Here is a 121896-nt window from a genome sequence, read left to right on the forward strand (position 1 = left end):
ACGGATTGATAGTTTAGTCATGATCTTTTTAATAGTTGTTAGTGGCTTTGAACTAGCTGTCAGATAACTGTGAGTACTCTCAGATCAGTTTATTGTGTCTTTTTGTGTCGGGATGTATAAGTACCCGGCCATGTCCACTTGTATTTTGGTCCATCTAATGAGTTAAGCCTTTTTCAACTGATTTTTATAGTTCGTTCTTATGTTGTACTGTTATACCACTGTCCCAGGTAAGGGGAGGGTTGTAATCCCGCTAACATGTTTAACCCCATCACATTATTTAAATATGTGCCTGTCCCAAGTTAGGAGCCTGTAAATTCAGTGGTTGTCGTTTGTTTATGTGTCACATATTTGTTTTTCATTAATATTTTTACTTAAATTAGGCTGTTAGTTTTCTTGTTTGAATTGTTTTACATTGTCTTGTCGGGGCCTTTTATAGCTGACTAGGCGTTATGGGCTTTGCTCATTCTAATTTGTTGAAGGCCGTACGGTGACCTATAGTTGTTAATGACTGAGTCATTTTGGTCTTTTGTGGAAAGTTGTCTCATTGGCAATCATCCCACATCTTCTTTTTTATACCTGTAGGTAGATCGTCATAAGTTGATCATCTCAACTTGATTGCATTTGTTCGTTATTCACTGGAAAAAGATAGAAGGAAAAATGCTCAAAATAGCGATTAAATCATTGCTGAGGGGGAGATCTCCCACTTTCAACAGGTCAGGAATAACATCCTATTGGTGGATTATACCTCAATTGACGTATAATCCACCAATTGAGGTATATTGGTATAGACCAATTAACGTATAATGCAATTTTTGTGTTGTAAAATGCTAGTGTGAGATAGGAGCATGATTTTGCAACTTGCAACCTATTTTAGGACCCTTATTGGGTCCTCCGAAAGTTTTAGTTTTGTCAAAGCCTGCTGCATCTCTTTAGAATGCATGTGTACAACAATTCTTTTGTTGAAACATTTGTACTATTGACCATGATTGATTTTGATAATAAAAGTCAAGTATTAACAAAGAGCTCCATTCACCTGTGGAGTTGTACTCATATGATCACATGATGTCGATTGACAGGTGATTACAGGTAAATTGGGCGGGAATTGGGCAATCAATAATTGACAAGATAACAATTGAAGAAACTGCAAATACAATTACTGATTAAATGCAATATGTTATGTAACTATACTAAACTAGGAATGTTTGACAAGTTTTCATACCATAATATGGTTTTATTAAGAAAACAATGCTCCATTTTGGTAGAATAATTTGTTTTGATAAACAAAGAATTATACACCAATTGGTCTATACCGTTATATGTCAATTGGTGGATTATACGTCAATTGAGGTGTAATCAACCAATTGGTGGTTATTCCTGTCAATTCTGACATGTTGATCGATGTCACAAGTTCAGATCCATTATAGGTTGGCAGGTATGTCTTTTTCACATTTAAAATTGAGAATCCATAGAAATGATTTTTACAGTTTTTCATCTAAAATGTCCACCACTTCTATACAACACCAGCATCCTAGTCCAAGCGTCAGTTACAGATGATCATAGATCATCTTCGACTTGCCTTGGGCTTTGCAAGTATCGCTTGGCGGGAAAAGGGGAATAATTATAGTTTAGAATTTTTGTTACCAGTGACGGACACATTCCGGATTGTTTTGCACTTTCTTTTTTATACTATGATATCCCTTTATATAACGGTACCAACCAGAGATACATATATGCAGTTGCAGATCCAAACATTTTCATAAGGGCGCTAACTGACCTAAAAAGGGGATGGGGTCCAGTCATGCTCCAGTGATTCCCTATAAATAATCGATAGTGGTGGAGAATAGCTAAGAGTGTTTGCAAATTTAAAAATAAAGAGAGTCAAAATTCTCCCATTAAGGTAAATGGAGAGATTCTTATTCACCCCATTGAGAAAGCAACAGCCATAAATGATTATTTTTGCTCAATATCTAGATTTGACACAGAACCTCAATTGCCTAATGTCCCACCTTTGGCACCATATGAGCTGTCTGACATAGTGATTACAGAGCAGGATGTAATTAGATATAGGAAGATGTGGTGTGAGTGCCAATGAGACAACTCTCCATCCAAATAACAATTTAAAAATTAAACCATTATAGGTTAAAGTACGGCCTTCAACACGGAGCCTTGGCTCACACCGAACAACAAGCTATAAAGGGCCCCACAATTACTAGTGTAAAACCATTCAAACGGGAAAACCAACGGTCTAATCTATATAAACAAAACGAGAAACGAGAAACACGTATATATTACATAAACAAACGACAACTACTGTACATCAGATTCCTGACTTAGGACAGGTGCAAACATTTGCAGCGGGATTAAACGTTTTAATGGGCCCAAACCTTCTCCCTTTTTCTGAAACAATAGAATTGACCATTTCCAAATTTTAAATATTAACAAACCAGCTGGACCTGACAAGCTACCTCCAAAATTTCTTAAGGCAATTTTCCCATCACTGGTTACACCTCTAACATTCATATTTAATAAAAGCTTACAATCAGGAACAGTTCCCAGTGATTGGAAATTGGCAAATGTATCAGCTATCTACAAGGGTAAAGGAGATCAGGACAATGTTTCAAACTACAAACCTATCTCTGTTACTAATTGTTTTAGCAAAATATTGGAGAAAATTATTTTTAAGTATTTACATAATTATATACATGATCATGCAATATTAACTGATCAACAGTCCGGGTTCCGAAACAAGGACTCTACTATAAATCAGTTACTTTTATTATATGATGAGATTGTAAAAAATCTTGACAAAGGGAAAGATGTCAGATTTATTTTTTGTGATGTGTCAAAGGCATTTGATCGTGTATGGCACATGGGACTTCTATATAAGTTAAGAAAATATGGAATAAAGGGTAATTTGCTTAACTGGTTCAAAAGTTATCTTTCTGATAGACAACAAAGGGTTGGAGTAAATGGGTTTTTTTTCTAACTGGAATACTGTCAAGGCAGGAGTCCCTCAAGGATCCATCCTGGGCCCTTTTCTGTTTTTATTGTTTGTGAATGATATAGTAGATGCGGTTACAAACAAAATAAAACTGTTTGCAGATGATACTTGTCTATATTGTGTTGTACATGATGAGAGATCAGCAGCTGAATCCTTGGGTCAAGATCTAGAATCATTAGATCAATGGGCAGGGGAATGGGGTGTAACCTTCAATGCAGACAAAACCAAATCTATGTATTTTACGAGAAAAAGAAATATTGATGTCACATCACTATGCATGAATGATGCACCTCTAGAAAATGTCTCAGAACATAAACATCTTGGTATAACTTTATCTTCTAATGCCAAATGGTCTAGTCACATACAGGATATTTATTCAAAAGCTTGTAAACGTCTTAATATTATGAGATATTTAAAACATAAGATTGATAGACAGTCTCTTGAAAGACTTTATATTGCATTTATAAGGCCTATTTTAGAATATGGGAACATAATTTGGGACAACTGCACACAAGAAGAATCAGATCTAATTGAGTCTGTACAACAAGCTGCTGCCAGAATTGTAACTGGGCTTCGAAAGGGAACTCCTAGATGGAAATTATATAAGGAATTAGGTTGGGATTCCCTCCAGAATAGACGTCAGAAAAACAAATTATTGTTTCTTCATAAAACTATTTCTGGAGATATTCCTAATTATATTGCTGCTGATATCTTGTCATGTACAAACACTAATGACCAGTATGGTCTGAGAAAAAAAAGGGAATTTAAAACTCCTCAGTGTCGAACCACAGCCTATAAAAACAGTTTTATTCCACATACTCTTGAAAAGTGGAATTCACTTGATGGAGAAGTTAAAAATATTTTAAGCTTCACAGTATTTAAAAGAAAACTGAATGAGGACATAAGTCCTTGTCCTGTTTACTTTTCCACTGGTTCACGTAAAGTTAATATAATCCACTGCCAATTAAGAAATGAGGCTAGTGATCTAAAAGATCATCTCTTCTTTGATCATTTGTCGGACAGCTCTATGTGTGCATGTGGAGATCCAGTAGAAGATAATTTTCATTTCTTTTATGTTTGTCCATTTTACATTTATCAGAGATATGAGCTCTTTCGAAAAATAAGTAACTTTAAAAATGTCAATCTTGATGTCCTACTACAGGGTTGCTCAGACTTAAATATTGATGAAAACACAGAGATATTTACATATGTACAACAATATATTCATGAAACTGGAAGATTTTTATAATAATTCATGTGATATTATACTGTTTAGAAACCAGCCTATAACCACAGTGTACCACTCTTTAGTCTTAATTAAAGACAAACCTAACTTTTAACACAAAAAACAACCAATTGTGTTTAGCATCTTTTTTGCAAATAAATTTATATATATTTTATTATATTTTTTGTATTAGTAATTATATTTTCAAAAATCAAGAAATTAATAGTCATGTAATAAGATGGTAGACTAAATTATTTATGTATTGCAAAAAAGGGCCAATCAATTTTTTTATTCATATAAATAGAACAACTTTGTTGCAGTGAGCTTGTGAATTTGAGTAAAAATCACTTTATGATCTATTTGATTCCTAACCAACAGTTACTTTTTCGGTATAAAATTCGATATCACCTTCAGTAGGTCTTGCTTTAACTTTGTTGACATAGTTATTTATATATGTATACACAAAAAATACTACAAGAAGTGGAGGAACTGCCTCCCTGACTCACTGCAACAACGTATGATCTATTAACTTATCAGAAAATTATATACTATCATGCATGTTATTCAATCCATCTTGTATGGGAAAGGATTTGTATAGGCACTGCCTTTTGTCCGATCCCTTTGTTTAAATGTACATTTGATATTTGAACAATAAAATATTTTGAATTGAATTGAAATAATCGATCAACCATTTTTTTCCCACGAAAAAGGGGGGCTGGATTTTTTTAAAGTACGGTTTGTTTGTACGTCTTAACTTATTTAAGGAGGATTCGGTGGCTAATGATTGGTGTCGGTGTATGTTGGATTGTCGAGTTTTCATTGAAGTTAGAAGCTCTGTCATCACTGTTTTCATGTATTCTCGATTAATTACAAATACTGTCTACGCTAATTAAAACTGCCAAAAATTAAGCACAGCAAATTCGTTGAATCAAGGCAATTTGCAATTGTTTCTTCGTTTTTTTCTTTTTTCGAGTTGACTAGTCATTTCTCTGAAATTTTGCAATACTTTTTTGAAAGCCAGCCAATAATTAATTATCTTTTAATGCATCACTATCACTTAGTCAATGCTTTTTATTTTAATTTATAGTATTTCTTTTATAAATGTATAGTAATGTCTTTAGTAATTACAAGGAGGAATAACAGAAAAACAGTTAGATATATCATTTACCACTGTTCCAGTCGGTTAAAGGAGAGTTGGCGCGCCTCTGGAAACTAGTTAAACCCGGCTCTAAACATAGTTTTGTGCCTGGGCCCGGCAAAGTAATGGGCTTGTCATTCAGAGGTTTTCGTTTTATGCTATATATCATATTTGTCTTTCGTCCCTTATTTTGTTTACATCAATTATTATTTTTTATCGTTTGAATTGTTTACATTTGTCATTTCGGGATATTTTTTCTAGCTAACTATATGCGGTATGTGTTTTTACTCATTGTTGAAGTTTATATGGTGACCATGGTTGCTAATTTCTGTGTCATTTTATCTCTTGTGTGTGCAAGGTTGTCTCTTTGGCAATCATACCACATTTTTCAATGTGTTGATATCTGCGTATCCTCCTTTGTTTAAGAGTACATAAAACCGTGGGATGTTGAAGAGTCCAAAAGAGCTCATGTTTTTAACATTAATTTGACTTCTTTGAACAAAATTTACTGATTTACTTAACAACGTATTTATAATAAATGAGTATGAACCTATATTTGAAATTAACAAAACCAAATGACGAAATATTGTCCATCTTTTAATCATCTTTAACTTGAATATAACTTATAAAAATTTGAATACTAGTAATAGTATACTTGCCAAAAAATAAGACTTTTTTATGATTTTAATATCGAAAACAGTAACATTAAAAACTATCAGTTTCGATATATCCGTATTTTTTTTTTAAATAACTAAGCTTTTGTTAATGTTTCCAACGCACTACCTCAAACTTGATGTCTAAGCCGAAGTAATTTTTGGGTTGGGAAAAATCATGTATTCATGTATTCGTTCAGGCGACATATAGAGTTAAAATGTGATAACACAAAATATATCAATATTTACAATAACATACGACAGCTAGAGGTGATATTTTGTGATTTATATTTACCACAAGTTGCCTTGCAGCACACTTAAATTTGTCACTCACCGGATGCTGTAGTTTGGACGAAAACAAAGCTGCAAAGCCTTTCTTGGCAATCAGTACATCGGGATGTTCGTCCGCGTAATAGAAAATACGGATGATCTCTCCTGATGGTTTAATCTCGAAGGAAAACCTGTGCAAAGAACAAAGCTTATCATGAAATGGCAATTATTGAAATGTTTTTGAGATCTGCATCACAAGTATATTACACGCATTAGATTTGTGTTACTAGTACTGAATCATTTTAATTCATTTGAAGGGTTTATGGATCATAAAGTTTTTTCCCACTTGTGATCATGATTTTGTGTCTTTGTTTCTTCTTTTTAATTACAGCAGCTTATATCTTCCGAAATGTGTTTTATTCATATCTTACCATTCCGTAAAATCCAAGTTGCTAGTTCCTGCATCTGAAAATTGACAAAGCAAGAGTTTAAAATTTATTGAGGATATAAACAGCAGTTCTTAAATTAATTTTCTATTTTCTATTTTACCTTTTCTGATACCATTTTTTTTCTCATACATTTTTCCGGCCATTTATTAATTCGATAAAAAAAATCATAGAACTTTATACAAATCTATACAAACCATATACTAATTTAAGGAATCTGTCACCCCTCATTCAATATTAAAGACGGTAAAATTTTATAGTGGTATAAACTAAGTTTAATCTTAACGGTTTTTTTTTGGATATAAATCCGTGTTTTTCTTGAACCAAGATTTACTTCAATCGATTGTTTGAATTGTGTCATTATTGTGCCAATACATTTAATGAAACATGTACTAGTATGTACTTTATCCGATTTAATATAAAACAAAGTTGAACTACACTTACCCTTTTCTTTGTGTGTTTCAGAATAAAAGGAAAAAAAGGAAACTTTTAATAGGATTTCCTGATGTTCCCGTGTTTCATTGACAGTGACAAAACACATCTGTAAATAGAATAAAACCAGTTTAATTAAGATGAAGTCAATAGTACAAAATATCTTTTGCAGTATATCGATACCCCCAAACCCCACTCACACAGACACAGATTTGGACTTGGTCACATAAATCACCCATCACAAATACCTTTGCTAAAAGGCTTAATATGAATAAAATTATGGGGTGTATTGTAATGGAACATTTTTTAAAATGTTATCGAAGCCCTGGCAAATAAGTTAGCTTGTTTTATGCACAAAAAGTCTGAAGAGAAGAGTAAATTGTTATTGCAATAACAATGAAGTAGCATTATGACTTGGTGAGCCAAACTATCATGGAAAGTCAAGGAGGAAAACAATACATGGATAAAGACTTATTTGAAATGCAGAACGACAGTATCACTTTCATTCTGGATTGTCTATAACTTAAATTCACAATATGTATCTGGGTCAGAGAAATATTTCTACCATGCAAGCCGTTAGAAAATTTCACAACGCTTATATGCAATCGAAAGTTTAACTGGCATATGAAATTCATATCAAATTGAAACAAGACTCATGCTAGTGAACATAAGCTAGCCAACAATCAGATGCATTAAGCTAGCAAACAATAATAAAAAGTAAAATCATAAAAATACTGAACTTAGAGGAAAATCAATTCGGAAAGTCCATAATCACATGGCAAAATCAAATAACAAAACGCATCAAAAACGAATGACTTGGTACAGGCATTTTCAAATCATTTTCTAACGCGCCAACCTGAACATGCATAAAATCGAAGACTTGCAATAATGTTGAAATGTCCTTTGAAATCTGATGACAATCATAGGAAGACAACTGAATTCATTTTTACACTGCTGACAACGTAGATTGGATATTTGTGTATTTAGTACAACTTTTTTTAAACCGGGCCTCTAAAATTCCTTTTAGCTTATTCCTTCTTTTTTAGTGTTCTCTAATTAGAAATGTTTTTTTTTGTCTTTATAATAATTATAATGAAACAATTAATAACAAATTAAATCTTTTAGCTTATATATGCGTTTGAAAAGAATGAAATAAAAAACGTCTGACTTTGGTGCGCCAAGTATTTTTGTTAGATTTTCTGTTGAAATAAAAGCTAATTACAGTTATACGCAGTTTTCTTCTTTTGACTAAGAACTAAATAATTTTTCGAATTATTCAAAAGTATGTCGTTACACTGGTAATTCATTTATAGTATTTCGATAAAGGAAGAGTGATTAGTGTAAGAATGACACACAGAGAGAACGAGACACGAGTTGACACAAATATTTTAGTTAACCTAGTAAACGGCTTTGTTTATAATTCATGATTATCTTAAGGTTTATGTACCCTTCTGTAGCCATTTTTGTACAAATTTTTCAAACCTCAATTGTATCAAAACTACAGATATAATGAACAATAGACATAGGCCACTTAGTACAAATTCCAAGGGGGAACTTGATGCAAAGCTTTATTGTTTACTGTTTCATTGCATTTGATAGAAAAAGATGACTTTGTGGTAAATAATTCAAGATTTTTTTAGAAAATCCACTGCCTTTAATACAGAGATTTTTGTTATAAAATTTTAAACATAAATTACTCACTTGATTTTCTATGATGTGCTAGTGTTTTTTTTTTACAAAAAGTTCTAAGCAACCTGTAAATTCCAAAAAAACTCGTGCTGAGTCACTTAAGTCGAGCGCACCCTAAAAGGTGTACTTTATGTTGGCCATATTTATATTTGTTTTAACCAATAACTACATTTATAAACTTGTTTTAAGGAAATCAATGCTAGCACTGCATGCAATAATCCTATATATATCAGTCATCAAATTGCCAAATATAAGAGTACAAGGATAAAGGCTGTGGATTTTCTATAAAAATCTTGATTAATTTGCCACAAAGTCCTCTCTTTCTATTAAATGCAATAGAACAGTAAAAAATAATACTTTGCATCAATTTTCCCCTTTGAATATGTACAAAATGGCCTAACTCTATTATTCATAACATCTGTAGTTTTGATACAATTGAAGTTTGAAAAGTTCGTACAAAAATGGCTACAGAAGGGTACATAAACCTTAAAAGAGAAAGTATTAGCTATCAGGAAATTTAGATCCCCGGCTTGTATTAAATACAGGCGAGTCTAATTTGACTGTGTGAAAATCATTTGCATTTCGTGTTCCTACTGGAAATTATCATCACAAGGTTTCAAAGGACGTTTCAACCCCAAACTCAATGAAGTGATACTTAAATCGTCGTTTCCACTTCGTACGAATCTTTCCGATCGTTTCTTATCATACCTTAGAATTCAAGCGGGTGTTGTTTAATTCGTTTCCCTGAAGATACTGATGAAACTTATTTGCATAGACGGGAATAAATTTGAAAGTCAGATATAAGGCATTAAATTCAGTCATGTTCTATGAACATGTTTCAAAAGAAGTACTCAAACTAACTTTTGTCCTGACATGGTCACTATACTATAAAATATTTCACTCAAAATACAGGGATACATAGATCATGTAAAAATCTTCATCTTGTGCTTAATATTTATACAAATTAAATGTTTAAAAACAGTTGATGAATGCATACATTTAGGCAATAATAGTTTACTGATGTTCAATTCTCATAAATCGATTTTAAAAGAAGACAAATTAAAGTAACAGTAAAAAACTGAAAAATATCACATTAACCCCAACAAAGCGAGATTGGGTGCGTCGACATGTGCATTTCAAATTGTAAAAAAAATAATATGAAAAGAAGGAACGGATATAAATAAAATTCCGAAAACTTTTATATTGATATGTAATACAATATATTTTTAAAAGTGCGTGTAGAAAAGAAATGTGTTATTGTGTGCACCAGAAGACTTTTTATGAGATATGTTTTGTTGAAAAAGTAGGTGTTAGCAACCATTTAACTGTTCCTTAACTTCACCAGTTTAACCTGGTTTGATTTGGCAAATATTCAGGTTTCCATACAATAATTAACATAGGCATATATATTGTTATATTGTCCAATAAAAATAAAACTTATAAATCGTTTTGTTCATATGAAGGAGATGTATGTGTTATTTTTTTCTGTATTTGAATATTACCTTAACAAATGTTCTACTTGAACAATTTCTTTCATTTTTTTTTCACAAAATACATTTAACCACAATGACGATAAACTATTTTTATATATCTGGCTCAAATAGGAAATTATTTTACATTTAATTCAAACTATAAATATCCTCTGACAGTGACAGTATTTAATATTTTGAACTGGCATAAATAGCAAATTATATATGTTGAACTATGAAGAAATTTCACTGCAAATAAAAGTGTTTTATGTTGATACAAATGTTAATAACATTAACGGTACCAATTTTCCTGCACCAGATGCGCATTTCGACAATACATGTCTCTTCAGTGATTCTCGTGGGAAAAATATTTGAAATCCAAAGCTTACATATAAGGTGAATAGGCAAAAAGGTCCAAATTGAAAAAGTATAGCCAAATCCGTGAAAGGAGACAGAGCTTTGCATGATGGAGATACATTCCTTAATTTAGAATAATTTGGAACATTTTGTAACAACAAATTTTAATAACACAAATCATCGACCCGTTTTTTTCAAAAGTGATTTTTTGAAGGGTTAAATATTTCGCAGTGGTGTCTTGCCATGGGTTTGTTTGGACTTGTTTGTTTGCTTTTTGACATTGAATGGTTGTCCCTAATATTTCTTTAACTGTTCATTTGCATTCAGATCTTGCAGATCAAATTTATTCGTTCATAGTGTGTAAATTTACGTTTTTTGATTGTGTTAAGCCTGCCAATTGATATTTTATTGTGTGTGTTTTCTATGTTGTGATGTTATGCTATTGTTTCAAAAAAGGCAGAAGGTTTGGTACCATTAAAACTTTTAACCCCGCTGCAAATGTTTGCACCTGTCCTAAGTCAAGAATTTGAATGATGTACAGTAGTTGTTGTTTGTTTATGTTATTTATACGTGTTTCTCGTTTCTCGTTTTTTTTTATATAGGTTAGACCGTTGTTTTTCACGTTTGAATGGTTTGATACACTAGTAACTTTGGGGCCTTTTATAGCTTTTTGTTCGGTGTGAGCCCAGGCTCCGTGTTGAAGGCCGTACATTGACCTATAATGGTTTACTTTTATTAATTGTTATTTGGATGGAGAGTTGTCTCATTGGCACTAACACCACATCTTCCTATATCTATACAATTAGAGCTAAGATTGTTCTGTCAAAATCAACTAAGAACATAATCTGAAAGAAATCTATTACACTTTGTTTTTCCTTGGAGTTCAATATTTTTTTTAAATTATTTTTCTTTTGACCGACAATGAAAAATTCTATATGCATTCGAACATCGTCTAATTGGTTCAATGTTCACTTAGCCATGTGATTATAGACTTTTCGAATTGATATACCTCTAAGTTTAGTATTTTTGTGATTTTACTTTTTTCTGTATGAATCTAAGGATGATGTTGAATAAATTGTGATTTGGTATGACAGACCGCAATTTTTGTTACATAAGACTCACGAAATGCACTCGTTTAAAAATATCTGAAAAGCCAAATCGAAAACATAATTCACAAACGTTGTTCCAAATATATGGCTAACGCTATATATATCTAGGTGATAAAACCACCATATTGTTTCGAACAAGTTAATGTTTAATAAACAATTAATTTATAGAAGACGAACAAATATTTTATGTCAACACAAATATGCTAGCTAGTAGGCTTGTAATTCCTTCAGCTTAATGGTTGAACACCTCCACTAGTCGTGGCATCGATATATCATTCATAAAAACTGGATATACAGTTGCGCGTTTGCCTACATAAGGTCCATACATCAATTCAAAACAGTTGGAAGATCGCACCAAAAATTGAATGACAGAGCATCTAAAAGCACATATTCTGAAATGTTGTGTCAAATAAGACCACGACTATCTATGCCTAGGGATAGAGAAAGCTTATATCTTTCAATCATTAGCATTTGTATAAACTGCAGACCCAAAGTCTTGGAATTCGGATTATAGAGCCATTAAAATGATTATTTGAGGGTATGCAGGTGTCCTAATACAAGTCGAAAGTCCTACGCCTATTATGACTTATCGAATTAGACTATTTACCGGATTTGTTATCACATAAGCAACACGACGGGTGCCACATGTGGAGCAGGATCTGCTTACCCTTCCGGAGCACCTGAGATCACCCCTAGTTTTTGGTGGGGTTCGTGTTGTTTATTCTTTAGTTTTCTATGTTGTGTCATGTCTACTATTGTTTTTCTGTTTGTCTTTTTTCATTTTTAGCCATGGCGTTGTCAGTTTGTTTTAGATTCATGAGTTTGACTGTCCCTTTGGTATCTTTCGTCCCTCTTCTATTAAACATTATCATTTTGCCACTGAATGTTAACCAAGCAACAGCCAATTAATCGTATAAACAGTAAATTAGTGCAAACTTAAAACATACGAAACAAGAATGTGTCCAAAGTACACGGATGTCCCACTCGCACTATCATTTTCCATGTTCAATTGAACGTGAAATTGGGTAAAACATCCAGTTTGGCATTAAACTTAGCAATATCATACCATAGGGAACATGTGTACTAATTTTAGAGTTGATTTGACTTCAACTTCATCAAAACTACCTTGACCAAAAACTTTAATTTGAAACTCGCACTTTCATTTTCTATGTTCAGTGGACCGTGAAATTATCCCGTGAACACACCTTGTCTGGCTGCTTTGAGTTCATGAGATTACCTCAGATGTTGTTAAAGTATTCGCATGAACTTGCAGTTCTAAAATTTAAAACAACATCACAATCGGGGATAGAACATTGTCTGTAATATTTTAGATCCGTCGTCTGTTCTGGTATGTAAACATCTACATATCGCAAGTGAGTTGAAACACAGCCTTAATAAATCGGTCAATCAATTAGATAAGGTGACCGTAAAACTTCTGAGGTGTCGAATTCATACATTTAGTATCATAACTAAGTCCCTTAATTATTATACGAGATATACTTTAAAAGACACGATAAGTCAGCATCGGGCTTGTTATTCAAACATACAGTTATGATTGAATAATATATAAGAACACAAAGCGAGTAAACCTAAATATATAAAAGATATGGTCATTTTGAGAAGTCTTTAAAGCTTTTGTAACAATATTTTTGCAACTTCACAACTGTAGGCATTTTTCGACACATTTCAGGTGTCTATACTTATCACGGAAGTATAGGTAGTTTAAGTGGAATGAATAACGGCTCAGCTGAACAGATATACAATCCCCTGATATAAATAAAGGCAACAGTAGTATACCGCTGTTCAAAATCCACAAATCGATAGAAAAAAACAAAAATCCGGATTACAAAACCAAACCGAGGGAAACGCATCAAACACAAGAGAACTACGATACAACAGAGACACAACACCGAAATTTTACACACACAGAAACGAACTATAATGTAACAATGGCCTTTAGAGCACCTTTCATGACAAATTTGTAATTTTCCGTTTATTTTTCGGACTGGAAACATACAGTGCGTGCGTCGATAGATTTTTTGTTAATTTAAAATTTTGTCTGTTATTACAATATACCTTTTTTCATTATTTCAACAACAAATTGCACTTTTGCTGTTATCAATGTTATTACAATTAACAATTATTGTTAACTTTCACTAAATTCTCTATTTGTAGATCTATTTGTGTGTAATTGTCAACGCTTTATTAGAAAAGCTTGACAAGCTAAGATCTATTTGACTTAATTACACGTTTTTCATAAACTTGAAGCACGTTTTATTTTGAAACAATGAACTTGATGTTCGGGGTCAAATTTCACCCGTACTAAATAGATCTAAGCTAAAAACATAAAAACATAAAATCAGTTTGTTGGGTCAAGATGATGTTTTTAAATATTCAAATGAAATTTATAAATAAAGAAAAGTGCTGCAAGAAACCAAATTAGATCTCTTGTAACAAAATTTTATTACTGTGAAAAAATATTGTTTATACAATGTCATATGTAAATACAACTTCGTCTAATATTTCAATAAGATGATTATGATTATTCTAGCTTTTTTTATCTAGATTAATTTAATTTTTAAATTTGACAGCAATACAAAAAATAATAAAAAATGATCTGGGATTCAGTAAGCTTCATATATATCTAAGATAGCTGCATAGTTCGATGAAAATCCAAGTTGATTTGAAAAAAGTTAATTTCAAAGTGTACTATCTCTATTTTGTTCGAACATCAAATTCGAGCTATTTTGATCTAAATTAATTTAAGTCTTAAATTTGACAGCGGTACATAAAAAAATTACCTGGGATTCAGTGAGCTCAATATATCACTAAGATAGCTGCATAGTCTGATGAAAATCCAAGTTGATTTGAAAAAGTTATAAAAAAAATAAACATGCCTATCTGAATTTATATAATAATTTTTATGTTTTACCTTTTGTAAAATTAAATTTGCTCCATCATTGCAAATTGTTTTTATTCATTCATGCTGTTTTGTCTTATTAGTAGTTGTTCATAACAGTCAGTAGGATATTTTTTTTAAGATAATCTGAATAAATGACCTTTTATCACAAATCTTCAAATTCTGCAAATGATTTGGATTTTGGTACACTTTCTATATACGATTTTTGAGGAGAAGAAAATTAGGCGACAAAAGTATTAATTTGTTCAAGTAACAGCTAAGCACATGAAATATCACAATGACACATTACTAATCTTACATTCTTTTTTGTAACTTAAACGAAACATAGATGAACATCTTATCTATTTTGTTTAATCCACAAGGTTGATACTTAATATAAAAATCACATACATACTTTTGCATCCGTCTGGAATAACCCTACTCCGTGGATGGTTGAGTCGGATGTGTAATGATAACAGTATTCATAACCAATCTGAAAGTGTATATATTTACAGCTAATGGCTCTAAATACACAGATAAGTATTAGTAAGAACCTATACCATGGCCCGTCCATCTTCCTTGAATTATAAAGGACAATATTTAATAAACATGCACTAAAAAGGTTAAACTACAACAAGGAAGGCGATTACAAACCGTCAAATCAAAGTATAGAAACTTTGGAATATTCATGAATAAGAAATAATTAAAAAAAAAAGAAAGGTATTGATTTCGATATTTTCGAGTGCTTTGTTCCATTAATTTGAATTTAAGACAACCTTTTAAAATCATTGTAACTAATATAACAGTTATATAGTTATAATATTCAGTATACAACTAAATTTAACCTTAAATTGTTTCTATATGGCAAATCCAACGAAACGCGTTTTTCTCTTCATTTAGTTATGATGGGAAAGTCACATATGTAATAAAAAGTAAAAACACAAAAATACTGAAATCCAAGGAAAATTCAAAAAGGAAAGTCCCAAATCAAATGGCAAAATATCAAAAGTTCAAACACATCAAACGAATGGATAACAACTGTCATATTCATGACAAAATAAACGAACGAATATGTTGAGATTGGCAAACAAATTGTTTTTCATTGATTTGCAATTAGACATGCATGACTGTTATAAATTTTGTACTTACTGAAACATTCTAAAATATTATTTTAATTTGCATTTTTAGGAAAAGTTCGGTTATACAAAAGATCAAACTTTAATATCTATTCAAAAGAATGAAAAAAATAATCCAACGTTGTTGGTTTTATCTTGTTTTAAACACGGCTAAAATTCCCATTTGCATGACAGTTGTTTATAGTTCTGATATATTGACAAAACCAGACATGCGACAAAAATAAAGATCCATCATCTAAATCTGTATAAATATACATCACAGATCACACACCCTTTGGTGGCCCTTGGCGGTTATCTGCCCCTTGGTCAGGTTGTGGTTTATATGACACATTCCCCATTTTTATTCTCGAAATTATCACAGACATACAAATAAAGACTTTTTTTCTGTCAAAAAAGGTACTACGTCTCGGGCTGATATTGGGGTGTTGGAATTATACCCGACCTGATATTTAAAAATCAATGTAATAATCTCTATATAAACATTATCCTATAAAAATTAAAATTATCATCTATATTCAGGGCGGCACTTAGGGCGGCACTGGTGTATACATTCTACTCAAAGCTTTTTCGAGAATATAGTTTAGGTGGAGGCATTTATCACTTCTTTTTATTTGATATAATATTTTGAAACGAGCGTCACTGATGAGTCTTATGAAGACGAAACTCGCGTCTGGCGTACTCAATTATAATCTTGGGACCTTTGATAACTTTGTAAATTGAGCTAAACGTGTTAAAACAAACCCCCTTTTAATTAACTAGCAGACCGGATTGACCAGGAAGAATATTACGTAAATATAGATTACATTAAGTGAAGTTATTTTAATATATTGTATATTCTTATTGTGAACCTCGTAGGAAATAAGAAACCTATTACGGACAGAAAAAGGTAAATTATTCTAAATATTTATTGTATATAATTATAAAAGAATACTTGATAAATAAATCTTAAAAATGTTTATTAGAAAAAATGAGAAGTATATTATGTTAATAATTTCACAACATGCCAGCACGGGATAGATTTTACAATCACCAAAGCACGGTAAACCTTCCTACAACTAAAATAAAAGTATATTTCACGTTTAACAGTATTGAAGTCATCACAAAATTTAAAACAGACTTCTTTTTTTCTTAAATATAAAAGATTGATTATGATACTATGGGAACATTGAAATATGCTGCGTAAAAAGGAAATTGTCAACGGGATGAAGTTCTTTTAAAAAGGGTTTAAACCAGTATATAAAGATAAAGTCGACGACATCTAAGACAATATTTTGTGATTTTGAAAATAAAACTTCAACTACGACTTTGTTATTTGTAGTGTCTTAGTTTAATATCATCTGGAGAATCATCTTCGTTTTTCGTTACTAACTATTAGTGCTCTCTCTTAACACTACTCCTCAACCTTTTATTTTTCATTTATAAAAATAGAATGAAATACCAAACTGAATTCGTTTAAATCCAAGATAATTTTCAAAAAGTCTTATTTAAGACATTAGCCAAAAAATTGTCAATAACAGAAAAAGTAGAAATCTCTTTATGATAGAAGTACAAAATGAAAGAAATGTTATGTAATATAATTTCCACTGGAATACATATTACTATATGATTTCGTACTAAAGAATAATTGATATGTGTTTTACAGGAACATGTGTTATGGTATTGTTTAACATAAAGGTTATTTGAAAAATTATGGTAGGGTTATCACATATACGTTGTCTACTCAGTTTCACATCAGTATTTGTTAACTTAAAGGATCCAATAATATTATAGCTTGTATATATACATATCCAAAACCTATATTCTTATGGAAGGCAACCTATAGTTTAAAGGATATAAATCAACTCTTTGAAGGATATTATTGAACTCCAAATGAAAAACAAAACGAAAAACTTTAATCAAATGGCAAAATCAAAAACTTAAACACATTAGATTAGAAATCAACTGTCATATTCCTGACTTGGCACATGCATTCTTCGAAACGAAATTTTACCCTAAACTAATTTTCAAAACTATGTAGAATTTGGTGTTGACATGAATATAGATTAAATAGTTTTTACAAATTAACTGTTTGCAAAAGTTTGATTTTTTTTGAAATACTAAGAAATTTCTTATCCCAGACATAGATGACCTTAGTCGTATCTGGCACAACGTTTTGAAATTTTTGGGTTCAAAATGCTCTTCAACTTTGTACCTGTTTATCTTCTGAGTATGTTGATCATAGCGTCCCTGATGAATCGTATATAAACGACAATCATGTCTGGCGTTTCCAATTATATGCCTGGGACCTTTAATAACTATCTTTAAAAATATGTTAAGAGAAATCCACATCATTTGGACGATGTTGGAGCGGCATTGAACGATTTGGTGCTTTCATTGTACTTAACTATATAAATATTGTGTATTTGGATTATTTTTTCCTTTTAACGAAGAATTTCATTATTGTTTATACTGTTGAATTCTTCTTTGATGTGATAGGGACACCATCCAATTGTATTGATGTGTAATGAATCATAAATTTACTTTTTTACTGGAACGAATACGTTAATAAAAAAAGATGAGCTGATCAAACAAAAGGAACCAAAAGTAAATCCAAATTTTGACAAGAATTCAAAGTTATGCATTAGAGTACAATACCAATTATCCTTACTTTGATACTGATTTCCTAAATAGAATAATAGAAAATAAAAAAAAAAACCCATCCGACATTTTATTAACAACGATACCCTTGGGCTCAAAATGTCAATCTGTATAGAAGAGGGACGAAAGACACCAAAGGGACAGTCAAACTCGTAAATCTAAAACAAACTGACAACGCCATGGCTAAAAATGAAAAAGACAAACAGAAAAACAATAGTACACATGACACAACATAGAAAACTAAAGAATAAACAACACGAACCCCACCAAAAACTAGGTTGTTTGGTGATTGTAGGAACATTCACAGTACAAATATGATCGCCCTGTTTGTCCCATTATGCTATTGATATACCATAATGTTTTGTGTCATTCCATGACTATGTGTCATTTTATGACTACACAAGAATGAATAAAAAAATGAAACAACATTTAGTTCATTTAACATTTGCGTTAGAGCCTAACGGTTACAAAGAAAAGCGTACTATTGTAGAAAGTAATTTCAAAATCAAAAATGGGAAAACAAGTTTTCTTATCTTTTTTTTTGTTTGCGATTACTAGAGTAAATCTAAATGTCAAAACCCTATCTGTATAAGGAAGTTCATTTAAACATTTTCCGATATGATCAATATATGTTGGTTAAGAGTTTTTCGACGATAAATTTTACTAAAAACAAATACAATTTTCAAAACTGTTTCAAAATTAGCTTCAACAAAAAATTGTTAAAATAGACAACATCATGGTAAAAATGAAAATTTTCGAAAGACATGCAACAAACTGATAGAAACAATTCTGTACGCTTTCCACCCTAAAATACTGATTAACTTCTGGTTATAGGGTAAGCAGTTCGTCCTTTACTAGTGGAATTTATTATTTATCTCATTACAAATAATATATGATGTAAAGAAAATTCCTCACCCGGAGGCGTGCTTCAGCTGGCCCCTAAACAAAACTGCAAACTAGTTCAGTAATAATTGACGTCATACTAAACTCCGAAATATATAAATGAATTAAAATTTAAAAAAACCCAACCCAAACATACAAGACTAACAAAGGCCAAAGGCTCCTTACTTTGGAAAGGCACAAACACGTTAACGGGCTGATCAAGACAAATTGAACCAACAGTTAAGATCCTCAATGCTCTTCAACTTTGTATTTGTTTGGTTTATAACTATTTTGTTATGAGCGTCACTGATGAGTCTTATGTAGACGAAACGCGCGTCTGGCGTACTAAATTATAATTCTGGTACCTTTGATAACTAATTAAGCCAAACCTTGGAAAGCTTTCAAAGCAATGCTTACTAGGGATACAATTCTAATCAGTTTAGTTTTTTACTTATTTCCAAAAACAGTTATTATAAAAACCAGATTTAAACCCTTATTTTCATCTTATTGCGATATTCCCGGGACAATATGTCAACCTGTAGACGTATCTACTCAGTGATGGTAGTGAAATTAACGAAACCAATTATACCGTTATGTTTTTAACATGATATGATGCACATGTACAATATTATTGAGAGAACATCTTTTTATTGTGTAATTTCTAAAAATACACAAGACTGAATAAAAAGATAAAATTAAAATCAACATCAATGAGTTAATTTATTAACGTTTTCGGATTAATAGATTATTTGGCTGAGAGCCTGATATTAACAAAGAAAACGTATAAATAGAAAAAGTCATTTCAAATTAAAAAAAAAAGATGGGAAAACCAGTTTTCTTTTCTACTTTTTGTTTGCGTTTACTATGTATAACTTTGAAAGAACTCATTGAGCTATGATAATCGTAAATTCTGTTCAGCTATTCAAACAAGACAAGGCATGACAGACGATGCAAATTTTATATTCATGAATAAATTTTTGAACCTGTTCATATTAATATTGACCTATTCGTCTTGTTTAAAAATAATTTAAAGCGAAACGTTTGTGTAAATTTCGTAACAAGGGCAAAAACCAAAAATCGATATTTTTTTGATTGATTTTCTGAGGACTTCATAAAATCTAATGATGACTGAAAAATATTTAAGAAACAATTGATGTAAGCTATACTTTATTGTAGTTTTAACATGGGTAGGCATTATATTCGTGATTATTTTTGCCCGAGCGATAGTGATTCTGATTAGGACAATTAAGGTAATTTCTATGTCTGATGTGTATAAGGGTAAAGCGATTGTGTAGGCTCTTCTATGAAACTCCCATTTTTGTTTGTAATGATGCAAACGGCTGGCACTGTGATTTTTCAGAGAGAGGAGTTTTTGAACAGCCAGCATGAACGGTTGTCGTATCTAGGTTAATTTCGGAATGCAACACATTACGGTCATAATAAATGAATAATTAACAACATGTGCATCATTGAAGAGTTTGGAAGTGTTATAAGTTTATGAAATATATTAAATGCATTTCGATTTGATAAAATTCATTATTCTACAGTAGTCAAAGGAGGGACGAAAGATACTAAAGGGACAGTCAAACTCTTCAATCTAAATAAACTGACAACGCCATGGCTAAAAATAAAGACAAACAGAAAAATAATAGAACACATGACACAACATAAAAAATGAAATTTACAAAAGGGATGATTTCAACTTCACCATTTGGAACTCTTGGTTTAATATCTTCCTTGTGCTTGCATTCCCTATCAAGAAAATCATGATAGGGAATGCAAGCACGGGAATATCGTATCGATTGGGAGATATATACCCCGTATGCAGGTGCTACTGGAATGTTGCTAATTAGAAATGGACAGTTCACAATTGGAGAGCTGAAATCATCTCTTTTGTCGTAAAGTTTTGTTTTCAACCGACCCTTATTGTCAACTTCTAGATGTAAGTAAAGATATGAGGCCGACTTTACTGTATCTGTAGTATCCTTTATCTCTAGTTCAATGGGATATATGTGCCCACATAGTCACTAAATTTTGAATTATTTAGTGAAAGAAAATCATCTATATAGCGGAAAGTAGACAGGATATTGCTAACTTCTTATCTTTCTTACTCAGAAGTTCCTGCATGAAGTCAGTCTCATAATAATAAAGAAACAAGTCGGCAAGTAGGGTGGCAGAGTTTGTTCCCATTGGAATGCAGACAGTCTGTTGAAAACACGTCCTCGGAACGTAACAACTATGTTTTCAATCAAGAAATCAAGCATCTTGATAATATCAGTGTCAGAGAATTTTTTGTTTGAATCAGAGTGATCCTTTACAAAGTAGGATTAATCCCTCCCTAAGACAAGATACTTGTATCTTCGTTGGCCATTCTTTTTTATGAAGCAAAGCAATACCAACTTTTTCAATTTGTCTTTTAGTTTGGAATGTGGAATACTTGTGTAAAGAGTAGAACAGTAAAATGTTTTAATACTGTTACAAGATGAAAGAGAGTTAGATGATTGTATGTACGCCACCTCTAGAATAAACAGTTTCGCAATAACTTTGAAGCCCGTCTTTGATTACTGATAAAATAGATGTTGATAATTAAGAAAGAGGTTTCGTGGAGCACTTAGAAGCCCCAGCATTATACCGTTATTTGTAAGTACACTTATGTAGTTTAGGTATCAAATACAGTGATGGAAGAAACACTTCTTTATCTTTAGTTGAAATTTCTAAGGAACATAGAACAGACCTATGATTATCCAGGATTTCTTCTTTGGTAAGTGTCGTGAGGGTATATGTTGAGTTTCCAATGAATTTTTAATACCTAATTCGTTTATCAAGCAGTTGGTGTAATGAGTTTTACACACAAAAACGATGTTGTTTGGGGCTTTGTCTGCGGGGACAATAACATATTTGTCATGGAGGTAAGAGAGATGTTTTGCAACATTTGGGTCTTTAAAGATTGACGTTGCATGGACATTGATAGACCCATTCAGTTTCTAAATTCTGATTTGTATCAACGATCTCACTGCCTTAATCCATTCAGAAAGAGTGTCTACGTCTTCCTTGTCGCGCTTAGTCCATTGCCTGGCATAATGTAATCCTCGACTTAAGATTTTAAAGTTGTATTTCCAATTGATGGATTTAGCTCACGATATTTCGGACCTTTCGATAACACATTTCGTAGAGAAGTGTTATTAACAATGTTGAGGTCACCGGTAATAACGTGGCCAGCAGGATTATATGTGAATTGGGAACTAGCACAAGTGCAATCAATATCGAGATCCTGCAAAACGTGTTTGTAATTAAGATTTTTAGTTGCAGTAGGTTTGGTATAGGTATACGAAATGATTGGTACATACTGGTCTTTGAAAAAAGGAGGTATTTTCGATTGAACTAATGTATGATGAAGAATATTGTTGACGCCATCGAGACCTTTGTTGGCAAAGGAAAGATTGAGGAAAGGTCTGTTCTCTTTTTAATCTTTTCCAATGCGGACTGGCTTTAAAAGTCTGTGAATTGCAATATCCGAAATTATAGAGAGTTTTTAACAGTGGATTCCAAACATACATTGAACAGAGAATGAATTTTTGAAAGGGGTAACGAATAAAGTTTCGTGCGATTGTTATGAATACCTAACGGATTTTGTATAAACGGCAGCAAGTCATTAATAGAGACATCATACAGAGAAGGTGATGTATAATGACGATGACCATGACTGCGTCTACGTCGAGGAGTCGAGTTGAAAATATTCATCCCATTCACCGAGTTACATGAAGGACTAGATAGAATACCTATACCATCAATTTTGTCATTGCAACCATAAGGGATAGCAGTTCGCAATTGTCTAATCCAGTAGTCCTCTTTTTGTCTACGGAGAGTCGTTGAAAGATTAGGATTGTTAGAGCTATGGTATATCTTTTCGATAATGCGAACTGTCACAGAAACGATGGAATGATCGGGCTGATTGAAATGCTGGTATATAATGTCGTTAGCATTGAGGTTAATGTCTGATCTATGACCGCACATACGTTTGTTCATACGTACGTCATATTAGAATTGTTGGTTTTAACGACACTTTCAACACTATAGACAAGTTTAGGGCGGACAATTTTTACTGGTGGAAGAGATAAGGTCAATTTTTTTCTAAGAAAGCTATATCGTCGGACTTGGTAATAAAGCCACCGCCAAATTAAAATGTAAAGGCATGTCACTTAAACACGCTAAATAAACTCACCATAAATACAAGGGTTGAAATTTTATATTTTCGCCAGACGCGCGTTTCTTCTACAAAAGTCTCATCAAAGACGCTCAAATCAAAAGAGTGTTATAAAAATATTTCTTATATTTCCGTTCTGATACAATTCCACGCGAGAAACTAGCTGATTCAAACACGTTACTCTCCTGGTGAGCAATAAAACTGATATATAACATTTATGCATTATGTTGATTATTAAGCCAAACAATATAAGGTCTGCAAATTATATATCTACATATGTTTTTTTTAATTTTAGATTAATTGCAGATTATGAGGAAGACGTTTGGTATAGTCCCTGTCGTCTCTGCTTTCATAAGTTTATTTGCATATAGTTATGCCGAGTTAGTATTAGTTTATTTCTATAGGTGCAAATCAGCAATGCTAGCTATAAACTTGAAGTCTGAATCTAAAGCGTTTGCAAACATTATTATAGTCACGATGTATGCAATAGTGACATGCTGATGAAAAGTACAAATATTTTATCATAACGCTCACAATCTTACTCCATTATATTACATAAAACTAAGCCCGTCTTGTATTCAAAGGACTGTAATTTGAACTTAAAAATGGTGGTGGTATTTGTCCCATATTGTAGAAACACTATTCTTAAAAGTATTCCATAGACACTCTGACAATGAAATGCATTATTCTATAATATAGTAGGAAATTATAAATATTAATAGCACCGTTTTTAATTTTTGTAAAAGAAATATTCGATGATTTTAGTCATGAGTAAGAATTTCACAACTCACCACCATATCTTTATCCTTTTAATCATTTAAGGAATGACAATGATATTTTTTCTGCTTATGAAGAAATAACATAAAAAATTGATGCACACTGAATAACGCGCGTAGCGGGTTATTTAACAGTGTGCACCACATTTTTTATGTAATTTCGAAGAAACAGAAAAAATATTACAGTCATTTGTCATAATTCAATTTTAAATTCTATTTTAAACCGTAGAAAACCATGAAAAAACGTTGATGACGTCACGGTCACATGACTAAATTACGTCTATGGGCCCATAACAAAATAACGACAGTCAATCAAAAGACGCGTTACATCGAAAATTCAAATTATTAGTATATGTAAAAGAATGATACCACTGCTCTTTATGATGAAGAAAGGGATAATCATTCTTTTTACAGCTATGAATATTGTAAAGAACATAAATATGACCTCTAGATTGTGTTGATTCAAGAATTGATTACATGGAAAGAGCATTGATATAATGTATGTTTTATTTATAGATTATCGTTCGTCATCTCAAAGAGATTAATTTTCTCGCTTGAGCCGGTACGATTTAAGATGAGATGACCAATAATAATCCGAGAATCGCTATTTTACCCATTACCTATTTTTGCTTCGCATTACGGTGCGGAGCTATTAGTTTAGTCGAAATACACGCCATCTTGAATACATACCTTATCACTTACAGATTCTGATTGGTTGCATTATAATGAGGCTGATATACAGCTATTGGCTTACATGAGATAAAGAACTAAAGACTTTTCTGGTCCAGGATAAGACATTAAATGCCGGAAAATTAACTAAGTTCCGATCACCGTCGTTAATTCATGTTCGTTTTATTATGCCACGGCATATTTTTAACAGATAAATTCAATATTAAAATATCAATTATAAATACGCATTTCATTGCTTTGTTATTCTGCAATTTGCACGATTTTCTTTGATAAACAAAAATGCATTATCTGTATTTTATATCTTCTTACAATATAGACACATCTCTAAAAAGGCATACCTCAAGAGTCGTGTCTAAATGTATTGTTGTTTTAATTTTCAACAAGAATTTTGTGTTTTAAAAGCATGGGTGTATAACGCACACTCTTAAAATACGTCCAATTTATATCAATCAATATCTAAAAATACCACATTTCCCATTATATTAAACAACCACATGCACAAACCTAACCTTAAATTAGGTTACTGCAATTTTTCATGTCACCATATTTTTCATCTTGCCGTGTTTGTAACAGTAGATTGAAATATTTATATCTTTCATTTATTTCTTTCAGAATCCGCGTATGTAGTCATTATTACCATTTCCAGAACACAGTCTCTTACGACTGTGGCATTTGGGGAACAAGCAGTTGCACTAGATATTTAGGGTTCGTGTTCTTTATTCTTTAGTTGTCTATGTTGTGTCATGTGTACTATTATTTGTCTGTTTGTCCATTTAATTTTCAGCTATGGTTCACACTAAGTGAAATTCGCATTTGTTGCCATTAATTTGAGTTAAATTTGGCACCAAATATTACCAATATAAATTGATTTGCAAGTAGATTCAATACTTTTTTCAAAGACTTATAAAGATTGGCATGCACTCTAATATTACAAAACCAATACATGACTAGGATGCCTTTAAAGCTTCGATACAAAGTAAAATAAAAAAAAATAAAAATTCCAAGGGAAAACTCAAAACGAAAAGTCCTTTATCAAATGACAAAACCATCGATGTGCACTGTAAGGACCCTGTCAGAAATAAGCTTTCATTGATTATCATTGAAGTTTATCAAGGAGTGATTTTTTTGCGTCAGACCACCATTTTAATTTATAATACATGAAAAAACGTCTCTGACCAAAAATATTGCTTTGATGTCATTAATTATCTAAACTAACCAGCACATTTGCAAATATGAAAATATAGTGAAAATATGAAAAATAAGAAGATGTCTTTTGATTGTAAATGAGACAACTCTCAATTCTTGACAAGTTATTACATGAAACAGAAAATAAATAGTTATAGGTCCCGTACGACCTTTAACATTGAGTGAAACCTATACCGCATAGTCAGCAATAAAAGGACGGGAACTTACAAATGTACAATAATTCAAACGAAACAACTAATGGATTGATTCATCATCGACATGTACAAAATACTATGATATACAGCAACAAACAAGTACCACTGAAGTACAGACTACTGACTTAGGATATGCATATACATATTGTAGCGGGGGTTTAACATGTAAACGGGCACACAACCCTTCCAATAACCTTGGACAATGGTGTTACAGTACAATTAATGCACAAACTGTAGCAATTAGTTGAAAAGGGATTAACTCATCAGATCGATAAAAAGCAAAAAACAAGAAACAAATAGACAATGTGGACGTGGCCGAGTACTTACACCTCACCACATTAAGTAGAAACTAGGTACATTTCTTAGAGTACTCACAGTTACTTGCAGCTAGTTCAAAGCCATCAACTACAACTGTATCAATCAGTACACATCCAACATCCAATCGGTCTAGTGTAAATGAGTCATTTACAGTCAGAAAAAAAACAACCGAAATATGACCTTGTGCAATGCCAAGATTATACCACTTTTAGCTAGTACTTATTTGATCATGAGTTTGAATTACAAAATGATGATTTTTAAATGCGCTCTGTAGTAAACTCATTCAATATATCTAGAAAAACCAGGATGTTCTAGTAGAAGTTGTCTACAAACTAGCGTGTTTCATTACAAGACTCAAAACATTGGTTGCAAATTTGCACAAAGAAAGATGATACATGTACAATTCATGATATTTCTAGTTTTTACGATGTTTAACTTAAGGTAAAAAAAGGTTTGAAAGCTGTTTTAATAGACAAAAAATTGTTGAATAGAAAGGAATTTTGAATTGAAGGTCTGACACATTTAACAGTACCGTTTTTGTATTATTTTATAATTTTCATTACACATATCTGTAAAGGTCATATCTGTAAAGGTGGCACGGTAGTATTTGCTTTCCAAAATTTAGGTTGCTCCTTTGTGTACCCTACTTAGGTAAATGTATCTAAACAGTGTGATTGGACAAAACATACAGTATCAACTGAACATACTTTCCCAAACTGAGTGATGAATCAGGTGTAGAAAAATATGAAATAATTTTACATACAGATGAAAATGAATTTTTGAGATTTTTTTTTAATTTTGCATTCACTGCACCATAAAAGACCTAAAAGTACTAGTGGCCTTAGGTTTTTAAAAATAGCAAAAAAAGTAAACGGTCATGATACATATTCAAATTCATTTCTGAATAGTAAAATGAAAGTACTTCAGTTAACTGTGAATGTAGAATTTTTGCAGTGTTAGAAAGTGGTGAAAATTCTAAAAAGGCTATCATTATCCCTTATGGGCCAGGAAATACTACCGTGCCACCTAAAAGGTGCTTGTATATATTTGATATCGATTTCTACATGAGTTTTACCTTTTACCTTTACTTCCCACAATGATTTGATGTTGGTTAGAGATGTCCGTTTACATTTTAAAATTATTGACAGAAAAAACCTATCACAATATCTCTATACTTTCTATAGGGATAACACGAGGCACTCAAATATATTCTCCTTAGGTTATGCGAGTTTTCTCAAATTTGACATCAGTCAACTGGTCACGGTTAAAGTTTGAAAGTAAGAAACCGTGTAGTAATACAAGAATGTCTTAAGACATATAAACATAGACATACTTATTCAACATTACACATCTACTATCTACGAACACATTCATTGATTTGAGTGTCTGACGTCAGAAAAATCAAGGGCTTCTAAGATGATTTCCGTTTTTTTTTGTGCTTTTATAAACTATTGCTGTTGTTTCGTAGGTTTTTTGTTTGCCATCATATTTTACGTTGTATCATACGTTTTGATTGTCCCTTTTGTATATTCTCCCTTTTATTCATGCTTTCATTATCTCATTTAAAGTTATAGTTCGCGGTTTTCCATATACTGCTGCACAGGATATCAGCACTATCCGAATTGTTATCGTAAGTATCAATAAAATAGTCAAATAAAGGCAATATTAGTAAACTGCTATTCAATAGTCATAAATCGATGTAACTGAAACAAATCCGGGTCATAAACAATACATGGAAGAAACAAAACACTGAACTGTACAAAAACAAACGCTTCACACATAGAAACGGACTATGTGATAAGTTAACAACTGCCATTTTCCTGATTTAGTTTAGGATATTTTAAGAAAAAATGGTAGACTGAACCTGGTTTTATGGCTAGCCAAACCTCCTGTTTATATTGGCTTATATGGCATAGTTAAAACAATACAGAATAAAATAAATGCTAAAACATTCAGAACAGAGAAATACTTAAATGAATAATATTATTGTACATTTCAACATGCAAACCACAGTTTTTTTTCAGGGTTTTTCTAAAGTTTGGTTCAGTTTTATTCGTCAACATATGTGGATGTATATTGTCACTTCTACTAAATAATGAATTTATCAAAAACCTTTCATAAAATTTCTGTATGAAAATGTACAAAATAGGACAATATTTTTTTACGCCATTATATCATAAGACATTCATAGTTCAACGGAAACGACGACGACGACGACGACGACGGAAGAAGGACGTCAAGAGATAAAAAAAAAAAGCATCTTTAGTATAAATATTGTCTCTATTCCGAAACGACAACAACCAAAAGAGCCATGTTACACAATCGGATTTTAAAACACATGACTTTTTCAGATCTGACAACATTCTAAATAATCTTTAGGTTCTTGAAACGGTTTTCAGAACAGAAATTTAAAGTAACCCTTCGGATGTTTCTTCATGATTGTAAATTTTGAACACGACGAAAGAAAATAAATTAAGCAATATTTGTTTATTTATAGCTGTATGTTATGGAAAAACAATACTAAATGATGCCTGTAATGAACAGTATTACTCAGATGTTATTGTATATCGAGGAGGAGAAACAAAAGATCGTGGAGGTGGAAATTGTTCTTCACCAGAGAATTGTACAAACTGTGCAGATGGTTTTTATGGCGGCAGTGGACGTTGTTTAAGTAAGAAGTTTTTTTTATACAATTTAAAACTAGATACCCCATTTCCATTCTTAATTTTAGATCTAAAAGTGAACGTTTGAATTTCTTTGCAGCTGTCAATGCTCATCAACTTTAAGACCCTTACTCTTCAACCGTTGTTGATAGTATATATTTATATGGATAGTGATGATTTACACATATTTCTAATCTTCATTAACTGAAGTTCCAATTTTTTCATAGGCAAAACACTTATTTTCACTATTCATTTAAAGTTTTAATGAGTTAATATTTGTGGAGTTGGTCAAATATAGATGTATTTTCTATAGTAGCAAATTTATTTCACATAATGAAACATAAAGCATAGATGTATCTTTGAAGAGGCCAACACTATTGCTGATTATCGTACTATTGGATGCATATTCTGAAACAAAACCATATGACGATGTCACAATATTAAGACTATGAAAGGATTCAAATGTTTGTGTTAATGTATTACAAGCGAAACCAATAAGTTGATTTTTATTTTTTCTACATGTTATATTAAAGTCCAATTTACTTTTTGATCAGTATGTCCATCTATTCCAAACTGTAACCACAGAAGATGTACATCACCAAGTGACAACTATTGTGAGTACTGTCAGTATGAGATTAAAGACAAGCCTTTCTGGCGGGGATATACAAGGCATTTTGATGGAGAGATGAAAAAGTGTAAAAGTAAGTTCAAATGCATTTATGCAGAGATAAGGTTCGGTATTGATGGCAATGATTCTTTTTCAGTTTCTAATTTTCTCGAAATGTTTGTCTCATATACGTACAACTCATGCTCTTATACTATCAAAAGGTGACCAGTTTTATCATACTCTTATTTATGAAAACCCCCAAAATGATTTTTCATTTGTTTTTCATAAAAAAAGAGTAAAAAACAGTGACTGCGATTATCAGCGAGTACTTTCTTTTAGTTAAAACTTGGTTTTTATATTTGATTGTATGTTTGACAATATCTTAAGTGTGCGATCGCTGCAATTGGGCAGATTATTTTTCCACGTCATATATACCTAGACTGTGTTAACTGTAAATGCTGATATACAAAGCTTGGATTTCACTCGGATGTTTGATTAGGCAACAACAAAATTTTTTTTTTTTAATTATTATTATTATTTTTTTTATTTTTTTTTTTTTTTTTCTGTTTTCAAAATAATTTATTCATTTATATATTTTTATTTTTATTTTTATTTATTTTTTCTGTATTATTATTGTTTTCTTTTTCTTCAATCTTCAATTTTCCGTCTTTTGATCCATATTTATATAAATATTTACTAAATTAGATATACCATTCTTTACATGCATGCTCATACATATATTTTTGTATTATATTGCTATAAATGTTAAATGGAGAAGACTTCATAAGTCTGTTTGACTTGTGTCTTATCCAATTTGTACTTTAACAAATAAAATATGTTTAAACTAAAACAAAATTCACTGTTACATTTTGCACAATGAAAGTAACAACATTATAGGTTTAACCTTGTTTAAATTAAACAAGAACTCCTTTTCTGTCTGTACAAAGTCTGGAATGTGACAGTAGTTTTCATTCGTTTGATGTAGTTTGTCTTTTGCTTTTACCGCTTGTTATGGGAATTTTCAAATTGAATTTCCTTGAATTTCGGTATTTTTTTCATTTACTTCGTCTTAAAGTCATTAAGATTTGTTATTTTGATGAGATGGTGTACAGACATTTAATAAAAAAAACAACTGTAAAGACAAAACTATGCATAAAATGTTAACATGGTGCTGTCTGTATGTTGATATATTAAGCTTTGTTATCACATTTGATTTTTTGTTAATTAGAAGCTTGCTCTTGGCGTGCTGACAGTACCAGATGCTTTCCAGGAGAGTGTACAAATGAAACAACAGAAACATGTTCGTGTACACCAGGATTCGGTGGTAATCAGTGTGATACAAGTAAGATGTTATTTCTTACAATTTGGTTCAACTAACGCAATTGACATTTTAGTATACAATTTTTGAAATAATATTATAATCTTAAGTATCATGATTTTTTCCATGACAAAATGTATTTAATACATTACATTGTGGTTCGTCAAAAGGATACAACGCAAGATGGATGCACCAGATAGTATGTGTTACTCAATTAAAGCCCATCCATTTACATCAACTTCCTATCATTTCATTTTAGTGAAGGTTTTTCATATTTTTTAATGTACACAAAGTAAAAACCAGTAAATTTATATAAAAAAGAAGATGTGGTATGATTGCCAATGAGACAACCGTCCACAAGAGACCAAAATGGCACAGAAATTAACAGCTGTATTAAAAATCCATTGGTGATCTGTTGCTGTTTCCACTTTTTGGTCGGTTTGGTGTGTCTTTGACACGTTCCCATTTTTTTTAATTTTATAAAATGGAGTCACACAAAAAGAACGAGTTTTTGATAACTTTTTTTATTTATTTGATGTGCTGTACCTCTTCAAAGTACAACTGCAAATCAGTAAGACATTACTGGAAATACGATTTCGTTAACATTCTACCGAAGTTCTTGGTGTTTCCTAGTAAATGTTTTAAAGTGTACTGTAGTCTCCAAATCGTTTTAATAGAAGCCTTGGCTATTTTATTCCTCAGTTTAACATTTACACCTGCAGCATTTTTTTTATTGGAAAACGGGGTCCTGACAATATCTGAAAAAATATGATACACTTTTGATATTAATATCAATAGTCTTTAATACAGCAGATTTGTTTTTCTGTTAAGAAATAAAACCAGGTTCTTAACGTACTATCCTAATAATATGTTGTAGTCACAGAAGAAGCAGACATCCTTTATGCGGAAATCAAGCTACATAATCCGTCCAAAGAAACAGTTACAACCCCGTTGGATCCTAGTGATACAGGACAACAACCGATTATATTCACAAACAAGTATAACCTCAATACTGCAGAGATAGAGTTCCACGGAAAGTTCATGGCTTCTGGGACACCTCCAGCACACGACCCGAGTGGGGAGAACCACTTTGTGACTGGCTTTGAATATGGGATAGTTTATGCTGAAATGAAGCTACAATATATCATAGGTAAATGGAATAAAGATATTGAATTAAGATTTTAAATTTTATTTCTTGTAGAAGATATATCGTACAGAAAAAGAACATAAATGAGTATAACGATATTGATTCAATTTACCACTGTTTTAAATGATTTTTTAAGAATATTCGCCGCTGAAATAAAATAAAAACCAATTTAATTAGTCCATTTGGTAGAGGGTAGTAAATTTGTAACAAATTAGGCACTCTTTATTCTCAATCATGGACCCTTGTGGGTTTGAAATTTATGCAATGATTTCAATGAAATTATATGACAAAACATTATGCACACTTAATGGAATCGAGTGTAATGTATTCAGATATTTAGATTAATGTATTTTATCTAGTTAACTTTACTGAATATATTCCCTAGGTATTCAGTGGTGATTTAACAGGGAAACTTGATGGAATGCTGTACACCAAGTTTTATTGTTAAACAGCAATATGTGCAATAAAGAATCAATTAAAGTGTTAAAAAAAGGCAATACAGTTATAAAATTCTGCATTATAAAACAATGAATAGTCAGAACATGTACAAGAGAGAAATGTTAAAAGAAGAGACAGTCAATTTGTACTTAAAAGGATTATTTCGTTTAACAGAATCCAGTACAGTGTTAAACTTTTCTGTTGTTTATAGATAAAAAAAAAAAACTTGTTCAATATGAGGGAAATTTCCTACTATGAACATGGAGTAACTAATTAACATATCCTTTACAATTTCGACTTACAGTGCATCAAACAAAAGTCTATTACTTGACAATTGAGATTTATGTATTAAGGCATTACAAGAAATTGAAAATCTTTTGTCAATAATGTAATTAAAAGGTGTTTTCTATAAAATAGGTGTTTTGAACACATTTCAAAACAAAAACGAAGATGATTTGAAATATTTAGTAAAATAAATATGAAACAAGTGATGTAATCCTTAAATTCTCACGTTCATGTCTCCTAATGTATGGCTGTTGAATTCGTCTCACACGAAAACTTAATACATTTTGGAAAAGTAAATGTTTGGTCTCTTGATGAATACAACTGACTGATTTTTCTTTTCTCAAGGAGCACAAAGAGTTTATATGATTAAATATTTAACCTTAGTTATGTTTACGTTTAATAACTATTCTACACTTAAAAGCATTACAACTTTGGTGTTTTGCAACCAATCATTTTTGTTCAACCAACAAATGGTAGTAAGGCAAGTTAATTTTTCTTTATCTCAAAAATCATTATATTTAGTATTGGACTATCCTAAGATGAACACGGGAATAGTCTTTTGTCGGTTAAGCATGATGATGTTCAAAGAACTTTTATTTCATTTATCGTGGTTAGATCAGACATATTGTATATATAAAGGAAATTCTAGCACATATATTCATCAAATAACGACAACAATCTTTGAATATAATATAATTTTCCATTCCTTCTATTGCATTGTTTAACGTCTGAATGTGTCAGTTATTATGGATATAGGAAGATGTGGTGTGAGTGCCAATGAGACAACTCTCCATCCAAATAACAATTTAAAAATTAAACCATTATAGGTTAAAGTACGGCCTTCAACACGGAGCCTTGGCTCACACCGAACAACAAGCTATAAAGGGCCCCAAAATTACTAGTGTAAAACCATTCAAACGGGAAAACCAACGGTCTAATCTATACAAACAAAACGAGAAACGAGAAACACGTATATATTACATAAACAAACGACAACTACTGTACATCAGATTCCTGACTTAGGACAGGTGCAAACATTTGCAGCGGGATTAAACGTTTTAATGGGCCCAAACCTTCTCCCTTTTTCTGAAACAATAGCATAACATCACAACATATAAAAACATACGATAAAATATCAATTAGCAGACTTAACTCAATAAAAAATATGGACCTGTTTTATATTCTTATTAGAGTCCGTTATTTTTAAGAACTCTTTTGTTACGACCGAACTCTTTGGTTGACATTCAGATTATGATTTGCTTTACGCAAAAGACAAATCATCAAAAAAATAAGTATTGGTTATACAAAATAGGTTGATAGTATTGTACATAAAAGCAAGAGTAGTAAGTCATAAATCGTTTGAGAGAAAACAAATCCTGCTTATAAACTAATACGTAAGAACACGCATCAAATATAAGAGAAAAAACAACAAAACAACAGAACCACTCAAGTGCAGAAAAAATTTTGACAACACAAACGAACTTTAAGATAACAATTGCCATTTTCCTGACTTGGTACTGGACACCCGACGTGCGTTTCGTCTACAAAAGCCTCATTAGTGACTCTATAATTAAAAACGTTTAAAGACAAAACCAAATACGAATTTGAAGTGCTCTGTTGCCTCGAATTTTATGAAGGATTAGCCAAACACATATTAATCTATTTTTGGCTAGAAAATCTTTAGTTTTTTTAACAATTCAAACTTTATTAAACTGTAAACTTATGAATGTGACCATAACAATGATATATCAGGTTAATACAGAAGTGCTGACTTCTTGACTGGCGATAACATCAAGGATACATTTTTACCCCAACTAGCAGATGTATCTATATGATTAAATAAATAAATAAAAAAAATCTTTAATGTTCGAGCTATCAACTTTAGACTTAGAATTAGAGTTGAAAATAATAACATTCGTTATCTTAATTTACTGAATAACAGTGTTTGAAATCAAATATATAATCTACTTTAGTATACTATAAATAAATGACAAAACAAAACATAACAAAGCACATATGAAGACGTTACGCCAGTAAAGTCTGTTGTATTTTGTTCTACGTTGAATATCAAATCACAAACCCCAAAGATGATTCATTATAAACAAATGTCATTATTTTTCACACAAATTAAAAAAAAAACACCTCAAAACTAGATACTTCAAAGTGAAAGATTAAAGTCGTAAATTCATCTCTTAAAAGTAACTTATATAAACCTTTGTTTTTATATGAATTCACAATTTTCTAATTTTTTTTTCGATTAAATTTATTTTCAATATTGTCTGCGTTGGCATATACATGTTTTTACAACTTATTCTATATTACTTTAATACTATTTGTGCTTGCTTTTAGTTATCTAAGTCGCTATTGCAGAATAAAATTTTAAGACAAAGGTAATAATAGACCAAATATGAAAAATTTTGGCCATATTTTTTTTTTTCGATTACTTGTTTTAAGTTGAAATGGTCCAAACTAACAGTCAAATTAAAAAAAAAATAATAAAAAAATCTGAATAGTCTGGTTGCCATGGAAACCACGTGAAATCATATTTATATATTAGTATAGCAAGGAGAAATGGCTAACATTGTATTTTATGGCAAAAATGGGATAAAGCATATCATTTTTTGTTATTTTCATGGGTAAAAGAGACGATTTCAATCATTTATACTGCTATTAAACTGACAAATTTTTCGAATAAAATCAGTTATTTGGTACATAAGGTGGTCCACTTAACACAAAAATTGGCATGATTTTTGTATTTTTTTTACATCTGATTTTACCGAAAACGCAGAATCCTCACATAAATGACTATAAAATATAAAATTATGGATGTTTTGTCAACAAAATGCTGCAAACAAAATCTTGGGTAAATGTTGCAGAAAGTTGTCAATAGAGAAAAATTAGTCATTGTAATATACCCTGAAACTCCCCCTTTTTTAGGTTTTATATATAATATAATATATGGATATAATTTAAAAAAATGAGTTATTTCCCCTTTTTTTAAATCTTCGTTCATGAGATAGAAAAAAAACTGTATTCCACAGATAGTGACATACTTATAATATTTATGTTGTCTATTCATTTTTAAAACAATTGCCGGACATAATTTGTGACATTTATTACACTGAAATATCAAGAGCTATTTGCCCTGAAATTTTCAGATGAATAGACAACTTTCGAGTTCATCCGTCACCGGCAAAAACTAGTCAATTATGCACGCCTTTATGACGTCATTTACCAGATAGAGGGGACCGCCTGTATCCCTGCACTATTTACGTTCATCAAGCGTCTTAGTGATCGTCTTTGTGCAGAATAAACTAGAAATAATGGTTGCTCCGTAGGTACTTACTGACAACTCCCTAATGACAGCAGTGTTGATTGTCAATTTTGAGAATTCAATTTGCCGAATAATTCGTACAATATAGAATTATAGTTTCCCAACCACTCGCTCAACATGGGAAGGGAAGTGACGACGCCCCTAAACGCACAAATGACGGTGATAAAGGCGCGTATAATTGACGAGTTTTTTCCGGTGACGGATGAACTCGAAAGTGGTCTATTGGACAACCGGTTGATGGGTTGCTGCCTCTAAATTGGTAATTTTTAGGAAATTTTTCCGTTTTTGGTTATTATCTTGAATATTGTTATAGATGGAGATAATCTGTAAACAGCAATAATGTTCAGCAAAGTAAGATCTACAAATAAGTCAGGATGACTGAAATGGCCAGTTGACCCCTCAAGGAGTTATTGCCCTTAATAGTCATTTTTTTCAATTTTTCGTAAATTTTTGTAATCTTATACAAAAATTTTCTTCTCTGAAACTACTGGGGTAAATTAAACCAATCTTAGCCACAATCATTATTAGGGTATCTAGTTTAAACGTGTCTACGGTGACCAATCCAATCAACAAAAATGGCTGCCATGCTAAAATAGAACATAGAGGAAAAATGTAGATTTTGGCTTATGACTCTGAAATCAAAGCGTTGAGAGCAAATCTGACAGAATTAAATTGTTTATCAAGTCCATTTCTTTCGGTCAAGAAATTTTAAATTGGTTAACTCGTTGTTAAGTTGGTGCCGACCCCCCTCCAATTTGTATTTTTTAAAGACATTTTGCCGTTTGTGGTTATATTGGATGCTATTATAGATAGAGCTAAAACTGTAAAAAGCAATAATGTTCAGCAGAGTAAGATTTACAAATAAGTCAACATGACCAAAATGGTCAGTTGACCCCTTTAGGAGTTATTGCCTTTTATAGTCAATTTTTAACAATTTCAATTAATTTGGTAAATTGTTTGGTAAAATTTTACAAAATATTTTCCTTTGTAACTAAAGGATCTAGTTATAAATAAAGTTGACTTCTTTGATTCGCTGTTTTACGTCATGCCCACTAACAAATTGAAAACTGTACCTATACGCCTTATTTTTAGTCCAGATTTTTAGTATTCGTATTGTTATCTTAGAAAGTCTTACTGATTAAAATACTACAATATGTAACAGTTTGACAATGTAGTAGTGTCAACCCTGTGATTATTACCCGTGTATATAGCATATTAATCCTGAATACACCGTTTGGTGGTGCGCCTGTCAGATGCGGAACGTACAGATATGGTAATAGGTAACAGGTGAATATACTATTGGTATCGGTGTCGGATTCGATCCGGAACTTCTTAATTGTTGGCAATATTAATTACGTGGAAAACAAAAGGGCCTGGAGTGGTGTAATTTTTAATCTACACCTTTGTACTATATTAGTTATATATAAAGTTGAATTCTTTGATTCGTCGTTTTTACGTGATGACGGCTGACAAATTGGACCTCGTTATTTTAGTATTATAGATAGAGAAAATTGTAAGTAGCAAGAATGTTCAGTAAAGTAGGATCTATAAACACATCACCATCACCAAAACACAATTTTTTCATGAATCCATCTGTGTCCTTTGTTTTATATGTACACAAGGTGAGCGACACAGGCTCTTAAGAGTAAGAGCCTTTAGTTCTTATTCTGATTTATAAAATATATTGTTTAAAAATATATACATATATATTGATGTGAAACTAAATGGGTATTGACTCAAACCTCCAATACAAAATGATTTATAGTTCAAGCAATTTAAAGTTAACACTTTTATTAAAAATAACTTGAATACATGCAGAACTTAACATGTTGGGCCAAAGACGATAAGTATCTATATAGGCAATTAGCAATTGTCTATATCTATAACAACAACAAACAAAAACGCTTTAAAAAAATACGAAAACCTTTTTTCTTCTAAAAATAATTGAAGTATGAACACGAAAGAACACCAGTAGCACTGACAGATATTTATGAAAGAAGAGGGACGAAAGATACCAAAGGGACAGTCAAACTCATAAATTTAAAACAAACTGACAACGCCATGGCCAAAAATGAAAAAGACAAACAATAGTACACATGACAGAACATAGAAAACTAAAGAATAAACAACACAAACCCCACCAAAAATGAGGGGTGATCTCAGCTGCTCCGGAAGGGTAAGCAGATCCTGCTCCACATGTGGCACCCGTCGTGTTGCTTATGTGATAACAAATCCGGTAAATAGCCTAATTCGGTAGGTCACATTCATGAAAGGGAAGGGGATAAAATTAGCATCTGCCTAAAGAACACTTCATCCCAAAATTACGGTTTTTCAACAAAGGTTTAGTATTTTGTCCTCTAACCTTTACTTAAAACCGATCATGAATTGAAGAAAAACAAAATAAACAAGTTATATCTTCAGTCTTGATTCAAAAGAGTTTTTACTAAATTACTCAAAAGTATACCCTGTAAAAAAAGTTGATTCTCAAACTACCCAATTTTTAACAAAAAAATCAAAATGTTTCTATAGATATAATGAACCTAGTATTAAATGAACCCATTTTGTTTATCTCTGTATTTAAAGAAAATCATTTGAAGTTTCCATACCAAAACTCTTTGATTTTAGTGCCTCTCTATTTCTAAATTTTTTGTGCAAACAAAAATAAAAATAAAATAAAAAATATGTAACTATACCCCCCCTCTTTTTAGGTTTGCATTAAGGTTTTTTTAATTGTCAACCATAGGTCAGTCATTTGCACAAACATATTCAACAAACACCAACCTTAATATAACATGTTAGTTGGTTTAAATGGTTGAAATTGCCTGGTATGATAGCAAACATATGAAAAATTGGCCTACATGAACAATTTACACCCGAAATATGACCCAATTTGAATTATCCGCCATTTATTTAAATATGTTTACCCAGAGATATTTTTTCATTAACGATTAGCTGAATACCTCATCTTTAAGTGTAGTGAGTCATGTTTTGGTTATATTTCTGCAAAAAAAATGTTTTAGGGACCAAATTTGGTCGAATTTTACACTTTTTGCTTAAGATCCACAGTACCTAAAATAGCTGTTAGCTCTGATATTCTATACGGTATTTCACCGTATATGATTTACTTTGTTCATATTTTTTTATAAAGCATATTCTGTTGTTTATTTAATGATAAACCATGTAAAGCTATCTGCCATAATGAATGAGCTGTTCATAATTGAAATTTTGTCATTTTGAGGTAAATTTTTCCTTGGTTGCTATTAAAGGAAATTAATGTTCCTTATCAACCGACAAGAAGGACTGGGATGATTAAGATTTCAAACTGATTTTCATGAATAATGCAACTAACTTTGATGTTAGAGGTAGTTTTTCTATAACATTATTATTTTTATGTGGCCAGCTGTTGGTTGATGCATACAGAGAATTGATGTTTGTTCTTTTTCACGGGTTCAACCGAACATAAAGCATTTCTTTTCTACACAAGGCTTAATAACACAAAACACATATATACTATGGGATGTAGGTTTGCAGCATCCAGTCGAGACAAAAGGCGAAAGAGTGCCAAGGTATAAGAAACAGAAGCGCCTCCTCTTCGTAAACTATACAAACTAAAGTGAATGAGTCGGTTTATCAGTACTTGTTATCATAACTATACTACCTTGTCAATAAATATCGGTCTTGCTATTGTGAACTATAGTGTCAACGTGTGTTTTATGAAAACTGATATCACTCATTATTATAAGCGAGAGTTCTTTGTATCTAAAAAATCAAGCATAAGCCAATTATAACTTACAAAGTAACATACAGTTGGACAGGTTAGAATTATCAATTTATCATGATACAGGTTAAATAGAAAGTTAAATTCTTTCTTTTGTATGAGTTTCGCCTATGAATCAAGTACAGAGAATCACGGCCAGGTCCGCATACTAAACACATGTACACTGTATAATCTACAGTTACAACACCAAAAAACATAAAGCGGCAAGGTCCACATAAAGAAAATGTTTACTCAAAATTCATGCATTCACCTTAGCATCAAGTTTCAATACAAGACATGGAAAGATATGTAATATCCTATCCTTTAAGGACAGAAAATCACGACAAGGTCCGTGATACAAGCGGCAAGGTCCGCATATTTAACGCATGTACACTGCACTATCTACAGTTACAACATAAAAAAAACTAAAAAGTATCAAGGTCCGCATAAAGAAATTTTTACTCAAAATTCATTCATTCATTTTAGCATCAAGTTTCAATACAAGACATGGAAAGATATGCAATATCCTATCCTTCAAGGACAGAAAATCACGGCCAGGTCCGTGATACAAGCGGCCAGGTCCGCATATTTAACACATGTACACTGTACAATCTATAGTTACAATATAAAAAAACAAAAAAGTATCAAGGTCCGCATAAAGAAATTTTTACTCAAAATTCATTCATTCATTTAAGCATCAAGTTCCAATACAAGACATGGAAAGATATGCAATATCCTATCATTCAAGGGCAGAAAATCACGGCCAGGTCCGTGATACAAGCGGCCAGGTCCGCATATAAAACACATGTACACTGTACAATCTACAGTTACAACATAAAAAAAAACAAAAAACGGCAAGGTCAGCACAAAGATATTTTTACTCAAAATTTATTCATTCATTGTAGTATCAAGTTTCAATACAAACATGAAAAGATATGCAAAATCCTATCATTCAAGGACAGAACATCACGGCCAGGTCCGCATATTACACACATGTACACTGTATAATCTACAGTTACAATATCAAAAATTAAAAAGCGGCAAGGTCCGCATAAAGAATTTTTTCTCAAAATTCATTCATTCACTTTAGCAACAAGTTTCAATACAAGCACATTTGAAATAAACCTATATTCGTTTAAAACCGAATTGCACATCCCCCGTTGAAAAAGTTAGAAGGGGTTTCATACTCAACCAAGTCTTGCACTAAACCAACATACTTGCCGGTGTCAACAGACTCCAGTATCGTCCAGAAAACTGTCGATTTTAAGTAAAGGATACCCAATGTACCGTTAGCTATACATATAATTGAATATGTTTTACAGTGTACGCTATAATAACGATACATGTGACAAGAGCAAATTATTATCGATTGACCAGTCAAACATGAATGCATCAATTATAATAATATACCTTTTGTTAAAGGATTAAAAAAAAAAAAAAAACCTTTGAATTATATCTTAGGAGTTAAGCATTGTCACTTTTACCAAACCGATCTAAGCTAACAGGTCCCAATATTTTATTAAAATAATGGAAAATTCTGTCGGACAACGACCAATCGTCAAAATCAAATATTGTCTTATACTGATCCGCGGTAGTATTCAAAGTTCTAAGTATCCACTCAATTTTTAAACACATCGAATTTTCTATACAAAAATAACAAATCTCAATAACTAGATTGGGCAAATCCAGTTTCATACTGCCAACTTCAGATATTTTATCTATGTTTTGTTAATAAGTGAGTAGTTTAAAATTTATTTTAAAATGATCCGAAAGCTTTCCAAGTCAAAATCACTGCCTTTAATTCTCGCAAAGTTGACCTTGAGATTTTAGTGAGACACGAGATCTAACTTAACTCCAGAGTCCTAAGAGGAGCGATCATTTACTAAATGATGAAAGTGTCTTGTCAACATTATACATAATTTACCTAATGCGGGTGATAATGCAAAGAGTTTACCAATATCCGCTGCAACTTTTCTTGCAGTCGTATTACAAAGATTTATAAGTGCATAAACAATACTATTCAAAGTATTCGTAAATTTTCTGTTCAGGTACACTTAAAGTACCCCTATGTAAATCCCACAAAAAAACAATCTAGTCTAAACTTTTGTATGGCTTCCACACACTTTTTCCATAATTTGGCAAAAAACAGCTGACAATATAAATCAGACAATACTTCTTTTGACACTTTTAACATAAATGTTTCTGTATTTTCAAATCCAAGTCCATAATCTAGATATACACTTATATTGAATCCTTTACTATGCCAATATTTTACAAGAGGGCGTATCATTTTAGCGAAAATGGAACAAGCTGAGCTCAGCACAAAAAACAAAGCTGAAGTGTTATATTTAATTTTAGTGTCACTTTTCCATGAAAACACAAGAAACTTTTGTGATTCAACATGCATATCTATATGAAGGTACCCCGATGATGTCTTGAATCAAACTTAAATGCAAAGTTTTTAATTTTCTGCATACGTTTTGGACTCTTTTACAACCTCGTATTTAATTTTAGATAACATTTCGTATTAAAGTACGTGTCTGATGTCAAGAATCAACACAGATAAAGGATTAACAACAAAAGGGGGAGTGCTAACTTCCTTAGCGACTCCCGTAATATACAAAAAATACAAATGTAGGTGCATCGGTAATTTTCAAAAAATAGCCAGGTTCAAGTATATTAGGCAAAACTAATTTTTTTAAAATGAACTCGGCCAATAAAAGTTTTTCTTTCCAAAACAGTAGGCTATAATATAATTGACCTTTTACATTATAAACTTGTACTAACTCATTGTCATACTCATATGTGTCTAAACATAAACTAAAGTCAATCAAAGATAATACCTCATTTGCAACTGCTGGTGTTGTAAGACCGCTTATTTCGGGACAGTTAGACGACCAATGTCCAGTGGAAAACAACGAGAAAGCATCAGCTGTAATGTTGCTAGTAGGGTTGTCATCTTCACTCCTATGATGACTTCTTGCAGGTGCACGTTCATGAGTACTTTGGATTTCCTCGTCAGACATGAAGGAGAAAAAGTCAAACAGACCTTAACAGCAATTGAATTAAACGTGTAGACTGATTGAATGCAAACCGTCGAATGATTTAATTCCCGTTTAGGTATGCACGGGTGAATCCACCCGTGCAAATTACTACGCATAACGGTATTCGTTAAGCCTTATAACGAAAAGAAATTGATTTAATTTGATAAACAACTGGATATTTTAATATACAACAATTTTAGGATCAACGAGTACTACCCATTATTATGACTGTCCTGGTTCGGAAGAGGATCCAATCAAGATTAATTACATATGTTCAAGGAATCGTTTCAATAGCAGCTCTATATCAATTCCAATGTTTGGACATGGCGATAGGTAAGTAGCCCATGCTTTCATAGTTATGGTAGCTGTCAGTAGCTGCATGAACTTCACAGATCTGTTCTTAGTGTCTTTTTTTTTTATAGGTTAAACATGTACCGTGCCACTCTGTGCTTTTGTAAGACACCTTTCTTTTTGTTTCCATCTGATGAGTGAACCTTTTTTTTAACTGATTTATGTAGTATGTTCTCATGTTGTACTCTAACACCACTGTCCCGTGTAAGACAAGGGGTTGAAACACATATTTAACCCCACTGCATTATGTATGGGGTCGTCCCAGGTAAGGAGCCTGTTGTTGATAATTACATTCATTAAGTTTAAGTGCAAAAGAGAAAACAATAACAAAATCAAAGAGAAATTAACACAAGCTTACAAATATAGAAAAAGTCTTGAGTATAACAACCACGCTCCCTTCTATTAAATATTTTACAATGGATTTTGGCAGGTTAATATTTTCAATTGAAATAAGAAATGGTGGTTACCTTACCTATATCAATCGAGAAACAAATACCACAAATAATGTGTCACTGATGGGTATCACGACAACTAGAAATTACACAGTACAATGGGATCTAAATCCTCCAAACTATCCATGTTTCCAATTACTTGGCACAAACTGTACAACAACACCAATAGATATACTAGACGTTACTCATGAGGTAAGAAACTTATATAAAATGTTATTTTTCTATCGTCTAAGATATCGACTAGACAAGTGGTTCATATACTGTAGACATAGAAAATATTTTAACAATATGTATTTAACTAGACAGATTTACAAATCAAGACTAATAAGTGCCAAACCAGAGAAAATATTTAGCTGCTTTAAGCAGTATCTCATTGAAATTAATCGAAAAAGCGCACATATCAATTAGTACCCTCTTTTTAAAATTTGGTGTAGTTTTTTTAATATTTAAAATTTAAAGTCCAAAAGTATTCTACAATGATCACCAGTCCTTCAGCTTTCATTTGATGCCAAAAATACCTAAATATCCTACATATTTTGAAAGTTACGCTCATGCGTAGGAACTATTTTGGGTTAAATATGTAATACTTTCTGGTATGTGCTTTCTGGCCGGGCCTGAATTAGTGGTGTTACACCATAAGCAGCTTATATTTTTAAATAAATAAACAAATAAGGACCATGTCCAATTGATGTAAGAGGTGTGACTGGATTGCTTCCATTAGAACATGTGGTATATACTTAGTCAGCAATAAGCCGTTGAGCTAAGGAAGTACTTAGTTCATTCGGTGAACCTGCTGTCTTGTAACACAAAGGTCCCGTGTTCGATTACCGGTGGAGACAAATATGATTTTGTATGTATAATCATGCTCTCTGGTTATACATGCACTAAATAGCAAAGAAGGAAAAACCCCAAAATACTGAACTCCGTAGAAAATTCAATACAGAATGTCCCTTATCAAATTGCAAAATTCAAAAGCTCAAACACATAAAATGAATGGACACCAACTGTTCGATTCATTTAGTTTAAGACTATTTATGGAAGTCATAGTTTTCGCTTGTTTGTTTTTTTAGAATTCGATACCGTTTACTTGGAAACAATGGAGTGATAATCCGGCAGGTATCGAAAGATATAAATATGAAGTTTTTCATCTACAACCTTATGGGAATGTTCTACGGGAATCAGATTTATTATTTTCATCTTACCGAACACCGGACTCTGAATTAGAGGTAATTTTGTTCACAAAGTATATGCATTGAAATAATTAAGTCACATGTGGTTCATTTAATTGAGAGAAAATACTGTGAACGTTGAAAGTTGAACAAATGAGACAGCAGGAATAACCATTTTTTTATAAGGCAAATAAAATGAGGGTAAGCATATTTTTTTTTCTGTAACATAAGATCAAACAGGCCTAGAAAAAATATACTGTATATGATTGCACGTACTTGACTCTGGTATCTATGATGAGTTTACTGAATCATAATAGTATATCCCCAAAATAATTAAGACAATGAAAAAATTAGCATCATAATGATTTTAAGCTTTTCCTTTTCATGCAAAAAATTAAATCATACAAAAAAGATTAAAATAAAAACATTTCTATAGTAAGAGAACCGACTTTTGTGACGTAATTAAACACTTCCCGTAATGTAGATTTATAAGTAACAGAACTTATCACTTACAACTGTTGCAGTGTTACTGAGTATAGAAAATAAGTTTATCTCATAAACATATTGGTATATATGTTAAATATCAACAAATTGGTTCAATATTTAGCAGGATTTTTAGAAAGAAAAAATTAAAATATCTATCAAAGAAGAAATAGAAAATGTTCTGAATTTTAACTTCCGTATACCTTTAATTTCAGAGTTGTTTTAATGTTACCACACCAGGAATGTATTCCATCTTATTGACCGCTTTTGATAAAGCCGGAAACTATAAATCTACCAGATCTGTATTCTTTTTCGATAACCAGTCATTTGTTGAAACAACACCTGGTACCAGAACGACTGTCCTTGAAAGCACATTAGATTCAAACTATACTTGGGTAGTATTTGATACTAGTCTTTTGAATGTAACATGGGCTGGGCGGTTTATGAATGAAAGACACGATGTTCACAAATGGCTGAATGAAATAGATACCAATAAACATATTGACCATGATCATGATGATAGGTTTGGACGTAGAACTGTACAATGGTGTCCCAATGTGAAAGGTACATTATTTTGTTATCAGTAATATTAAAAACCATTTACAAGGAAACACAGTAGCCAATATAAATCATCCGGTGCTGACATTGATACCGATATTATTTTTTTGTCTTTATCAGGCAGCTGATTTATATATATATATCAATTCATCGAAATATAATCTACTGATCAAAATGTCTCTCACATTTTTTTTTATCTTATAACTATAAGTCATAGCTTACACAATGAGTCAAAATGAAATGTCCTTTTTTCCTTGAAAATACACGTTTCTTTGAATAATCTTGTGTTCTTTGTTATTTTATTGACATCAAAATTATTTTTCTAGGAAAATCTAAATTATTGTATTGGTCCTTTTTCGGATAGTAAATTCTACGTTTGATAAAAAAAAAAGTAAGACAGTTAAATGTCTTTTCATCAAGTTGATACTTTTGATTACTCCTTATTGTTTTTTTAAAGAATGTTTGTACAAACGTAGTCCCAAGCCAGGAGCCTCTAGCCTGTTAGTCTTTTATTCTTTTTAATTTTATTTTTTTGGTGTACAACTTGGAGTTTAGTATGGCGTTTATTATATATTATAAAGTATATATATTTGTTAAGGAGCAAGCTGAAGGACGCCCCCAGGTGCGGGAATTTATCGCTGCATTGAAGACCTGTTGGTGAACTTCTGCTATTGTCTATTCTATGGTCGGATTGTTGTCGCTTTGACACATTCCCCATTTCCGTTCTCAATTTTATTTGACCGAATATATGTAATTAATGAGCATTTGTATCAATGTTTGAGAAAAAATCTTTTCAATAGACACTTTATTCTTTTCTAGGAATTGTAAGATTTGACATCAACTATACTGTTACTGGAGCAAATATTGAATCACCAATGGGTTACATAGAAGTTCAAGAAACATTAAGGGAAGCATCCTTACTCAATATATCCTGGGAAGATGGAGATAAACTTGATATCAGCGTAAAAGCTACTGACATTATTGGAAAATATACTGAGGATAAGATAACGATTTACAAAGATACTTCTTATCCAGCTATTGAAAATCTTTGGTTGTCGTACGGTAACAAATCAGAACTATTCGTGCATCGCCAACAAGATCTGACATCTATGACGTGAGTTTTACATTCCAATATGTTACCTAGAACCAAATAGCACGTTACTTATAACTTTTTATAAGAGACGACGTTAAAGAGAGCTATATCATTTTGTTACTCCGCGAAAAAAAAAAAGCACAAACTGCCATTTTTTTTGTGTATTCAAATGTAGTATCTGGTCTAAAACGCTCTCATTGGTATTTTATTGTTTTTATTGAATTTTTAATTGATTATGGTTTATAGGAGTAAATGTTGTTATCCGCTCGGCATTGTCTTAGAATAAAATTTTGATCACATTGTAATGAAAAATTACTTGAATTCCACAATGAGCCATTATAATTTTGATTCAGGTAACATTTGTTTGGTTCACTAGTTTGACAATGTATGAAGTTTTATGATCATATACGATTTTCATCCTTTTTGATTCAATTATACTGTTTTGGTTGGGTATTTTTGCACCAAAGAGATTTTTAGAACTACTATTTTTTTTTATAGAATTTTCTTCATTATACTGGTTTTTTTTTTCAGATTTGAATGGGACACGTTTGATTATCATAGTGGGATATATAGCGTCCATTGGAAATTGTTTGACAATTACACAGGGTCAGATATCATACAGGGCAGTTCACATTTACAGGCACAGGGAGATGCTTCTGTAATTATATGACATTGCAAATATCAATTTCATTTTTCGTCTTTAGGTTATCTTAGGAGTTTTCTGAAATCTAGAAATTGAATGTAGGTTGAGAAAACACTATGTCGAAAGGGAGGAGTCCATCTCCCAATCGTTAACTTTTTAAATCTATGTAGCATATTTCTAGAAGCCTATTTATGATGTATATATCCACCAGTTGATAAGATATATCAGTTCTCTTGTTTCCTATTACGTTATCCTTGATAATTGGTGACTGCTCTCTCTATATATATAGATTTGAAGATTTTTATGCAACGGTTTCAAGTTGTAGAGTTGAAATCATGCATTCAAACAATTAAAGTAAGCAATCACGAGTTGGATGACTGTTATGATATTTGTGTCTCTGATGACCACCAATATGTGGCAATCGTCGTAACCACAATTTCGACCTCTTACGTCAAAAGTGACTTCACCGAATGAGGATTCTCATACAAAATGTACTTTCATGATAGATGTCCGATGTGAAACATGAACTGCATATCCTTAAAAGTACACGAATGCATTACCTTTTTTTGTTTGTCTGGGTATAATAAAAAAGAAGATGTGGTTTGATTGCCAATGAGACAACTATCTACAAACGACCAAAATGACACAGACATGAAAAACTATAGGTCACCATACGGCCTTTAACAATGAGCAAAGCCCGTACCGCATAGTCAGCTATAAAAGGCCCCGATAAGACAATGTAAAACAATTCAAAGGAGAAAAGAAACGGCCTTATCTATGTAAAAAAAAACCAAAAAATAAAAAATGAACGAAAAACAAATAAGTCTTCTTTGTACAGGCATTTTCAAATGTAGAAAATGGTGGATTGAACCTGTTTTTTTTAAGCGCTAAACCTTTGACTTGTATTACAGTCGCATCAAATTCCATTATATATATAACGATGCGTGAACAAAACACACACAATAAGTAAATAATCTAGTACAAGTATGGGTACAGCAGTCATCACTGTGTCATAATCTCAAAACAAACAAATATTAAACAAAAAAGCACAAAAAGCATAACTGAGGAAATTACTCTAATTCAATTTCATAATAGAATATGTATTAGATATGACTATTAATGGAAAGAAAACGAGTAACACGACCACATTTTGCTGAAAGCACAGTTTTTCAGAATTATCAAATGATGCATGTTTCACCCTTAAATTCTATTCTTTTTATGTCTTTTCTGATTTATTGCTTTTACGTGTATAATCTTTACAAACTTTGCAGACTGTACACGTACTTTTTATTGTTTTGTATTTTCGGAAATAGCATAATATAAATTAAATTTTTGTCATTTTTTTATTTAATGATAAGACAAATAATGATACATTTATTCATACCTTTTTAAAGCTGATATTCATCACTATCTATGTAAAAATGTATGCATAAATAAAACTCTTTTGTAGAACTTATCATATTGTGAAAATAAATATCAAAATTCTCCACGTGGGTCCGACTGTTACTGTACGTTACATCATGGATGTTTCCACCGACATTTTCATGTTCAACCAGAAATAATCAATGGATCTGGTCTAACACCCGGCAAGGACAAAGGCTTGCATGATTCTGACTACTTTATTAAAATAACAGTCGTTAACAAAGCAATGCTAAAGTCAATTCTAACAAAAAAGGTATGTAAAAATAGAATAAACTTGAAATGACATTGTGCGCACATTTACCAACCTGTTACCAAACATTATGCGACTAAATTAATTAAGATGAAGTATAAACATTATCGGGAATAAACAAATGGTTAAATAATTGCAATTCTATTATATTTCACGAATATCATATTTCAGCAGTAACCTGGTGTACTTTTTAAAATGTCGCCTTCTGTTTCGGAATTTGTCGAATTCTCTTCTTCTCAACTTACAGATTTGAAATAATTTCAATGCACATGCCTTAAAGAATAATGTATATGCATACTAAAACAGTAATCTCACGCTGATGAGTTTTGATCGTGCTTTTTTGACTTTCCATACTCCTACTTGATCTTTAATGTTCTTGAGACACACAGACATATTCAGCATAACAAATCATAAGCATTCTGTTTAGATTGGTATATGTCATTTTAGTAACTAGATATTATCCTATAATGGTTTACGTTTATAAATTGTGACTTAGATGGAGAGGTGTCCCATTGGCACTCATACCCCACCTACTTATATCTTTTATTATTTTTATATGTTTTGAAATTTTTGCAGATTACAATAGACACAAGCCCTCCACAATTGGGAAGTGTTCATGACGGTTTGCCTGGAACCCCAGAAGTAGATTATCAACAAGACCTTAACCTGAATTTCTATTGGTATGGGTTCTTTGACCCTGAAAGTGGAATAAAATATTACAAATACATTGTTGCAAATTATTGCTGGACAAAACAAAACTTAATTTCGAGCAATGAGGTAAATCTATGAATCTTTATATCAAAATAAAGTAATATAAAAATACTACGACTATCCATCAGTCCAAATGACAACATGGCAATTATCTATGAGATGTTTGTCTTACATTTTACATACTATGCTACATTATTTTTAATATAACTTGTAACACTAATATTTAAAACTTTAGTCAAAATGAAAATGAACATGCTTTCAAATTCTATCTCTAGTAACGGTGATGGCAAATGGTTTATAAATTCGTTCAGGCAAAACAAAGAGGAGTTATCATATGACGCATGATTGACTTCTAAGTCCGATTAAACATTGAACTTACTTGTGAAAAGTTAAGTCAGCACATATTAAATTTAATAATAATACGATTATGATTATAGAGCACACTTAAATATAATTAAAAAATGCATAAACAAACCGAATGTATCTAAACATCCTTCGATAATTACAAGCTTATTGTTAGTAAAATCATAAAGGATTTGAACTAGAATTTTTGTGAATCAATTTTACATAAATTTGGCTGTTAGTTTTCTCGTTTGAATTGTTTTACATTTGTAATTTTGGGTCATTTATAGCTGTATATGTACGCGGTATCAGCTTTGCTTTGTTCATTGTTGGAGGCCGTACGGTGACCTAAAGTTGAAAATATAGTTGTCACTTGGTCTTTTGTGCTTTAATTTAAATAACAGACAAAACAGGACCTTTAAAACTATAACAGGTTATATGGATCCATATAAAAAATAAAACATTTGCTTGATAGTTTATGTTTTATTTCTTAGGGAAGAGAAACATATGAAACAGCTACAAGTTATAATGCCACAAAGGAAGGGAAATATCACATTACTGTTATAGCTGTGAATAGTGCAAACGAACCCTCCCAAGCTGTTTGTACTGATGGTGTTACTATCATAACAGTGAAACCAAATGTAAAGAATGTTTTAATACACGGAGTTAAAACAGCGCCTAGGATTGTAACTGATTCCAACAATACCATGTGGATTATAAGACAAGATTTAACAAGAGGTTTTATAAATGACACTACGTGGATAAAGTAAGGAAACTTGAAGATTTTTTTAAAAATAATAAATTTCATTTCCACTCCTTTTCTAATTCCGACTTTTTTATACAATGTTAATTATTAACTACTTCTAGTTCATATGAATATGATTTTACATGCAGAAGTTGCTAATTCGGTAATAAAAATCGGCTGTTATTGAATGTGTTCTACATTCTAAGTAAAGATACATGACTTATAGAAAATGAAGAGATCAAAATAAATGTTATACTCGGTTCTTTGTGCTCTTTGATTTGAACGTGGATATCTGAATTTAATCTAAATGTGTATCTTGGAATCAATAGAGGAATATTGAAACGATGATGTTCATAAAATTACTATTTTATTCCGATTCCAACGTCTCTCGAATTGCTACTAAGTTTGTTACTTTTTATTTCAGTACTACTAATATCATATTCGTTGAAGACATTAAGCTGTTTCCGGAAGTCGACGGAACAGCATCAAATATAGATATTTCCCAAGCATCCGCTATTAATTCCTTGTTTGTTTTCGTTTTACCAAGAACAGAACAGGTACACGCGTTATGTAAATTGTAAATGAATATATCAATACACTGTTTTACACTTTATACAGTTTGAGTGTCTTATAACTTTTCTGGGTAAACATTCAACAGGTAGACTTAACTCTTTACCGTTCCTATGACCCGAATTCGGGTCATAAGCACTTTTTTGTGTAAAATTTGGATTCAAACCTTAAGTTCTCTGTCATTTGACTATCAACAGATTTCACCAAGGGCTTAAATGAAACTTGTGAGTTTCAGCTACACGTTAAAACGCCAGTTGTGTATTTTTGGGTTGATCTTTATGGTAAAATAAAGCAATTAAACTATCAACGTTTTTAAAAAAATCAGCTAAAATTTAACAGAAAAAACTGTAGAATTGTGTAAATCTTGAATTATCAAACCATAGTGTTTGGTTTCTATAAACCGCAACAATCGGTTCATTATGGATTTTTTTCTTTCAGTTATGTGTTGGGCTTTATAAAATGTAGGTTCAATAAGCTTTCCTATTATTAATTTCTACGAAAAACGAATACAAACAGTGAACATTGTCAACATGTCAGTAACTTTCAGCAACTATTTCTTAGAATTTCTGCCCATACCAGTAAAAACGTTCATATTGTGGTCCCAGAGGCCAAATAGTATAAATAAAATGCATTTCTTACTACTTGTGTTACTTGGTTTTGACATTAAATCATTAGTACCCCCCTCTTTCCACCCTCTCCCCTATTTTCCCCTGGTTTACACACCATTCCACATGGTGTGTTCTTTTAAAAATGTAAAAAATGCAGTTTTTACGTCTTTCTAAGTTCCTTATTATAATGTAATATTTGTATGTTAATGGTCAACTTAAAAATAAATATCATAAACAACATTGAAAATAAGTATGAATTTAATCCAATTTAACCGTCTGCTTCCGTAGCTGAGGGGATGCATCTAAGGCTAGTAATCAAGCGATCCGGGTTCGCATCCCGTAAGGGTGAATGTACGGTTGAAAAAAACCAATACCAACATTAAATGACTTGACTTTAATTTAATTCTAATTTCAAATTGAAAATGCTTTATTCCTTGTGACAAAGTTGATTGTCTGTCTTTTGGCTATAGTCGTTTATAGAATAATAGAGACATACATGTTCAGATAATCTTTTACAAATTGGTAACTAAGGGATGCTGAGGCTGCCAGACTTTTGTTTTTTGTCTTTTAAATGATTGTAGGGATAAACGTGTAGATGCACTTCAGTTGCACAGTTTAGCTACGTTTTTTACCCAGAAAGCTCAAAAATAGCAATTTTGACCCAAATCACCACATAGCATGTTTGGCTATAAAAATTGCTGTTTCTAACACAAATAGACCGTTGAGGGTTCTTTTTCGTGGAGATGTTATTCCTGACATTGTATTTGAATGCTCAGCTGATACTATTTCCATAAATAAACTTCAAAAAAGGCCATTTTGAATCGAAATTTGACAATTTTCCGATTTTTTTGTTGTTGTCACGTGACATTGGACTGATTATCACGTGATCAAACATGATAAAAAAAATATAAAAAACCTGTCATTAATATTACTGAAAAAACTATTTTCTATAAAAAGTCTTAGTTGATAAGTCTACTAATAGTAACAAGAAAGTTGTGAATGATTGAAATTTGATCGTTCCTCTGCGTCAAAAATAGTGCAATTTTTGCCGAATGGTAAAGAGTTAAACATTTAAAAGCCTGGGATGTTAAAAAAAAATAGACCATTAAGATCTTCATAACAAAAAAGACATAAAGAGGAGGTAGAGAAAATAATCTTGTGTGCTTAGATTAGGTATGTGAAATTAATTCCTGGTGTTAATAATATTAATGTAATGAATGAATCATCGCATTAATATTTAATGACTTCGGTTATTGTTGATAGTTTCACTATAGTATTATTTATGTATTTCTCTGTCCTGTGTGACCTGAGTTGCAATATAAGCGGGATGTTTGGCTAGCCATTAATTCAGGTTCAAGCCATCATTTTTTAAAAATCTATTGTACCAGATTTGGAAATATCGCAGTTCTTATCAAATAGTCCGTTTTAGTGTATGTTAGAGTTAAATTGATTTATGACAACGGTATACTACTATTGCATTTGTTAAGCCTATTATTACCTTTCGGGTACTCGCGACAACGTTTACCGATCTTGATCATAATAACACATAGTCATAGATCACGTCAAAATAAATGGGAAGATAGAGAAACCTAGGGGTATCTTGTTTTTTGGTCTGTGCGTCTGTTCGTCCGTCCGTTCTTTCGTCTTTTCTGCTTCATATAAATGCTTTTAGTCAAGGTACGTTATATGAAGTTTAAACTGAGTAAAAGAGGGACAAAAGTTACCAGAGGGACAGTGAAACTCATTGTAAGCATGTTTTCTCTGATATGATTTTTCAAATTTTAATGCCCACAATTTCACGATCCACTGAACATAGCAAATGATAGTGCGAGTGGAGCTTCCGTGTTCTATGGACACATTCTTTTTTTCTTTTACTTTACATTCGTTTAAAGCTTATTAATCTTTGTAATAATGATTGATTTTTAAATGATTTGGTACCAATTAACAATTCGAAGCTTCACGTTAAAGAAAAATTAAACAAACGTGGAGGTTTGAAAGTGTTAATTTGTGTCTTTGAAGACACAAATAGGATAATATTAAAGATTTGATTAGCGAGTAGAAATAAATATATTTTTAATCTGTTTGCAATATAAGTTCAACTCTTTATATTGTTCTAGCTGAGCATGACGTGGGATTCAAATATGGAAGAATATATTTACGACTATTACATTGGCCTATCGTCAACTAACGACAACCAAGGTCCGGATTTGTTACCGTTTCGTTCAACAAAGCACCATTCACACTTCAGACTTAGTCACCCTGATCTCACAGAAGGAACACTATTTTACGTCATTATAAAATCAGTTAGCAGAGCTAACGTCGAAGGAATTCAGGTAAATGCATCGAACAAAATTATAATGTTTTAATTGTTGTACTCATTTGTATCCAAATTCTGAAAATACCTGTATACTAAACTTCTTCTGTTTTGCAATGCTTTACTGTCCTATAATTGAATTCTATGTAACTGTCATACATGTGGATAGTTTAGCTGGCAACAAGGTTTTTCGTTATTTTATATCGAAACGTTTACACAAGTGAAATAAATTTATTGTGTCTAACACAAGGTGCCAACAATCCCTCGATCTTTATGCTTCAAATTTTAAAGCGTACATGTTGAAATGGTTGAATTCAACTATCATGCACAGAGAGTTGACTTTTCAATTTATACACACTAAAGAGGGGAGATAACAGCCTAATTTTTTCTAATATATGGATTGCGCTTGGATTTAAACCACGAGCAACAAAATGGTGTTCAATTTTACACATCTGTTATTTTGTAAACATTAGGGGTAGAAATATTGACAAGTATAATCGTTTTCCATGCTAAAATGGGAATAACACATAACAAGAAACAAATAATTTTGAAATGTTAATACAATTTTTTTTAAAATATATTTCAATCATAGCCTTTTTTTCTATCCATACAGAGTTATGGACCTATAATAATTGATGCAACACCCCCAACGTTCACTGGTTCTCGTATTGATTTGAAGTTTGAAGATAGTACACTAATAGCTAATTGGTCCAGAACAGCATTTACAGATTATGAAGATCCTTATCCGCTTCATTATCAGTTTGCATTAGGTAATATTTGAACATTTTAAAAGGTTCCATCACCAAAACGAAATTAGTCAACAGGAATCATAGTAAAGATTTAAACAATGCATATGAGTCCTGCCTAGACCAAGCAGAGTTGTGGTCAATGATAGTAATGGTCAGTCGATTGAGATCTGCCTTTATGTGGCCAGGGGATCTAAAATGTCGACTAAGAGGGAGGTCTGGCTTGCATTGGTAGTCGCTACGATGACCGATCATTCGTTTAAATTGACCACAACTCTGCTTGGTCTAGGGAGGATAGACTTACTCGGGAAAGATTCTGAATAAGAAAATATACAACTTTTCACCAAATGGGATAAATGAAAAGGTGTAGTTCGACACCATGCAATGCTTCACATCTGGGTTATATTACTTATTATTACAGTCTCTGTTTCTATTTCTTTACCTCACTCATCTCTAAAATAAATCTGTTGAACATAACAATTTAGATTGCTTAATTTTTTGAGGGAGGTATAAGTACCCAGCCACGTTCAACTAGTTTACTTTTGACAAAATTTATTATTATATTTTAACGGCTGTTGGTTTTAAACATAGCAAACTCTAATGTAACTATACTACCGTTGTCAAATCTGAAATATATACAAATTTAGACCGTTTAGTGCTGTTTATTTAGAATTCTTATTGACGCAATCTTTCTTGTAACATCATAATTATCGATACCGTTAAAGCTTTGGAGTTGTGCTAGTTCATATCGCACATTTTTTTTTTTTTATTTAAAGCATATATTTGAACTAGTCATATAACCTATGTCGTGTTTAACAAATTTTAAGAACTGTGCAAGCGTCTTACCTGATGTTCGGTTTGACCTTTGTTATTGTATAAACTTCAAGATTGTAACAGCTTAATCTAAGTAGACTGATAATTGATTCATTCAACATCACAATTATATTGATGATGAAGGATATCTGTTATCCGAAATATTTATAAATAATTACATTTATAGTTCCTTTTTATGTTATTGGTGTTGTTATGTACACTTTTTAGGCGTTTATATATTGATATATATATTATATAAAAAAAAATATTGCTTGATATCGTGCGGTCTTTTAATTTCTATATTGAAAAATTTGTCATATAGGGCATGCGGCTGGAAAAACAGATGTATTCCGTTACAAACCATTGCTCTACGGCAAAACATGTATTAAGACACAACCACCTGAATGTGCGGCAATTGACACATCAACTCTGGACTGGTCATTACACGGGCATCATGACTACTATGTTACCATTAAAGTAACTAATCTAGCTGGTTTATCATCAACTCAAACATCAGTATTGTATACACACGATACCCAACTTCCGTCGCCGGGTATAGTCTACGACATTGATCCAATAAGTGTGAAAAGTCGTGCATTGCAGGTATAGACCTTTTGTAGGTATAATACCACCACCATTGATTTCCCCTATAAGTCTTATCTAAATTTGCACTTTTTAAAAAAAAATGGGCAGAACATATATCTTTGTTTCGAATAAAGAAATACTTGGCATGAGTAAAGTTTAATCCTGTGCAGTATATAGAAAAAAATTCACATAACATTTCATTGCACATAAGAAAATAACCATCACTGGAAGTTAACCAATCAAATTTCTCCCCTTATTTAACCTGTGTACAATATTTAGTAATCATGTAACCTCAAGTTTACAAAATATTCTATAGAAACCACAAAATAAAAAAAAATGGTGCTTTGAAATTCCCAAGACATATGTTTATGAAACAAAAATGGTTAACTGGAATAAAATGTAGGATTAATAGCCTACAACTGTCAAATTCAAGGGAATATTATTTTCGACCTATTTTTCGTATACAACTGTACAATGATTTGGTGGTATAACACCTGGTAGGCTATCAGATACCAATAACAATTTCAAATATCATTTAATCAAACTATGAAATGGCACAACATTACAAATACAAAATAGATTTTGCCAAAGTATTAAAAATTGCACAAATAGTAACGGGAAAAAAGTCGAATTTCTTTTAATGCGATTATAAATAAACTCCTCAAATATACAAGGACTAAAATTTTACACTTACGCCAGACGCTAGTATCGTCTACAGAAGACTCATCAGTGACACTCGAATAAAAAAAATGTTTAAAAGGCCAAAATTGCCGCTGTCCTTGCAATAACTTACTTTTTATGTCTTCAATATTTTTATAATAGTGACATATTCAGTGAGTGTGTTTTTGCATGGCGGGTGATGCATAGCAGGAGCCTCTTACCGTATCGAATATCCTTTTGGAAATTTGAACATCGATTGACTATCATTGCCTCATTTCAAATTAATAGTTTATTTAGTTTAGTTTTCTTTATTCAATTTAGTAAACATTTTCTGCTCTTTTTCCGTATCCAGGACCTGATTGACATAGATTTTGCTGTTCAATCTAATACATTGGCAGTAGAATGGAAAGGATTTTACCATCCACATTTACATATTCACTATAAAGTATGTATCGGAATGGATAAAGGTGGTTGTGATATAGCCATGAAGGACAACCTTAACTGGACATCTAATCAATATACATTCACCAATTTGTTGCTTATAGATTTTAAGGTATGAATAACGACAGCAGTAGTATACCGCTTTTCGAAAGTCATAATTCGTCAATCGTTTGATGTGTTTAAGCTTTTGATATTAAAATTGAGAATGGAAATGGGGAATGTATCAAAGTTACAACAACACGACCATAGAAAAAACAACAGCAGAAGGTCACCAACAGGTCTTCCATGTAACGAGAAATTCCCGCACCCGGAGGCGTCCTTCAGCTAGCCCCTAAACAAATATATACTAGTTCAGTGACAATGAACGCCATACCAATTTCCAAATTTTACACAAGAAACCAAAATCAAAATACTACAAGACTAACAAAGACCAGAGGCTCCTGACTTGGGACAGGCGCAAAAATGCGGCGGGGTTAAACATGATTATGAGATCTCAACCCCCCCTATACCTCTAGCCAATGTAGAAAAGTAAATTGTTTTTCATTAAGGAATTTTCCATGATAAATTTTCCCTATTTTTTTTTGTGTGTGTGAATTGAAGCATTGATGCAATGCATGTACTTCCCATTACAGAGTGATGGATCATTTGTAGGTCTCTCAAGTCGATTTTCTATAAATCGATATTGATTTAAACTTAGATAGGTAAAACTGTATTGTAAATAAAAATACATAAAAAGAATAAACACATATTGGAAAAAAATTTCGGATCATCAACAAATGTATTTGAAAACATAATGGTAATTTCGGGACAAGCATGTTACATATAAACCTGCCGTATATATGGATCATTTTCATATCAATTACTCCTCATCTTTTTTGTTTAGCCAAGGTATCACCAGCTCTCATTATGTCGCAATTATTCTACTTTAAGTACACTTACAAAAAAAAAACTCTTTAAAAATACACATCCTTTAAAAAAACACATTTTTTTATTTTGCCAAATGGCAGATATTCAGAATTAATTTAATTCGGTCATCAGCTAGATAGGATTCCGATATTTTTAGATAAGATACAAATAACAACTTTAATTTTTATATTTATATGCAGACATATTTTTCCACTGTTGAAGCTGTAGCAGCAACTGGTTCTGTCAAAGTCTCAACTGACGGAGTCACAATTGTTAACAATAATACAGAGCTAGAAGGTGTTATTGTTAATGATGGTCCCATGTGTTCAGGTATAAATAACTTTTGGTTGTTTGTGTAATAAACCTTATGCCATCGACAGTTATACCAGATATTCTGTTGAATTCTAGGATTAGCTGAGAAGTTTATGTAATATTGAGTAAAATTGCTATAAGTGATGGTAATAAACATCTTTTTATATCAAATATGCAATTGAGTTTTTATACGTTAAATCTCCCCCAAACAGGTTTGCTACAATGTTATCAGCGTTTCACCTCAATCTTTTTCAGATGCAATTGTACTGAATAGAAGCCATCATTCTCAAGTATGTATTTACAAATTTGTTTGAAAAATAATTCAAATGTTGATTAATATTTTAACAACATATTTTGATCTTTCAAAGAAAAGGAATTCTGTGTGGTAGAAAAATTTGAGACCAAGTCGAGACTGCCAATGCGATCTAGATTGAGAACATGCGTAATATTTCTATTCGTTTGTATAAAAAATATATGCAACAATTTATCTTCTTGAAACACCCATCACTGTTCCATTTGATGTTGATACGATTTTTGGTATATTTTTTCTTATCAAGAATGAATGTAGGTTTCGAAACCAACCATATAAAAAAGAAGATGTGATATGATTGCCAATGAGACAACTATCCACAAAAGACCAAAATGACACAAACATTAACAACTATAGGTCACCGTACGGTCTTCAACAATGAGCAAAGCCCATACCGCATAGTCAGTTATAAAAGGCCCCGATAAGACAATGTAAAACAATTCAAACTAGAAAACTGACGGCCCTATTTATTTAAAAAAAAAATGAACGAAAAACAAATATGTAACACATAAACAAACGACAACCACTGAATTACAGGCTCCTGACTTGGGACAGGCACATACATTAATAATGTGGCGGGTTTTAACATGTTAGCGGGATCCCAACCCTCCCCTAACCTGGGACAGTGGTATAACATTACAACATAAGAACGAACTATAAAAATCAGTTAACTCATCAGATAGATACAAAACAAGTGGAGTTGGCTATAACAGCAAAACAACGGGACATGGGCTATCTTACATATTCTTACTCAGCACTAATGCAACAAACATCTTTTTTATTTTATTGTGTAGATTACGCAGCATCATTAAAGACAATAAGACAAATATAAAATAACTATAATACTCCAATGAAAATTTAACAAGGAAAGAAATATAAAATAAGAAGTTAGTACACATCACACAAATGGGACAAATCTACCGCTTACATATGCATTTAAATATAATTTATTGGAAGACGAGTTTCAAAACAGAAAGAATATACAGAATTGTTTTATTAGATGTCATTGTTGTATTAAATGTTTTATGTCATTTCCTATAGGATGTTATTTTAAATTGTGAAGTCGATATAAACTATCAGATTTCGACAACAACTCTCCAAGCTAAATGGAAATATCCGACCAACTTAACAGAAGTTATCAACAATGTATATTGGAGCGTTGACCGACGATCTCCTGTTGGAGGTAAATAGATTAAATATAGGGTTTCTATCTTAAAACAAGATCTAAATAATAATTATGTACTGCTATTGGATTCAAAGAAAACTACTTACTTATATCATATTGAAATGTTTTTTTTTTGTAAAAATGTTGAACTTTGAGGTTTCTTTTGTTTTGAATCGTTGAATAAACAAAAACATATTTCTTTTCGAACATACGAAAGACACGATATCAATCTTTACTCCGTATTGAAACACACTTTATATTCTCTACCTAGAAAATCTATAAATTTTCAGATACACAGCGAAATAACGAACGTTCGCATAACTGTACGGAAAATTTTCTCTGAAATGTTAGGACATCTGAAACAGATATAAGAAATTGGAACTAAAAATTGCGAATTGTTTGTTTAATTAATTGATTGATTGATTGATTGTTGAATGTTTCAAGTGTTTTGTTTGCAATAATAGACAGTTTTTATTTTAACCAATTAGGCGACTACCCTCTCATTCTGTCCAGATGAAGCGAAATTCGAGTGTTAAATCTAAAAATGTCGTAAAAAGAGAGCGCAAGATACCAGAGGGATAGTCAAACTCATAGATAATAAACTGACAACACCATGGCTAAAAATTAAAAGTTAATCAGTACGCATTACACAACATATTAAGCTAAAGACTGAGCAACACGAACCCCATTTAAAACAGGGGGTGATCTTAGGTGCTCCGGAAGGGTTAGCATATTCTGATAAAGAATATGTCATTCATTGACTTTTAATATTAAATTGATAATAGTGATACTTTTTTATTTTTTAGTGATGATGGTTATTTTGCATTTGAAACATAAGTGAAAATCTTTGTATGGACAGTTCATGAGTACATGCATTAAAAATGTCGTAAAAAGAGAGCGCAAGATACCAGAGGGATAGTCAAACTCATAGATAATAAACTGACAACACCATGGCTAAAAATTTAAAGTTAATCAGTACGCATTACACAACATATTAAGCTAAAGACTGAGCAACACGAACCCCATTTAAAACAGGGGGTGATCTTAGGTGCTCCGGAAGGGTTAGCATATTCTGATAAAGAATATGTCATTCATTGACTTTTAATATTAAATTGATAATAGTGATACTTTTTTATTTTTTAGTGATGATGGTTATTTTGCATTTGAAACATAAGTGAAAATCTTTGTATGGACAGTTCATGAGTACATGCATTAATAATATTAAAAATTATTTGCAATAATGACATGAATACGAAAGGAATAAAAAGTGGAAGTCAAATAAATATAAATAAGAACAACTAACTGTTCACTCAATACTGACAGTTAGAAAGTATATATGACAAACTCAAAATTTGACCTCCAATGCTGGGTAAATGTGTACCATAACACAAAAAATAAATATCCTTATTTTGCAGATGTTTGGTTTCAATTTAGAGATTTCAGTTATATTGGAAGTCAAAATCATATGGCAGTTAGTGATCTTGATCTCCAACCTGGTCTGAAATATAGATTTTCAATGAAATTTTGTGCACATAGTATATGTTTCCCTACGATAAGCAGTGATGGTGTTACTGTTGTACCAAGTTGTCCTATTACTGGCTCTATTGAAGTTCATCTTGAAGATCAAAAGGTAGTTTTTGAAAACTTTAATTGATACTTAATTAAATATTGTTAGTTCGTGATAATTCAGACAAAGATATATTAAATTCATTTAATGTAAAGTCATTCTATTATTATTGTATTAAAGTGTGAAATTTGAAATAAAAATGCAAGTTTAGTCAAACAGTAGAATACTCATTGTCCTTATTCGATAAAAATATCACTAATAAAGTAAATCTTTAACATTAATATTTTGATTTACGCCAGTTCAACGAACAATTGTTGATTCGAAGATGATGGGGATTTTTTTTATGTCAATCTTTTATCTAATACTTTTTTTTTTTTAGTTTATATGGTTTGCAAATCACAGTTTGCGATGAAAAATATATGTTCATGGTTTATTTTCTTCATGATGTTAACAATCATGCATTACAAATATGTATTAGATTTATAATTTGTTGAACTCTTAAATGTATTGTTTGCCTTTAACCATGAAAATCTTTTATGATATATTTTCGTTTCGGTTACAATGACGTATATCAAACGTTTTAATTTCTTGATCAATAGATAATAGTGATATTTGCAATGATGTACGACCCCGACATAGAAGACAGGACAGAATCAATTGATGCAATTGGATCTTATGAATGGACAATAACTGATAATTTCGTTGATGGCAAACAATTTGAAAAATGGGATCTTGTAGATCATATTCAAGCTATCAACAATACGCATGTAAGAGTATTTTTTTTATAACCTTTTGTTAGAACATACGACTTATAATACCGAATATTGTAAAAAGTAATTTTGAAATAGAATATTCCAAACTTGAAACTTATTGTATACTAAAAGAAAAACAAGTTGATTCCATTACGTTGGTTTCACTGTTCAAGCGATATAAACTAACATTATGATTTGAATTGATTAAGAAATTTAATTATTTAAAAAGTAGTGATAAGAAGTTGATCGTCTTTCAGTAAAGTTTGCAACTTCACCTTACTTAGGCCAATTTTTATCATTCCAAGAGAGATGTTTGATTTTGTCCTAAAATTATTACTTATTTGCATCTTAAATGGTTAATGGTTAATGGGGTAGTAAAGTATACTAGATCCCTTTAGACGCTGTTGTTATTGTTTAAACGGGTTAAGACATGTACATGTAGTTAAAATGGAAGAAATAATTGCGAAAACAGTTCTCTTGTTATGCTTTTTAAAACCTATATGATATGTACGAAACATATATGCTTATAACACAATTGTGTGCACTTATAGTTTAAAGCAGAGATGCCCCTGTCTGGTGACATCGATTTCACTAAATGCAAGCATGTTACAATAAGAGGAACTAATAAGGCTGGAGTATGGTCGGTAATATCTGCAGAAATAAAACAGTGTCATGTAGAAGACGGCCACCAACAAATTGTACCAAGATTAGTCATTGATGCAATCGGAGGTGATACATTATTCCTAAAACATACAAATAAAAAAGCATTATTTTTTTACTACATATTATAAAATGCTTTCTTAAATATTAACTATACGCGACGGTAATTTACATTGAACACAAAAAATGAAAGTTCTCGCTTATATTATTCATAATTTGTAGGACAGTACTTATACTGATCATGATAGCTATCATATATATAGGTACCAGCCTTATGATTTAATACGCCAGACGCGCGATTCGTCTACATACGACTCATCAGTGATCCTCAGATCAAAATAATTAAAAAGTCAAACAAGTGAAAAATTTAAGAGAATTGAGGACTCCAAATTCCAAAAATGGTGCCAAATACGGCTATGGTAATTTTTGCTTGGGGTAAGAACAGTTTTAAGTATTTCGAATATTTAGTATAATGAAATCTGTATTTTTTTTATACTATTGTGAAAATTCGTGTCATCGAGACCGTATGTTTGTTCGTCAAGTCTTTTAAGCACTCCAAAGCTGATAAATTATTCATAAACAATTATTTTTCTAAATTAGAGGTTTATTACTCCATAAGATATTTGTTTTATGTCTTGCCAAATTTCATAGAAAGATTTTATTAGCGTTGTTCGTGAGGTATTGGCTTTTTTTGCAGTGTTTCCCCTTGGATTGTAATTTATATGTATAATTGTATTTTTATCACTCTCAAGCCTTCATTATTTTAAACATTTTTATGAAACACCTCAAAAATAAGAGTAGACACATGAGTTCAAAAGCGAATACCAATTTATTTGATATTGATTTTTGAACATAATATTCATTGTGATAATGTTCATATAATATTAAAAAAAAAAGAAGATTTAGTATGATTGACAAGAAAACAACTTTTCACAAGAGACCAAACACAGAAATTAACAACTATATATAAGTCACTATACGGCAATCAACAACGAACAAAGCCGATACCGCATAGTAATCTATGCAAGGGCCCGATATAACAATGTCAAACAATTCAAACGAAAAAAATAACAGACTTAATAATGTACAAAAAAGGAACGAAAAACAGACATGAAACACAGCAACAAACGAAACGACAACAAATGAATAACAGGCTCCTGACTTGAGACAGGCACATATATACTGAATGGAGCGGGGTCAAACATGTAACCGAGATCAACACCATCCCTTAACCTGGGTCAGTGGTTAAACAGTAAACCATAAGAACGAACTATAAACATCAGTTGAAATAGGCTTTACTCATCAGAAAGATACAAATAAAAATACATCTAACACAAACACAGAGTTGAAGTAGTCTCTTTTTGAAACGAAATGAAAGCGATTATAGGACTTTAATCGAACAAAATTCTTTGTTTGTATATGTTTACTTTTTTTTTACATTTTTAGATGGAGAAATTGATTCAGGAATAGGAAATAATATTAATTTGAAAACAAATGAGGCATGGACTTTATTAGACGAGGACTATACGCCTTTCAAGAATGTTTTGTCTGCTGTATGGCCTTCTTTGAGGCACAAGTCATACCAGTGGGGAGTGGTTCAAGTTAGAAACATTGATGCTCAAACATTCTACAGAGAGTTTACTGATGTTGTTATTTCTGATCCATGTTCTCATCCTGATTCAATACAATGTGGTGAAACAGGTATCAAACCAAATTCAGAAAAAGGTCAAAAGAAATAAACCTTTCTTCAATCGAAGCTTGATAATGAATTATTGACTTATCATGCTTTATATTGAATAGATATATACTAAGTATTATATCAATATCAAAGCAGCTTTAAAAATGTTTTAGCAAATATATTGCTTAACAAACAATATTTTAAACAAACAGATATTATAAATTAATATGTATTCGCTGCAGAGAAAATTAATGCAAGCAGTAAAACAAGTTTGATAAAATGACAGATGGGACATACCTTATGCTTATATCGTCAAAATCATTCTTTTAACTATGTCTTATACTGACAATTCCATTTATTTATATGATTTACAGAAGATAACTACGTAAATACTGAGTTCAATGAAACCAAGTATTTAATTCATGGGAGACGATACTCGATCTGTATACACGCACCCGAAACTGTGATTGAACATGAAAAATGGACAGAAACATTGGACACAGTAACATCATGTAGTGATGGTGTAACAGTTGACTTGACTCCACCTGTAACTGGAAGATTATGGGTGGGCGCTGATCCCCTTGTAGCATATCAGGTTGTTATTTAAAAATTGTAAATTAGATATCAATCAACATTTTGAGACTAGTGTCTTCGTCTGTAAACTCATGCACAGCTTTTTTCACCATTCACAAATATCGAAAGTAACATTCAGTAGTATAGGTTAAAGCAGAACTAGTACAGTCCAACAAAGTTTTAACCTTAAACTAATTGCAACAGATAATGTTTTAGATCTAAACTATAGCAGAAAACTGGAAATCAGCATTCTAAATTTCCTGTGGAAATTAACATTGGAAGGGGAGATAACTCCACAAAATGAAGCTTTTTGTCAAGTTTTTGTACGTTTTCTAAAAAATTATGAACAGCATGATACTTTGATGGGGTTATAAGTCCGTATTTGACTATATTATATAGTTTTCTGCTTATGAAATACTGATAGTTATGGGTATATTCTTTTTTTTAAATGTGCATTTTTTATTAAAAAAAATGCATTTTTGAGGCTTTGTGACTATTTTGTAAAGCTTATATCTGTTTATTATATTTGTTCAACATTTACTTGTTGAAAGAAACTTTCAACCATATAGAAAGACTATATGATATTTGTTTTTATTAAATTCAAAATTCGTTAGGTCGATGCCACTGCTGATGGAGATTTATAAGGCTTTTCTACCTCAGGTATTGCTTACCTCAGCTGTATTTGGCAAAACTTCTAGGCATTTTTGTCCTCAATGCTCTTCAACTTCGTACTTTATTTGGCCCTTTTAACTTTTTTGGATTCGAGCGACACTGATGAGTTTTTTGTAGACGAAACGCGCGTCTGACGTATATACGTTATTTAGTCCTTGTATTTATTATTAGTTAGTTTTACCTTGACATGTTCGAAAATAAAATAAATGTTCAATTAATGAATAACGAAATCTAGATTGTAGCTTGATAAAAGATATGAAAACACATTTAGAGTTGTTTGTTTTACTCTAAAGAGAGCTAAAATATAAAGAATCAACACAATCTGTTGAATAGAAGCGGTAAAATTTTGTATCATTTTTTGTTGATATTTAACATGACTTTAACACAGTAGCCATGCGGTATGTCTAACTGTTATACTTTATATAATTGTAGTTTGACATACTTGTGAATTACATATGAGTTGGTTTTCTTCTTACATGCTATAAATTAATGTTATTGCTTATAGTATACTTCTAAAAGTACAAATGAATGAATGGGAACATCTTACCTTTTTACAAATTTTAAATACATAAATGCCAAAGTCTAGAACACATCAAATGCTGTTTCCAAACATAATAACAGGACAAATTTAGTAATTCAGTTATCACAGATATTATATGAGAAATCCTTTCGAGATACAGTATAAATATAAAATATTATCATGTATCAGAATAGTGGAACTGCATATTAGATTGAGACATTGTTCAACAAATGAAAATAAAAACTGATAAATTTTGTGTGTCAAATACACTTTTCTGAACTCACGACGAACATTTAAATCGTAAAAAAACATGAAAGCCAAGAGTTTTTGAGTAAATCATTATTAAATTTGCATTAACAAATGTGCTCACTTCTATGAATATTAAAACGCATTAAATAATAAATATGATATTTTTTGTCAATCATTCATGACAGCTGAAAAGTGAAAAAATAAATCGGTTTTATCAGCCAGTTTAGTTTATTTTTCTAAAAAGCTAAGAAACATAGCGGATGAATTACTCACATGCATAAATATATCTACCTTATTTATACTGCATTCATGTGACCTTTAACCCCTTCGCTAGATATAGTTTAGGGCAACTTTGGTGTGTTCAGCTATTAAAAAGAACAAAATGTCAACATTGAAAGTAAAAAATGGATAAAAAGTAAATAACAAAAAAACAAAACCATAAGGTGTAAACGACAATTCCGAAATCAAATGGCAAAATGAAAAGCCCAAACACGTCAAACGAATGTAGAACAACTGACATATGTCCGACTTGGTACAGGTTGCACTTTGTAAATACAGCTGTTGCTCAAAACACGCCTCTTTTGGGGAGTAATTGAATATTCATAGAAAATTGATTTTGTTTACATACTGGTTCCCAGTTACGCTCTCTGTGTTCCATATCGCAGAGACAGAACTTGGGAATGTTACCACTAAATAAACACGTGCATATTGTTTATATTGAAATCTATGGTTACCTTTCATTCGAGGTAGGGGTAGTTAAGAAAATTAGTGTAAGTTTAAACTCTGAGACGTTCAGGGCATATAAACGTTGAAAATATGCCGCACTGCCCTATATTTTGACCTTTGAAAAAAATTGTGGTGCATATGAACTTTCAATTCTAGGATAAGATTTTTTTCAAAACTTCATAATAAAAGTGGTACAGTTTTAGCCGTAAAAGGAGTTCCTATGGAAATTACATTGTGAATATTTACAGAAATGCAACCTACAGGCATTTCCTGATGTAGAAAAAATGGTGTCGTAAATCTAGTTTTGTAGCTAGCTAAACCTCTCTTTTGTCTTACAGTCGAATTTGATTCAGTTTATTGACAACGATGTGTGAATGAAACAAACAAATATAATAGGTAAAATGTAAAAATAGGGATGCAGCAGCCAAGATTGTGTTTTAATCTTTATCACTATCAAAAGACTCAAATATTTCAACAAAGAAAATCATATAGTCAAAGCACATAAAGGAAAACGAATCACAAGATTACAAAAAATTACCATAGCACAATAACACAATGGCGTAATGTATAAGTACATGCCACATCATTTGTTTGACTAAGACAATCCAAAAATTATATTCGTATACAGTTAAACACTATGATTAACATATTTTTAAAATCTGTTTTATTAAACCAAATAGATCCAGAAAAGTGTAATTGCACATGTTTTCTATCACTACATGTATTTATAATTAGATCAGGTTGAGTGATCGTTTGGCAGTCCACATCGGACAACGGAATCATTGGACAACTAATGCCCCTTTAAAAGTGTGTCAAGTATAACAGTACTTTAATTTTTGATGATGAACCTTTTATAACACGTATTCTAATAATTTTATTTCTTTTTTTTTAGACTTCGTCTTCTGATCTTTATATAGCCTGGGATTCCTTTATTGATGTAGAAGAACAAGATCATTCTATGCAATTTTCAGGAATCAGACAATATTCAATTTCTATTGGTAAGGAAAGATACACTTATGTTTACAAAACACTTTTTTTCTTCTTTTAGAAATGTTTATTTTGGATATTTTTTCCACTTTTAAAATCTTTTCATCTTTCTGTCATTCCAAATGATTTTATTTTAAATGAATACATTTGAAATTGATTGGTTGATTTTGAAGTTTCACAAAAGACAATGTTCGTATATTGTGGTATTTCCGACATAACAAAACCAAAAATAGATTGAATCAGAAAGTTTCAAAAATTATCTTGTCGAAGAAGATTTTAGAGTTCCGGATGTTTTTCTTGGGCACTGCTTCAAAAGACATTTAACATCTTATTTAACAATTATATCATTTTAAATTTAGATATGTTCTTTTCATAGGTTCCATTGAGGGTGGCAACGATTTAATTGATGGAAAAAATGTAGGTCTTACTAATCATATGTCTTTCCACAGTCTGCAACTTCAGAAGGGTCATAAGTATTTTGTGACTTTGAGAGGTAAATTTTGTTTAAACGATGATAAGAATCCCATATCCATGATGCTGAAACTCTTTAAGTTTTAACTTTATTTGTCTAAACGTGTGTCATTTTTTTCCGTTTGTCCATCAAAATGACACACTTTTAGAGGCTTTCTCCGTTTTGAATTTTCCTGGGAGTTCAGTATTTTTGTGATTTTACATTTGCAGTTACTTTGATAAAGCTGTGCATGCACACATTTACCGCATAATCTGTAAGAAATAATAGTTGTTGTGTATAACATGTAGTTAAACTGGTCATCGTAGATGTACATATCATTCTTTAATAAAGTTAACTCGGGAACACTTTGAGAAATATCTATGTGCACAATGAAATAAATCAGACACAATATGAATTATTTATTATTCAAATGTAGGTATGGTAACTATTCTGTTTGAAATGTCAGTGACCTTCTTAAGTTGTCTAAAGAAATTAAGAATTATGTTGAGTTGTTTAAAATATCTCTAATTTTTAGAAAAGATCTTTATGTCCAATGATTGTAATAAAAACTGATGCATATGTATTTTGTTTTATTTCCTAGTGAATCTCAAACATTTATCGCAGAGGTCGTGTTTCCATTTTGTAACGTACCTATATGAAATCTCGTTTAAAATTAATTAAGGAATGACTGTAATATTTTTTCTGTCTATGAAGACATAACATAAAAAAATTGGTGCACACTGTTCTGTAGGATGGCATGATTTCATACGAAAACGTAGAATTCTTTGGACAAACTCTCAGTTACTGATTGTATAAATTAATAATGTATTGCATATTGTTGTTGTAATTTTGCTTTTAATCTCAACTGAATTTTATTACATAAGGTTAATGTACTTTAATATGTTAGCAATTAGATAGTACCAAATAAAATCTAATCATATAAAAGAGGGGCGAAATATACTGGAGGGACAATCCAGCACAGTTAAATACAACCTCATCCAAGTTTATCTGCAATTAGAACAATACTGTGTTCGTTATCCAATTTACATTGTTATATGTACATTTCTAATCTTCACCATAGTGTAAAATCGTTCATTGTTTTTTTCTTCTTCATAAAGACCTATTTTTATTTTGACGAAAAATAATGGATAACTGTAGATCAGTCGGGAAATATTTAGATATAATGTGGTATATGTGTTTTCACTCAGTATCCAATAACAAACATTAATAGGTTTTATATAATTTCAACTCAAGGTTTTGACATAATTGGCCGATATTCAGAAATACGAGCAAATCCAATAACTATTGATACAACACCTCCAGAATGGACAGGAGAATCCATGTCGATCAGTGGAAGACTTCTTTCCAATTTGAGTGAAATCGAAGCTTGGTATTTATACTTATAAATGAAATATACAGATGTGATCAAATTTGCATAAAATAGGGATGCAATTAAAGATAGTTATGACTCTTTATATTCCATTAAATATTTTAATATTATTGTGAACACCATTGGTTCGATGTATACTATTTATAATGTATTATCAAAGTCATACCGTATTCTCTAAGGCTAAAATAAAATTTTTAAAAAAGAACAACCGATTTCTCTCTCTCTCTCTCTCTCTCTCTCTCTCTCTCTCTCTTTGCATTTGTTTTTAAATTATGACATGTAAATAAATAGTCCTAGAATAATAACAGTACTAATGCACGTGCATGTCTATACATCATTGTTATTTTAATGCTAACATCAGGTCATATGACCATTGGCAATCTTGGAGGTTAATCAAATGGTTTCCAAGATACACAAGAAATGATAAAGAGATCATAGAGTTTTAATCGAAACTTTTGAAACTTTTGCAATATTAAGATGCGACTAAGTATGTTATAAATCAGATATCAGAAGTTAAGGCAAACCAGTGAACATAAATTTCAGTTAATACTGCTTGGAAAGATATTTACAAATTATATTATTTTGTTTTAAAATTTCAGTTGGGAGAACGTCTTTATGGACAGTCAGAGTGGTATAGACCACTTTATGTGGGGAGTGGGATCCATAAGCGGTATTGATGATATAATACCGTTTTCGATGACATTCCAAGAGTGTGCGATGCCAGTTCAGGAAGACAGATATGTTTTATCTGAAGGTCAACCATACTTTATAACGATTACGGTATATAATTTAATTTCCAATCTTTTAACACGACTACTTTTGACAAAGCATTAAAGGTATCATTCGTATGGTCCTCGAGTGTTTTTAATTTAATTCATTAGCATTGCCCAAAGGTGAACCAACAATGATTACATTAGTTTGTAGACTTCATAGTTGAAAATTTAATAATTAGTAATCTCACCGTTTTGTTTTATTGAGTGGCATAAACACTAAGCTGTTATATGTATTAACACCACATTACCGCTCATGTCGGTTTCCCGATTTATCCTTATCAATCGTTTTGGTAATCTTGATAACGGGTTAATGAATACCGCACTTACTATAATTTGTTTATATGACATAAAGTTATGCATCTAATATTAAGCAGTTAGTAATGAATGAATCTGTGTTTCTCATACAAAGGATTTTGTTTAGCCAAATCTGATAGAGTTAAATCTCTGAACCACATGAACTTTAAGTAAAAATAGACGAAATGCGGCGATATTTAGGTATTTCGTGCTAAAATTTCAATCAAATGCGGCTACACAACATAGCTTTTGATAATTGTTTGATTGACTCGCTGAATCGTCTCTTATTTAATTCCTTTTCAGAACAGATATTTGAAATATTGTGTTCATAAGATTGTCTTCCATTTGATTTACATACGATAATATGCAACGATAAAAATAAATAGTCGTCTACTGGCCACCGCAACCTCACCTCTAAATTATGACGGATTCAATGAGTTTTGAACAGTTAACATATTTACTGGCACTTGTGCTAGACAATACATTTGACAAATAATGTACAGTTATCATCCTTGTGGCTGATATTGGAAATTTATGTGTAATTTATGGCTATGACTTCTGTGTACGATTTTTCCAAAAAAAAAATTATAGATTAAAATTTATCAAATTATTAAAAAATCTATAAAACGTTATACATAGTTATATACAGCTTTAAACAGTGTACCCTGGCCATATAAGTCTGAATAAATAATAATATTGGTTGATATCTTTCTTCTAGTAAGACGTTTATTATTTTTCTATAATAGTGTTTGCCAGCAATTAATAAGTCTAAGATTTGATCAACTAATATAATTTTCTGTTTCTTTAATATCTGCTTCATTTTACTTTGAATATATAATTTCAATTATAGTGATACTTTCATTGATATCGCAAAGAAAGGTAACAACAATCAGTTAACTGTTTTTGGATCCATTATACTTATTTACAGATTTTAAGATGACATTTCATGTATATATATTTGGTTCCAGCGCTTGACCCATATTTTGGGATACTAATTGGTAGACATGGATGAATACATCTGTATGTAACACCTTATCTTGTCTTTATGTAGGCATTCAATAGAGCAAAATTATCAACAACCAGGTCTTCTTGGGCTTACATATATGACATTTCACCGCCTACTGCTGGCCATGTCTATGATGGAATAAATGATAATATTCACACTAGTACGAAAGACACTGATTTCCAGACAAATATGACACATCTGTTTCTTCGCTGGGAAGGCTTCCACGATCCACATTCTGTAATCAAATACTACAGCGTTCACATTGGAACATGTCCTGGTTGTAATAATGTGATGACTGAACAAACTGTAGGCGTACATACAGGTATATTCTTTAAGATACATAGTATTTATTGTAGATATATTATAAATCTTTGGTATGCTCTTGCTTACTGTTTGGTATTTTGGATCAACATGACAGACTAGAAGTACAATTTGATAGAATATTTATACAAAAACGAAGAGAAAGATATCAAAAGGGACAATAAATATCCAATGTAGAAGACAATTCGACACATCAATAGCAAAATACCGCTTAAGGTGGTACCTAACACTTTCACTAAAATTAATTCTGCTCGTTTAATTTTCATGAAATTGTGTCAAAGTATTTACTTTGACACTTTAACAAAAATATAAAATTTTTAAAAAAGTTTAACCAACCGTTTTGTCAGAAAAAATACACTGGTTATATAGCAATTTGACAAACACCAATTTTGATCATTGAGAAGGTTAATATTCCTTTTACAACACAACGTAATTAAAACGTTAAGCCGACTTTACAGAGTTATCTCCCTGAAGTGTTAGGTAGCACCTTAAATAAATACAAACAATAGATATTACATAAAACAATAATAAAAATTACAGTTTCAACAAAAGTGTTGCTCATGATAATAAAATAGTCGGTTATTATGTTTTCGCTGTCAGAGAATATCGGTTTTTGCAGGCTAAACAACCAGGTTTCATCCACCATTTTTATATGAAACAGTGGCTGTACCAAGTCAGGAATATGACACTTGTTACCCTTTTGTTAGGTGTGTTTGAGCTTTCGAATTTGCTATTTGATTACCGAATTTTGCACAGAACTCTGCATTTTTTTTATACAATGTATTGGTTAATACTTATTATATGCTATTATACATAATTGAAAGTATGTCTATAATGTCTATAAATACATTTGAGGATCAAAATTGACAGAAATGTAACATTGTGTCTTTCATAAAAACATTTTGAAGTAGGCTGTTTCTATTTTTATTTATTTAAGATGTAAAATTATATAGTTCGAAGCACTTATAAATATATAATTGCCATTATAAGTTTCTATTAGCATGTTCATTTTGGTACAATTTATCAGTATCTGTTTCTTGTAAACTTTAAATACCAGTGTTGATATTGGTGTGAAATGTCTGTTTCAAAAAATGGTAAAGAATTTTGAAAATGCTAATTCTTCAATGAATTTAAGGTGCATAAAACCGAAGTGCCGTTAACTTTATTGTATTTCACAGATTTTACTCTGCATAGCTTCAACCTAGAAGCTGGTATCAAATACTTCGGTACCGTCGTTGCATGTAATACCGGAAACCTATGCACTGCTGTGACATCAGATGGTGTTATCATAGATAACAGTCCGCCCGTTCCTGGTATTGTACAAGATGGCACAAATGTCCATGACAATGAATACCAATCATTAAGGTAAATAAGACAAAGTAAAAATTTACAAGTTAGGGATGTGAGTACTCAGTATATGATACATCTTAAGAATGCTTTGGAATACATTATATATATTCATATCAAAAATAAATTTAATTACACAACTCCATATACATTCCCCATCTGTTGACAAATAACTCGTGCTTGTCTTTAGAAAGATATAAATATTCTCATATTCATATATCTTCAGACGTCTTTTCATTTTGAACGTGTTACGATATATGTCATTAAAAAAAAAACACAAAATGTTAGACAAATTTAAAAATTATTATTTTTTTTAGTTTTAGGTTATTATTGTATACTATTAGTTTCAGATTTATTATTGTTAACTATTAGTTTCAAAATAAGGTAGTATATCAGTTTCAATATGAGCTAGTATGTAAAACTTGTTACGATATAGATCAATAGTGTAATTTAGGATGTATAACACGTATTCTGATTGGCTGACGTGGTATTGTATATCAGCTCATAGACAGAATTAAGTCATGTGACCGTGTTGTTATGAACGTTTTGTCATGGTTTACTTAGGTTAAGAATAGAATTTAGAATTAAATTTTAAGAAATAACTGTAATATTTTATCTGTCTATTCGAAGCTACGCGCTTCATTTAGTGTGCACCAATTTTTTTATGTTATTTCTTCATAGACAGAAAAAATATTATATTTATTCTTTAATTAAAAGAAATACGAAATGATAAACTAGTTTCAAAAATTTTTTTTTTTTTCAGGTTATTATTGTATACTATTAGTTTTAGGTCTATTATTGTTTACTATTCGTTTAAATATAAGCTAGTATGTACAGTTTTAAAAGCTTTTTGCCTTAAAAAGTTTATTATTGCAAATTATAGGGTATATGAGATGCAAACATTCGCTTAAATGTTAGCATCGTTATTGCATCTAACGTGAAACTTAAAAACAAAACAACATCTACTATCAATTTGTTTGATAAAAAATAAGCTAGTCGGCCAGAAAACTTAATACTTACTAACATATTGAATGCTTGTTAATAGACATATCTTAAATCTCTTGAATCTTGTTCGAATTCTATTTTTTTTTAACAAACTCTACAAATTAAAGCGATTTTTTTTCTGATTGGTTGTGAATCATAGTTTATGACAAATCTCAATAAGGAGCCATGTAATCTTCATTGAAATTATCAATTCAACAAGACTTACTGCTACCGTTACGATGTGGGTTTTTTATGTTTTGCATGTTGTTTGTTTATAAATTTTTTAAGCAAATTTCAAATTTATCAACTCGTGCAGTGAAATCGGTAATATTGATCTTTCAACGACAACTTTTTTCCACAGAGCTAACAATTTTCACAAGGACCTAAATTTAATTTGATGAATCATAATACTGGTACCCTCTCTGAATTGTGAACGTAAATAGCTGCTCCAACGGAATATTTAGCTTCATGGTCTTCAAACGACACGTATTTTCCTATGCCTCACTGCCATTGTAGCAGGTTAAAGTAATTTATTGTTAAATTTATGTTTAATTCATTTCTTCATAGTTTATCCCAAGTATATTGTATATTATTTAATCAAAGCAGATTAAATACTTTGATTTATATGTCATTTTTTTGGTAGAAATTTATTGTCGGCAAAATGGTTTGGATTCACGGATGCTCAATCAGAGATCGACTACTTTGTGATTCGTGTAGGAACAGAACCTGGATCGGGTGATATATATCCACCAAGGATTATAACTGCACATGATATGGTTTTATTGACAGATTTACCTGAACCATTACATCTTAATCGTCGGATATATACAACCATACGTGCTTATAATAAAGCTGGTAAGAAAAATCGTGACAAACAATCATATATATATATATAACTTTGATAAAATGACCAAAGATAGATGCAACAGTTATATCTTAATTTTGTCGTAAAATATAACTTTATACTATGAAAAACTTTACGGCTATCATTTGTAAAGCAGAAACTTCTCATCCCCCATCCAATTAGTTGACACGCGCTCTTCGTGATAAATAAGTATGGTACGGAATTAAGTTTTCAGTGTGTTTTGTTTTCTTTTGGGCACAGTCTTTCTGGCATTCTTCGACTTTTGATTATAAATGCCTGTTAAGTTCTTTTCTGTTTTTTTACAAAGATTTATATTGAGAATTGTATACATCTTTTAAATAGTAATTTAACAATAACGAATTAACAAACTGTTGATTTTCATCAATAAGCTGATGCAATTTCATAAAGCAATTATTGTTCAATTGCAATTTTAATATAGCTTACCTTCTTTTTTAATTTAGGACTTTATTCTGAGTCAACGTCTAATGGTGTAACAGTTGATATGTCAGGACCTGACGTAATTGAAAAGCCATATTTTACTCGCGATTTAGGATCAATAGTAGAAGGAACATCTGTTCTGAGGTCCACACTGAGGCTCCAATGGAGAGTTGATGATGTGCAATCTTCTATACATAGGCAGTACTTGTCTTTGTCATCCCATATGTATGGTGAAATAAACACATCTAGAACTATGGTTTGTTTTGTTAATTATGATTTGTTCATGTTATGTAAAGAAAGCTAAATTAAACTGTTAGTACGGGATTTAAAATTATAACGACCAAACTAACAAGCAAAGGTTATATAGAATACTATAAAGATTCATCAACATTTTAAAAACCAGAAATAGTAATGACAATAAAATAATAGATATGAAAACAAAGTTTAAAGTTATTTACTTCACACTTTTTTCTCTCTATTTTTTAAAGTTGAATGGTATAGCCAGAGAATATACATTGACTGGTCTGGATTTAAATGATGGGATTTCTTATTATGTAAAGTTGATAGTATGTAATGGTGCACAGATCTGTACAGAAACGGAAACAGATAAAATTCTAGTAGATAGCACGCCAGCTTCTTCCGGTAAGAAAATGATTTTTTTGCAACTGCATGTGTATAATATTACAAGGGTACGTGGAATATGAATATACAGATGTCATAATCGAGCACAATCAATAATTGGAAATAAATGTGGAGAGTTGGTATAGTTGTAATAGAATTAATAATATATTATTTGGTGAGTCCGACGCATTTTCCCAGAGCAATCCTCACCAGTACCGTATCAACCAAAAACTTTAAAAGTTGAGGATGTATAGATCTCTATTCAATATTACTAAAACGGACATAAATGAATAGCTAAAAACATATAAGGTAAACTTAGCGTGTAAAGGTTGAAATATAGTTTTTTTTTTTCAAAATTTGTTAACAAAAGAAGTAGGTTCAGTAAGACCACTTTTTGGCCACAAGATATAGCATCTTACAAAATTGTTAAAATGTAAAATTTTAGTTATTCATTTCACAGTAGAATGCTTCGGCTACATAAATATGAGCTATTTATACAATGCACATTTTTTGGGTACTAGCACCATTAAGTCATGTTAAATTACTGAAATCTTCACAATTCTAGCGCTAGCTAGCATTTTTGTTAAATTTTTGACGGCTTTCGTGTGACACGAAAGTGGGCGCATTCGTGTTCTTCCTTTATATTGAATATATAAGTTGTATTTGATGATAATACATAACATAGATTAAGGTTGAGGATGAACACGGATGCGGCCACTTTCATTTTTGACAAAAACCATTTGAAAAGTGACATTTTTTGTCATATTTGGTAGATTTTTCATATTTGATCTTGAATCGGACCGTTTTTGATTACTAAATCAGTGAAAATCTTTCACAAATATTAATTGAGTCAACTTTAATAGACATTTGAGTGTTTAAAAAGTGTCCAAAATCTTTCGTCAGATGAAATTGAAATTTGAGGCCATAATCGGTCCTTACCGGACCTACTCCTTTGTCAGTACCGCCTTTCAAAATTTAATGCAGGTTAAAACCGCGTCTGAGGTAAACGACTTAATTCTAGGTATCTATGATGGGTGTTATTGGTCTATCCGTCCGTCTGATTTCTTCTGTCATCCGTCCATATATATTTTAGTATGATTTAATAATCAGAAATACCCGGATTTTGATATCGACCGTGAAGTCAACTTTCTTCTCTATGTGATACACTTTTTTTATTTATTTCTTGCCAACTTCGTAGTAGTTGGCGAATACTTCAAACGCATAATGACCAAGAATGACATTTGTGTCGCATTTTATCTTAATCTGCCAATCGAGGCTTACTGAAATTTGGAATAAATGTGATACATTCTGACAAATATGCCCTCTTAACTTCCTGTCTACTGGTTTCTCATAGCAGTGCTAGCATTAGCGATTGATAGTTTATTTTCGCATATGGTTGTTAACTGTTATCTTCTTTTCTTCGTATGAGCCTTCTTTAATTAGGAGCACCACCATGAGTTCTGGCGTATAAAGGAGGACATTTAGAGTCTGTATCGGTACAGATTGGTGTGACATTGTTAGCTTTAATTACGTCTTGTTTATCATTGTTTATAATTTCAAATACTGTAGTTATTTACAAAGTATCTTCAAATATTCAAAAGATGTGAGTCTCCCGAAACCGATTCATCACATTGATGTAACCTCTTAGTATATAGATTGCATAATCAGTAAGTTAAAAAAACCAGCTATATTTTGACCAAAATCGTTTCCCTGGCACCTTTTATCTTAGCTCCTATAATATTCTAGGAATATGATTGCTCAAAAGCAACTACGGGGAGACCATTTATATTCAATATCAAGTTAGTAGGCGGGGCTTATTTCAATGCATGGTTAGTAGCGGTGTAACGTCCCTTTTAACAAACAAAAAGGTATTGATAAAACATCTTAATCTTAAAGTTTTCAACAGACGAAGGAATTGATGATGAAAGATTGAAATAAATTCTTATAACACATTTAAAGCTAACAAGTTGTTATTGTTGGCATTTTTTTTGGCATGACGATTGGAAGGAGTTTCTAAATGCTAACGGTATATAAGACTAAAGTGTTCACTTTCATAGGTCACTAGTATAAATACCACGTATTAAAATATTCGGTAAGATAAATTTGTAACATAGTGTGCTAGTGATGTAATACGGAATATATGGGGTCAGTAGATTTGATATGGGGATTCAAGCTTCTTTCCTACCCTATATGGAATTTACTGGCCTCATATATACCGTATCAGGCCTCTAACACTCTATGTAACTAATACTATTGTGTTATTCATAATAATTATGATATCATATTTTTGATGAAAGGAATGTTTGCCATCAGTACAAGTCATGCAGCAAACCTTCAACGTCATAGACAAGGATGGATGACTTGGTCGGAATACCGTCTAAATATAGCATTACTTGGTTTCATTGATCTTCATACTGATATAGACAAGTATTACGTATCTGTTGGGCGTGATTTCATGACTGACAACCTAAACAAGGTATTAACAAATAGTCAAAGTACTTTTAGATTTTAAGCTGAAAAAAAGTACAGCAGGTCTCATGGCTCTTTAGCTTCCTTCAAAACTGTTTGCATCATTATACTTATTTGTCGTCTCCCCTAAATATCGGCATTTGCTCATACATTCCTGAAATGACAATATATTTGTAGTAGTAACTAAGCTTTAGTCTTCTTATCTGAGATCAATTGTATCTTGTGAATTCGTGGCAGTTTTGTTAAACCGTAAAAATTAAGACAATACAATCTATAATCAACTATTTGGCAAATAAATAACATGTTGCACATCCACTGAAAAAAGTACCATACTCGAAAGGATATTCAAAAACGGAATATCCCTGATCAAATAGCAAAATCATAAACTGAAACACACCAAAATGAATTTAAAACAATTGTCTTATTTCTGACTTGGAACAGGAATTTCCCTTCGTAGAAAATTAAGGATAAGACTTGATTTTTATAGCAAGTTAAACCTGTCACTTGTATGACAACCGCATAAATAATATTACATTGACAACAATGGTGTACAAAACAAACAAATATAATAGGCACAAGTTTCAATAAAAGGGGTAAAGCAGTAAAAATTTGTTGTAATCTTAGATATAGACATTACAGTTAATGGTTTTAAGATGTATTAAAGTGTGGGTAAATTGATAAAAGAATGAGAGGATATTAGAAAGATCAACGATATCGGGACTAGTATATCTTTCTTGTCAGATTTGCTCTAACGTCGATATTAATTTAAAAGCAAGATTAATGAATCCTATTTCAGTAACATCTCAACGATATAGGCCGTAGAAAACAAATAATTAAATACATTTTATTTAATGTTCCCATTTCTGAAATCTTATTTTAAGGTTCCCGGAACTCCAATGGTGTTCTCTCATAACGATTCCACAACTAAATATTTGGATGAGGGGCCAATACAGCTTTTTGTTGTTCAAACTCAACCGCTTAATAATGTTGATACTGTTTTTATTAGTGCTTGGGGAGTGAATAAGGTATGAAATTGGATACAGTCAATAATTATTCAACATGTTTAGATAATAATCAATAATAATATCTACGTGATATGATGTACACAAAATAATTGTCTACAATCTGTGTTTTTACATATTAAAACAGAACTAACCTTTATCTGTTTATCTGTTATTTCCTATTTTACCATGTCATTGTCAATTTATTTTATGAGTTTAAATGTCCCTTTTGGTATCTTGAGCTAAAATTGTTATACTATTTCTAAGAATCTGGAAGTTTACAGAAACTCCTTGATATCGTTGCACTTGTCTTAGTTTGTAGTTGTTCTCCTAAACAAATGTTAAACCCCAGTCATAAGATATAGATGAATACAGGAGATAATACTTTGTATTATAAAAGAAGAGGGACGAAAATTACCAAAAGGGACAGTCAAACTCATAAATCGAAAATAAACTGACACAGCATGGCTAAAAATGAAAAAGACAAACAGACAAACAATAGTACACATGACACAACATAGCAAACTAAATAATAAGCAACACAAACCCCACCAAAAACTAGGGATGATCTCAGGTGTTCCGGAAGGGAAGCAAATCCTCCTCCACATGTGGCATCCGTCGTGTTGCTTATGTGATAACAAATCCGGTAAATAGTTTAATTCGGTAGGTCACATTCATGAAAGGGAAAGGAATTGTAGTTACGACGTAAGGAACATATCCGATATCATTTGTGAAATGGTTATTCCATAACAGTCAACCAACTCGTGACGTTGTTCGTAAAATTTACGAAGGGAGGATTTTAACTTCACCATGTGGTGAGCAGCAACCCTCTATCAAGAAAATCATGGTAGGAAATGCAAGCACGGGAATATCGTACCAATTGTGAGAAATATACCTCATATGCAGGTGCTGCTGGAATGTTCCTCCTTAGAAATGGAAAGTTCACAATTGGAAAGCTGAAATCATTTCTTTTGTCGTAAAGTTTTGTTTTCAATCGACCTTCATTTCCAATTTTTAGATGTAGGTCAAGATATGAGACTGACTTAACTGTATATGTAGTATCTTTATCTGTAATTTGATGGGATAGATGTGTTCCACATAGTCACCAAATTTTGAATTATTTAGTGAAAGAACATAATCTTTATAGCAGAATGTAGAGTAAGGATCTCCCAAACCTTATGTCTTTCTACCTAAGAAGTTCTTGCATGAAGTCAGCCTCATAAAACAAAGAAACAAATCGGCAAGTAGATGCGCACAATTTGTTTCCATTGGAATGACGACAGTCTGTTGCAGAACACGTCCTCCGAACGTAACAACTATGTTGTCAATCAGGAAATCAAGCATCTTGATAACGTCAGTTTCAGAATTGTATGGAAAAAAAAATAAAATCACAAAAATACTGAACTCAGAGGAAAACCAATTAGAAAAGTCCATAATACATGGCAAAATCAAATAACAAAACGCATCAAAAACGAATGGACAAGAACTGTCATATTCCTGACTTGGTACAGGCATTTTCAAATGTAGAAAATGGTGGATTTAACCTGGTGGACTTACACAATTTCTTAATGACACATTTAACATTAAAGCTCGAGGTTTGGTATTCCACAAACCCATGTTCAACCCACCATTTTATTCTTTAAAAATGTCCTGTACCAAGTCAGGAACATGGCCATTGTTATATTAGTGTTCGTTTTTGTGTGTGTTACATTTTAACGTTGTGTTTCCGTTGTGTCGTTTGTTTTCTCTTGTATTTGAATACTTTTCTATCCAAAATTCATGTATTTTGTTTTGATGTTATATTTGTTATTCTCACCGGATTTTGTCTAATGCTTAGTCCGTTTCTGTTTGTGTTACATTTTAATGTGGTGTCGTGGTTGTCCTCTTATATTTAATGCGTTTCCCTCAGTTTTAGTTGGTTACCCCGATTTTTTTTCTTTTCTATCAATTTACGAGTTTTGAACAGCGGTATACTACTCTTGCCTTTATTTAACATAGAGAATGTTAACCATTTACAAATTTTAACAGGTTGGATTGAGCAGTTCTATGATACATTATCAGTTCCGACTTGTTTCTGGAGGTTACTTAGATCTTCTAAGGCGTTGTACGCCATTGACATGTCTTGGTCATTGTGTTTGCTCGTCGCTGGGTACACGCTGTCATCCAAATGGAGATGCTTGTACTGATGTATCAGCAGGTATGTGGTCTTTTAAATTCAACTACGATAAAACGAAAAAAAAGCTTTTGTATTATGATTTGTTTGACTTTACGCATTCCAGTTAAAACATAAACAAAACTTGACTTTATATCTATATGCCATTTTGATATCTATAATTGCAAATTCTATGCTAACATTTCCAATCGTTGGAATTTGTTGGAATACTGGGATTCCAAATGAAACTGTCGATGAAATTAAAGATCGAATCAGATGCGGAAAAAAGAAAACTAGGTCCGAGTGAATAAAATAATATTGTGTTTTCGTCATACTTGTTATTTATGTCTGTTCTTTAACATGTTCAAATAATAATTTATTTAAATTCTTTAAGTATTTTTTTTACCTTTTTTATGAATCTAACATAAGACAAATGCCTTGGAAACGACTATAAATGATCTCACAAAGGAAAAGAAGTATAGAAATGTCTCTCAACTAACAAAATTGATGTTCCTAGTATTTAAAAAAGAAAAGTTAAACACAAAAATAAAACTAATTATATTTTGTGTCATATTTGTTAAGATGAATTTATTTTTTTAGATAACAAGAACACATTGATAACAGTGTCGGATTTAACTGACTTCTCTGGGTCTAATGACAACGATGTCCAATTTACGCCAAGTAATTCTCATCTATCAGCAAAGTGGAAAATTGTTACACGACAAGGATTGTCTCCGCTTTGGTACGTTTTCCCCCTTTATAATAACCTTTGAAGTAAAAGTGTGACAAGTCGGAGTGACTTTCAACATTAAAAGACAAAAATCGTTCGATTTTAGTAGAATATACATCCTTCATTCAATGTTTTTAACATATTAGATATTTTTGAAGTTATATATGAAACCTATTGTAAATGATGTTATTACATTTTGTGTCAAATCCCTTTTGCTATTCTTGCAAACCAATTATATTTTAATTGAATTGGTATGAACAGTGTGACATATAGATTATATTTTATTTTTGAAAAAGGGCAATAGAAAGTAGTAAAACAAAAACTTTACTGAGATATGAACATTTTGCAGGTATGAATGGAGTGTTGGTTTGTCGTCACAGGAATCACCCCGAGGTGTAATAGATACAACTACTGACCCATTGTGGCATTACTCCGGACAGAAAATGGAAGTCATTTACGGTCTTAAAAGAGGTGCATATGCATATATTATATACAAATTTTATTAACTGCATTGTGTACAAGAACAAAAAGTATTGAAACAAGTGTAGCATAATTGTTCACAAGAAATCCTTTCTTCGAACATTAATGACAAATTATTAACGTGAAAAAAAAACATTTTGAACTGAAGCAATTGTTACACTTCAAACACATCAGCTATGAAAATTTTCATATTTGTTGGACACTAAATTTACGAAATTAGCATCTTCTGCATTAAAATTGTACCCTTATTTTTACTGATATTGTTAATATATGAAATAAAAAGTGAAAAGTGTGTAAAGCAGTTAAACCTTATCTGACGTATGATATGATGATACATATCAGAAGTCACAATGATAACTAGTATTCAAATAGTACGCACCAAAAAATATATCAAATGGATTTCTAACATCCACTTCCAAGAGATAATTCATACAATTATGACATTATTTCATCAAATTACTTTAAATATTTTTTTATTGTTTATACAGGTCAACAGTTCACAGAGTTACTGACGTATTCTATATTTGTTAGAGTATGGTACAGCAATAATGCATACGCTATATTCAAGTCAAATGGTGTCACAGTTGTGTCAGAACCGGTTGCTGTCAATAGACACAGAGGAGCAGCAGTATGTTACATATAAACATTTTGTTGAATTAAATATATTGCAATGAAATATAACAGAAAATAATGTATGGTTAATTGATTGATTGTTGGTCAACATCAGCATATGGCATGCATTGTCGGGAAGACAAAAAAAACAGTTTAAACAATGTAGTGGAAGACGACCGGAAGGAAGTTCGGAAAAATTTGAACTACTATTTGAAATGAAAGTTTATTGGATTGCGACATAAAGTTTTTATTACAAAAGGTCATCTACAGAGTTGTTGCAATGATTCTTAATGTGCAGAGAGGCTTTACACGAAAAACCATCAAATTTAACGTCCCCACTCTAACCAGACGTAGCTACATACTTGTATATCCATAACAGATAACGCACTCTACTTTCACAAAGGGTTTACTGCCATTCAGAAAAATACCTAAGTGCCAAAAATTACATATCTTGCTATCTTTTTTATGTATCGTTCCTTCTGGTCGTTTTGTGACCTATGTGATCAATAATATCAAATATGTAATAAGAGTTACTCTGAATAATGTCTTGACGTACATTTTTACTTACTTTACCGTTAATCTAGAACGCTTGTAAATTTTTTATATTTTATCATTCAAATTTGTTATATATTCATCTAAATGTAACAATAACATGCAAACAAAAAATCGAGACAAGGCAAAAGCTGAAAACGAAGTTGACTTGTATTTGTAGTATTTGTATCTATATCCATCTGATGAGTGAAGCCCATTTCAACTGGTTTTTATAGTTTGTGTTTATGTTTTATTGTTCTGTATGTATGTGCGTGTCCCAAGTCAGGAGCCTGTAATTCAGTGGTTGTCGTTTGTTTATGTGTAATATATTTGTTTTTTGTTTATTCTTTTGTACATAAACCAGGCCGATAGTTTTCTCGTTTGAATTGTTTTACATTGTCATTTCGGGACTTTTTATAGCTGACTTTGCTGGACGGGATTTGCTCATTGTTGAAGGCCGAACGTTGACCTACAGTTGTTAAATTTTGTATTGTTTTAGTCTCTTGAGGAGGGTTGTCTCATTGGCAATAATACCACATCTTCTTTTTTTTTATATATATATATTAAGTTGCATTGGAAACAAATATGACAATTTTTGATTTTTTAAGGGTTAATTTTGACCATCGTGTTCGCCAAATACAAAACATTGCTGATGTCACAGTTTGACTGTTTTGTGTTTTAAATGAACTTATAATCGAAACTGTCTGTTATATTTTGATAGATGAAAAGTTCATGTGAGCGAACATATAATATGGACTTTATTTCAGTACATTTATCATTAAAGCAGTACTAAAATTAACCTTTAGAAATTTACGATTGACAAAAAGGGAAAGCTAGCGGGGCACATATACGACATAGGCTAGCGTTTCAAATAATATTTTCTTTAAGAAGTGCAAGTTGTTTTGTTTCCTTAAATAATTTGATTTATTTATTGTTAAGATTTTTGAATTTTTCAGATTGTTGAAAAAGTTCCTTCATTTTGGAAAAGTGACGTAGACTTTATCAAGCCAGGCTCCTTGTTTACAATGAACTGGGAGAACGTATTCATCGGTCCACCTGGAATGATTGAAAAATTCAATGTTTACCTAAGTAATTTTAAAGGAGGTAAACACATTATAAAAGAAGGACAAAAGATACCAGAGGGACAGTCAAATGATGCATTATGTAACTTTTGAGATTCAAGGGAAAGTGAAATATGGTTCAACAGTTCATTTTAAACAAGAATTGATCACAAATAACTTATTCAATAAAAAAATCGCGCCTTCAGAAATTACTTTTTCATGTTATCACTTGTTTCACTCGGCATTCTCATCGTGTCGGGAACCACTCATGCGGCAGATAGTGTGGGTAGAAATTCATAAGGGAGAGTGTAATAACATAGATAAACCAATCAAAATAGATATTTTAGCACATCCAACAGTCATATGATTCTAACGTGTAAAAGCTCATATTGATTTACTTAGAGGTAAAATGAAACTTTCCGACTATTGTAACTTGTTTACTGTTGCTATCATAATCAAATTTTGACTTCTAAAAAATGTCAATAAAATGGTTAGCATGTTGACAATTAAATTTTTCGACGAAAATATGCATTTTATATTTCATTAAAGATGGCCGTACGTTGACGTTTGGCTTTGAACGCCTATCATTTTGGTCTCTAGTTGAATGTTGTCTCATTTGCTGTTAAAACACAAACTATACTTACTTTTATATTTCATATTATATGCAAGACATTGAACAGTTATTTGTCAATGTCGTTATTTGCAAATTTTAAGATACCTTAGTTTTAGCTGAATCATTACTGAGCTAAAGAAAAAGATACTTCAGCCTACTTGATGAATATAATATATCTGTTTTATGCTGTGCGTTTTCGATAATCAAAACATCAGAACGGATACTTGCTGTAATTTAAGTTGTGCAAGATAGTAGTTGAGAAAAACTACATTTTACCTCTCTGTCAAATTTGCCATTTTTAATTTTATTTCACTGCCATATTTAACAACCAGACAAGACAATTGTAGGTGCTGATCTCCACAAGGTATATGAGGACATAGATTCATCCGCATCTGCTGTAAATATAAGCCGACTTAACATGCTTCCTGGAGTGCGTTATTACAGCAATGTAGTGGCATATACTTTCTCCGGACTACAGACTACAGTATCCTCAGATGGAATAATGATAGATAGTAGCCCTCCAGTCATTGGAGTTGTATATGATGGCTTAGGTTTGTTTTAGTCAATAAGTTTTGGGCTAAAGAATGTGTATTTTTTATAATTTAAGCTTTCAATTTCTTGTTTTACTGGTTCCTTTTGTAGTTTGCGATTTGTAAGATGAGGAGTTGTAACAACAAGACATTAGTATACACTTCCCATTTAAAGAGTGAAAAAACTGCACTCAAAATAAAGATCGACCCACGTAACTCTTAAAGTCAATTTTCGTATTTCGTATTACGAAACAACGTCATGAATGAGTATGGCATCAAATAAAATACAATTATAAACAACTGTATTGATAATTTCATGATATGCTTCATTTATATCTAGGCCTCCATGATTTAGAATTTCAAAACAAGTCAGACGTAGCAGCAGCCACATGGCATGGATTTACGGACATTGTGTCAGGTATCGAAAGATATTTTTGGTGTGTGGGGACGAATAAAATGGATCAAACTTGTGACGTTCTACCTCTTAAAAATGTTGGAATTCAAACATCAGTTTCGTCAATGCTCCCAAAACATTTACACAATGGTAAGCATGTTTTACCTTGCAATGTTTGGTTTAATCATTTATCATATTTTGACCACAGCACAACACATGCGTGAAAGAGACAACAACCAGACCATAGAACAGACAACAGCAGAAGTACAATAAACTGACACCGCTATGGTACAAAAAAAAAGTCAACAGACAGACAACAGTACAAAAAACACAACATACTAAACTAAAGACTGAGCAACACAATTGGTTTAATTTGGTGGGTATCATTCGGAAGGAAAGGAACTGTAGTACCGTCAAAATAAACTACTCTTCACATTGATGAAAAAAACTGTTTTTTATCAGTTTATCTATAGTATGTGGATTCAAAATAAATTATGTTAAATTCTGAAAGGCAGCTGCATTTTTAAGTATGGCAATGCGTAATTTAAGAAATAATGCATGGGAGCTTAGATATATCGTGATTTTACCACGGGTTGACCCTCAATGACTAATATTTTACTCTGAGCGACAGTAAGGGACAACCATCGTTTGTTAACGTTTCCTTGTTGTGATTTTTTTCGGTATCAGAAGCGTGTATTTTCCCGTACAATGCTTAAATTATTACGTCAGCATTTTATGACGTAGGATATTTCATTCATAAAAAAACCATATGACGTGGGAGTACGATCGGAATAGTTAATGCAATATATCCAAATTTACCACGGGTGTGTACTGCAAAGCGTTTAAAGAACGTCATGTTAGAATGGGATGCATCTCTTACGTTGACACATACGCAAAAACATACTGATATATATATATATTGAAAGAAGATGTGGAATGATTGCCAATGAGACAACTCTCCAAAAGAAAATTGACACAGAAATTAACAAATATAGGTCACAGTACGACCTTCAACAATGAGCAAAGACCATAGCGCTTAGTCAGCTAAAGAAAGGTCCCGAAATGACTATGTATAACAATTCAAACGAGAAAACTAACGGCTTAATTTATGTATATGAATACATTTTATTGACAGGACAACAAGTGTTCAATAAAATAATTGCAGTGGATTGCGTTGGACATACCACAAGAATGATATCATCTAATGGTGTAACTATCGATACAACACCACCAGTGCCAATATCGTTCCTCCACGCAGACGCTAACCTTGTAGTTAATCCATCCTTTGAAGAAACCAATGGATGCTTCATGGAAATCATGGATATTTCAGATTATCATTTATGTGACAATGATAACTGTTATAAACCGTCTTCATGGAATGGAGATGATTGTGTTGCTACTATTAAATCTGATGTTGATACCGCTTACGATGGACGATCCTTTGTATTCTTAAAAGGTGTTCTGGAACAAAATATACAACAACTTTCACCCGGAAATCTATATAGGGTAACATTCGTAACTAGTCATTTACCTATTAGTGGCGCAGTTGTGTCTAATATAGAAGGTTCCGTCATGTTTAATGACAAAGAGCATGTTTTTCACATTTTCCCGAAAAAAAACAAATCTGACATAACTTGGCATCTCCATACGTTTTACTTTAAACCTAACACGGACGATGGTAAAATAAGAATCACTAATCGTGATAAAAATCTTGGTTTTCTGATTGATGGTATAAAGATCCAGAAAGTGGATATACAACCTACTAGTGAAATCGAAAGCACTGTCCACGTACATACCGTTGGACTACATCGTTGGTCATCAATACATGCTTCATGGAATTTTGAAGATTCCGAAAGTCCTGTTTCCGAATATATGTGGGCTATAGGTAAGTTGAATGCCAGTTACTAAAAAAATTGTTTAAGAAATGCAGTTATGTTAACATTTTATTTACAAATATGAAACGTGTTACAAGTTTTATGTGTTAAAAACATCGCTCCCAACGAGTCTTCCGAGGATAACCACAAATGTTTACCCAGTCTGTCCGTCTATCATCAAAGAATCAAAATATTTCAATTGCCATCAAGACAAGATAAAGATTAGTGCATCCTTGATATACGAGTACTTTTTAATTTTGTTTTCATATGATAAAATAATTAAAAAAATATTTAATAAAAGTATATATATTGACATATTCTTTTGTTTAAACAATTATTGTTTTTTTGATTTTTTTATGTATGCTTCGCTCATGAATGGAGATCGTGTGGTGACTAACATATGTTAATTTCTTTTGTGTCTTCTGGAGAGTTGTTTTATTGGCTGTCATATCACATCTTCTTTTTTGTTATTTTATTTTTTTGTAATGAAACAGAATTATTCTTGTTAAAACGACGTGAGTTTGTACCTTTGAATTGAGTGAATTTGTTGACTAAAGTATAAAATAAATGACTTAGAAGTCAATATAAAACATTTTGAACAACTATTTTGTAAGAAGATATAGAGGATTTTTTTTATAATTCTAGGTTATACAAAAGGAAACGAAGAAATGCAGCGTTTTCAGAGCGTAGGAACAAATAATTTTGCATACAATTACAACCTTACCCTTCCTCATGCATCGCAAGTTTTTGTCACAGTTGTTGCTATGAATGCCGCTGGTTTGCGTTCTGCAGCCTACTCTTCTGGACTTAATATCGACCAAACATCGCCTGTCATTGACAAAATCCATGATGGGGCAGGTAACTATATTTAGTTGTTTGCTTGCGGATTGTATCATGTATACAAATGTTACTTATCGATTATGTCATGGATTTTTCATTATTGGCTGGGGTAATAGCCCTAGACTCCCATATCAAACCAGAGGGCTTTAGCCCGTGGGCTTGATATGGGTCGTGGGCTGATACATCGACCAATATGGAAAATGACATTGAATAATCTATTTATCACATATTTTCAAGCAGGAGAAAAAAGCATATATCAAATATGTTTAATATATTTAACAAAAATTCAAAAACCGTTTGAAAAAAAATAATAAAAAAATGTATCACGGTGAGTAAAAACTCGTATTCTGCTTGAACTTTCGATGTCATACATGTTGAACTGTCACTTTTTCATTGTGGCGTCATATATTTTCTATTATTACGTTAACATTTTATGGGAACTTTTGTGATATCAAGTAATGACGGACAAAAAACTATTCCCACTGGGGATATTAACATTTTTTCAGCTACAGCAGATTCAGAACTATCTATCGTTTTACAGACTTCATTGTTTTTATTCATTGTATTATCATTTTTCGTTTCTTGTATGAATTTACTTGAAACGTCATTTGATACTCGGAAAAAATTATCCTGATCAGCTAGCTGCCCTGATGACATTTTGTTTACAAATAGTTTTTGATTGATAGGTTTGTACCGGAAGCCTAAGTTGGGAGCTCGACATCGATATTGGGCCCGAGGGCTATTATTGGCCATGCAAAAACGTACATATCAGTACAAAATATGTGATAATAAATTTCATTAAACTAGTCAATTATAACGGAAAACATTTTCACATATATATTATACTTACATGTATATGGCTTTTTTTTTTTATTTCTTGCAAAGTGAAACCATGTTATCATATATTGTTGCTGACGGTGGTAACGTCGGTAAATATTGAGTTCTAATGAGGATCGACATTTTAGAATGATCTATAAGTTTGACTGTACCTCTGGTAGTTTTTTACCCAATTGAACGAAGTATAAAACATCGATGACCAATTATTATAAATCTCGGCATCAAACAAAACAAAATTAATTTAAGATTATGTAAGATTTCAACAATTCATAAAGGAAACCACTCATATAATGTGTTAATACTTGTGTCTATTTGATACTCATCTGTGGCGCTTTAATTAAAAACAATTACAAGGTCAAATAAAAAAAGCCACTACAGTCTGAACGAAATGAAAATCATAAAATTGAGAATGAAATATGTCAAAGGGAAAACAAACCGAACAAAGAGCAGATAGCAGTCTGCAATACAGCACGACAATTCGTTAACATGTTGGCCTCAGCTGGTCCTTAAATACAAACATTTATACTTAACATGTTTGTTTATGTTTGTTCAGGTGTTGATGTTGATGGCCAAACTTCCAATATAATAACAGCCAATTGGAATGCTAAAGATCCCGAATCGGGTTTGGATTATTGTGAATGGTCAATAGGCAAGTATATGTTGATATATAAATAAAGTTTAAAAAATGCTTCAATCTTGTCCTAACATGATGACCTGCATCATGTTTCGGAAGGTTGAAATAGAAAATAAAAATGTGTGTTACCTACCTATAAATCCTTCATTATTTGCTGCATATTGGGACACAATAATGACTTCATTTATAACCTTACATGTCTGATCACTACTTTTATTCAGACATTTGACAAGTATCTATAATGAGATGCTGGTTGAGATGAAGGCGAACTAAAGATGTTAATAACGGAAACACCTACCTGTGATATAAGGACTTCTTCTTCGTTTTTTTTTTCCTGAAGATAATTGTTGTTTGTATTATATTGCATATGGATGTTTAGAATAAAGGTTTAAAATACTTATTGTTTTAGGTTTGCAACCATATGGCAACGAACTTCAACCATTCATAAAAACAGTAAACTTAAAATCTGCATCCGCTACGCTAGATGAAAGCATCATATCTCAGAAAACTGTTTACGCAACAGTCAGATGTCATAACAATGCAGGCTCCTACTCTTCTTCTACATCTGACGGTGTTACTATCTCCGACATTCCTCCCTCTAGTGAGCAAGCTTTTATAACTGTAATACCTCAGACTTTAAATGAGTATAGTCCAGGATACTTCCATCAGCAGGACACAACATCCGTTAGAATAAAATGGTCAGGATTCACGGATCAGTTTAATATTATGTCTTTTGTTGTAAGTGTCATTGTATGTTTACAGATAGAGTAGATTTTTTTTAAATTAATGTTCATTTTAATTCATTTTGTTTTTAAAGGACACAATTTATAAAATCTTATTTTCATTTACTGGCACTGGGTCGAAACCGCTACTGTTAAACTGTAATTGTCGTGTATTCACAACTCAGAAGTCAGTCTTCTGGTAATGATAGAATGGTAACAGGCTTATAATTTGATACGTCAGACGCGCGGTCAGTGACGCTCAGACCAAATGTGTTAAAAAGTAAAACAAGCAGAGTTGAAGAGCATTAAGGATCCTAAAATTCCCCCCAAAAAGTGCCAAATACTGCTAAGGCTATATATGCATTGGATAAGAAAAATATAGACAACTAACCGGCCACTTTCACTTTTATGTTTTGTCTATCTAATGAGTTAAGCCTTTTTCAACTGATTTTTATAGTTCATTCTTATGTTGTACTGTTATACCACTGTCCCAGGTTAGGAGGAGGGTTGGGATCACGCTAACATGTTTAACCCCGCCACATCATTTATGCATGTGCCTGTCCCAAGTCAGGAGCCTGTAATTCAGTGGATATCGTTTGTTTATGTGTTACATATTTGTTTTTCGTTCATTTTTTTAATACAAATAAGGCCGTTAGTTTTCTCGCTTGAATTGTTTTACATTGTCTTATTTGGGCCTTTTATAGCTGACTATATGCGGTATGCGATTTGCTCATTGTTGAAGGCCGTACGGTGACCTATAATTGTTAATGTTTGTGTCATTTTGGTCTTTTGTGGATAGTTGTCTCATTGGCAATCATACCACATCTTCTTTTTTATATAACAGTAGTATACCGCTGTTCAAAACTCATAAATCCATGGACAAAACACTAAATCGGGGTAACAATCTAAAACCGGGGAAACGAGGAGAACAATTAACGACACAAAATCCTTATCATTTCGAATAATTCATAATTTTGCATACATTTAATTTATAAAAAATACCATATAATTGATATTCATGTCATCACCTAAGTGTTGACTACTGGACTGCCACGATTAATAAATATTCAGAAATTCACCGTTTACAAATTAAGACATTTGAGAAAGTACGTTTGCACCTCACTCTGAATAAGTTGATTAACAAGAAATATTATAATTCTTTTACGTATTGAGTCATCGTTGGCTGACACATGGTTAGGTTTCGCGTATCTACTTGTATTGGAGGTAAAACAAGAAAACCATCTCGGATGTACGACATGTATTAAATGTTATTTTATTATAATGTTTTTTATTAGATTTTTTTGAAAAAAAAAAGAAAAAAAAATTGTTCTCCCTTAAATTTATAAAAATGATCTTTTCCATCCCTACCAATACTCAGCAATCAGATTTTGATATAATTTTAAGTATTAAAGGACTTAATTTTTTTCACGATAAACGCTAACAAAAACGGGAAATATGGTTATTTCGACCGTCAGACCTGTTTTTGTGGAATAAAAAAATAAATTTGTTGTTTGGGGATCTTTATTGTAAACTTCAAACTTTCCTGATTGTTGGTAAATTTCTGAACATATTTGTAACCGAATATGTATTTAATATTTTTACAATCTCAATTATTTGATATTTTCCATATTTAATATAAAGGTACAGTTTGAAGGCGAACAAATGTACTTACAAAACTCGATGCTGGACATCAATAAACAAGTTTCTTATTTTGTGATGAATGGATTGGATTTGCCTGATGCTGTATATACCATAAATGTTGTTGCCATAAACTCTATGTATATCCGAAGTAGCAGGGTCAATTCAAATTTAACAGTTCAAAGTTCTGTACCTGCTCTTATTGGTATGTATAAAAAATGTTTCCAAGAAACAAAATAATTTATTAACAAATTCCAGATAATGTCATAGTCTCTTTTTTAACTAGAACCTCGTTTCATTTGTATTTTAACAATTGCAATGTCTAACTCGATTAATTAACAAAAAAGTAAAATCACAAAAATACACAAAATCCGAGGAAATTTCAAAGCAAAAAGTCCCTAACTAGATTGCAAAATCAATTGACAAAACACATCAAACGAATGGACAAAAACTGTCATATTCCTGACTTGGTACAAGCATTTTTAAATGCAGAAAATAATGGATTGAACCTGGTTTTATAGCGCCTTACCTGTCACGTGTATGCCTGTCGCATCAAACTCCCTTATATAAATAACGATGCGTGAACAAATAAGTCATAAAATTGTCAACTTAGAAGTTAAGCAGTCATCAACGTGTCTCAATCTCAATCCGAACAATCAACAAAAACAAATATTAAAAAAAAAGCATATATCAAATTTACAAACAACGTTCATCGCTTACATACTTTTTGTATTTCAAATCAATCCATAAAGGATTGAGATATTTAAAGTCCTGTGACTAAATGACAAGGTTCACATCAAATCTGGTGTTGAATAGCGTGTTTGACGTCAGAATATAAAAATGTCAACTAGGTAGAGATATAAAATAATTTAGTCGTTCAAAGTATTTTCCAAATTATGATAGACAATAACAATTTATCACAATTTGATTGCTTTTTTTTTCTGAGTACCTTAAAGTTTTCAAACAGATAAATTATATAAGGCCTAGTTCACATTGACCTTAACTCGGTGTTGTGTTAGTGTAACTCACACATACCCTAAACATAATTACGTTCCCATTGATAAAACTCAATGTTTACATGTAGTTTAAATCATGTTTTGTCTACATGCAGTCGATAGTCGATGTAGGCCTTCGTGTAGGTTCAGTGTACACAAAACTAGACATTCCAAACTGTAATTTTTCCATTTATATGTAAAAAAGAAACGATTTTTATATAAAATTGATACTTATAACACTTATTGATTAAGTTCTTTGCAGAAATATTTGTCTAAACTTCATACATTTATGTGTTATAAAAAAACTTTACGTAACCTTATTAACCCCTTATCAAAATTCATCCATTATCATTGCCGAACACAAAATTCCTTAGAAAAGGTCTTCCCGAATCGACTGGATATATACACTGACATAAATATTTGCCACTGGTCTTTACTCAAACAACGATTCACTCATAAATGCATTACTGAAAAAGGGTGAGGTTAATTGTTTGTTTGTGTAGAATCTCAGATCCGTTAAAATACAATTAGAAATAACAAAAATTATCACCTTCTCCTTTTGCCAAAAAAAACCCACAACTTGTAGAAACAATACCATTTGAACAAACAGAAAAGATAGAAATGTAGTGATCCTTAACATCGCAATTCTTTTTCTTTGTCTATAAGCACGCTGATGCAGCCTTTATTTTTAATGCGTAGTCGAGACATATTTAAACGACTGCAAATCATCCAAAATGACTTTCTCAAAGGAGCAACCACTTTACTTAAAAAAAAGGGGGGTCTATCGGGACATACAGATGATTAGAATGAAAAAAATAGTCTGAATCGAAAGTTTCCCCGTGCATGATAGTGTTAAATATTGAATTGGTACCATCGAAAAAATGGAAATGTCTTTCTTAAAGGAGCAACTTTACTTAAAAAAAGGAGGGGGGAGGGGGGGGAAGGGGGTGCTCTGAGTCCGAATTTTTTCTCGCGCGAAAGTTAATATTCAATTTTTTTCGATGGTACCAATTCAATATTTAACACTATAATGTATGGGGAAACTTTCGATTCAGACTATTTTTTTCATTCTAATCATCTGTATGACCCAATTTTTTTTCAATCAAATTGTGGAAAAATCCATCCCCTTTTTTTTTAAAGTCAAATGGTCGTTCCCTTACTGCTAGAAAGGTTGTTCGAAAATTTGAGTTCGGTTCTACGTAATGAACATTTAAATGACATATAGTTTACAAGTGTGAACACATCTTAAGTACAGGTAACTAAACAAGGTGTATAGATGTGGACAAATCTTATGTGAAACTAGTGTAGATTACATTAAACCAAATGTAAACATGTTTACTGTACACGGCGTTTGGTGTGAACACGGCCTATGAAAGGTTTCGTTTGAATATCTTTTCTTGATTACACTGAGGCATGATGCCTCATAATGTGATATTGTTACCAAATCGGAATAGATTTTCATAACATATTTTGAAGCTTGCACTGTTACACTTTTGCGTTGTAAAGGTACACAAACTTAAGTATCTCTTTTATACTAGACGACACAAAATGCAATATACACAGCATCAAATAAATGTATACTTGCAGAGGGTTCTAACATAACAACAACAAAGAAGGGCGATGACATAACTTTAAGCTGGACGAATTGTTTTACATATCCTGGACGGCTGGTATATGAAGTATCTGTAGGAACAGTACAAGGTGGCGCTGACGTCATTCAGTGGCAGGAAACTACAGAAAATTTTATGATTATAAAGCTCACCGAGAAATTGAAAAGTAAACGCAATCTGAATTTGTATTGTTTCATCAGAGCAATTGGTGAGAGCGGGATATTTTCTTCCAAAAGTGACGATTTTAATACATAGCTGAACACATAGCATGTCTACAAATCAGGGGCAATCACCGAAAGTTAATAACTAGTTGAATTAATTGATGTACATTTGTAATTTTTAATCATAATAATTATCAATTAGTCATTTGATTATATGACAAACATACTTAGTATCACAGGTTTTAGTGATGTATATATATATTCCCTAAATTCATTCAGAACGAAACTTACACTGTTAGATCTAAGCTTAATTTTAATGTGTTACCAAAAATATAGATACAGATTGTCGTTTGAAGAGGTATACAAATGATATATTTATAAAACTTCTTATCATATCTGCATATGTTTTATATAGTTATATATATGAAATGCCTAGACAATCAACCTAACGATGTTACAGTAGATTTGATTCGTAACTTCCTTCTACGACAACACCACCTAGCAATGCGCAGAGACCCTATCCCCTCCTCTAACTCTAGCTTATAAAAATAAGCTTTTGTTTCGGGAGGTGTTACCTTCTTGTAGGAATTAAGCAAGGATCTCTGATAAAATACACGAAGTATTTTATACATATTCTAAGGCCAGGTATTTCTTAATCATAAAAAATCCGATAGACAAGGAGTTGTCACTACACACAGGCACACATATAATTATATATACATATATATATATACATGTATTTATTTATTATATTTAGTTACAATCTTTTTCTTTCAACGTGACCTTTCGGAAATTTTTTTTTTAGTTCAACAGTTGTCATCTTATTTTTTAATTACATATAAGATTGCTCTTTTTTGTATATATAACTATAAATTATAGCAACTGAATATTTTCAGGAGGACAGAGGGTAACTTTCGTTCTGTTTCATAAACAAGCTATAATTTCTTCAAAGTTTTTTTTTTCTTGAACAAATTCCATTTTATTAATATTTTATTATCATACATTAACGCACGCCTGGCGCATATAGAAAATTTCAATCATGGTATCTTAAAGGCCGTACGGTGACAAACAAATGTAAATTGTTGTGTCATTCTGTCTCTTAAAGATAGTTGTCTAATTGGCAATCATAACACATCTTGTATTTTTGAATGTATAATGAGTTTATTCTTATAAATTTGTCTTTCCAATGTAAAAGATAATAGAAACGGGGAATGTGCCAAAGAGACAACAACCCACCCAAATGATTTTATATATATTTACTTTCCTGTTGAAGCTAAATCCAGAAAGGTGAGTTGGGAGCACGAAATTAATTTATTTTCATTTATGAAGGTTAGCTTATTTTACATCATCATTGTTTTCTTGATAATTCGTTTTTGTTTACTTTTTATATGTTTGTAAAGATAACGTTTCAAAAGGTGGCGTTATGTATCCTATTTGGAATTTTGTCATTACAGCTTGCCAAAAATACACTAAAACTAATTATTCAAAAGATTTAAATGTTAGTAGTAACTGTTTTATACTATTATAGGTTTTTTTGGTAGAAATTTGATATATATATCGTTTAGGTGAAAGTTTTGAATGTTATACTTAATACAAATTCAATATTGACTGAAAGGAAAATAAACTTTGCAACCAAATGTTTCTAAGTTTTATTTACGTGTTCCTTGATTCATATGGAGGACACATAATTTCAAACGAATCGTTAAATGATGAATAAAAAGTACATAGCATTTATTGTTAAGTTCGTGTCCGAGATTAATAGAAAATATTCTCTACCGGAATATTTGTTTGATGACTATTTTGATTATAATAATCGTTATGAACTGAAAAAATGATATCGCAATTAAATTTAAGTACATTCAAAACTGATCGGTTCTGAACTTAACTTCCAATTTTCTAATTGTGAACTTTTAATATATTTCTATGTACCGACATTCCAGGAGGAACACCTTATCTCAGATTATTCCTTTGGAGTGTTTAAGTTAATCCCACAATTTGAAGAGTTTATGTTGGTCTATTTTTAGTTTTCTGTGAAGTGTTTAATGACAGGTTTATACAACTTCTTTTTTTACTATGCCTTAAATCGGCAAAGTTGTAGCTCCGTAAAGGTTTTTCTAGAAAAGTGATTCGGTCGCATGAAGTACGAAGTGATATTTACATTAAATGCTAATAATATCCACACATGTAAAGATGTAAATAAATTTGTTTTTACAAAAAAAATGTTGTATTAGCATAACCACATGGAAAGGTTCGTTACGTATACACGTTACTTCGAAGAAAAAACAAAATTATGTATCACATGCATTTAGGACCATAGCTTATTCGTTGTTGTATTTGCAGACGTTTAGTTTGTCATATTCAATATCATAATCCTAACTTTTCACCGCCTATAGCTCACAATTAACGTTATCGAAACTAATCTTGAGATTGGAAATGCTCGCTTATTAGTCAATAACAAGTCAAAATGACATAGATTTAAACAATTATATGTCACCGCACAGACAGAAACCAACGCCACTGTTCGTGTGCGTCAAAACTTCCTCCAAAGCATATACAAGTAATTTCGAAATTAACATGCATTACAAAATCAGTTATTATAAATAAAAACACAAGGACCGTTCTTAGAAAAATTGAAAGGACTCATATTGGTCCAAAGACAATAATAACTGAACAATTATTCAAATATTCTCAAAACTTGAGTTTTTTATCAGTATACAGGCAACGGATTTATATCAGAGACGTCATTAGCCGACTGAATAAAGGATTTGCAATTCCAAAATTAAATTACATAACATCACCAGGATGTATGACAATAAATACAAATCAATACATATTTATTAATATTTTCATTAATCAAAAGTCAAATCTATGTCAGTACTGATAAGAGTTATTTTCAAACACAAGTGTTTATCTAGATATATCTCAGTTTGAAAGTGTTATTACTGTAATAACTTTGGATAACTTCCGTGGATTAAATATTTTTAATACAAACCACCGATTACCCGGATCGTCACATATTCGTATTTGACTGCTTATTAATATAAAATACATGTATATTTAGAGTTTCAAATATTTCCTCGACAATGCGGTTATAAATATTATGACAAATTCAATGAATCATTTTCTCAGAAACGCATGAACCTTTTTTTGAAGTGAATTCTTATAATCGAATAAAATTTGTTTGTTGATAACTCGGTCAATGAATCCCAACCGTATTCTCTTTGCATGTTTCCATAAGAAAAGTTATCTGCATATGTTTCATTTTAACTTAAATTTAAAAAAAATAATCTGAAAACATTGTCTTCGTGTTCATTCCGAGTAATAGTTTTGATTTTGTTCTACAATTTTTAGCATACATTGAACCAATGCCATACCATCTCTTATGTAATTTGTGAGTGATGGTATAAAGGAAGGTAGAGAACGTGCAAAAGAGCCTTAAGATTCGAATTGCTTCACAAAATCCGACTTGCATGATTTACTCATGGTGCCGTCATTTTGAAAGGGGGTAAATGGAATGAGTGCGACAACACATGTTCTATAATAACATCATCTATACATTTTGCCGAAATCAGTGCACGTCTAATCACAAGTTATGGATTTATGCGACCTAAAAGTATTTCCCCCGCTTTATATTTCAGGTTTGTGTTTGACTTTGATATTGGACTATAAAAACTCCTTGTGATCTTAAGGAAGAGCACTAGTGATAAAATGTTTAGACATGTTCAAGCCTTCCTCGATAAGTGTGAGCAAAGAACCTCGAATATGTCTCGAAGCATGCATTTAAGAAGAGATATTGATTAGACATTGAGGTTAGAATTCCACACCAAAGGGATCAGTCATGGATCATTCAGATGGTTCACAATGGCAATAACATGTTCTTTATCTCTTTTTGTTGCTGTTGGCTTTGTTTCTTTTTGCGAATTTGCATAATTTGCAGCAACTCCATCCCTATACAGCATTACACGACTAATGGATTCTATAAAATGTCCAGTAAAGGTCCACCTAACAAGCGCAGACTTTTGATTTGTTATGCCTACAGTACCACCTAATCCCCTTGAGGCTTTTATAACGGACTTTTCTGTTGCCATGTCATAGTACTGTTAAAATGTCAAGGAATCTGTCTAAATAGAAAAGTAGTCATCAATAAAAGGTGATCGAGTCTCAGGAAATTGAAGCATATCGAGTATGTAAACTGGCATCCACCTTCGTGCTGGTACGGTTGGTAACACAAATAAAATGTTACATTTAAGATCACGATCTCAAGGAAGAGACCAATTCCCCTCTCGTTCTGCTTTAACATTTGACATCTAAATGTCAACTGCTTCAAGTAACATATCCCAGTATGTAAATTTGAGTAATACATCACATCACAATTGCGTAAATGTTTCTAAAAGAGTCAAACGTATGAAATATCATATAAATGTTAATTATTTTACATTTTGCCTTAAAAGAAATTATGAAATTAAATTGGAACGTACTCTATTAAATGAAAATTATTCATAGTTTTAAATTTTTACAATAACGAATTAAATTGCTAAACTTTATTTGAAATCGTTAAAATAACATATATAAGGTGAAACAACAATGTATATGATAACAGAAATCATATCATGGATGTTATTTTAAAATGCTGACCTCAAAACTTGTCTTAGTCGATTTTTTGTTCAAGTGACGCCAATAATTCATCGTTCAATTGGACAGAAACTAGATAAACTTGATAACCTACAAATGATTCTACGAATCTACCCACGAAAATCTGTCCACGTTTTATCAGAAAAATTCGGACAATCGAGTTCAAATAACCTATTCTAGGAAATGGCACAACAAGATATATATATAAAGAGCTGTTTTTTTATGTTAACTATTAGAACATATTCACATACAGGATCTTTAACTGTAAGTATTATTACGAACATTATATGCATTCGCATAGTTGTATCTGACATTGAAGATTTTCGAATTTATCATTTTTTTTTAAATAATTCAAACTCAATTTCTATAGCTAGATTCGTACGACACAATTGAAATATATGCATAGCTGCGGTTATCTGTTATAGCTTTAGGGGTGTCTTTCGATGTTACTTTTGTTTAAAAACAAACAAATATTCCTAGACCGAGTAAAGGTTAACGACTCTTTACGAAAACATCCATAGTTTCAACCATTTTGTTTAAATTCATCTTGCTGAGATCGTTCAAAAATGAATATTCCGATCACATCCTGCTGTATAAAGCAGCAAGTAGAGAAATAATTAGTTAATCAGCGTGCTATTGACTTAATGCGATATATACTGGGTCAATGAATACCATATGGAGAGTGAATCTCGAACCCACACGTAGTATTAGGTCACTAGAATACTGTTGAACGATTTTGTTTTACCGACTATCTTAAGGATGTTCGCCTGTCAAAATTTGTTTACTTGTTTGGCTAAATAAATATTTTGATATGAGCGTCACTGATGAGTCTAGTGTAGACGAAACGCGCGTTTGGCGTACTCAATTAAAATCCTGGTACCTTTGATAGCTTTTAATATTATGTCAAAACACCTTGTTTGTAAATTTACGATAATGATTTACATATAAAAAGATGTGGTATGAGTGCCATTGAGACAACTCTCCATACAAGTCACAATCAGTTATTGTAAACCTTTCCTGATAGGTCAAAATAGGGACTTTATCACGGAGCCTTGGCTCATACCGAACAGCAACCTATATAGGGCCCCACAAATTATTATGCGTTTAAACGATTTGTACCATTGAGTTCAACATATTATGTCGGGTATATGAGACAAAAGTCAAACAGATGAAAAACATTTTAATTGCATATTCGTGTTTAAAGATTTTTGCAATGAAAACGTGTAATCACATGTACACAAATACGGAATATATTAGCCGTATGACGGGCGAAAGATACCAGAGGAACAGTCACTAAATAACCTCATGTGTTCCTATTTCATCGTTTTGAAGTTTTGAATTTTGACATTAGTTTAACCAAGTAAATAGATGACTTTTTTTATCATTATTATCTCGAATCATAATTATCAAATACAGTTGTAACTTTACATTTCCTCTATTATTTTGTGGATAATTGAGAACTCGCTTAATTCCTTACTGAGTTAAATTGACTTAGAATTATTCCATTTTATTATAGGAGTGATCACTTTATCGGATTTAAATATGAGCAATAGGAAGATAGATGGAGCATTGAATACGTATAGCGCAACATGTGACACCCTTAGTTTAAGACATGGGAGACAGAAAGGAAAAAGGCTATTTTGGAATTAGAAGCAATTGTGAAAGAAATGGACAGCAGTGAATTTACAGATAATGTAACTCAAATAGTAGGTAGCGGTGTGAATGTTGCCGGAGCAGCCGCAGTTCTTGGTGGATTGCTCTTGGCTCCATTCACCGGAGGAGTAGCTGCCATTGTTGCTATAGGAGGCGTAGTAGCCGGAGTAGCTGGAGGTATTACTAACCTTACATCAGATAAAATAAAAGAGAACTATGCAATTTCCAAATTGAAAGAGGCAGAAGATATTATTTTCGCAGATCAAGATAGGTCACAAAAGCTAGAGAAAGCAGAGCAGAATATGCATGAAGCCCTTGTTGTGTTGAAAGGTCTTGCCGACGATTCGGGAACAGATATCAAGTTTATCTAAAAACGGCATCCGGGACTAGTAAAACTTTGAATATTGTTAAAATTGCAGAGAAAACATTGAGAGGTGTCCGTGGAGGGATTGGAGGTGTGGCTGCTGGAGCTCGAGCTGCCGGTAAACTTTTAGGGAAGTTGTCAATAGGTCTAGCTGTTGTAGGAGCAGGATTTGATATTTGGTCGATTGTGTCAAATAGCCAAGATATAGCACAGGGTTCCAAGTCAGCAGTTGGAATCAAGATCACAGAACACATCAAGGCACTCAAAGAATCTTTGAAAGAGGTACAAAAGAATTATTCGTAAACTATGTGATCAATGTGATGATTGCATACATGATGCATTGCATTAATTTTTCTAAAGTACATTTTCTAAAGTATAACTGAACTCTTTTAACTGAGTCTTTAATGAATGTATTTCCAAATGTCATATATAAAATCGTTAAACAGATTACATGGCGTGTTTATTAATTAAAACATACAGACAATTATGTGTGGCGATAAGATGGGCACAGATAATGCTGATCATTGTTATATGTGGACGGCGTAATAACATTTAACCAAAACGAAAATTAAAAAATTTGGGTTTTATTCACAAGATTTGAATTATGAAATTAAAAATGAATTTATTTCTACCATGACTTTCAGCAATAACAAATATGACAATATACAAGATATTGTAAGTAATTTTAACTAAATCTTTACAACAGTTGGAGATAAATATATTTCTACTAATACATTCTTTCAAGCAGATTAATTTCGTGCAAGTTAACATTCCCTTCATATGTTGAATTTAAGATGTTTTTTATTTAATAGATGAAACTAAGAAATTACTTTCTAAGCTAGAAATGTCCAAAGCAAATGGCCTAGATGATGTTGGCCAATTCTTTGCTAAGATATCAACAGAAGCTTTAGTATCAAGTGTTACATATTTAGTTAACTTAAGTATACTAGAAGGTGTATCTCCAGATAGTCTAAAAATAGCGGAAGTGAAACTACAGACCTTTAACTGATTCAATACTTCCTACTATGTCTTAACTATTTAAAAAAATGGCCTGCTTACTTTCTTCTGTCGTATACGAGACCCAATCTGGATTTACAATCCACTCATGCTTAACAACCCTTAACAAAACGAAAGATAACTGAACTGTCTCGAATATATTAATGCCTGTCTCTCTGTCATCTTTCGCTCTTCTTTAGTAGGAACAGTCTTTTTTAATCTAAAACAAAATCATTTGATCTTTTTGATGATCTCATTGTTTACCAATCATTACATTATGTAATGTCTCAGATCATTAAGTGCAACTTTTTAAGTGTTCAGATGCAGACAAGAGCTGTCATAATTATACTAGATGCAACTTTACTAACACCTACTATTAGTTTATTTAAGAGAAATTTCAAATTTAAGATTTTTTATTATAAATTGATTCTTGTTCATTAAATTCTTATAAAACACCTAATTACTTTCAGAACTATGTTGTCCAATTATAAAGATACACAGCAGAAATAAAAAAATATTCTGCAAATAATTATCTAGCTGTAGGCCTCATATAAATTTGATGAAAAAACATTCACACATAGCTCCTCAATACTTTGGAATTAACTGTTTTCTATGACATAAAAATTATGTGAAATTCAATATACTCCCCCCCCCCCCCAAAAAAAAAATAAATAAAAATGTGCGGATTTTTAAACTATAACTGATATGTAACAAACATGTCTTATGTTTATGATGACTTTTTGTATTGTTTTATTTTTCATGTTCTAAAAACAACCATTTAGTGTAAAAGCTTAATATAGAATAAAATTGTAATATTTTGAATGCTTCTTTTTCGTGAGGGCCTCGAGGTAGATTTGTGGATGGTCTAAATTTGGGTCCCTCGTTTCTTTATTTTCTTACAAATCTTTTTTTGTCTGTTATTCTCTTTTCTTTATATTTTAGCACCCCATTAATCTTTGTTCTTTTTTTTTGCTAAAATTTCCTTACTCTTATTCCTTTTGCCCTTATTCTGCACCTTTTGTCCATTATTCTCTACTCTGTTTACTATAGGCAGAGCCTCATGCATTGCAAATATTATAAAAACACCGTTACATTCATGCAGTGTTACAATTTGAGTCATAAAGGCTGCTATGTATGTAAAAATATGTAGAAGTTCATTTGTATAAGCAATGATTTTGCTAAACATGGACAATGAATTCAGCAGAATATTATCAGTAACTGTATGCTTAAAATTAACGTAGAGCCCAAAATGCAAATTGCTTTCTGAATTTATGTCAACAATAAAGGAAGTCTTCAGATCGCAGCATACTCTCAGGTACCTCAGCATGTTCAACAATTTCTAACTTTCCTACTTCTGAGATGCAGTCATTCCAACAAAAAACAGTATTATCAGTAACACGCAATATATAAAAAAGAAGATGTGGTTTGATTGCCAATGAGATAACTATCAACAAAAGACCAAAATGACACAGACATTAACAACTATAGGGTCACCTTACGGTCTTCAAAAATTAGCAAAGCCCATACCGCATAGTCAGCTATAAAAGGCCCCGATAAGACAATGTAAAATAAAGGCATAAAATCAATGGACAAAAAACAAAATCGGAGTAACAAACTAAGACCGAGGGAAACACATTAATTATAAGAGGAGAACAACGACAAAACACTAAAATGTAACACACACAGAAACGTACCAAGCATCAGACAAAATCCAACGAGAATAACAAATATAACATCAAAACCAAATACATGAAACAATTAAAACTAGAAAACTAACGGCCAAATTTTTGTTAATAAATGAACGAAAACAAATATGTAACACATAACAAACGACAACCACTGAATTTCAGGCTCCTGACTTGGGACAGGCACATACATGAATAATATGGCGGGTTTAAACATGTTGGCGGGATCCCAACATCCCCCTAACCTGGGTCAGTGGTATAACAGTACAACATAAGAACGAACTATAAAAATCAGTTGAAAAGGCTTAACTCATCAGATTGACAAACATACAAGTGGACTTGCCTGAAATGTTCAAAGCAATGGTTGGCCTATATATATGTATAAGTACTAAATAAAGAATTCCAATTCGTTTGTTAACATGGTTAAACAAAAGACAATTCAAAAATTTACATTTTACATGTAACTTATACAGGACAATCGTGTTATTAAATGACCACACAATTCCATGCTGTTTTGCTTTTCACATAATAAGTTACCGGTTATTTGAGATCCGGTTTAATAAGCCATACGCTATATTAAGTAAAAAAAATGCCAGGGTAAATCTGTAAATGGTTTCTCGTTGGTGCATTAAACAAATATAGCTTGTTTCGTATAAAGTAAAGGCTTACAGGACGTCTGATTGTGTAATATTGAGGTGCATCTATTAAATGCATGTGTATCCATGAGTAAGCCGGGGGGAAATCCTGATTGTAGGTTACGATAATTTCAATGAAGCCAGACGGTACGGCATATGCACAAGTTATATGCATCTCAACATTTTTTAAATTACTTCTCTTTGGTTGTACAAGCAATATGCTTTACAATCGAAGAACAATTGATGAATTTTTTTTCTATAGTACTGGACTGGATAATACTATTACCTACAAGTATTTCTATTATTTGAAACAAAGATAAATTCTGCATATTTATTTTGAAAAGTGCATATTTAACAAAGACTAACAGGGGAAAATCAATGGTGGTAGTAGACTTATAAAAGGCTTTTGACATATGAACAGTTGATAAGCATCTACCACACATATATTTTCAAAACCTTTTTACAAATAAATACTTTATATGCAGCTTAGATTTACATCAATACTTCTTTTTATAAAGAAGCCATGTACGCTCATTGAAAATGCTGACTGTAGGAAGGAATCCTGTGGTATTTTCTTACATTAACAGACAGACATATTATTGTACTGCCAGACAATATTTCATAGTTAACTCATTAAAAATCCTTAGAATCCCTTAGCACTCAGTTTTTTGTAAATATAAGAGTACATGAAGCCATCAACACCGTTCGTTTATGTATATTCTGAAACAATGTAATGATTAAATAAAATCTAAAAGGACATTTGCTTGATAAAAAACCGTAGGCAAATAATGACAGAATAATATATATATTTCAACAATTCTAGAATGACGATAACCGAAGCGAAAAATACCAAAGGGACAGACAAACTATGATCAGTATTTATCAGTTATTGTGAAATAACTTTATTATGAAAGAGATTAGAATACATAGAATTTATAACGTGTTGTTATAATTTTTACAACACTATGTCGATAACCTTGATGTTGGTATTAGTCTGCAACATTATCATCAACTCAGTGTCAGTACTTCGGCACCAGGCCTGGGGCCATTACATTGCAATGTAATGCATTACATTACAATTACTTTGTGATTCTTCCATTACAATGACAATTACAATTACATTTTTCTAACATGTAATGCATTACATTACAATTACTTTGCCTATGTAATGCATTACATTACACATTACTTTTTTAATATAAAAATAAAAGTATTTTATAAGAAATTGATAAATATTACAGAGGCATATGTACATATATCTACAGTGTTAGTGACATAGACTTCAAATACTGGTTAACTAATATGTCCATTGCACTTAATCATCTTTAGTGGTTTAAATGTGATACCATTAAGAGAAGAGCATTCAGTTCTGTACACCGTTCTGGCAATACTTAAAAGCCTTTCTTCAAGTGCTTATGTGTGGTAACTGGCTAAATACTTGATAGCTGTATTAGACAAAGAAGAAAGGCACACTGAATTTGACTTCCATTTTTCCGGTGCATTGATTGAAATTTCTTTACTATGCTCAGACAAGTAGATGTCAACAGCATGTACTGCACCCTACCTGTGTCTATACTTTTGATGGAGTAGTAGGAGGCATGAAATTGAATAAATCACTTTAAAAAAAAATATCATCATATAATTTGTTTCTAACATTGGTCACTTAATCATTAGGACATCATTAAGGGATTTCAAAGGAATATAATAAATGTGGCATTAAAGGATTATCTTGTGAAATGCCTAAGGGCTCTGTGAGGAAAAACATAAGTTGAGAAGATTTGATTGCAAAAAAAACCATTGTGATATTAATTAGGTGAAATAACAACACAGACAGGACCCAGACCACAGTTTTGTTTAAAAATGTTGTTTGATATATTCAATCTTTCATTGAAATACATGTAAGGTGTGTATAGAATTATGAAATTTTCATCTTCATATTTTTTCATTCATCTGCTAGTATATAGTTTTGTTTGATAATTTCTTTTATAAGATTTTTCATAGACCACCTAACACCAAAATATTTCCAATATCATTTTAAACAAATATCAGAAATTAAGATAAAAGACTTGATATTTTTTACCATTTTACATTTATTACCTAAAATGTGTGTTTTAAAGATTGATGTAATTTATTTAATACAGTAATTAATTGTGACAAAAATTTTATACCATACTTTCTTTTGTTTTTGTTTATATCTTATTTTTATTATACAATATCCTTCAATTTTATCTATGTTACCAATTTGTAATGAAAAGTAATGTACTGTAATGGAGGCATTACATCAAATTTTAACTAAAGTAATCATTACATTACATGTAATTGTAATGCAGAAAATGTGCATTACAAATTACTTTGCATTACATCCAAAAAATGTATTATTACAATGCATTACAATTACAAATTACCATTACCCCAGGCCTGTTCGGCACTTACTTAATTTCTTACAACTTTCTAAAATTATCCTTTTACAAATTTTGATCTTATCAACTCTCTCAGGCAATGTTCACCTTTCGGTTATTTCTCTATGTTCTTTTCTATTATATAGCTCTTTTTAAATGTTTCGGTTCGTATACATCCTAGGTTTTCAAATATTCGGTGTTGAGCGTTCCTAGTGAAAGAAAATCGTAAAAGCGCTTGGGAAATTAAAAACATCTCGTTTGATATCACCCCAAGTTTGGTGGGGTTCGTGTTGCTTAGTCTTAAGTATTTTTATGTTTTGTCTTCTGTACTATTATTTGTATGTTCGTGTTTTTATCTTTAGCCATGACGTTGTCAGTTTATTTTCAATCTATGAGTTTGACTGTCGACCTTAGACCGCTTATGTCAAGTCTAAAAATGAGACAAATGTAGCCGTGTATGCTATTTCTTTAATTTCTAGTTTTGGAAGATATATTATTGGAACCCAATCAGAAAGGTTGGATTTTTAACGGGAAGACCGTTATCAATATATCAGAATGTGATAGTAAATAGTTTGGCTTCTTCGAACATCTTTTTTTTAATTATTGCATGAAGAAACTCGATTCATATGAATATGAGTTCGGTTTTTGTGTTACTTTGAATTTTAGCATGTTCAAAGGAGTTATTCTCTGTTCTAAATCTATTTGTCAAAACAGTTAGGATACATCATTCGAGGACAAGGTTTTCTTATTGGGGATTCTTTTCTTTGAATTATCAAAGCCACATCAACTTAATTGTTTGAACCTTCCAATGGATCTGTTTATATTTTACATGTTTAGCTTTTCTTTGGTCGCATAATACCATGTATGGGTCCAAATTAAAAAAAAATCACACGCAACATTAAAATAAACATTAACCTACACATTATATGGCATGGATTACCATAGCTGTATTTTGGTCCTCAATGCTCTTTAACTTTGTACCTTATTTGGCCTTTTTAACTATTTTGATTCGAGCGTCACTGATGAGTCTTTTGTAGACGAAACGCGCGTCTGGCGTGTATACAAAATTTAGTCCTGTTATCTATGATGAGTTTATTATACTTACAGTATAGTGCCCTAACACTGACTTACTAATGAAAAAAATAAGTGGTACACTTGAATCCAGGCAGAACTCTTTAAACAGAGATATCAGCTAATATTTAATTTTCTTCTGACATGATTCTGATTTGAATGAGATTCCTGAACCTATTGTATGCCAACAACCTCCAGAATTCCTAAAAAAAAATCAACTTCAATACTAGTATTTAGAGATCTTCCACAACTAAATTAATGTAATAATACATCACCACTGACAAGAGTAAGAAGTACAAGATACGATTTATACATAAGGCAAATCAGAGTGGTCTTTCTTCCTTTAAAAAGTCTGTGAACTTAAAACAGAATTGTAATGAGTATGAATTGTTAAGAATTATTATAGGAGTGCTTATTAACTACACCATAGATCATGAGCGTACGAAAGTTGGGTTTTAATCTATTTCAAATTAATAGGTATAAACCTGTTTCGCATGAAAGAGTCGTAAATTGCAATCCTGATAGTTTCATTGAAAAGTCAAATCGTTATTGTGTAAAGTCCCTATAGCAAAAAGACCTTATACAAATCTTGAAATTAAAGAAAAAATCGCAACCAGAAGTTCTGCATCGTATCTTTTACTCGATGTGGACACAGATGGACCCCGAAGGTATCACCAGCCCAGTAGTCAACACTAAAATGAATATCAACAGTGTGGTCATTTTTCCAAATTTTCTGTTCACAAAACTTTTATTTTTTTTGAAAAACTAAGGATTCTCTTATTCCAGGTATTGATTACCTTAGCCGTATTTGACACAACATTTTGGAATTTTGGATCCTCAATGTTCTTCAACTATTTACTTGTTTGGCTTAATAAATATTTTGATATGATCGATGAGTCTTATGTAGACGAAACGCGCGTCTGGCGAGCTAAATTATAATCCTGGTACCTTTGATAACTATTTGATACATGTGTGTATTCTTAAGATTTATGTTATATCGTGAGTTTCAGTGTTTGATTTTGTCATTTTATATAGTACCAACCGTTTTAAATTTTCCTTGGAGTTCGGTAATCATTTTTATGCCCAACCTACGATAGTAGAGGAGTATTGTGTTTTCTGGTCTGTGCGTCCGTCTGTTCGTTCGTCTGTGCGTCCTACGCTCGTCTGTTCGTCCGTCCTTGCGTCCTTCTGTGCGTCCGTCTGTCCCGTTTCAGGTTAAAGTTTTTGATCAAGGTAGTTTTTGATGAAGCTGAAGTCCGATCAACTTGAAATTAAGTACACTTGTTCCTAAATTTCACAGTCCATTTAACATAGAAAATGATAGTGCGAGTGGGGCATCCGTGTACTTTGCACAGATTCTTGTTTTAACTTTTTTAAGAAATGCCAAATATATTGGACCCTCGTTTATTCAGTTGCAGTCGTTATACCTAATTTTGTCATGTACATCTGCTAGATATCCAACAAGTCGGGTTTCCTTTAAGTTCAAAGAGAGCAAATGAAATAAAAAGACAAGAACAGATAACAATAAAATATCTGAAGAAAAAACATCTCAAAATTATGAATTACCAAAAAATAAACAGTTATATAGACAGATTTGAAGAACATTATGCGTTGCGTCTTTCGTGTTCCTGTTTTGTCTATTCATATATCCTTTAAAAACTTTAAAGGGTAATGAACATACTGATAATGTATATCAAAGTAAATGCAAGTATAGAAAGAGTTTACAAAAAATAAAATTTAATAAATTCGTTTTATTAACATATAATAGTGTAATGAATGACAGTCACCATTTGTAAAATGGTTTTTACGTTATTAATTTATCAATGTTATTTTGTTTTAGTTATATATGATATTATTTATCTCCTTTTTAATAACTATAAATAGGCTTGTTGGAAATCCCCCGTGTTTATACTGTTTACCAAATACTATATTTTCCTCCAAATTAAAGCAGGAAATAGTTCTGAGACGAGTAAACATAAGCCACTTTAGGTGATTCATACCATTCAAAACATACTCGCAAATATATGAGCATTCTTACATTCATCGGATTCATTCATGCATTCTCAACTACTCTTACGAAATAAGGTGATCGCATATTAAATTGATTGATCGTTGCCTGTTTGTAACAGCAAGTAGTTTATATTTCACGCAAGGTAATAACAAGCATAAATTAAAAAAGGTCCTGTCACTGGAAAATGAGAGTATTTTGGATAAAAATTTTCCATTGCAACAAGTCACCTACGGAAAAGTACTTACCGATAATTCTGTTCCCCAGTTAACCTTGGATTTCAATTATCTAATCAAAAATTCAATTTTACTACTGGTATCCAAATTATGTGCATATAGACTTTATATTTGCCGATTAAGAATTGTTTAAAAATATTCGATCTATATATTTAAGTCGAAAATCAGTCATGAAAGTTGTCGTCGCTATTTTATATTTTACTATCTGATTTCAAATTTACAATAACATTTTTAACGTCAAATTGCAAAAATTTTAAAGGAATCTCATTGAAGAAGAATACTAGGCTATATGCCTATTAAACATATTCCTGATGAATAGTTCAAATTTATAATGCATTAAAGATGTAGAATTTGTTTAAAATTGTTCTTGAAATGGAGATAAATTTAGGCTATGATCCAAATTTTGAATACCAATTGTGTATAATTCTACAAAATAAAGCAATTAACCATTCCATACAATGGAGTAAAGTTCGTGGACTTGATATATGACAATAGTAAATATGCCTGAAACAGACACTGAATACAAAAAAATAGCTTCATTTGTCCTGGTACAACAAGTTTTTGTTTCATTTGTTTATATAAAAAAAAAATACAATTAATGGACTTCTTTAAACTTGCCTTGAAACAATGCCACGGAATAATCATTTTTAATAAAAATATTTCTATAAACGAAAACATTTTTCATGATGTTTTTGACAAGTTATCAAACAACTCATGATTTATAACTCAAACAAATCATACATAATACTACGCAACATTGACAAGATATTTTTCCTGCCAATTACAATAAACAATATAAATTGAAAGGAAAACATAAGAAGGGTAGTAACTTGTCCGTCTGCAAGAAAGACAACATGATAATTGTTATCAAAGGTACCAGGATTATAATTAAGTACGCCAGACGCGCGTTTCGTCTTCATAAGACTCACCAGTGAGGTTCATATCAAAATATTTATAAATCCATTATAATTTAGTATGACTGACGCGCGTTTCGTCTTTGATAAAACATTTGCATACAAAAAAAAACTGTCAATAAAGGCGAGGACATATCATTCAAAATATATCATAGGTCCATATCAAAGACATCGCAGTATTTTGCCTAATCCGTTATGGAACTAGTAATTATAGTCTTTGATTACCATTTGTACTAGATTTTCTATTGGGAGGGAAATGACAATGACAATAAAGAGCTCGCGGATAAAAAGCTAATTAATGCGGACGTATTGTGCGTTAATTTTAAGTTTTATATTTATTGGTTTACAAAAATATTGTGGTGAGCCCTACGCTTTTAATAAAAATGAAAATTTTACAAAAATGATAGTTTAATATGCTACAAAATCAAACTCAAAGTTGAATATTCAGCCTTCAACTACACGAATACCACTCATTATGATTTTAGTTTTAGTTTCACTGCAAGCTTTTTTAACTCGAAGTTATATCCGAAATGTTGGTTAATCAATAATAATTCAAGTTACTTAAGTCGAATCTGATATTGAAATACATGTATTATAACCAAAATAAACCTTAACTTACAATTCGAACATGAATTCAAACTCACATACTTTTTTTTGTAGCATATAAACATTCGCTTAAAGAAAAGTGCTTTAGATATTTGTAGTTTCATACATTGATATAAGGTTGAATATGTTTTGGGTGTAGTACCTTTATTCAGTTTCAATTGGATTATACATGCAGATGTTCAAAATTCTATTCTTGATGTTTGAATTTCATATTTACAACAATGATTTTAGTTTAACCTGTACTGTGTATTTCCCCAATATTAAGTCTTTTTGTTTTACCAAAAAAGTGTATTTAGGCTGAATCTTCCTGTTTTGTTTTCGTAACCTTTTTGTTTCATTATTTGCTGATTCTTTTTCATTTTTGTTTGTTTTGTTTAGCAGAACATAATAACTTCTCATCACAAGTACTGTTGTTTCATATCAAGTACGTAATTCATTTCGTAACCCTTCGTAAAAAGAACACGCGCTGTCAGGTTCTGTAAACGACATAATACTTCTTCTAATTCTTGAACAAAAAAAAACCACCTCCCTTTTGACTTTGGTTTTGATAGTGTAATGTTTTTTCAACACGAATTAGGGACTGTTCTGTTTTTGTGATCTCAAATGTCTCGCATATAAATTTTTCAGATCGTTAGTGTCATGTTAAATACAATGGAACTCTACTAACACCTGAACTCAACACTTTTGTTTTATCATACTTAAGAGGTTTGTATTATCAGGATTTTACACACTACTGTTTGGTAAATCGAATGTATTGTGATACTGCGATGCATCTATCATAGCAATAATTCTAAAAAAAATCTACTTCGTTTTTGTATTGCTTTCGAAATCTGAACTATCTGAAATATTATTTTTGAATGTCGTTTTCTAAAATTGTGCATTGTTTAAATAACGTCTTAGTTAATATTGGAATATTGACAATGATGACATTTATTTTTTCTCTTTTTATTTATTATCAAAGGCTTTATTTATAATTAGTGACATTCTGTTTACCTTTTAATAAAGCAATAAACAAATAAGTAAATATCTATAAGGAGAAATTTTTGTACCTATATATAGTTCGTGGAAGAATATTAAAATAATCCCCAAATAAATAGAGTTATATACAAATTCAATAATATAACACTGACAAATGAATAAATTGTATTGTCTTCATATTCTCAGAATGAGGATCATTATATTTCTTGTCTGTCTTTTAGTTATTTTTTGGTGAGTCGGATGGGTCTAACTTTTATCAATTGAAAACCTCAAAGTAAGGAGCGATTGGACGTTATAAACATTTGTCACTAACCAACTGTCCCAGTCTGTATTTCAAATGGATGTGGTTGAATGCTGTTTACCATATTTTATTTTATTCTATCAGCTTAGCTCAAGCGGTTAGCTTTCTTTATTCAATTGTTCAATACTCAGTGTCTTTTATAGCGTTCTATGCTATATGGATTTTGTCTTATACTTACCCGTGGACGTTACATTCCTATTCTTTGGACTTTAAAAGATTGTTGTCTTATTGGCAGCAATCATACCTTTTATTCATACAGTTTTATATTACATAAGCAAGTTTCAATTTTAAGAGACTTACATCTGTTATATATTCAAAAACAAATTATTAAGAAATATAATTATAGAGGTTGAACTTAAAAGTATGTTGAATAATTTAGATAGTACTGTTATTTGTTAACTGTCATAAACCTAGTATGCATCTTCATATTCATAAAAGTTGATATCTTAATTTCCAATATCACTGATCATTAATTTAAGAGAAGCTCTAGTAATGACAATAGTAATCATCATTCATTTTATATTGACTATCAAAGGTCAAGGGTATATCTTTGATTTGTTACCAAAATGTTATTAGTTTTTTTCTTAAATAAGTAGAAATGCGACCTTACTAAATGTCTTGATATCTATAAGAATATCACACAAATGACAAATAAATATATTCAAACTTTGTTTGACTGACAATATTTGAATGACGTATACATTTGCTTCAACATAAATACCAATATTTATTCATTACAAGGGGTTTGTTTGCCAAGCTATATTGTATTTACTTCAGGTCATGATCATTTTTTGTTGACAAATACAAAGATCGCGTGCTAAAGGTGGCATTTTTTTTTTTTATCAAAAGTGTTAAAATTTACAGACAGCTTTCTTTGACTGCGGCGAACATCTCTCTCTCTCTCTCTTTTGTTTTGTGTTTTGTTTTGTGTTTATTTTTTTGTTGATGTTGTAGTACTCGATTTTATGCATTTCGTTTAACATGAATGATTTATGTTGGTCATAAAATTAAAAGGGTTACATTAACTATTTAAAGTTTGTTGCTTCAAATATATTATTGGCAGATTTTTATAAAGGTAATATGGCAATTTTGTTTATATAACACATACGTTCAAATAAGACCCCTATAATCTAATTGATTCTAAAAGGGTATCCTTTAAACTCCGTTTTAAGATTTTTGAATATGGATTTTATCTATTCTTATCTAATTTTTTTTTACTAAATCAAATGTATATGTATTGGTCAGCATTTATTTTGACTATTTTATTAATTGTGACTGTTTATTTAACGCATCATGTAAATGTAGCGGAATTTGATGAGACTGTTATTAAAGTGAGAGGGTTAGCGCTATAGAACCAGGTTTAATCAACCATTTTCTACATTTGAAAATGGCTGTACCAAGTCAGGAATATGACAGTTCTTGTCCATTCGTTTTTGATGCGTTTTGTTTTTTGATTTTGCCATGTGATTATGGACTTTCCAAATTGATTTTCCTCTGAGTTCAGTATTTTTGTGATTTTACTTTTTATGACAAAAAAAAGGTTCAACATCTTGTCAATTTTATATTCTTGACTTCTTTTTCAGGACTGTAAACATAATATCTTTACACTAAATCCTTTTTATTTCTCTCAAATTATTCTGATCTCCAATTTGAGATTTGAAATATTCTGTTTTGTTAAAATTTAAAAAAAATTCGAGAGACTACATAAATTTGAAGTTAAATGGTTGCTCCCTTTATTCGCGTGCTCTTATATATAAATCATATTAGCATAGCGAAATCAGAGATCTGTATTTTAATAAGATTGGGATAAGCTGTAATTAATGTTTTTTTTTTATTATTATTTTAGAAATGGAAGTAATAGAAATAGATATAGAAAAAGAAAAGCATTTACAACGTTTTCGTAATTTGAACACGAACCGACTTCTAAATATATTCAGACATCACTTCGTAAAAAAATCGTGAAAAAAGAATAAACAAAATAATAAATTCAAGGCTCTCAAAGTTCTTTTTTATTTTATTTTATTATTAAAGATTCAAGGTTAAAAAGCTGAGTTTTTTGCTTCTCACCTGCTGTGACTTACGAATTGTTTTATTCGGAATAAAATATCCGTTTTTTTATAATAAAATATAGTTCATATATAATTTATAAATATATTTAACTTCTCACGATAAAACTGCAAAGGAAAAAGGTGATGCACACAACATTTTAAAAAAATGAATAAAAAACACGAGGAAGGGTCAAAACTGCTTAATGACAATATTAGGCGAATGAAAGATATGTTGAATCATTTTCTTTGCGTAGGATAGAAGTTTATATTCATCAATGACGTTAGGTATCGTAATGATTACGATTATTTGCCTTTTATCTACTAAGAAAATAGAGCTCAAATATCACAATTAGTTCACTGTTTGTTATAAAAATTAATTTATTAGATTTTACTATAAATAGCGCATTTCATGTTAAATGTCTTTCAGAAAAGGCCATACATAGGTGAAAGATATTTATAACTGTATACTTTATTCATAGGTGAAAGATATTTTATATCTGTTTACTTTATTTATATTTCATAGGGTTTCTATACTCATGTGTACAGAGTAAATGAAAATAGACGTATGACTGAAAGAAACTAAGTTCATGTATCCCTTTTTAGTTTTATTACCATGCGATTATCACACATCCTATTCAGAAATATGAAACTCGTGCTTGAAAGCTAATAGATAACATACTTTAAAAATTCGGTAAATTTGAATAATCACATAGAAAGTAGTCGTTTGAAAAACCGCAATACCTGCATGCGATGAAACCTTATTTCATCCAAGCAACCAATTTCATCCTTTTTTTATTCGAGCATCACTGATGAGTGTCTTGTAGACGATACGCTTGTCTGGCGCAAATACATAATTTTAATCCTGGTATCGATGACAAGTTTATTCATAAACTGACTTTCTACATTTCGTATAAATCATGTCATAATAATAGAGTGCATATGACATATGAGTGTGTGATATTCTAAGCTTCTATTAATGGGTATCCATACTTTTAATTTAACCTGTCGTGTAAAACTTTAAACTTTACAATAACATCAACAACCACAATAATAACAAGAACGGAGAGTTAAGTACTTATATATACTCTATATCAAACAAATTAAAATTAATCCTGGAATGGCCTTCATCAATGACATATACATTCATTCATTATAATGAGTGGTCTTCACGTACTGGTTTAATCTGATATTTTCAGGTGCTTCTTGTAGTGTGGGCTTTATTTTCTCCACAGAATCCTTTTTGGAAAAAAATCGGGAAATGTTTCCAATATTGTTGACATTCTGGTTAAGTCTTTAACAAAAGATCATACTAGTAAGTTTATAGAATGACTGGCATTAAAACTAATCGTGACGCGTAGGAACTATTTGAGATTATTGTACAAATGACGTAAAATTATCAGAAATAACTGATGACAGCTTATCAATTTATTATTTTTTTGTTGGAGTAGGATCAGACTGCAGTATCGAAATGATCACAATTATTTGACTTTTATGTTTAAGATAAAAAGAGCAATACTCAAAATATTAGTACACTGAATGTCATCACGAAGTTTAGGTTAAATATCTCCCAGAAAATGCCATATATATTATATGTGAAAGATAATAATATCTGTATACTTTATTTATATTCCAAAGGGTTACTATACTTATGTGTACAGTGTAAATAGCAAAATAGGAAATATTGAGAGGACCTAAGTTCCTCTATCCCTTTCAGTTTAATAACCCTCAGTTTATCACACAGCAATATGAAACTAGTGCTGGCAAGCTAAAAGATGGCACACTTTCAAAATACGGTAAAAATGAATAATTATGTAGAAACCAATCTTTTGAAAAACAGAAATACCTGCATGCAGTGAAACCTAATTTCATTCAAAGCAATCATTTCATTAACTGACTTTCTATAATTCATATGAATCATGTCATAACATTTGAGTGTATTTGACATATGAGTGTCTGATATTATAAGCTTCTATTAATGGTATCAATACTTTTAATTAAACTTGTCGTGTAACACCTAAAATTTTACCATAACATCAACAACAACAATATGAAAAGAAGTGAGAGTGAATGTACAATGTACGAGTATAGACTCAAACACATCAAAATTAATCATGGAATGATCTTCATCAATGACATATACATTCATTAAACATGAGTAGTTATCACGTACTGGTTTAATCTAATATTTCAAGTTGTTTCATGTAGTGTGGGCTTTATTTTCTCCACAGAATCCTTTTTTTTAAAATATCAGAAAATGTTTCCAATTTTGTTGACATTCTGGTTGAGTCTTTAAAAAAGATCAAACTAGTAAGTTTATAGAATGACTGACATTAAAACTAATCAATCGTAGGAATTGTTTGATATTATTGTAGAATTGACGTAAAATTATAAGTAATAACTGATGACAGTTAATAATTTATTAATTTATTTGTTGGTGTATGATCAGACTGAAGTTCATTCATCTAACGGTAAACTCATACGTCAGTTAAAAAAGTATCCTTTTTCCAAGAAAATTAATAAACAATTTTTGGGAGATATGTGTAGTCTGGATGTCCTACAACTCTTATTTCCTTAGGCTATTCTTTTTTTCTTCCTATCTTTTTCTTATTTCTATATTTCTCATCCCATTTTTCGGAAGTATTGGCTTATTGTTGTCTACTATGTTAATCCCATCCTAACCCTCAAGAATCTGTTCTCATTATTTCGGTTAATATTATATATCATACTTTTTCTTCAATCTTTTTTTAAGCGTCTCATCACCAAATTATTAAAATAATAGAAATGTATGCTTCAAAAAGCTTTTATATCAATGAAAAAAGACACATGGCTCCGTGTTGAAGGCCGTACATTAATCTACCATGGTTTACTTTTACAAATTGTGACATTGATATAGAGTTGTTTCATTGGCACTCATACCACCTTTTTTATATTGCATCATTCTTATCCTGCTACAAAGAAGATTACAAAAAACAAGGTAAAAGACTCTGAATGTGTCCATTTTTATCACAATCATATCAATTTTTGTAATGTTGCTGTTCTATGTCTCAGCGTCACATTGATGTCTATATACATATAAATTACAAAGAAAATGAACAATTTCTTCCCAAATGTTGCACACAAAAATTAAGTGATGAAAAAATTGCTTTTATTCACATATGTTGAACCCGTTTTGTTCCTAAATGAAAAATGTATATTCACTGATAAGTTGAATTCTGTGATGTCATTTAACAAAGAAAGGGGCTCCGACAAATGAAACATAATTGTGATAAGTTTGGACACATCCGCAACATATGCCTTCACCTAAACTTCAGCATTCAACAACATTGGTTGAATACCTTCCCGAGCAACGATCCTCAATCAAAGAGTTCAAGATCGAAACCGCAGAAACAAAAAGTCCAAGATCGGAATCGCATGCAACAATAGTTCAAAATCGGAACCGCAGGCACGACTAGTTCTAGATCGTAACAGCAGGCATGAATATATCAACTACTACTTAAAATGCAGGTACTGCTGAAATATTGCTTCATAATAATTCATAAAAGGATAAGGAAATGTAGTCATTTCTTCTGTCTTAACGGAAAGTATAACCCCTGAATGCAATAATTTGTTCCTATCTTTAACATTAATCTGGCCAATTAG

At 31.5% G+C, this 121896-nt stretch overlaps 3 protein-coding genes and 1 long non-coding RNA gene across 4 annotated transcripts; all 4 read left to right on the plus strand.

Moving 5' to 3' along the window:
- Positions 1 to 44091: 44091 nt before the first annotated feature.
- LOC134726611 (uncharacterized) lies at positions 44092 to 47455 on the plus strand. The gene is made up of 4 exons (XM_063591022.1): positions 44092 to 44319; positions 45198 to 45353; positions 45995 to 46343; positions 47157 to 47455. Exons 1-4 carry the CDS (start codon positions 44092 to 44094, stop codon positions 47453 to 47455), a joined length of 1032 nt encoding a protein of 343 aa, XP_063447092.1.
- A 2574-nt stretch (positions 47456 to 50029) lies between these two features.
- Positions 50030 to 58966, plus strand: LOC134726613 (uncharacterized). Its single transcript, XM_063591023.1, has 9 exons — positions 50030 to 50050; positions 50322 to 50522; positions 51293 to 51564; positions 51968 to 52100; positions 54839 to 55054; positions 55649 to 55805; positions 56917 to 57197; positions 58192 to 58392; positions 58913 to 58966. The coding sequence occupies exons 1-9, from the start codon at positions 50030 to 50032 to the stop codon at positions 58964 to 58966; spliced, it is 1536 nt and encodes a 511-aa protein (XP_063447093.1).
- Positions 58967 to 59401: 435 nt separating this feature from the next.
- Positions 59402 to 60965, plus strand: LOC134725648 (uncharacterized). The gene is made up of 3 exons (XR_010108581.1): positions 59402 to 59516; positions 59754 to 59788; positions 60850 to 60965. It is a non-coding gene; the product is annotated as an uncharacterized LOC134725648 (long non-coding RNA).
- Positions 60966 to 62402: 1437 nt separating this feature from the next.
- On the plus strand, positions 62403 to 99447 carry LOC134726614 (uncharacterized). The gene is made up of 29 exons (XM_063591024.1): positions 62403 to 62603; positions 63140 to 63307; positions 63844 to 64021; positions 65399 to 65653; positions 66005 to 66225; positions 69263 to 69368; positions 69734 to 69850; positions 71063 to 71198; positions 71798 to 71978; positions 73317 to 73593; positions 74771 to 74957; positions 76567 to 76778; positions 77250 to 77482; positions 77715 to 77868; positions 80145 to 80323; positions 81198 to 81341; positions 83346 to 83514; positions 84070 to 84211; positions 84549 to 84670; positions 85168 to 85307; positions 86779 to 86926; positions 87844 to 88047; positions 88367 to 88570; positions 89556 to 90305; positions 90940 to 91152; positions 92525 to 92620; positions 93015 to 93343; positions 94969 to 95170; positions 97548 to 99447. Exons 1-29 carry the CDS (start codon positions 62439 to 62441, stop codon positions 97823 to 97825), a joined length of 5910 nt encoding a protein of 1969 aa, XP_063447094.1. The 5' UTR covers positions 62403 to 62438; the 3' UTR covers positions 97826 to 99447.
- The last annotated feature ends 22449 nt before the right edge of the window (positions 99448 to 121896 follow it).

This window comes from Mytilus trossulus, chromosome 7 (assembly GCF_036588685.1).
Source record: "Mytilus trossulus isolate FHL-02 chromosome 7, PNRI_Mtr1.1.1.hap1, whole genome shotgun sequence".
Taxonomy (NCBI): Eukaryota; Metazoa; Mollusca; class Bivalvia; order Mytilida; family Mytilidae; genus Mytilus; species Mytilus trossulus.

Excerpts from the sequence above, each read along its gene's own strand:
- LOC134726614 (XM_063591024.1), top strand. The coding sequence starts at position 62,439 with ATGGCAGTTAGTGATCTTGATCTCCAACCTGGTCTGAAATATAGATTT. Across the intron at positions 69,369-69,733 it reads ACAATATTCAATTTCTATTG|GTTCCATTGAGGGTGGCAAC; the intron begins GTAAGGAAAGAT and ends TTCTTTTCATAG. Across the intron at positions 95,171-97,547 it reads TTCTGTACCTGCTCTTATTG|AGGGTTCTAACATAACAACA; the intron begins GTATGTATAAAA and ends GTATACTTGCAG.
- LOC134726611 (XM_063591022.1), top strand. The coding sequence starts at position 44,092 with ATGGATTTTGGCAGGTTAATATTTTCAATTGAAATAAGAAATGGTGGT. Across the intron at positions 44,320-45,197 it reads TACTAGACGTTACTCATGAG|AATTCGATACCGTTTACTTG; the intron begins GTAAGAAACTTA and ends TTGTTTTTTTAG. Across the intron at positions 46,344-47,156 it reads ATGGTGTCCCAATGTGAAAG|GAATTGTAAGATTTGACATC; the intron begins GTACATTATTTT and ends ATTCTTTTCTAG.
- LOC134726613 (XM_063591023.1), top strand. The coding sequence starts at position 50,030 with ATGTATATGCATACTAAAACA. Across the intron at positions 50,523-51,292 it reads ACTTAATTTCGAGCAATGAG|GGAAGAGAAACATATGAAAC; the intron begins GTAAATCTATGA and ends TTTATTTCTTAG. Across the intron at positions 55,055-55,648 it reads CTAACGTCGAAGGAATTCAG|AGTTATGGACCTATAATAAT; the intron begins GTAAATGCATCG and ends CTATCCATACAG.